We start from the raw sequence: 142287 nt of genomic DNA, 5'->3' as shown, positions 1-142287 counted from the left end.
GATACCTCCAAAGATCCCGATACAATCTTAGTCTGTATAGGTTGTGAAATGTCTATATTCTCAGCTGCATTGTTGTATCATATTACATGTTTTAGGTGAGCCCAGATTCATTCTCATGAGCAGGCTGCTTGATTCTAAGAAGCAGAGTTTTTAAACTGTGTTACTATATGATTGAGTCAGGCCCAGTATGGCTGTCTGTACTTGATTCCTAAAATTATATTAATATTAGCAGTAGAAATCTCTAGAATTTGAGTGGCATGTATTCATATTCTGCTTTGTTTTTTCAATTCAGGTAAGGTAAAAAAAAAAAAAAAAAAATCTTAGGTAAGACAGAGGGTAAGATGGAACATTTTGATTAGGGGCTCTATACCGACTGCTGTTTCCTGTGTGCAGTTTGCATATGCATCTGAAGACCTACATACTTGGTGGCTGTTTGTTATCTCAAGGCTTCTGCAAGCTAGCATTTCACACAGAAAACGATAATAGTTATATAACTATTTAAAACGGTAGAACTGATGGCTGAATATCATTTTTTATGAAATTGTTGTTGTTCGCAATTGGTTAGCCTAATTGATCCGTTTAACTTGTAAAATGTATTTAAGGCACGTTACATTATAGGCTACGTCATCAAAACCTTTTACCATTTATGTAGGCGGTCACATTTTACACTGCATACTGAAGGTCTCAGGTGATACAGGTTAGGCTGTAGCCTGTGTGCTCCAGAGAAGGCGAATTTATTTATTTATTTATTTACGGTGAATATTCCAAACGGTACAGATGACTCATAACCAGTTATCCTGTGTTTCTCAGTCAACTCCTAATATCTGACCGCAGATTAAAAACACCCATTCACAGAAGTACTAATGTCAGTAAATAGTTTAAAACGCACTTTCTCCTTTAAGACAGCGTCGTTGTCATGACAGCTTCGGTACGCTTCGAATATCGCGTTTTACGACAGGACGTGATCTTGAAATGAAACTGCCGAACGGTAAGTGTACATACGATTTATGCATAATACGAATGAACAGGCAAGCGTCAAATAATTTAGTGATGCAACGCTATACATCCAAACCATCCCGTTATTACTCTCCTTAAAATGTAATTGCTTTTTCATTTCCCCAGGCCGTCGATGTCGTATACTCTTGCCTGCATTGTAGTTAGCTAGGTAGCCAGTTAGCCGTGATGCAGGTAGCTAGTTAGCTACTGTGTCCAACCCCAGCGGGAACGTGTAATGCCGGCTAGTATATTATACAATACAGGAGGCAAATGATGCAGATTTTACGAGCAACTAACTAATTATGCACGACTTTAATCCCGTCTAGTACAGTTACCGAGTTTGTTAGTTTGCTAGCCAGCCACCCTTTTGTCAGTATATCCTAGCATGCTAAACTGCTAGTGCTACAAAGCACAATTAGATGGGGTGTGTTTTGTCAGCGGGCTTTATGGTTTACGTGTCTAACAATGAAGCTTTAAAACCACAGAAGCAAACGGTGTGCAAAGGTATTGTAAGGCAGTATAGACACTATCTGCGTTTCGGTGTTGGAATGTTAGGCGTTACTAGGCTGTAAAAACACTACGTTACATTGTCATCTCGCAAAACGAGTTCTAGATGAGGTCTAAATTAAATGTTCTGTACATTTTTTCCTAATCTTTAAGGCCACGCTTTATGTGGCCTCTATGACAGTGTTTGTGTGTCTCTTTCGACCGGTACAGAGTCTCCGTTGCCTTTGAGATGCTAGCAGAAAGGGGAGGGCCGGTGTGGTAGAGGGAGTCCTCCCTGCAGACAGAGGCATCCCGGCGTCCGCTGCAACAGCTGGCCAGCAGATGATGTGGGACTCTGTCCCTGGTGCACAGTACGGGGCCTGCTGCCGGCGCTCCCTGCAGCAGCCTGGGGCTCGATTAGCCCGCCCATGCCTGTGATCCCCATCCCCCGGCGGGTGCGCTCCTTCCACGGCCCCCACAGCACCTGCATGCACTCCGCCTGCGGGCCGGCGCGCACCGCCCAGCTGGTGCGCACCAAGTACAACAACTTCGACCTGTACCTGAAGTCGCGCTGGATGTACGGCTTCATCCGCTTCCTCCTCTACTTCGGCTGCAGCCTGTTCACCTCCCTCCTGTGGGTGGCGCTGTCTGCCCTCTTCTGCCTGCAGTACGTGGGCGTGCGTGTCTTCCTGCGCCTCCAGTACAAGCTGTCCGTCATCCTCCTGCTGCTGGGCCACCGGCGCCTGGACTTCAGCCCCCTCAACGAGCTCTTCATCTACAGCATCCACGTCACCATGTTCCTGGTCGGCGGGCTGGGCTGGTGCTTCATGGTGTTCGTGGACATGTAGCTCTGGGGCGAAAACCGGGAACAGGCGACGTCATCCGGGTGACCCACGTGGTGCCATATCAGTTCCTCGTGTTGGAACCGTGCATGCCTGTTCGGGTCTGGGGGTGACGCAAAGGCAGACTTTTTTTTGGGGTCAAGGGTCAGGTGTCAGAGGGTGGCCTGTATTTGGGTCTCTGTAGTTTCATTGAGGATTGGAAAAATCTATATCTTTGATTGTGGGGGACCAAACTGTGAGAGTGTGAATATTGAGGTAAATATTGTTGGCGTTTAGTGCGTTTAACATTACTACTCAGATACAAGCTGACAGGTTTGAAGTCATTGATATATGCTGGTAGTGTATACTCACAGGGCACAGAAGACGAACAGCCCAGAATGTATAATGGGTGATTGCTTTTGTAGTGATGTTTTGTTGGCGGTATCCCCATGGTATGTTTAAACTGTGTCCTCTAATTCTGAGGTCTGGTTGGTTGTAAGTGATCCTCAGGTGCACTCTCCCAGAGTCCTTTGCATTTCTGGGTCTGTGTTCACCTCCTTCCGTGCAAAGACTTGGTAATGCCAGTCTTGCGGTGCTGCCAGCCAAAAAAAACCAAGACGTCCAGCGCCCCCCCATTGCATTACAGTACAGCATTGGGCAAGACTGGCTTGACCCTGTAGAGAGAGTAACAGACTCACATTGTTCTGGGATCAAGACATAATAAGTCTCATAGCAGGCCATTCAAATCGGATAGACTGCCCTGTTGTGTGGAAAACGAAATGACTCCAGAGGCTTTGGATCCATTTAGAAATGACCGGTTCATACTGTACATGATCGTTGCCAATTAATACCATTATACAATATCCGAAACAGGTTTTCAAGCTTCTCTGAAATATGGAATATCTTTGTGGTAGAGTACTGAGTAGACATAATATCATGTGATTGTGACTGGTGTAAGTGTAATACTTTTGAAAATCTTCTGAGAGAGAGTAATGTAGGTATTTATAAATAAACTGACAAGGCCAATTTTTTACCATTCTTTTGTGGCTGTTATCATTTAAGGATTTTAGGCTGTCCTGTAGTTCATACTGGGAAATAGTGGAGTGGGCTCTTCATTTTTGTAATGTCTGTTCAAAGGAATGAAACTTTTTTTGTGTAGATGTTTCAGTTATAAAAGCTGTCCCAGCCTTCCACCGTCATTTGATACTGTTCTTCCATTTAGTGAGCCTCCATGAGCTTCAGCTGCCATATGTCATCACTGTCTCATGGATTTGCACCAATCATAGTGCTTTTCTTTGGAGAGCAGTGATTCGTTCATGCAGGTTAGTGGCTGATAGCACAAGGTAGCACCACCCATTATGAGGGTTCAGGAAATCTCAGTTTTCCATCACTTGTGTAAATGAAGGGGCCTGGAAATGCATTGACACACCCTTTCATCTTCACATATAGAGGTAACGCTTGGCACAGGTGTAGCCACCAGTATTAAAATCCGTTCTCATTGTCAGGCTTTCTTACAAGCCTTAAAACATTGTGTTTCAGTACAACAGTGCAGCTTGATACTCTTTCAGGATTTGTTAATATTAACATGCAGCCATAAATACCAAGCAGCAGGGGCGGCAGTGCAGCATTGTGGTAAAGTGCAAGGCTTATAACTAAAAGGTTGCTGGTTTGATTTCCCTCTGGGGCACTGCTGCTGTACCCCCTGGGCAAGGTACTTAACCCACAATTGCCTCAGTAAATATACAGCTGTATGAGTGGATAAAACTGTAACCTATGTAAGTCGCTCTGGGTAAGATCGTCTCCTAAATGACAATTATGTAATAAATTAAGACCTGTCAGACTGAACTGGGGCTAAAATTAGGGGATGAGAAGGCAGAATTCATTTTTACGTTCATTTTTATTTTTTACATTTATTCTTGTTACGTGCGCTAAAAAGAGGAGAAAAAATAAACTTTTTTGTCCACCGAGTGCTTCAGCATTAGTGAAGGCTTAAGAGGCCTTATGGATCATGTCCCTCATTAATTAGCAGGCCCATACATGTGCTGTAAGGCTGGAGGTTGCCAGGTATGTGGTAACACTTGGGCTTGTGTTTAGCGTTTGTTTCGAGAGAACACATGAAGTTTCATGGATGGGCAGTGTTGTATTTCAAGGTAGACCCCGCCACTGCTTCCCAGCGTGTCTCTCTCCTGTTGGCAGGACGGCTCCGGTAAGCACTTCGAACAATGTGAAGCCTGAAGAGCACGGTATGTCCGTATTCAAAATCGACAGCACGTGTTCTTCGACTTCACTCGAATCAAAACGGGTGCCAAAGGATCACAGGAGCCCTGTGGGGTAAAGGTGGGTAATAAACATAAGAACATTACTAGGTATAAGGATGAGAATCAGGCTGTGCAGCCCATGGTTCGTTCACCTTTTTACCTGAAATCCAGAGTGAGTGTTTCACAGGTGTTTAAAACTCATTAGACAGGAATCGGATATTCCTCAGGGTGGCTGCATATGGCGTTTGGCCTTGGAGGATCCTCGAGGCTGTGTATTTATTGCTACCTGTGTGAAGAAGTGCTCTCAGGTGTTTGTGTGAAATTTACATTGAGCTTGTTTCCACTTGCACCCCAAACACCTTTTCTCAGTGCCCCTGTGAATTTTCAATAGTCCTTAGGTGCAATACCCTTACAGTCTGTGACTGAGACTACAGCCAGGCAAGATGGACACGTGTGTTAGTCAGGCCTGAGAATCATTGCGGAAACTCTTATCCTGGTGCCTGTCGCATAGCTTTCATGTTACTTAATGTAAACAGTCAGATGGCCAAAAATAAATACTGTGCCTTCTTTGCTCAAGAGTGTAACATCCCCCTTGTGAGTCAAACCTCTGTCCTGATTATAAGCCTGACTTCAGAACCACCCATACTTCCAAAGAAAGTGAAAACGATTACGTACCCCTTTTTTCTAGTATTTCACTTCTCATTATATTTAATTCTCAGAAACTTCTCTGATAAATGTGCACGTTTTTACAGAGAAAAATGATTTCATAAAACATGATGGAAACATTTGATATCCTTTTTCTGTTTGTCGTTCACTACTTTGTAAACACGTGGACTCCTATCTTCACACGGACACCAGATTACAATGAAAAATGTATTGAATCTGTTACCTATTGAATTTATTATTTTCCATCTCTGCATACGCCCATTGTTATGTTATAGTAACAATAATAGTATTTCTTACACGGGACGTTGTAGCCCTCGTTCTTGCTAGTTCCTAGTATTCCTAGGCCCGAGTATAGAAATGAGGTATGGATGTATGCGGTACTTCTGTCTGTCCATAAGCCTCTGCCGAGTGTCTCCTGCTAAAACGCACAGCCTGTTTCTTTAAAAAAAACCTCGCGACTGAATCGTGAATGATGTCAGGGGGGAGCGCAGTTCAGTTACCGTCCATGTGAGCGGCAATCACTTCCTGGATAGGGAAAGACGCACAGACAGAGAGGGGAGGGGGGGCGAGATCCGAGCGAGCAAACGAGGTGAGACGGGGGCCTGGGCAAATAAGGACCCTGCAAACTTTGCATCCGAAGAAATATCGCGGCGTCGACGGGGAGCAGGTTTTATGGAGGAGAAACATAGCGGGTATTTTCCCAATCCTTTACCTTTGCTTAAGATTTCTAATGCTTTGAAGTATGACGCATATATATCACTTGCCTGAATTTATATCCTCTCGATGCACTGTAGATTAATCGCTGTCTCAATCTGCCGTGCGGACAAAATATGATCATATAGTACTTTGTTTAATAATGGCATATCTTGTAACCGTTATCATGAATATTTGGGGTTTTATGTCGACTCGGACGTTGTTGTAACCCTCTCTCTCCCTGACATTGATTTGATAAAGCAACTTTATTTGGCGACATTAAAATTGCGCTAGTGGAGAGCTGTCGGCTAGTTGGTTCGGTGAAAGTGCTGTTTGTGGAGACTGTCTGAATGAGGTAAAAGGGCATACACTGGTGGATAAATCTATTTTAATTCACTATGTTTAAATCTGTAGATGGCCAGAATGTAACGTGATATGACATCGCTGCGTCATTATCAAAGCAACCCCCCTCACAAAAATCTGCAAGAATCCCCCCTCCCACACGGTTTGTTATATTTGCACATAGTGTACACTTTCGTGTTTAAAGATTTCTTTAAAACATACCACAGTGTTAGACAGTGTGGAATAACTTTTTTAACTTTAAGAATTTGTCGCCAAAAGTTAAATACGTGTTACTGAGGTTCTGAATGCAAATTGAAAATTATTTTACACACTCCGTTACATTAAAGGCTGTCTTTATGACATGGCCTTCGTCGTTATTTGGCTCCCCCATAACAAAGTCCGACCCATACTGGCATTGTTCAGATTAAAATAAAACTGGCTAATAACTGTCTCAGGCAGACGCGTGTTTATATATGATTAGCTGGCGCAGTAATCTGTGTACATTTTGTATCTCGAAGTTTTAAACTCAATCAGTAACCTGAATAAAAACTGTACTATGCTGCAGTTTGTTGGTCTGATAATATTACGGCATGTTGATGACAATAACATGTTAAAGTGGCGTGTGTTTTAAAATAGCGGCTGTAATTTTTAGCAGCTAATCTTGTTTTGACCTTTTTGGAGTCTTGTCAGTCAGTGACTAAATTTTCGCAAATTACAGATGGCATGAATTGCGATTATCACTTGCTATAAAATGACTTAAGTGTTCATTAATCATGTGAATTTAGATAACAAAGCAATATCGGTCGTCATGTCTAGGGTCTTGCTTTTATTTTAAAGAATATGAAAAACACAGTGGAATGGGTTTTTAACGTTACAATTTCATTGGTTTATTTTCCAAGCGTTATATTTGGCGATAGTTACCTACAACTATGCCGCAGTGTTAATAGTGAAAAGGTTCCTGAATTATTCCACCATTTTGGCAGCTGAAAAGAATTTATCTTCTTACATTATAAACTAATTACTGTTAATTGTGTCTTGAGGGCACTAGCTACAAAGGGCAACCTGCCCCGCAGCGGCTGCAATCCATTTTATTTATTGTCGGTAAAAAAAACGATGATATAGGATAGCAGATCTTAAAGTTTTTGTAAAGAATAAAATAAAAGTTCGCATGCTACATATAACCTCCATTGTTGATGAGTCTAAAGATTGTTAACGAATGGTACAAATCAGTTAATTACACCAGTTACGCTGCGAGCGATGGTACCTACAGGCATCCTAATTTGCCAAAACGACTTTAAAATCGCGCAGCTTCTGATTATCGTGTCAAAATCAACGCAGGTGTGATGAAAAACACCATCATGGGTTGCTGGGGCGTGTTCTTACTATCTATCACACGGCTTGAAGAGAGGAGGTGCGAATCCCGTTGCGCGTATTTACGATTTGCGCGCATTTACGCACTATTTTAGCAAAACTCAGTTTTTTATCTCTCTTACTTGCATAAAGTTCTTTTTTTTTGTTCTTCTCTTACTCACAGAATGAAGCGGCGATTCCAAACTGCAAACTGTTATTTGCGGTGGTTAATGGTTGCTGGGAAGGACAGGCGCGTTTAAAGCGTAGGCTACTCTATATAGAACCATTTTTGACGCCTTTCAATAATTCAAGGGAACACAGTTCCCGGTTACACGGCGTGTTGTGGAAGGGTACATTTTAAATAATAAAAACGGTGATTGAGGCGTCTAGGCAAGAGGTTATTCCGAGACATTGCCATTTTGTTCTCAGACTTTGTAGTTTCCTAAAGAAAACAATTCTATCAAAGCACATCTGAGTCAGTTGATTGGGATGTCTGTTGTGCCAAGAAATACCGATAGAACCCATATCTGCACGTTGGTCAAAGGGGCGGGAAAAGCCAGTTTCACCGACAATGGAAACGACTGAATTCTGGGTTTATTTTGGTTCAGATTTGTTTAGATCAATCATCTGTCTCCCAGTAGTTATTTTGTCGGTAGCCTGAATCACACTAGTTTATCCGTGGATAAAGATTGAAAACTGCTGGTCTGGATCTCTTGTTGTGCCTGTATACCTCTCTCTCCCTCTCACCGGGCGATCTCATGATCTCATGTTGTCCTGGCATCCCCTCTATAAATACTGCATTAGAGAGTTCCCTTGAGGGCAAGTCTTTTCGGCATGCAGCGGGGTAGCGGTAGGCATGGGAGGGGACTGCAGGGGGGAGGGAGAAAAAAAAAACGTAAAATGACTCCTGACACTGGGACATTTTTGATTTGTTGACCAAGGCCACTGCAGAGATTAGAATTAGAGAGGAGAGAGAGAGAGAGAGGCCCGAGTGGCTGCTTCATGCTGCTCACCAGCAGTGTTCTCCGTGACCTTAGCTGACTAATGTGTTCCTGTCTGCTTTTCATGAAGCACAGACATGTGACTAAGCACAATGCCTTCATTCCTGCACAGCCTGCCACTGTGCCTTATGGCCATTTCTTCATTTCCTGTCTCTCCTTTCTTTCTTGCTCTCCCTCTCCCTCTTGCTTTCCATCTATCCTTTTCCCGGCCCTCTGTACCTGTCTTTCTGCCTCCACCCGCCTCTCCCTTTCTCCCTCCCTCTCTCTCTCCCCGGCTTCTCTCCTCCCCCCGTTGCACCCCCCCCCCCCCCCCCCCCCTCAGTCTTAAGGATTCTGTCTCTTCTCTCTGTTTTTCTCCCTCTCTCATTCGCCATCTTCTGCCTTTCGTGCTAGGTACAGTACTTGAGCTTTTTGGAGAAAGCCTGCCAGCAGGCTTTCAGCAGAAAACAAGGGCTGGCATTTTTTTCTCTCTCTCTCTCTCTCTCTCTCTCAAAAACAAGAGTTTGATCAATGGCATTGCTTTCATGTCAGCGTGGAGCGGCCGGGCAGTAGGGGCGGGTGCAGGGGTGGAGGGCCGAGCCAACTTTCTCCCCGCACTCAGCTCATTGTAACATGGCTGATATCCATAAACCTTCAGGGCATTTATTCACTGGACTCTCACCACTGTGAAATTCGGCCCAGCTGTCGCACCAAACAAGCGAGATGCAAAATAGAACTCAGTCTCCACACCAAGACTGCGTGAAAACTCCATCTGCCAGGGAACTCGAAGTTCTTGCCTCTGTAGGCTTCAGTTGCTACATTCATACAATGACCATACTATTCTTTGGTGTTTGTTTAGTTTATGGGGTTTTTTTAACAGCTCAGGAGGAGTCAGTGTGGTACTGTTTGAGTCTTCTCCCCCTGAGCTCTTCCAGAGGTCGTAATCCACTCAACAGGAAGGGCTTGGTTACCATAGCTGGCCTAACTTTAACCCTCCAAACACACACACACATAAACACAAGCACAAACAGACACACTTCAGATTCTCTTCTCTTGTTTAAATGACACTTTTCAAATTTTACTGGCTGCCTATTGATGAGTCATGGTGTCAGGGCAGTGTGGCACAGTGGCTCTGAAAAGAGGCTGCGGGTTTGAAACCTATGATGGATAATGTTGTACCTTTGAGCAAGGTGCTGGTCTTGAAATTGCTTCAGTGAAAAAAAGAGAAAAAGGCTGCACAAATGGGTCATATGTACTCTGAAAGTTGTGTAAGTTGCTGGGTTGCTTGGGTTACAGGCATCTGCTAAGTGAATAGATATTCATTATAATGAATTAGCCAAGCAGCGTTTTTTTTGGTCATGTGCACGATCCTGGTATGCCTTGATGAAAAGTGAACATGTTCCTCGTCTGTTTTAGCGCTGGTGGTCAGAGTGCTCCAAAACCCAATGCACAGAGGCTCTTCTTGGTTGGCTCCAGTCAATCTGGGTGTCTTTTCCCACACATGCTGTTTGCTCGAGGACGTTTTGCTGAATAAAAAAGGACTGCTTGAGCCTGGCTGTGAGTGATTGCCCCTTGAGATTGTGAGGCAATGGGCCGAAACCATACGTGGTACGTGACAGAACAGATGTGCATAATTTCCCAGTGCATCATCGGCTCCTCGTCTGTGGGAAGATTTTATTGGTGATGTGATCAAGAGATTGGCATTGCTCTGACAGGTTGGGTTCCTGCTATACGACGTACCACAAGTTTTTCACCTCTTTGCTTTCAGATGTATGAATTATACTTTGCAGTGTGCTTTTCCTGTGTAGCTCTAAGTGCACTTAGGTGGCACCTTGGGCTGCATTCTGAGAAAATAATCTGTAGTTGGCATTGCTGTTGTCAGATAGCATGTATGTTTAATTGAAGCTTGAAATGTTTGGCACACGGAAATGAGTTTTCTGAGAACAGGAAGGTGAGTATTTGAGAATTAAGCTCAGGGAAAGTGCTTGGTTGTCCACACCCAGCACACTGATTAAGTGGCCCACACAAGGCAGCTTGGTGGTTCTTGGTTAATCCAACCAATCACTTTGCCTAAGTTTCACTTTCACCTACCAACTTGCCTGTTATGAGTATACACCAGTATGAAAGATGAGTGAATGTAATTTTTATTGAATGTAATCAATATTTTGGTCTTGTGGAATAGTGATTCTGCCTAGTGGTCTGCCTTTTGAAAAGGGAGGGTACCTTTGACATGGAGCGGAGTGTTCTGAAAGCCATTTTGTAAACAGCAGCTTGTCTGCAGTTTCCTCTAAATGCTTTAGCACCTCTGTAGTGTGCTATCATTCCCTCTCCCTCAACAAACGGGTGCAAAAGCAATTCCAGGAAATAGAGATGGCGACAAAGAATAGAAATTCTTATGTTTCCTTTCCTACTAAGTGTTTGTTTACACACACACACACACACACACACACACACACACACAAATATGCATGTATGCACAAACGTAGTGCTGACATAGGCTGGCAATGTGTCTGTATAACATGCAATGTAGACATGGCACTAATAAAGGCAGATTTGTACGCCATGCTTTTTTAGCAGCTTACGCGGGACCCGATACCTTGAAAAATAAACATTTTCCCTGCTCTGGCGCTGGCTACACTGACATGCTGCCAGTGCTGTGTAAGAAAATCAGCATCTTGCAGGGCACAGATATAAGTGGAGGAGATGGGGAGATAGCTCCTGCGTATGGCAGACTGTAAGAGGGAGTGTTTGCACAACTAAAGGTCTGTTTTTTTTTCCTGTGTCTCTGTGAGATTTCTGGTAAGTGACATGGTCGGTCTTTGGCTGAATGCCTGGCAAGATCACAAGGCATGACGGCAGCCAAATTTTTTTTCTTCTTCTTATGCCTGCATGTGTGTCTGTGTGTGTGTGGGTGTGTGTGCATGCGCGAGCACGTATGTGTAAATGAGCGTGTGTGTACGTGTGTGTGCATGTTTATTTAACTTCATCGGCTTACCTGGAAATGAGCGCAGGACTCAGTTTTAACCTTTTAACCTCTGGATAAACCCAGGGTGACAGAGCAAAAACTGCTGTAGTGTGGCCATGAACACCAGTTTTATGGTCTTAGCAAGCACACTGCAATGTCCATAAATTGAATCTTTCTTTTTTTATAGCTTAGCGGTTAGAGATTTTCAAATCTGCTGCGTGAATGTATGCCTCTTTTGTTCTTTGAAATGGATGCTAGGAAGCAAAACGCCTATTGAATTAAACAATGCAAGATTTAAGAAGAGGCCATTAAAAGTAATCTCCAGCATTTCCTGTGGCGTTTGTCCTGTTTGTGGTGTTTGGAAGTCACCCAGAGATGATTTCAGGTGGTTCTGCTGGAGGGACAGGCAGGCGTTCATGCACAGCCAGAGATATTTTCCATTTCTCTCTTTGATTGTCTTTAGTGGTTCAGAATTGTCTAGCTAAAGTCAGTGAGCGCACACACGCCAACACGGGAAAATGTTTTGTGCTCTTCCCTTTTCCTGTTGTGGGTTAATTCTTTGTAAAATTGCTTTCTCAGGTTTTGTTTACTTCTCTGCAGCTTAGCTTGTGCACGATGGTGCTAGTGGTGTCACCATATCAGGGCACAAGCGGAAGTTAATGCACATATTCCAAATGATTGGCATGAGCTCATGCTTAACCAAATCTATTTGCATTGTATTTGGGTATGTGCCTCATTAGCAATAAGACATTTTTGCATGTCATTTGAAACCTCACATCCGATTATGCATGCTTTATTGTGTCTGATATTTAGTTTTTATACGGATTGTATTGTTTTTATACGACTGGAGGGGCAGTTGGTTCTGTTCCACAATTTGATCCTTTTTAAAAAATTTTTTGTTTGTTTGTGTAGAAGGGTGAGACCTGGAATATCTTACACCCCATCTTATTGTTTTATTAGTTTTTGTGTGTCTGGCAGATACTCTGATCCAGAGTAATTTCAAAAGCTGCCACAGCAGTCATAGATTAACTACTATCAGAACAGTAAGTACAAAACAGCCAGCAACACAAAAAATAAGTCTCTAGCTGAACAGCTCTGTCTGAGCGTAGGACTGCAGTGGCAGTTGTTTGGAATACTTACAGTGCCAGGCAGTCGTCCTGAAGAGCCGCATACAGCATACAGCATACAGCAGCATTCACCTCATGCTAATGTGAAAATTATAAAGAGCAACATTACCTTAGTTAGCCAGCTAGCTAACTATCCGGTGCAGACAACTGGCTGAGTACTGCCCAGACCACAGGCCACAAAGTGTTACCACTTCAGCAGCGATGGTTGTGAGAGGCCAAAGACATCCCCCGACTCTAGCTGCAACGACCCCGAAGGACACAAAACCGTTTGTTCTTGTGAAGCACCACATGAATGGGGATGTTATTTGAGGTTGTCTGTATACGTGTGACCAGTGGTTGCAGAATTTGGGTGGGCAGTGTAGCATAGTGGTAAGGAGCAGAGCTCGTAACCAAAAGGTTACTGGTCTGATTCCCAGGGGCACTGCTGCTGTACCACTGGGCAGGGTACCTAACCCACAAAGGCTTCAGTAAATATCCAGCTGTATAAATGGATAACATGAAAGCTGTAACCTATGTAAGTCTCTCTGGATAAGAGCGTCTGCTAAATGACAATAATGTAATGTAAATGGTAAGGAAGCCAAATGAACTGATCACACTGGTTGCATTATTGTTTTGTGGGGCTGCATCTCATCTTGGGTGTTGTATCTGCTGTCTGTGCCTCTTGTGTCAGACCTCAGGGAGAATATGATGTGTAAAAATTCCATGTTTGGAGAAGCCTTTGATTGAAACGTTCAATCTCTTATTGATAGTTTTGATTGTGTGGGCCTATCAAATGTGGAATATGGAATAACTTGTCAAATAGAAACTCCATTGTCTATTTTTATTTTTATTACAAGTAGCTTGTCTAATTATAGACAATGACACGTGGTTCCACGTGGTTGCTGCGATAGTGCAGTTTTTGTCCTATCTTTTTATGTGCATAAGGGGTGTGGAGAGAAAGATTATTTAAGTGTCATTTTAGAAGGTGCTTATTTTTGGTAACCAATGAGGTACACCCTCGTTTTGGGCAGATGTTGCCCCCACATGTGCTCCTTGAGTTCCAAACTTTCTGTAGTTGTAATAGAGCCATGGCCCACTCTGGGAAATTTAAGTGGGTTTCACATGCCTCAGTGAACCCACACGTACCACATAAACAATACAATGAAATGGTTACATTGTAGGAACACGTATCGTAACAACCATTTAACCATTTTTTGGTGGTAGATACTTTACCACATTTCTATTTTTAAAAAATGGTTATTGAGAAATGTTTTATCTGTCTCTGTGATAAATGTATTTTATACATTCATTTAGTCTTTGCTGACAGATTTATGTGAGTTTATGTGTAAGCATTGTTAATTGCATTTCATTTGGTTTCTTTAACAAGTTTGCTCAGTTTGGCTGTTTATGAACTGAATTCAGGCATTGTGGGTGGTTCCATGAGAGAATAAACCCATATTTGTTTTGACATATTATATGTTTATAAATCAACCCTGTCAAGGGCTGCTGACTCTATCCTGTGTTTGGTGCATCCGGGTAAATAGTTTCCCTGCAGTTCATATTTATAGACATGCTCACGTTTGGCTTATTTTTTTAACTCAACGTTAATGTCAGGCTGTAATCTCATATGTAGGTTAAATGTTAAAGGTCAGCTAAGCTACTGGTACGTTTTTTGGAAAATAGCTGTAAGTTTCCCTCAGCCCCTTGTTCCCACGCGGTTTGGCGGTGTGGCGGCATGGCCTCGGGCCTCCGCACGTCTGCAGTGCCCGGTGTCTCAGCGCCACTTGCGTTGTGCCAGATCTGTTGCTGAAGTGCCAACGCCACGGAAAACGCCTGGAATCCCAGGCACCCGGGCTCCGCTGTTCCACTGGGGCGGCTGGCTGGTGTGGGGCATCGCCACGGTTACGGTGCCAAGCAAATAAACCCTCCCCTCCCCTCCCCACCGTCCCCCCCGTCCCCCACGTCACATGTCACGGGCCACCACGTCGCTCCTCAGATCTCTACCGAGGCCTCGGACGCTCAAACACGGGACAGGCCCACAGCCTGGGATGCACCCCCCCCCCCCCACCCACGTTGTGTGTCTGTTTTTATAAAAAATTCATACTGTTAGGATACGCGTACAGTCAAGGTGGGTGTTCTTTTCATTTAAAAAAGAACAGCCAATTTAAAACCCCTGATGTTTTTCGGTCACCACCAAATCTGTTTTCCTTCTGATTAATCTGGTTTGAGGGTGGAGTGTGGTCACAAAGTGACAGTGAAGGCAGACATCTCTGTGATTCTTACAGGCCTGTGTGCTGTAGGTTTAATAAATCTATTTTGGGACGCCCTGACATTAGACGTGTGCCAAGCTCTCATTGGAGCTGTCCTGCAGGATGGGGCTCTTATTCGACGGGGGCTGAATTTTGCATGCCTCCTCCTCCCACCCTCCCCGCTCCCCCCTTCACTTTCCCTTTCTCTCTCCCTCTTTCTCACTCTTTTAATCTCTCTATTTACCACTCCCTCTCACTGTGCTGTCTCTGTCCTTCTCCCTTGCTCTCCGTCTCTTTTTCTTTTTCCGTCTGTAGCTGGTCATTGATTGTTGGTCCGTCCTGTTCTTGGACTCCCCCGTCTTTATTTTTTTTCCCCTCTCACTCTTTCATTCTTTCTTTCTCTCTCTCTCTGTCTTTTTCCTGCTCTCGCTCTCGCCACCTCCTTTCTCTCTCTCTCTCTCTCTCTTTCCCACTTTGTCGTGTTCTTTCTCCCTCTCTCTCGCTCTCTCTCTCTGTCTCTCTCTCTCTGTGTATCTGTCTGTCTCTTTATTGCTGACTCATACAGGATCTGGGTGGGCCAATCTCTTACTGCTGAAACTGAGTGGCAGAGGGAAACTGCAGCTCTGTTGTATAGGATTGAGTCACAGGGCACCAAACAGCACAGAGGTGTTACCCCCCCATCCCCCTCGCCCCTGCTTGCCCCCGAACCCGCCATCCCCACGGTACAAGCACACAGACCTCACCTCCCCAGAGTGCACTGGGACTGGCTGCAGGGAAATATCTGCTTCCCTGTCACCATCTAATGGACTGGAAGGTCACTCTTTGGCAGCTAACTTTGTGCCAAATGCTGACACGCTGCGATGACCAGATTGTAGAGGGCAGGTTCAGGAGCTGAGAAATGGAGCCATTTTGGGGAAAAAAAAAAGAGCACAAGCCGGGTGATTGCATCTGACGAGGTTCGAATTCTCTGCACGGTGTGGCCTCAGTGGAGGAATACTGTAATCGTGATAGCCCCCTCTGCATTTCTGAGGGCAGCTTCGGGCCTGAAAAAAAAGAAAAATAGTTCTAAGAAGAAATAGAAAAAAGCAGCCTGTCCAGTAAACACAGGTGCCGGGGAGGGGAATCAGATGCTTAAACTGGCTTTGCCAAACAGATACTGTCCACGTCCGTTGCCGCTTCCTACTTAGGCATAAGTTCCCTGTGTGTTTGCTATGGTGGCACCAAAAATCCCAGAATCCCCTGCTGTCACTGTCACGGCCCCCTCCCCCCTCCCTGGTCAGGCATATCCATATTGCTTGTGCTGATGGACAGATACACCATTTTGGCAGGGGTGGTGGTGGTGGTGGTGGTGGGGGACGGGGGGGTCAGTAATCACCCGTCTGTCAAATACGATGTGTCTCCATTCATTGTGTCATTCTTCTCTGTTCCTCCTCTGTTCTCCGCAGACACACACACACACACACACACACACACACACACACACACACACACACAGTTCAAGTCAGGGACACTTCCTACACGTTTGCCTTGTGGGTTCTGCGGGGCTTCCTGGAGGGGAAGGAGCCCGACGCCTTTCGACATCTCCCCCCGAGGAGCCCTCTGACCCGGATTGGGGTGAGGCGGTGAACGACGGCCTGGTGTCTGCAGAGGAAACGGGATGTGTCACATGGGAAGGCGTTTCCTCGCCACTGTGTTTTCCCTGCACCGATTGAGTCGTTTCTTCTTTTGTTGGGCTCAGATTCATGAGACGGCAAGTTTTGCTATAATTTGTGGATCCAGTTGAGGCCTATGAAAATGTGTAATATAGATCAGGTGGTGCTGATTTGTGTTGCCAGACTACTAAAACCAAACATAAGTGTGGTTAGTGGGCTGTGTGCAGCTATGTACTGTATCTGATTTAAATATGGCCATGTTATCTGCACTTAAGCACCTTGAATGAATATAAATATATGTATGTTTGTATTTGTATATACATTATTGTCATTTAGGAGATGCTCTTATCCAGAGCAATTTACATAGCTTACCATTTTTACATATTATCCAGTTATACAGCTGAATATTTAATGAGGCAGTTATGGGTTAAGTTCCCCAGCAGGGAATCAAACCAGCAACCTTTCGGTTACAAGCCCTGCTTACCACTATGCTACACTTCTGCCCCATGCATATGTGTATTTTAGTTAGAGGTGGATTAAGACACTGAGAGAGAGTTTTATCCTGTTTACATGTCTCATACTTGATATATCTCTCATATGCATACGTGTGTACATGTATTTTGATTTTTAAGAGTAGAACAGGCTGCTAGAAGTGCCCCCCAGTGCTGGGGGGTGGGGGGGGTGCAAAGTGAGTGGTCAGAGCGGTCTGTGTGACAGGGAGGCGTGGGTCTAGAGGCAGAGTCCTGACCGTCTCTCCCGTTAGAGTATCACCGGTCCTGCCTCATCCGCTGTAACTCAGCAGATCCACCGCCCTGATTGGCAGGTCTGTTGCCAGGGAGCTCTGCGGCTCCAACGTGGATGGAATCTGTTGTGCCTGTGTACTTGCACATGAGTACAGCTGCAGTATTTGAATATTTATAAAGGAGGATTGTTCATATTTATGAATAATGTAGCGCGTGTATGTCTCTGAAAGCGGCACGTATGTGACAACTTACTCCTGCGGCTCGGTGTCGTGCTCCGAGCCTGCGCGGTATGTCGGCTTATTCGTCAAACTTTGACGACGGTTTGTCAGTGTCTAATAGTTTTTTTTTTTGTTTTATAACATGTCAGACCTATGGGAATTGTGGACTGTCTGGTGAACAGCCAGCTTTGCAAAATAAGCGTTTTTTTGTCCACGTGCAGCTCTCCGCTTCAGTACTGTCGCCCTTGTCCGAATGTCTGGCACAGCATATCAGCGTAATCGATCGAAAACATCCCCCTGATTCACTTCGCAGAAATAAAACGACGTGTAAGGAATAATGCACTTCCAGAGGACACGTGCACGCTCATGAAGTTGATGTGGGTCAGTTTCTACTGTATGTGAAGCTATCAGAGATGTGCCAGGGCTATATTTAGTGTGGTGTCCAGGGCAGCGATGGGCTGCCTTTGTCTGACTCGACATATTCCGGGCTCTGCGCTGGCTGGGTCTGGCACGTACATGCATGTCTGTAGACTCTGTACCCAGCATGCCTGGCTCCGGCTCTGCATTGCAGCGCTGTGCATTAATTGGCTGCTAGACAAGAGCCTCCGGAAAGTGGGAATGGGGGGGGTGTGGGGGGAGGTTGGGGGGGCGGAGAGGGGGGGCAGGCGGGGGGGATGGTGTCCTCAGGGTACCCGGCTTATTCCAGCACTCCGAGGAAGATGAGTTCCAGGGACGGTGTGCAGTTTGAGATGGAACTGCGGTTGTCTAGACAACCAGGAATTGTAGACAGCATCACCATTGTGTTCCATGCACATTTCTATCAGTTGGTTTGTTTGTTTTTTTTTTTTTTTATTATTAGTTTTGATGTTTCATTTTTTATCTTTTTTTCCCCCAGTGTTGTTACAAAGGACAGAAACAGAAAGAATCAAAAGAAAACCAAGAGATTTAGTTTGGGTGAGAGACAGAGTCCTGCTGAAGTCGGGATTTAACGTGATGATTTTCCCGGGGTGGCTCTCTTTTCTCTCGTCCCGCTGCCCGTGTTTTTGGCGGCCGGCATGTGTGCTGTGTCCCCCGTGCCCGGAGTACGCCTGTCCACCCGTGGAAGAAAGTGTTGCGAAAGTGAAAGCGAGCTGTGGGGTGTGTCGCTGACCGGGCAGCAGCGAAATGCGGACGCTCATTCATATGCAAAAACAGTGGCAGGACAAAAAGGGCCAGCACTCCAAGCCCCATAAATTAAAATCAGCTCTGTTCCAATCTGGCACCGGCTAACAGTCTCAGCTGTAACAAAGCTGTAACACACAAAAACACACTCGCACACTCGCACACACAAAAACATACGCTCATACACTCGCACACGCACACATACACACATACACACACACACACACACACACACACAAAAACATACGCTCATACACTTACACATACACACACACAAAAACACACTCGCACACTCGCACACTCGCACACACAAAAACATACGCTCATACACTTACACATACACACACACAAAAACACACTCGCACACATACACACAAAAACATACACTCATACACTTACACATACACACACACACAAAACACACTCGCACACATACACACAAAAACATATGCTCATACACTCGCACACAAAAACATATGCTCATACACTCGCACACATACACACACACACACATACCCACACAAAAGCATACGCTCATACATTCACACATGCACACATACACAGATACACACACTCGCACACTCGCACACACAAAAACATACGCTCATACACTCGCACACGCACACATACACACATACACACACACAGCCTCTCAGTGTCCTGATTGTTCTGCTCTCATGGCGTCAATTTCTGCCACACAGTCCCTTGCTCTGTCCCTGCTCTCCTCCTTAGCTTGTGTCACTTGGTCTCGATCCAGCTCTTTTGACCCCCCCCCCCCTCGTCCGACAGCGTCGAGCGGCCCCCTTCTCCCTCTGTGTTCTGGTGTGTGAGGAGAGCGGGGATGGCCACCTGAGAGGTCTTGTTTTGGTGGGCCGGGCCGTTTAAGGACCGGCTGTGTTGTGAAGGTTGACATTCAGCCGGCGACGTGCTGGCGCGTTTGGATTGCACGGGGCAACGTCTCTCTCTCTCAGCTTTGAGACGGGAGATTTTTGGAGGCGCGCAGCTCTCTCGCCTCCTCTCCACACGAGACGCGGCTCTTTGTCTCATCCTCCCTCTCTCCCCCTCTCTCTCTCTCTCTCCCTCTCGCATTCTCTCACTCCACTACCTGTGCCCTTTGTGAGGTTGTTTTTTGTGTCCTTAAATGACTCTTTCTCTGTCTCGCACCCTCCCCTCCCCTCCCCTCCCCTCCCCTGGTCTCACTCTCTGTCTGTAACTGTAGCCTGTTTTTCTCTCCCTCCCTCCCTCCCTCCCTCCTTCTCTCTCTGCGACGTATAGATGCTGCATTGATTGCACACAGTAACTCTCTCCCCCCCCCCCTTCCTTCTCCCCGTTGACACACTCTCTCCAGCTGCGGCACTTGTTGAATTCAGCCCAAAGAGGAGAGGGAGGGAGGGAGAGAGAGAGAGAGAGAGAGAGAGAGAGAGAGAGAGAGAATTGCAGTGCTTTTTTCTCTCTCTCTCCTTTTCTTCTCTGGTGCAAGTGCGTGAAAGCTACATGATCTATCGCCACTGTGCCCTTTTCTCCAGGACTGCATAGCTCAGGTCAGACAGGGTGATGGGCTCGGGGGGGTGGGGGGGTTGGTGGTTGGGGGATTTGTGGGGGGGGGCGGTGAGGGGTGGGGGGATGAGGGGGGCATGGGGTTGGGGGCGCTGTGAGAGGTGGGAGGGGAAGTGACATCTTACAGTTTGTATTCCTGGAAACCTTAAGCGGCGTTGCACAATAGTGAAAGTAGTGAGTGTGGGTGAGCAAAAAATTGATGATCTTTGGGGAAGTAGGACGTGAAAATGCCTTTGTCTTTGGCTTGGCTGTTATTGAATTATGAGGGATTACTTCTAATTGAATTTGGTAGGACCAGCTACAGTAGATTTAAAACAAGCATTCAGTTGTACTGTACATGATGGATAGCTTTTTAAATAACCGGCTCATTATTTTACTTACCATTTCACTTTTTATGGCCATTTGCAATTGTGTCCGCAGATAACTATACCATTATAATTATTAGGATTGTGCTTTTAAACCCTTCATTTTAAAAGGGTAAAACCAGCTGTTTTAACAAGTAAATAGCATCCCTGCACTGTGTTAGTCATGATAGTTTCGTTGCAATGAAAAAGTACAAAAACAAATGTTTTTATCGAAACATCTACTTCCTTGGATCCAAGCTAATCTATAAGGTTTCTCAGAAGCGAGGGGGATTTCCATGGTGACTCTCTCCCACTCCCTCTCTCTCTCCCTCTCTCTCTGTCTCTTATCTCTCGCTCTGCTTCTGCCCTCTCATTCAGATGCCCCCCGATCTCCAGTGAAGCCCCGATTCTCCTGCCATGTCCCAGTTGCTGCACGTGGAGATCCCCAACTTCGGCAGCACGGTGCTGGGCAGTCTGAATGAGCAGAGGCTGCAGGGACAGTACTGCGATGTGTCCATCGTGGTGAAGGGCCAGGCCTTCAAGGCCCACCGCGCCGTGCTGGCGGCCAGCAGCCTCTACTTCCGGGACCTGTTCAGCGGCAGCACCAAGACGCAGTTCGAGCTGCCGTCCTCGGTGGCGCCGGCCTGCTTCCAGCAGATCCTCTCCTTCTGCTACACGGGCAAGCTGACCATGGCGGCCAGCGAGCAGCTGGTGGTCATGTACACGGCCGGCTACCTGCAGATCCAGCACATCGTGGAGCGGGGGATGGACCTCATGTTCAAGGCCAACTCCCCGCACTGCGACTCCCAGACGGCCGCCATGGAGGACCCGGGCTCCGAGCCTCAGAGCCCCAGCAACAACCTGGCCTCCGTGCTGGGCCCGCCGGGCTGGTCCCCGTCGCTGACCGCCGGCGGCGCCCGGAGGATCAAGCTGGAAGGGTGCGAGGCGCCCCTCGGCCTGCAGGGGCTGGGGCAGAAGCGGGGCTCGGGGGAGCTGGCGGGGGCGCTGGGGGCCCGGCTGGCACGGGGCAGCTCGCTCTTCTACGCCGGGGCGGCGGCGGGGGGGGCTGCCTCTGTCTTCCCGGGGGCCCCGCCGTACCCCCTCACCCCGGGGGAGCGGGCCAGCCCTGGCGCCTCCAGCCTGCCCACCACCGACAGCCCCACCTCCTACCAGAACGAGGACGAGGAGTTTGAGGAAGAGCCGTACGACGGCATCGCCGAGGACGCCTATGGCCAGCTCTACGCCCGCTCTGCCCACGCCTACAGCAGTAAATACCGCCGACAGCCTCCCCCGTGCGCCCTCGCCACTGCTTACCCACAACACAGCTCTTTCACCGTCTCGCTGACGGCCCAGCGGATACCCAAAACACAAAATAATGTCTAAAGTTGCTTGCGGAACGGGCTGAGCCTTCTCTGCGTTTTGACCGGTTCTGGAAAAAAAAATTGAAATTGACTCTACTGAAATGAAAGAGAAATAGAAATCCATTAACTGATCCAGGCGGTGATAGTTAGAAGATGAACGCAGTACGAATGATAAGAGTAATCATACATTTTGAAATCCTGAAAAAGAGGAGTGTGGATTTCAAAGTCTTTTCTGTAAGGTCGAAAAATACAGTTTTCTCGCCCCCTTCGTCCATCCTGTTGATCTTTACTTAAAACGGCAGCTGTGAAATGTAATTATCTTATGGCAGGAGACGGAGTGGAGGTGAAAAAGTCAAAAAGCTGAGCTCGGGGGGAAAAAAAAGACCCAAGAAAAGGCCCATGCCCTCTCTGGCGGTGCCTCAGAGGGCAGCGAAAGCAACACTGCGTCCGTTTATTTTTCAGGCTGATTTAGATGGGACGGGTTTCGGTGAAGGCTTTGCTTTCTTAAGAAGGGAGAACAAAAACCTCCTTTCATGCCTGGCGTAAGGGCGCTTCGCCCTCTTCTCCCCCAGTTTGGGCGAATAAAACCAACTTTCGCGGAGATTGTGTTAGAAAGCAGGCCTGGGGCCCTTCCCTGAAAAAGTAATCGCCTACCCGGTATCGTTTAATGTGGCGTCTGTTTTGATCTTGAGGTTAATTCCAAGCATTCTGGGAAAAAAAAAGAAGTCAATCTGTATTTGCGATTGAACTCCAGGAAACGTTTGTTTGGACCTGCTAAGCAGGCATGAAGTTATTGGCCCTTGCTGGCCCTTATTGCTACTCTCCCTGGGTTTTACTTTCTCTTAAAATGGCGCTAGCTACCGTTTAACCAGGCAGGTTGTTGTTAAACAGCTGGGGATTTCCCTTGACTGAAGAGTGTGTAGAGATGACCTTCAGTGGTAACCACATACCCTAACAGTCTAACAGGGCTGCGGTAGAGACTCCCGGCGCTGACCTCAGATCAGTTGTGATCGATACGTCGAGCAGCTTGGGAAGTCGCCCCTGTCGAGCTTCGGCGGAGTGTCGCGTTTCGGGCGTTTATGAAAGGGTGACATTGCGGGATATCCGAGAACAGTGTGTTTGTGTGCGGGGAGGCTGTGGAGGTCAGCGTGAAGGTGTTTTAAAATAGAGAAACGGGTGGGAACGCTAGGCTAACTCTGGCAGGTGCTGCTGCTGTAAGTTTAGTTGTGATGCATGTAGATATGACAGATCATCCTGAGTCGGTTTGTTAGTCATTTAAAAACAAGATTTCTGTGATGTGGGACACTTGTGTGTGTGTGTGGGTGAGATGTGTGTTTGGTATAACTTTTATTGCTGCAGTGTGGGACACTTCTACGTGGGGAAATTTATGATTGGTATTTCCTTCAGCACTGTAGTGCAGGATGTGTGTGTGGGAAATGTGTGGTTGGTATTTCCTTTAGCGCTGCAGTGCACAGCATGTGTGGTGAAAAAAAAACGTGTGTTTGGTACTCCTTTTAGCATTGTAGTGTAGCATTTTAGCAGCATTAGACACTTCAGTGTGGGGAAGCTTGTGTTTGGTACTCCTTCAGCGCTGTAATGCTGTTTTATTTGTCATGTCCAAGTAAGTGATGCCGTTCATAGTCTTGGTCCTTTTCCTCACCCCCCCCCCCCCCCTCCTCTGTGTCCCCAGTTCAGGACAAAACGGAGGGTGCGGCCATGGCCCTGCCCCTGGAGGGCCGGTCCTGCGTGCTGATTCGCCGGGACCTGGTGGCGCTGCCCGCCAGTCTCATCAGCCAGATCGGGTACCGCTGCCACCCGAAACTCTACACCGAGGGCGACCCCGGGGAGAAGCTGGAGCTGGTGGGAGGTACAGCACAGCGCAGAGCGCAGCGCAGTGTAGGAGAGCAGAACAGCACAGTCTCTGCAGCACAGTGTGAGAGAGCAGAACAGCACAGTGGAAACAGCACAGTGTGAGAGAGCACAAACAGCAGTCTGTACAGCACAGCGTGTGAGAGAACACAGAACAGCACAGTGGAAACAGCACAGTGTGAGAGAGAACACAGAACAGCACAGTATATGCAGCACAGCGCAGAGCGCAGCGCGATGTAGGAGAGCAGAACAGCACAGTCTCTGCAGCACAGTGTGAGAGAGAACACAGAACAGCACAGTGGAAACAGCACAGTGTGAGAGAGAACACAGAACAGCAGTATATACAGCACAGTGTGAGAGAGCAGAACAGCACAGTGTAAACAGCACAGTGTGAGAGAGCAGAACAGCACAGTGTAAACAGCACAGTGTGAGAGAGCACAGAACAACACAGTCTCTACAGCACAGTGTGAGAGAGCACAAACAGCACAGTCTCTACAGCACAGTGTGGGAGAACACAGAACAGCACAGTATATACAGCACAGTGTGGGAGAGCTGTGAGCAGCACAGTGTGGGAGAGTATAAAACAGTACAGTCTGTACAGCACAAGTGTGTGACAGCACTGAACAGCCCAGTGTAGAAAAACAAAGTCCAGGGAGCACAGAACAGTAGTGTTGATCCGCAGGTAACGTCATCTCTTCAAATTCAGATTCTGGAATAAACCTTCACCGTTCCACATAACCCTCAAAATGATCAGAGGGATCAATTAAGCAGCAAACCAGACAGGAGCAAACAGCCCCGGATAACTCTCGAAATGATCAGAGAGGTCATTTAAGCAGTGGGCCAGACAGGAGCAAACAGCCCCAGATAACTCTCGAAATGATCAGAGAGGTCATTTAAGCATTGGGCCAGACAGGAACACGCATCCAAGAACAGACAGAGACAGACGAGCGTAACGATGCAACACTCAGCTAGGCCCGAAGCATTAAGTAAAACGCAGAGGGGTAAGGTCGTCCTGCTGAGGGGTGATGTTCTTTCCCAGGGACCGGGGTGTTCATGACCCGAGGACAGCTGATGAACTGTCACCTATGCGCTGGAATCAAGCACAAGGTGCTTCTGCGGCGTCTGCTGGCCACCTTCTTCGACAGGTGAGTGACACAGTTCAGCCTGGTCAGTTTGGGTGAAGAGAGTACGATTACGTATACGCATATATATGTTGCTTCATTTTTTAGTGCCATTTTCCACAAGCAAGGTTTTATTTTTATATTTATATACTTTAAGCGTTAGTTTTTCAGTTGGAAGTAGCTGTTGCATAGTACACTTTCAGGGTGTTTTGCCTAAGGATGTACTCGAGTGTGTGGGTGTAGCCTAATGCGAGTGGTGTGTGCACCGCCCTCTGGTGGTCGATTTTGGTACACACAGGAACACACTAGCCAACAGCTGCGGGACAGGAATTCGCTCATCCACCAGTGACCCCAGCCGGAAACCACTGGATAGCCGTGTGCTCAACGCTGTCAAACGTGAGTCTCCCCAGATCCCTGTCTGACATCTGCTACGCACACACACACCGCTGCCTTACCAGCCAGAGCTTTCGTTCGTGATGTATCACGCTTTAGCTAGCGTAGGTGGAAAGTTACTTGAGGATTTCAGGTACAGTGCTTGGCCTCTAGGCAAAGCAGCTATGCCCCAGCTGGATACTATCCCAAAATCTTTTGCTCTCAAAGCCAGTGTTTCCAGTTTCGGTGCCAGTTTCATATAACTGTGACTCTCAGAGGTACAGAGAATGCAAACCTCTGCCAGCACAGAACACATGCACTGTATGGCCAAAAGTATGTGGACACCCCGCCAAATTACTGAGTTCAGGTATTTCAGCCACACCGACTGTTAGCAGGTGCATAAAATCAAGCACATAGCCATGCAATCTCCATAGACAAACCTTGGAAGTAGAATGGGATGGCATACTGGAGAGCCCAGTGACTTTAAACGTGCCACTGTCATAGGATGCCATCTTTGCTACAAGTCAGTTCGCGAAATGTCTGCCCTGCTAGATCTGCCCTGGCTAACTGTAAGTGCTATTATTGTCAAGTGGAAGCGTCGAGGAGCAACAACAGCTCAGCCACGAAGCGGTAGACCACGCAAACTTACAGAGCGGGGTGCTGAAGTGCGTAGCACGTAAAAAGCGTCGAAACGCGTTCTCTGGAGTAATGAATCACGCTTCACTATCTGGCAGTCTGATGGACGAAGACATTTTAGACAATTGTATGCTTCCAACTTTGTGGCAACAGTTTGGGGAAGACCCTTTCCTGTTCTAGCATTCTACCCTGACCTCAACCCCATTGAACACCTTTGGGATGAATTAGAACGTCGATTGCGAGCCAGGCCTTCTTGTCCAACATCAGTGACCTGACCTCCTGACCTGACAAATGCTCTTTTGGCTGAATGGGCACAAATTCCCACAGACACACTCCAAAATCTTGTGGAAAGCCTTCCCAGAAGAGTGGATTAATACCCGTGGTTTTGGAATAGGATGTCCAAATAAGCTCATATAGGTGTGATGGTCAGGTGTCTACATATTTTTGGCCATATAGTGTATAATCTAATCAGATATGAGGAATGTTCTGGTTTGGAATGAAAACACACTGTACCAGTTGTGATAAATGCTGGTACAAAAGTATGTTGAAACCACGTGAAGACTGCCAAATCACCATGACAATTTACTGCAGGACACTTTCACTTCTGTTTCTCGTTTACATGTAAAGAATTAGGGCAGCAGTGTGGTGTACTGGTAAAGGAGCAGGGCTTGTAACCCAAAGGTTCACTTCCCTGCTGTGGCGCTGCTGTTGTACCCTTGGGCAAGGTACTTAACTCACAATTCCCAGCTGTATAAATGGATGAAACTGTGACCTGCTATGTAAGTCGCTCTGCATAAGAGCGTCTGCTAAATGACAATAATGCAATGTAATATAATTCGAAGCAACTGATTTTGAGCTATCAACTGCTGTAATGTGGTTCTATTAAAAGTCAGAATGACATGGTCTGTCCTCTCTCTTCCCCCTCTCATCTCTTCTTCTCCTCCTCTGACCCTGTCTCCCCCCCTCGTCCCGTGCAGTCTACTGTCAGAACTTTGCACCCAACTTCAAGGAGAGCGAGATGAACGTGATCGCAGCGGACATGTGCACCAACGCGCGGCGGGTGCGCAAGCGCTGGCTGCCCAAGATCAAGTCCATGCTGCCTGACGGGATGGATGTGTACCGGGGCGGGGCGGGGGCGGGGGCGGGCCTGGCGTTGGGGATGGGCGGGGCCCAGGCCGGCGTGCCCCTGCCCTTCGAGGCCGACTTCAAGTCCCTGACGCCCTCGGGCCTGGCCTTCGAGCAGCGGCTCTACGGTGAGCGCAAGGACAGCCTCAGGACTCACCTCCAGCTGGACGGCGCCAGCCCGGAGCCCGAGGTCATGCCGGAAGGGGCGGAGCCTGAGCTGGGCGTGGCCGCTGGGGAGGAGGAGCCCGAGGAGGAGGAGGAAGAGGAGGCGGCGCTGGAGAGCTCGGAGGGGGCCAGGGGGGCGGTCCCGCTTGTGCCCGGGGGCGAGGCGGGGGGCGGCGGCTGTCGGCCCTGCACACCAGAAGGACAGAAGGGAGAGGATTTTGGGGAGGGGCTGCGGATAAATGGGCAGTGAGCGGATCCCCACCACCCCCTTTTTGCAGCACCACCCTCTCCTCCCTCCCCGACCTCTCCGCCCTCCAAAGGGAACCCTTCGACATAGGACACCACACTAGCAGAACACACATCCCACCGACACACAGTGCAGTGCGCGAAGGACACTGCTCAGACAAGGACTCACACACACTCCCAACGCAGAGCAGACACAGGCATGGCAAGAAAGAGAAGGCATGCAGCATGCTAATGTCACAGAGAAAGGCTTCAAACCGGGGAGTTTGACCTGCTGACTAGCAAAATCCCGGTGAGCACCCGTATGTAGGTTAGTTCAGTGCAAAAAGCTATTTTCTTGATCATATTATTCATTCCCTTACCAAAAACAATTGGATCCATAGACCTCTATGCCATTCTGCTAAGAGGATACAGACTTTCTGTAAGATTTTGTAAGTCTGTAAGATTTTAAGATGCTTTTATCAAAGCTGTTTGAGCAACCACAAAGCCAAGGTAACCCTGATCTAGAAAACAATTCTGACTGAATCTACACCTTTGCAAAAATGCAGCATGAATCTAGCACAGTTGGGGGGGGGGTAAAAAGATGAGAGTTTGAGAACTGTATAATTTACCCACTGAAAGATGTGCAGAACTACGTGGAGGGAGTGTGCAGATGTTTATAATTTTGGAGGAAAAACTCTCTTTTAGTAAAAACCAAAACCCAGGGGATTTGCTTTGTTTAAAATGATATACTGTACTCAGACAGAAATAATTTGGCAGTCATAGCTGAAATATTTTAAATGTTAAGTCTAATTCTTTTAATCCCCATCAGAATTACAGTGCTTTTGTAAATCTGCACTGAAGAACTGCATAGAGCCGACCAGTCTGAATTCTCTCTCTCTGAAGTGTAATACACTTTTAATTATAAGTTTGCAAAAGAATTCACACGAACAAGAGATGTCGCAGAAGCTGCAAGCACAGATGAAGGGTCTCTTTGTATGACCTTGTCATGCTTGATTAGTTGCGATGCCTGTGTTTGTCTGGACGTGTTTGAATGCGAACACACACGCGCACACACACACACACACACACACACACACACACGCACACGTATACGGAACACACACACATACACACCAACCCTTCCTGTTACCCTCTGATGTTGGTATTAATGCACGAGAACACACTGACATGACAGCAAATAGCGCTTGCAACGCCCAGCACGCCTTTCAAGAAAGAATCACTCAAAAACAAGTACAAACCTAACTGCAAACACACACACACACACACACACACACACACACACACACACACTCAGTTACACATTGCTTGCATGCAAATGAAATAGAGAAAAAAAAACAAGTCACTAACTAACCTGCAAAAGAAAAGAGAAAAAAATGCTGCAGCTGCCTGAAGATGTACCGTTAACATTCTAAAAGAGACGTTTTTTTTTTTTTTTTTTTCGGAATCATGGGGTGGGGGTGGGCCGGGGCGGACGGTAGGTTGGGCTGGCAGCTAGAGCGTGGGGTGGGGTGTGGGGTGTGGGGTGGGGGGGTTGCCGTCGTGTGACCGAGGGATCAGCACGACAGTTGGGGTTCGTCCCGCTTGAACTCTGGGTGCTCAGTGTCTCCTCCGCCATATTCTCCTTTTTTTGTTAGTTTTCGTTTTTGTACTGAATCGAGAAGAAAGAAAATACAAAAAAAAATCCTGCTGGCTTAATGCATTTGCACTTGAAGAGGGGAGAGGGTGGCGTGAGCATTCGAACTGAGGAGTCGCCTGAATTGACTATTCCAAAAAAAAGAGAGAGAGAGATGAAATGAGGACTGACGCGGCCTTTGCTGGTGTTTCGCCCGGCTTTTCCTGTTCAACCTCATCGGTCCTCCACTGACGAAAAACTCCCAGCGACACTGGCAGAGACTGTTGCTCATTAGCAGGTTGTCTATTGATAGAAATCAGAAATTGCACTGCGATCTTTTTTTTTTCCCCTGGCAAATGATTGATGAAAGAATGATGGAGTATCATCAGCCTTGACAAGCTGCCTTGGAGTGTAGCAACGGGCTGGATTGTATCTGGGGTAAAAGTGAGATAATAACTCCTACAGAAGACCTGTATGTTTATAATTTAAGGACATTCGTATATAACCCAATCGTGTTAAAATAAGGTGGAAAAAAAAAACCTGGCCTATAAATCACCGTATTTCATCAGAAAGAAATCTACTTATGTGTTGTTCAGATATTTTTAACTTATGTGCCATATGATAAGTTGGGACAGTGATAGTATTGGAGACATATTTGGAGATGTATGTAGTTCTTCCTTAGGAAAAAGATATAGGAGGGTCCTGTTTTTGTAACATGGAGCATAGGAGGTTTATTGCACTAAGACGTTGCGGAAACGTTTACAGGAGTATTAGTGAAAGAATACAATCTGACATTCAGAATGTGGGATGAAGGAGAACGTGGGGGGTATGGAGAAGTTGTGGGGGTGGGTGGGGCAGCGTGCCGCATAGAAATCACTGATCTGATCTTAAAAATTGGCTAGTCCCATTCACTGTGTCCACATCGATCCGCTCAGAATCAGAATACATGAATCTGTGCAGAATTCTCCCAAAATGCAGCCTTGAGTTTTTATGGGTATCAACCCTTCTAAAAGACTAGACAAAATCGTTCATCCTAAGTTATAAATGTTGGTGTATGGGAATGTAGCAAAGCAAAATCTATTTTCAAATATGTATTAAAACGTGTCAAAAAGTATATATAATAGTATGTATTACAAAATGTATCAAATTTCACCACTTTCACAAATCACAATGTATGCATTTTTTGTGGACAAGGTAGAATATATTTTACAGTATGTATCATTTTACAGGGTAATGAATGAATACAATATTTGTATGTGGAATAGTCTAAAGTATTCCATATGTTTACATAGACCCCCTCACAAAAGTTAATATGGAAATTATCTATCTATAAATTATCTATTCTCTGTCATTCCTTCTTGTGAAAATCCACAAGTTTTCACAAGCAGTTTCAGAGAAGGGGCCGTGAACAGGTCTTCCAACATTGTAGATCACTGGCCCCGAAACTCACAGATCTTTCAGATTTATCCCTGTTTATACCAGGATGGTCCCTGGTCATCTTGTGCACTTTCTGATTTTTTTATATATAAAAAAAAAAATCACACAAACAACCCCCAAAGAAAGTAGTATTGTTCCTTCTGCTTGCCCATATTTCACCTGTTTTACCAATGTGATGGACAGGACAGTCAGTTGTAAAGTTTATCATCTTTTCTTTCCCCTAAGGGGGTGGTGATTTTTGTGGGCTCATACTGTTGGTTACCAGGGGTGACAGAATGGCCTTTGGGTGACTCCAGTCATTGCAATACTGTGTGTAGAGGAGGAGGGGGTGGGGGGGATGTTCCCTGTTATGATGGGGTGGGAGGGCGTGCGGGTGGGTGATCGGTTACAAGAGTGCCTTAAACTTCGGATACTGAAAGCATTCGATTAGAGGCATGTTTTTTTCACACTGTATGACCACCGAGGGCAAGCCTTCCAAAAACAAGGGAGACTGGTTTCATCAAGATCATTGGGGACTCTACCAATGACTGTACCCTCAAAGGGTGAAGTTCAGATATATCTCCAGACACAAATATGGAAAGGACGTGCTGAGGGCATTGCGAGTCGTTTTGCTGGTATTCTCGGAAAACAACTGGAGATGCATGGTTGCTGATGGCGTGGGCGAGGCCTTGATGTGTTTCAAAGAAACCCGACTGGCAAAGAGAAGTGACTGAAGCCTGGTGTCATGGAGTGAAGCTCTTTGTTCTCGCTTGTCCTTTTACAAAGAAAAAAAAGGTGTAAAATTAATGGAAAAAAAGCAACTGCCACTGCATTGGCATGGGCCTTGTGCAGGTCTACTACTTTAGAAAGAGGAATGCAGAAGAACCCCAGGTTACTGGGATGTAAGATGGTCTTTGCTGTGGTCGGGTGTATTCCATTGTTTCAGGCAGTATAGCTTTACTGCATGGGTTTACGGAGAGACAGAATTATGCGGTGACGGATTCTGATCCAACCTGAATGTAGCTCAATTCATCCATTTTTCTAAAGTTCGTTTGGGTCTTCGAGTAGGATTGTGTGGGAAGACCAACAGGGTTCCAAATTCTCAAAGCATTGTGGGGAAAAAAAAAACTACTCATACAAAAATTCTCACCATGATGCCAACATCAAGTACAGACTGGTGACACTAAACAGGCGCAGTGGAATACACAGATTATTTTTAAGGCCCCTTTTTTTATTTTATTCTTTTTCTTATGCCTCTTTCAGTAGATGTATGTGAAACACTCAGTTGTGTGTTTATGTCCTTCCTGAATTTAGATTCTGCCTTCTCTTTACTCACAGTAGCAAGCATAGCAAAATGCAAAATGATTTCCTGTTTCCTGATGCCTTTTTTCATAGATTATGAAGTCTGGGGAGTGAAAGGGTATGATGTTGCACTAGAAGATGAGGGGAGAGAGATGTTAAGAAAATATACCTGCTAACCCAGAACAACTAAGCATTCATTGTATTTTTTTGGTTGTTTTGTTTTGATAAATCAGTTTTAGATGGCTTTCAGATCAGATATAAACATTTCCAGACTGATACTTGGGCTTTAGTTACTCATAACAATAAGGCCAACAGGACTGTAGAGATCAGGACTAACCCCCTATTGCACTTCCACAGCAGAGAGATCTTAATAGTAGGTAGACCCAAACAGAATGAGCCTTGGTGCATGATGGGAAATCTGTGCACCTATGTTTTGTGTGATCAGTGGACAGGAGAGAGAATGTTGGCTAGACTAAAGGTCTAGCAGATCCTTTCCTTCCACAGAACACCGTGGCTACAGCAAGCTGTTGAATGTGCTTCGCGAGAAACCAAATTGTTTTGGGGTTTGTTGAATCCTTATGGACCCAGCAGTACCCTCCCTTCTGTACGGCAGAAGTAACACTGGGCTGGTGTTAGTTCAGTGTTTGCAGTTAGCAGAACGTTTCTGACCATGTGTCACAAATCTGTGTCGAACAGTCAGTGTAAATTGTATCACAACACGATATGTTGAGCCCTGCTTCATTCTGCATCGTACAGTGTCGTTGTGTCACGTGACAAAGACGGGGCCCTCAGTCCGCTGTCTGCACATCCCCACCAGCCCAGTTCCCTGCAGCCTCCGTTACCACGGTTGCAAGGTAATCAAAAACTGCTGCAACGTGTATCTGTATGTATCCTACGCAGGCATGGAAACCGCAATAATAAGTTTGCTCGTGTTTGTATTCTCTGTTGTAATGCCAGCACATAAAAAAATAAATAAATAATAATAATAATTACGAGTGGAGATGTATGAGCTCCAGAGAGCAACCTTCAAAGCCATGCGCTCAGAGCGTTGACAATCAGAGGAGAGGAGACCACGTGCTTTATGGGAGATCTGTCATGCTTTGGGCGAGAGAGGCGCCTGCAAACCTGGCCTTGCAGTTGTTATAGCGTTGTTTGGCCTGCGTGTGGCTCTACAGTTAAGGCCTGTTGCGGGGTTAGCGCCAGCTCCTGGTTTCTTTGGGCTCCTTTTGTTGTAACGGGCTTGCTCTGTCCATAAAGGCATCATGGGATTTTTCTGTTAGGAACTTTAGACCTGCAGATCCCGATTGGTTGAGCTGTTAAAATACCTGCTCTTTGCTCTCACGACTACTACTTTTCTGTGTCTAACTATACATGGAATGAGAACTAGATCCACTAAGCTCCACTCTTGTGTTCCATATTCTACCCAGATTTTTGTAGTGTCAGCGAATGTGGCAAGTATTGATCATGAATAACCAATGCAGCTTGTTAACCAGCTAGCTATGCTGATAGCTAAATCCCTGTGGAGCTGTTAATAGTAACCTGATTGAAAGCCCCCTTCCTGTTTTCCTTGGGTGGTTTCTTTGCTTTTTTTTTCCTTTCAGTTGGCTCTCCCCTTATGTTGTTATGGTTAACATTTACATTCACTTGCAAGGAAGAATACCTGTTCCCTGCCATGTTCTTCCTACATGAGCAAAGGGCAAGCCCTGCTTTAATACAGCCAAACACAAGCTTCGGGTCTCTTGTTCCTGTACCGAACATTCCAGACAGGAATATTCCATGGTACCACTGTGGGCAGACATGCTATATACCTTTGAGAGTGATTGACAAATAGTTGAGAGGTGATGTCATGTAAAGACTTTGAATATCCAATCAGAAATTGAGTTGAGAAAGAGTGTGGAAGTTGATTGGCCCTTATGGACTGAAGGCAGCTTTGTCTGACGTGTAAAGGTCACAATTATGCAAAATGGAGAAGGGAGAGGTTCAGTATTTGGTAGAAGTGAACTCTTCGACAGCTTTGCAAAAAACAATGTCTATGCGCCTTTTAACACCAACAACAACACATAAAATGCCACATTGGATGTTGTGTAGAGGATCAATGACTTTGATTCCCGTCCTGCTGTCTTGTCTTTCCATTGTAATGTCCGCCACCTCCCCAGGAGACATTGTGTAGTTTACGAGTAACAGAATCTTTTCTTTTCAAATGCAATACTGAACAGTCTGCTTTCTAATAAAACTCCTTACTTCACCATTTGTCTCACTTGTCGTTTTCTCTTCTCATTTATTTGATCGATCCACAATGATTTCTTATTTTCGGAGGCTGTTCACACACGGGAATCTGATCCCTCAGTGTTAACCCACGTACATATTTTTGTGTGCACGCTTCTTGAAAGTGTAAACTGTAGCTATGAAATCTTTCTGGAGGGACAACTTCAGATAATTGTAGACCCTGCAACATTTCAAATCCCCAAGATGTGAAAAAGCTACCACATCAACTTAATTTGCACCTGTAAAAGATCTGTACAACCCCCCCCCCCCCCCCCCCCCCCCCCCCCCCCCAAATTACACTGCTGGTTTGGGGTTACCATTTGGCTGCACACAAGGATGAAAGGCTAAGTGGTCACTCATTGTCTGTTACATTTGCTTATTCCCTATGATTACTGCAAGGAAGCGGGGCGTTTCTGTGCCACAGTCTAAAAGAAAACATTCTGAGTTCTGCATCACCTTTGCTACTTGGCTTAATGCATTCGGTATGTATTCTCTCTGTTACATCATCCCTTACTTTGGCAGTACAGAGACTCCTTTGCGAGCAAGAGCGCCACGCATTGCTCACAACCCCTTTAAAATGCTACCGTGCAAGTATTTCGCACGTTTCAAATTATGATGGAAATATAAAATACGGGTCATTTGGTAAATACAAATATGGTATACGTGTATGTAAACACATAGCTAAGAACGTCCAAATTTTCGAGTACAGATTTCTGTTACACTGTATCTGCCCATCTGTCTGGCATATTTGCAGATGTAAAGATTAAGGCAGACGGACAGATGAACGTAAAGTCATGTTTATGTCAAACTGCTGGCCACAGTTTTTGATGGCACTCTACGGAATTGACCTCACGGCGCAGACGTACGCTCTGCGGCAGGCCCTGCGTCATTTCCTTGTCGCAAAATTCTAGCGCGGTAGACACTACCATGATGATTCCTCAAGTGTGTTTATGAGCAAGTTTGGTTCTAAGATAATAACATTTTCTTTTTAAAGCGTTTGAAACTTTCGTCCTGACTGCATTAGAAGCAGGTTTAACTCAAGATGAGTGACGACCCTGACGCCGTTCCCGAAAGGGAAATGAAGGTAACAAGCTAAAAAGATTGCAAAGCAAGCTAATTAATGTAGCTAGCTAGACTAGCTATATAACAAATGTTCGACAGTGAACGTTTATTGATATTTTATTGACGGGATAAACCCTTTGAGATGTGGCTGTTTGTTTCCGTATACACCGATGGTTGTTTTTGTCAGCGAAACGTCGCTTGATAGCTTTTCTTGGCTTTCGTTTTTGTGACATGCCTGTTGGTTGTGCCTAGCCAGTGATGGTGGCTAATGCTTCTGATGTCATTAGTCAGTAGCTAAACTTAGTTAGCATGCTAAACTTGTTGTATGTTGTGTTCACGTATAACCGACTAAGTTGCTGTATTGCCTGCACGTCATTGAAGATAATGGTGATGGAAAAAGATGACAAAAGTCAATTGCGCTAGCGCGACCGAGCTAGCTAACTTAGCGTGTTATCTCGCCGACCAGCTAGTTGGCTATCTCCTTCATTAGTCTTGATCAATATGCAGTGGCTAGTTGCATGCGGTGCATGCTAGATAGAATTTAACTAATGGTGTCTGACGATTAACTCAGAGAGCAAGCTGACCTTTTAACATTTTTAGAAAAAAAACTGATGGTAGTTAACTAGCTATCGGGCGCCAGTGTGACGGAGTGCTAAGGAGCAGGGCTCGTATCCGAAAGGTTGCAGGTTTGATTCCCCGCTGGGACACTGCTGTTGTACCCTTGGGTTAGGTACCTAACCCGCAATTGCCCCAGTAAATGTCCAGCTGCATGAATGGATAAAATTGTAACCTATGTGAATCTCTCAGGACAAGAACGTCTGCTGAATGTAATGTAAAGCTAATTAGATATCAACCCTTGTCGTTTCCAGGATTTTCAGTTTCGCCAGATGAAGAAGATCCGCGTCTTTGACGCACCTGATGACATCCCGAAGGACAGGTGTAGTCTGCTCGTCATCTCGAACAAGTTCGGGCTGACGTTCGTGGGACAGGACAGGACGCTCAAGATGTTCCCCACGCAGGATATCATAGAAGCCAACAAGGTCGAAGGCAACTCGAATGAGATAGGTACAGATCAGAGAACAGACAAAATGTTTAGGTTTTTTATACTTGGCTTTTTGTGCTTGAGTTTTTCTAAAATGTTATGCATTAAACTTCTCGTTCCATTGGTCGGTTCCAAATGACTGGAGCGAAGTCAGAGGTTTCACGTCGTCTTCGAATGTGAAATGTCTTCATGTACCCATACAATTTGTGTGCACACCTAAATTAATATTTTAATAGCTATATATAAAAATGTGTAAAATATGGTCACTTTTGTAAATTAAGTTTGGTTATTCTATACAGTGTTTCCACTCCTGTCTACAGTTTCGTAGTTGAATTGTACATACAAGGCTATGGGCACAGTTTTCAGTATTACACATAATAAACAATATATTGCGTTACCAGCTGGTCCAAAACAGGTTGTATGTATGCTAGCGCAGTATTTTTTTTATTTCTCTACTCACTGCATGTATCAGCTATTATAACTTTGGTCAGATGCAACAGTTAGGGCACTCGAGTCATTGTGCAGAAATACATGCAACCTCGTATGAGGTTATCCTGGATGACTCGTTTGTCACTGAGGATGTTGCATGGAGCAGCGGTAGACCTCGGCGTGCCCATCTCTCCGTCTGTGCCCCTTTGTGTCCCAGTGGAGGGGCTCAAAGCCCTGCAGGTACCCGTGGACCTGCCCATGCACCACCTGGCCCTGAGCAGTGACGAGCTCACGCTGTCTGTCTGCGGGATGTCCGAGGAGGAGGGGCTGCTGCTGGCCTTCTACGACATGCGGGTCTTCCATAACAAGGTGGGGAACTTCCTGATGATCTCCGGGCCCTTCAGTGGTACAGATCACTCCCCTACGCCGGTGTAGTAAGCGGTAGACGAGGTCTGAAAAATGGGGGTATACCGCGAGTAAGCATAGTATCAGGTCTTGAGTTTTATGTTGTGGTTCTCAGAGCCTCAGCCGTACGAGCCACGGTCTTTGATTAGTGGTTGATAAAGAGTCTTGGTGGGAAGTTTTACGCTAATAGAATGATTCAGGTCAGGATTGTGTAAAACACCCTGCTCAAGAGTTTTGTGAGCCCATGTCCTGTGTTGCTTTATATTGTGCATGTGCTTAGCAGACGCCCTTCTCTAAAGTGTCTTACAGGTCTGCTCCTTACCTCCCGCCTGTCTGTCTTTTATAGTCTCTGCTGCTTACTTCCTTTCTGTTGTACTTCCTTTCTCTTCCTGACTGCTGTAAGCCTGCTCCATACCTCTTGTCTGTTTGACTGTAACAAATGCTGCTCCTGACCTCCTGTTTGCCTGTAGTTAGCCCTGCTCCTGACCCCCTGTCTGTTGGTCTGTGTTCAGGCGAGGCCAGAGAAGCTGCCGTTTGCCACCATGCGGCCGGCTGTGGACCCAGGGGCGTCGGTGCAGGACCTGAAGTGGAACCCTGTGCAGGCTTCCATCCTGGCTGCCTGTCTGTCTGACGGCAGCATGATGGTGCTGGAGGTCACGGACAAGGTGACAGTGCAGGCCCAGCTGCCCGCCTCTGTGGGTATAACCTGCGGTGAGTCCTCCATCCCTCTTCCTTTCGCGAGTGTTACCTGCAGTGAGTTCTGGTTTTCTCCCTGGCTCTTCCCGTATATGGGTGTTACCTGCTCTGTGTGCCCACCCTGCTCCAGGCAGAGGTTGCCCATAGTTTTTTTACCCCCTCCCTCCTATAGGCAGTGATTGAGGGGTCATTTTTTTCACCCCAAATCCTTCAATGTGAGGCTGTTCCCTGTGCAGTTCCATTTCTGATTCGTTTGAAGTGTGTCTAATAATATCTCTGTCCCTGTGTTTCATTGATCTAGTGTGCTGGAGTCCCAAAGGGAAGCAAGTGGCCGCTGGGAAGCAGGATGCAACTGTCATCCAGTACACTCCTGTAAGTCCTTGGCAGTGGACATTAGACTTTATCAGCCAGTGATGAGGAAGTCCACTCTGACCCCTTAATGTGTAATGATGCTCTCATTTCTTTTCTTATGTGGCTGGTGCCCTTATCCAGGGTGACGCACAAAGCATTGGATGTTAAGAAGAACAGTCTGAGATTTAAGAAACATAATTTTGAAATTTGTCAGAAGTGCTGGTTGTATGATGTCAGATTTCACCATATAACTTTTGTATATGTTGCGAAACAACTTGTTTAAAATAACATTGCTGTAAAACATATCCAGTGGTACATGATTAAAATTTCACGTATCGTTTTTTGCACCGTGCTGCACAATGCAGGCTCTCCAGGAAAAGAAAGTGATTCCCTGCCCGAGTTTCTACAGCTCTGACAACCCAGTCAAAGGTAAACTGCCGGCTTTCTGATGCAGTTAGGAAGCTGTGGGAGATGAGGAGAGTGTGTCTGAGTAAACGTAGTGTTGTGGTTTGCATTGATGGTCTCGGGCCTGTAAATGCCCGTAAACGCTGGCTGGGGTGTTGAGGTCGCCGTTGTCCTCCCTCCCGCAGTGCTCGACGTGCTGTGGCTCAGCACCTTCAGCTTTGCTGTGGCGTACGCAGCTGCGGACGGCTCCCCCGAGACTCCCCCTGAGCTGGTGGTGGTGTCACTTCCTGTGAGTACTTCCTGTGACCTGCAGTATGGCCCAAAACAACACCCACCCCCCATGAGAACTTCATTATACAGCATGTTTTCCACCTTGTCGACTTGCAACACAAAATTCCTGAGTGGGGGGGGGGGGGGGGGGGCACGCATCGTATCCTAGCAACAGGTCTGAATTGTAGAGCTGTGGTGGTTGACCTTACGAAAGAGCGCCCGTCCTCGTTCTCTCCCGCACAGAAAAAGGACGAGAAGAGGGACGAGCGGTACCTGAACTTCAACGACCTGGTGTACGGCACCTGCACAGAGAGACAGCACCACTACTTCCTCAGCCACATCGAGGACTGGTGAGGACTCCGCAGTGTGGTGGGGGGGGGGGGGGGGGCACTGCGGAGAGCCGCATGGGGGGGCACTCTCTGTTCCCAGCATTTCCTTTATTTTTATTGTTGTTTCTCTATGATTTATGCCTTTTGTCGCTCTCACAGGGACCTTGTTCTCGCAGCCTCAGCAGCCTCCATTGAAGTCAGTATAATCGCCAAGCAGGAAGACAAGGTAACAGAACAATACAGGGATCTCTGGGTTTTTTGGAGGGTGTAAGGGGTAGCGGGAAGGAGGTCGGGTCATAGGGTCAGTTCCCTGCAGGATTTATGCGGCTTGAAGTGCCGAGGTGTATGGTTATGCCAACTAGGCAGAGTGTTTGTTGGTCTCAGGCCAGCTGTAACATTTTGTCGCAAACCGGCAAGCACCCAGGGTTATTGTGTTCCAAAACTCAATGTGTTAGCAATACCAAAAGGTCTTAAATGAAATTGGTTCACTGGACTTCTGGCTTGAATGTAATGGGTTTGCATTTTTGGTGCGAGCACTGAAATTGCTATTTCAATTCCAATGCCATGAATGTAGCCATAACAAATGGGTAAGTCAGCTGCAGTGCTAAATAGTGTTAGCATATTTGACATTAGAGCATTGTTGTGGTGTTTCTGTACATCCAGACAAACTGGGAGCTGTGGATACTAGAGGACGCCAGCAGAGCGGAATTGCCCGTCACGTTGAACAATGACGACACGCTGCCTGTAGGGGTCGCCATCGACTACACCAGCCAGGAGGAGATCCACATATGTGAGTGCAGCCAACTTTTGGATTTTTCCGGACAGTTAAAGCAAAATGCTGTTGCTATTTCACAGCCTAAGTGCCCATTCCTACACCTAAGTGTTAGTCATGTATTCACACTATCGGGTTGATGTCTTTGTCCCAGGCACAGTTAGCTGTGTAGCAGAGCTGTTTGTCTGGGATGGAGAATTTAGTCAGTACACTTAGGCTCAGCTTTCATTCCAATGTCTCACACGCCCAAAAAAAAGAAACATCCACTTCACATTGTTAGGTGAGTACTGTCGAAATGCCACACTGCTCCTCAGCCTACAAACAAGAGTAAGCAAGCCACACAATACAGCCCATTGTTTCAGAGTATTCATCAGCTATGTGTAAGTCGCTTTGGATAAAAGCGTCTGCCAAATGAATAACTGTCATGTAAATGTACTTGCGTGCAGCCTACCTAGTGATTACCCATGACCACATGAGTTAGCGGCTTATAGGTAGCTTGCCTTGTTTCATGTCTCTCGTTACATGAAGTTCTGTGTACAGTGTTTGAACAGGAACAGTCCGTTTTGAGGCGTTTTAAGATTAAATGTTATTTGGTGGTTTAAAACATTATTAATTAAAATGACAGTTTGTAGATCATCTGCGTTGTTGGTTGTTTGTGCCTTGGCTCCCCTCTTTTGGCCCAGATAACTGGGAGTTGGCTGTGCTCAGATCTGTCTTCCTTCAATGCCAGTCACTTTTTAATAGAGGGGGGATTTTAAAGGCATTAACAATACCATACCATTGTTACCATACCATTGTTTCTGTAGCAGTGAGCAACTGTCAAACCACTACCACACCTCTGTGCACTGGGGACTATGATAAATGAACATACTGCATTTGCCTTAGAAAATATTTACTTTTCTCCTCTAAAGAATGCCCCATAATATTACCCTGCGTCATATATACTAACAGTGTAATTGATAACTGTGAAGAGCTGATGTGCTGTATAAGTATATATATGTTGGTATTTGTTGCTGTTTCTCTGAACAAGCACAATAAAAGCAGCTGCCCTTATATTCTGAGTAATACGGTGAAAGCAGGCCTCAGTAGGTTTCATTTCTTCACAAGTCAGAGGAGCACAAGCAGGAAGTACTGTTTGTCGGTTTTGACTGGAAACACGAGTCAGTTTGTTTATGGATGGTAAGCATATTTGCACAGAAGTATTTGTTGGATATATTTATAAAGGGTGTTGCTTTGTTTGTTAATACTAAGCTGTTAAACACAAATGTTTTTTTCATTTTGTATCTTGCAATTTTGTGTTTTGAATATTGTTAATGTTTTTGAGAGTGTTGTTCCTTATTGGTCAGTTAATAAATACTGGGATGTATCACATATTTGTTCCTACAGAAATGTATTTTCTACTAAAATGTATTTTCACCACGGTGCATCTTATATAGCAAAAAAAAAAGCAGTACTGTTGCCATAGGAGGTTCGAGTTCTTTAATAGCATAGCAGAAGTAGTTAACATAGCAAACAAATATCTTCTGATAAGGAAGAAGTATCTATGCAAGTAAATTTCTTGTGAAGACCTGTATTTTAATAACCGTTGGGCACACCCACCCCCTGTCAGTCACCCCATCCTATTTCATCATTGTGCTGGCTGTCACGGGCACCAGGCTCTGTGTGTGTGTGTGTGTTTCTCCGTGTTGCCCTGTCTCTCCTGATTGGTCCGTTTCCTGCTTCCCTGCAGCGGATGAAAAAACGCTGCCCCCGGTGCCCACCCTGATGCTGCTGTCCACCGACGGAGTGCTGTGCCCCTTCTCCCTCCTCAACCTGAACCCGGGAGTCAAGCAGCTGTCCTCTGCTGCAGTGGGCCTGCCCCCCGAGGGAGAGAGGCTGCCCTCTGCTGGTCAGTAGTCTGCATTGCCCACCTCAGTATTTGTGTATGGTGATGATCCCTCTGTCTCAGTGTCCATATGAAGGGGGGTTTAATGTTTAATTCCTCCTTAATGTGTTTTTCTGAAGTGTCTGTCTGTGGTTAATCTGGATTGATTGTCTGTTGGTGAGATGAGATTGTCTCTGTACCACAAACCATTAGCTTCTCCCTTAAAGAAAGCCCCAGGACATTTCATTTTTAAAGGGGAAGCTCTTTGTGTTTTCCATCTTGAGGTGCCCCTTCATTGCCTAAACCAAATCTGTGCAGATGTTATTGGGGTAGATTATAGAGAATTCATGAATGAAAAGACCTCAGTTTTGAATCCTCACAGGTCATGGGAATCTCTGTCTGTGTTGCAGGGTCTGTTGCTGCCCCTGCCCCTCCCCCTGCAGCTGCTGCCAGTGTTGCCCCGGCAACAGCACCTGTTCTTCGGCCACCCGCCGCCATCACCCCAACACCCGCCCCCACCGCCGCCCCCACAGCCCCCGCTGCCGCGCCTGCTTCGGCTTCCTCCTCGGGCTTCTCCTTTGGCCTGTCCGGATCGCAGAACGCTGGGCCCTCCATCTTCTCCCTGGGGTCTGCCGCTTCCCCCGCCGCCCCCTCCGGCCTCTCTCTGGGCTCGGCCAGCTTCTCCTTCACAGCGCAGCCCGCCAAACCCGCGTCCGAACCCCCCGCCAGCTCGGCCTTCTCCTTCAGCGCCCCCCCCGCCAAACCCCCAGCGGAGAGTGGCCCCGCCCCCGCCCCCGCCCCCCAGCGCCTCGCCACCGCCTCTCCCGTCACGGTGTTCAAGACCCCCGCAGAGCCCGCCACGCCGGCCGTGAAGGTCAACCTCAACGACAGGTGAGGGGACGCACCGCTAACAGCGCGGGCTGTTCAGTTCTCCTGGAAGAGTTGTCTTTTCCTTTCTCCCCTCACTTTCTTTCTTGCTTTCTGTCAACTTCTTCTCTTTATTTTTCTTTGTTTCTTTCATTCCTTCTTTCTTTATTTCTTCCCCCTCTCCCTGTCTTTATTTTGATGAATCTGCATGTGGGCAAGAGTCTGTGTCCATTGATGTCTTGGGGATCAGAATGATAGTATAAAACATGGAATGAAGTTCAGCTTCTGTAATGCCATGATGCCATCCCTTTCTGTTTCTGGGGTTTTATTTTGCCTTTCCTCTCCAGCTCGTTGAGTGTTTTGTATGCTTTGCCCTCCCTCCGTCCCCAGGTTTTTGGCAGTGGAGACACCAGCAGCCCCAACACCCCAGCAGTTCTCCTTCACCTCCACCTCCACCTCCACCCCTAAGCCTACCTTCCCAGGGCCTACAAGCCAGTCCACCCCCCTGCCCAGCAAGCCAGCCGCTGCTCCAGGTGGGTGTCTTTCTGTCACCTGACAATACATCAAAGTGAAGTGGAAGACTTGTGTTAGAAATGACTGGTAGGCCACTTCTTGATGGCTCCCCCAGCTGTGGGTCAAATAGTTCTGCTGCTTTGCAGCTCGACCCAGTCGAGGTCAAAGGCTAGGGGACCAGCCCTGACAGAACAGGGTAGCTGAAGGAGGTGCGCCCTCAGTTTCACATAGAAAGTTGACAGGGTATCTCGGCTGCAGCCGAAGGATAATGATGACTTGATGGCTCAATCAGTAAGTAATTTGTCAGTCAGTTATGGCAAAAAAAGTGTGTTACTGTTATAGCCTTCCTGGCATACTGATGTTAGTAACTCTATTCGGCTTTTGTAGATCATTTATAAAGCCTTGAAATGAAGACATGTAATGTCCAGTGTTTGGCAGTGGTGGCTGCTGCCTGAATGAGGTGTGGTCAGTGAAGGGGTGTCTCTCTGTGTTACCCAGGACCCACCCGGCCTGCCCAGTCCAGCGCTGCCCCCTCGGCAGGAACGAAGACCGCCCCTGTCACCCAAGTTCCTGCCAGTACCCCCGCTCCACAGGTGGGCGCAGGGTGTTCTATCCAAAACCCAAATCTGGAACTCAACAAACACATCATTAATCTGCCACCAGCTGCTGGCCATGAGAGCTCCACAGTGCAGTGTTTTTTACCAAATCAAATTACAGGGCCATGATGATATTAAATGCATGACATAGCAGTGGTAAGAACACAAGCATTGGTATGCAGCAGCCAGAAACACAGTGATTAATTGGTACCGCAAGAATACAGAAATAATTTTAATGTACACAAGGTGCCCAACAGTCATCCCAAAGAACAGAATGCCTACATCATGATAATATGCAGAGTGAGCCTGCCAGTAGAGTTCAAATGATGCCAAGCAACAATGTGTAAGAACAACATTATTATGAATTATGCCAGCATACTCACAGTACCTAATGATGGTCCATAAGAGTCACATTACATTATTATGTTGAATTTAACTTGGCATTTGAACATATTAGTATATATCAAGATGTACTGTGATGCATTTTTTTCAAATTATTTGGGATGCATTGCGGTTCTCCGTGTTCATACAGATTGTTGGCTACAAATGAGCTTCCAGAAAGATGTAAAGTCCCCATTAATCTGTGGTTAGGTTATTACATTACATTACATTATTGTCATTTCGCAGACATTCTTATCCAGAACAACTTGCAACTTTTTTATCGATTTATACAGCTGGACATCATTTGAGACATTTGTAGGTTACGTGCTTTTTTCCCATTGGTATAACAGCAGTGCCCCAGTGGGGGAAACCAGCAACCTTTCGCTTGCAAGCCCTGCTCCTTACCACCACACCACACTGGTGAACCATATGTAGGTGGTGTGGTTCATAGTGGATTTTGGGTTTTGAGTATAAGAAGGTTGCAGCCTCTTATGGTTGAACATAGTGCACGTGTTTTATTTCAAAAGATACTGATCATGTGACTAAATTACCCCATATAAAAAAAAAAATCTCAACAAATTTCCACAGCCATTCTGTCCCAAAATGGTAAGTTACTCACAAGTACCAAACATAAACTTCCTGTCAGGTCATGTCATAAATACAAGTCAGCACTTACAGAAACCAGGTCTGCCGTTTAAATTATTCAAGTCAAACTGGAGCCAAGTCGGAGCAAACGATTTTGGCCTCATCAGCTCAGACAAAGTACAGCAGCACTGTTCTACACAGTGCTACCCAGTGTTGTCTGCCTCTGACTTTTCATCGTGTTGTCTTAAGACAAGGTAGTCTTTTGAGCTTTAGGTCAGGCTGTGTATGTGTGTGTGTCTGTGCGTGTCTGTGTCTGTGAGTATGTGTAGGAAAGGTTTGACTTTGAGAACAGTTTTCTCAGTTATAAAGTAAGGTGTGGCTGTTTCTGTTTTAGGCCGCCCTGTCAGTGAAGGCCCTGGAGAAGCAGCTACAGCAGAGGAAGGACTCTGATCCGGTCATGGCTGGAATTCTGGAGGAAGTATGTCCTTCCATCAGTCTTGTTTTAATAACATAGTAGCACAACACCCTTTGTGCTTTTGACAAACCATAAATATTAAACATTAACGTGACATTGTGAGTATAACATTAATATTATTGTTGTTTCGTAATTCATATTTGAATTTGTCATTTTTGCAGACACTTTAGAAAATAGTCATTGAAAACTGGATTATTAATGAGCCAGTTGGCGTTACTAATGCATGGAATTTCTCTGTAGGGCTCCTAGAGCAGGCGAAGAATGTCTGTGGCTGGGCTTGACACAGTGCTAGATATGTTTTATGGGCAAGATGATGAGGCTTAATGGGCTAAATGGCCTGTTCTTCAGTGATTTACTAGTTTTTGTGGTCATCCTGGCATCCTGGTTTATGGTTTTGGGTGCTGTTGAAGAAGCTGGTGTAAAGGCATGGATTGAAACCCTGTGATTCCCCCCTTTTTCTTTGAAACCAGATTGCCCATTTCCAGAAGGAGCTGGACGACCTCAAGACTCGCAGCGACAAGGCCGACTTCAGGGTGGGGACCACAGAGGAGATGCATGCGCTTCGCAAGGAGTCTGAGGATCTCCATGTCTTCACCCTGGAAATCAAGGAGACCACAGAGGTAAGGCTCACCTGCATCCATACCTCCTCACAGCACAGCTTGACTTGGCCCTGACAGTCCTTTCAGGAGAAATGCATCCTTTTGGATACCTGGCAACCACTTCTCCAGTGCATTGAGGGGGACACTGTACTATAAGAGGTGCATTTTTTCCAGGGAATGTGCTGAACCTAGGCCCTGGCTCCCTGTGGTTCTTTAAAATCGTATGAATCTGCTTTTCTGTAGGATCCAAGTAAGGCTCAGTGGATGTGTTTATTGATCTGTGTGTCTGTGTGTCTGTGTGTGTGTGTGTGTGTGTCTGTGTGTCTGTGTGTGTCTGTCTCTGTATACGTGCGTTCATGTCAGTCTCTCCACGGAGACATCAGCTCTCTGAAGACCACCCTGCTGGAGGGCTTTGCCGGGGCAGAGGACGCCAAGGCCCAGAGCGAGCTGAACAGGGACCGGGGCTACCTGCAGCTGCTGTACAAGAAGCCGCTGGACCCGCGCAGCGATGAGCAGCTCAAGGTGAGGCACCGCTGCGGTGTAGCGCAGACTTAATGTCTCTCCTTCAATAGCGGCGGAGTCTAGCCAAACAGTTCTATATGAGGGTCAGAAGGCATCTTTTTCAGTAAGGTGATATTTTACAGGATGTCTTAGCTTTAAGAGCACTGCGTCCCTGGAGTCACTCTGCAGTAGAATAACAGATATAGATGTGAGACCTTCATGTCAGATGCTGTGCGGATTCAGACAGCAGACAAGTTCCCAGACCAGCAGGCCGCGTGATGCTCTTCCACTCAGAGAGGGTGAGAATATATCCAACACAGGTCTTACTCAGAGAGAGTGGGGATATATCACACACACGTCTCACTCAGAGAGGGTGAGGATATATCACACACACGTCTCACTCAGAGAGGGTGAGGATATATCCTAGGCTGATCTCACTCAGAGAGGGTGAGGATATATCCCACATGTGTCTCACTCAGATAGGGTGAGGATATATCCCACACGTGTCTCACTCAGAGAGGCTTAGGATATATCCCAGGCCGGTCAATGATTGCTCGCTGTGTGTGTCTGTATAAAAGGAGATCCGGAGGCTGTACCAGTACGTGAAGTTTGCTGTGGAGGACGTGAACGACGTGCTGGACCTGGAGTGGGAGAAACATCTGGAGAAGAAGAAGAAACAAAAGTAAGAGAAACTTGGCCCCGCCGCAGGTGCTAAAACGTGATTCGCTGTCAGAGTAAGAGCAAGGTCAAGAAGTATTCAGAAGGCTGCGGTCACGACCTTAGGAGTTCTGGATGTGAACCGCAGAGAGGATACTGAAATGAGTTTAGTCTGGTCTCAGACTGACTCAGCCAACTGACTGCTCTCCATTGTGACATCAGTTTTCAAATGGTTCCACTCTAAGCCAGCAGCGCACCATGTTGACTCTGAGCTTTGGGTATTTTATAAACGACGCATTAAATTCCCATTTTTTCCTGGGAGTTCTGCTTTAAATGAGACGGCGTAGAGGTTAGCTGTCGCGCTCCCACACGCTTTTATTGATGGGTATTGAGCGTTCTTCGCCTGCTCTCCCCCCTGCAGGCATCTGATAGTGCCGGAGAGGGAGGCTCTGTTCACGGCGCTGGCCAACAACCTGGACATCATCCAGCAGCAGGAGCAGAGGCTGCAGGGTCTGGTGAAGACACTGCAGTCCCTGCGTCTGTACGGGAAGGCTAGAGACTGGAGCCTCAGCCAGCCCGCCCCCGCCTCCACCCAGCCGGGGTACGGCACTCCCACCCCCGGGAAGGGTGGTCTGATCTGAGAGGAAGGCTTCGTGAAAATTACTGAATGAGAATTGAGCGTGTAAAGCAGTGTATGTTTCTGTGTGTGACAGTGTTGGAGATGGTGTTTCTCTGTCTGTCTCTCTGTAGCAGTTTGGACAGTGAGTTGGAGAGCTTGAGGGATTCTCTGCTTAAAGCCAGTCTGGAGACCACACCCAAAGTCACCTCCAAATCTCCTGGTAACATTTTTTTTTATAGTTATGTACACATGCGCACACACACTCGTTTTCACACACCCACAGAGATGTTGCAGTGTTGCGTATGTAGTGTTGCATATACACACACTGTTGGACATCAGCTCACACAGATGTGCATATGCAGTTACACACAGACACACACTTGTGAGGAGGACTTCAGCTCTCACTCAGTCTGGCACCATGGCTTTCGTCTTTGTGCTGCTGTGTTCCTGTTTGGCTCTTTTCTGTGTTCCCACCTGCTCTGCGTTTTCACTCCAGTGCGGTGTGAAGTGAAACCACTGTCTCTCCTCCTGCAGCCAAAATGTCTCCAGTCAAGCAGTCTCAGCTGAGGAACTTCCTGTCCAAGAGGCAGACCCCTCCTGTTCGATCTACTGCACCAGGTGACCCCTGCTCTGGCCACTGCATCCGTTCCATCCCAGTACATATGTACCATCCCACTGCATCCATTCCATTCCACTGCAACGATTCCATTCCACTGCAGTGATTCCATTCCGCTGCAATGATTCCATTCCGCTGCATCCGTTCCATTCCACTGCATCCGTTCCATTCCACTGCATCCGTTCCATTCCACTGCAGTGATTCCATTCCACTGCATCCGTTCCATCCCAGTACATATGTACCACTCCACTGCATCCATTCCATTCCACTGCAGTGATTCCATTCCACTGCATCCGTTCCATTCCAGTACATATGTACCACTCCACTGCATCTATTCCATTCCGCTGCAGTGATTCCATTCCACAGCATCCGTTCCATTAATGTACTTGAACAAATAAATTGTTCAGCTTCTTTTTTTTGCTGAAATGGTGATGATGACAGCACACTTCTTATATGCTAAGAGATCAGGGTCTTTTGGCATTGTGGGGTGAATGTTCACATTAGGAGCTGTATGCTGTGTGAAAAGGTGCAGAGCAGGGCTCATAACCGAAAGGTTGCTGGTTTGATTCCCTGCAGATTCACAGTTGTCGTACCCTTGGGCAAGGAGCTTCACCCACAGTTGCCTTAGTAGATATCCAGCTATATAAATAATTATATCCAGTGTAAATCGCTCTGATAAGTAAAAAGTAAAAATAAATACAAAATAACAATAATACAATGTGTTAAATGTATGTGTTATTCTTCCCCGACAGCGAACCTGTCCAGGTCGGCGTTCCTGTCACCCAAATACTATGAGGACTTGGACGACGTGAGCTCCACTTCCTCTCTGTCTCAGACGCTCGACCCTGAGGAGGCACAGTTGGCTGAGGAGGAGGAAGAGGAGCCTGTCCCCGCCCCCATCCAGGCCCCCACCATCCCGCGGCACCCCACGGTGGTCCGCACCCCCTCCATCCAGCCCGGGTTCGGGATGCAGTCTACCCCCTTCAGCAAAGTGCACTCCGGCCTCGGCCCCATCATTAGCCCTGGTATGAAACTGGGTTCAGCTGCTCCCTCAGTGATGGAGGAGTGAGGCTTCATGAACCCCATGAACCCTATGAAGGGTTGTCCTGACACCCAGTGACCATGAACCAGAAGACTGTCCTCTCAGTAGCTAAACACTGTGATTGGTTCAAATGTGGTAACACACAATAGCTCCTGTTTAGGGGTTCATGAAATTGTATTCACCCATCCCTACTGTTTGTCTAATCCAAGCTGTTCCTGTTCCCATATCACGGTCACGTGGTTCAGTATGTGTAGAGAAAGGTGAACATACAGTACAGGTCATGATGCATTTCTGTATTCTGTTATCATCAGACAGAATCAGTAGACAGCTTCCGGAGGGTTGAAGGACACTGACTGATTTACATCTTTACCTCCATGTAATTTCTTTTTCTTTTCTCTTTCTCCTTTCTGTGCAGTTCTAACCGGTAAGATGAATGTGTCTGGAGCAGACAGCACAGCCTTCGCCACTAAGACGGTGAAGCACGGAGCTCCGCCCACCGAGAGGACCACGCCCGTCACCATGCCCGCCCAGCAGGCTGCTGCCACTGCCGCCCTGCGCAGGCAGATGGCCAATCAGAAGCCAGGTAGTTGGAGGGTGGAGAGTGTGGGGGTTATATTGCACTACCTGCAAAGGTGAGAGTGATTCCAATGGGGTAGATTGCAGTGTGTATCTGAATAAGTGAGCGGGGGACTCTGGTGTTGACTCCGGTGTGATAGTGGTTATTTCATTGTCTAAGTATTGCAATACTGATTGTGTCACGAGAGGTGTGACAGAGAAGCTGATTCAGAGGAACATTTCCTGAACTTTCCATACATTTCATACATTCCTTTATCAACTGTCAGCTAGTAATCAGAATGTTTTTTTTTTTGTTCTGTTTCTGAAGAACATGCAGCGTCTCTATTATCCTAATACGATATGACAGTTGGTGCATTTTCTTCCACTGGAATAATCATACATAAATGTGTTCATGACTAACATGCCAGTTCTCATGCTGTTTGTGCTGTGCGGAGAGAGAGAGAGAGGAATGACGGTGGAAAGAGAATGAGAATGGGAGAGCTTGATGACTTCCTCGTTCTGGCGGAAGGCTGATAATGTGCTCAGCGAGAGAGAGATTAATCTGTCCGTGGCGGTGACTTAAAACAAAGTGCTTTTTAAAGCAACAAATCTGCGTTTGCGAGTAGTTGTGTGTTATGCAGGGTCAGACGCTCCTGGCCAGAGATGTTCAGCTTCCGCTCGCTGTGTTGGTTTGTGTGGAGTGTTTGAATTTGCTGCAGGCGGTTTCGCGTTTGTGGCAAGCTGTTCCTGCTCCCCGTCAGGTTTGCTGGCTGAACACGGATTTGTGCGGCGTGAAATGCGAGAGAGAGGAAAACAAAACAAGTTTTTTAGTTTACCTTCAGCCAGCGAACCTGTCTGTCAGAATTGCTGGCAGAACACGGATTTGTGCGGCGTGAAATGTGAGAGAGAGGAAAACAAAACAAGTTTTTAGTTTATGTTGTTTTTATTTCAGAGGGATTAAAAAATATGATTATTCCTACAAAAATCGAATGCATTGTAGGTTGCTAGTGAAAGAAACTGTTACACAACCCACCCATCTTTATTCGAAGGAAAGGGAATGTGCTGTGTGATATGTAAATGAGTTCATTTCATATGTGACTGGCCTTGAACTCTCCTCCCTTGGAAAGTAGGTGAATTATGAATCATGTCAGGAAAAAAGTACTGTACCATTAAAGGGCCATTACAAGAGGACGTTGTTTCCTCTGTGGTTATTTTTAATAAATGCAGTCTTCTTTCTCCTGTATTTTTCATAATACAAAAAAAATCTCTGGATTCAACGCATGGACTGCAAACTGAATGCTGTGTGCAACCATGCAATGCAACCACCAGGGGGAGACAGTGATCACGATAACAATAGTGCAACCTGACATGGCTGTCTTCCTCTTTGCTTCAGGGCTTTGCTGTGTATAATTACCTCTCACAGAGCCTGCACTAGTATTTGTCTCTTTCTAATTTATTACCACTAAGCCTAGATGTTCAGCAGAGCTGCAGACAAGTAATCAGCATGTTATATCAGAATCATTGGGCAGCTTTTTAGATAATTTGAAAACAACAGAACTCTATCTTTGAAGTGTTGCTGCAGCTTGTGGCTTGCTGTGGAATTCTGTGCAGAGAAACTGCATGTTCAGTCATTTTGGATGATGTCACAGTTATCCCAGTATGCAGTCACAGTGAATGTGGGTAGTGTTTCTAAGCCCTCTGCACATATCACATTTACCTTTGGTGTCTCATTGCGAGACTTCACTGGCCGCCCCTATGACCGCTGTCTCTTCTGTTCATCTCTGGTCCAGCGGTCAGCACCTCTTTGACCGAGTCCACCCTGAAGACCGTGCCCCAGGTGGTGAATGTTCAGGAGCTGAAGGACAAGGGGTCCGCCCTGCCTGTGTCCGCAGTGATCAGGTGAGTCGGTCTCCATGGTGATCAGGTGAGCAGTCAGAGACCAGGGCACGTCTTTCACCCCCCGTCCCCTCCACGGCCCCCCGACAGCCAGGACACAGGGAGTCCAGTTTAGACCCGGGCACCAGTGCTTCTGTTTGGGGTGTATACCCTGATGAGGTGTGCTGGGCAGCTGGGGCTACCCCTGATGTGGATTTGGATTTTGATTACATTTTCATCTCCTTTCACCATCATTAATCCTGTTTATGATGCTTATGTTGCTGTGCTCTGCTTACTGCATGGTAAGGGTGAATGTGTGTTGCATTTTTAAACACTACGGGACATGATTATTTTCAGCTTGGATAACTCTGGATTCAATTTGCTCGCATTTTTGGCTATTCATGCTTGCTCACAATATTAGCTTGCAGTTTCTTAATTAATATAATTAATTTTACGTTATAATTCATTTTTTTGTAACTCATTTTTTCCTGCATTTGTTTCATGCATTTTGCCTCTGTTCATAATAATAAGGCTCTGTAATAAAGCTGTAATAGGAGGCGAGGTTCAAGGCCAGACCAGCCCATGCTGGGCCTTTGTTTTTGTGAAGCAAATTACTCTCAGCGATCCGCTCGTGCACAAGGACCTGGCTCAGTAAACAAGGGCAATTAGAAAGCAGGAGGTGTCCAGCTGATCTGCATACACACGATTCATAATTAACCACTCCCTGTCTGTATTCATCCGCATCACCTGGACTCTCCTCCATAACGGGGTTGCCATGGTTCCCGGGTAGCCCTTGCTTTGTAGAGAGGGGCCTTTCCAGTATAGGGTTGTGGGCGCAGTTTTGTCAGACCAACCTGGACTATAACGGGTAAACCAGTTCTTTGTTTCTATTAATTATTTTTATATAATTAATAGAAATATATTATATAAATATTTTTTATTATCATTTTTAGGGGAAAAAGTGGACGTTTGAAATATTCAAGAGGGTAACAAAGGTTAACTCAGTAAATATACAAATGTATATGCAAATATATAAAGATCCATCTCATGAAATAATAACAGTAAGTAACAAAAGTACCATAAACGCTTTGAAATAAGTATTGAATCCAGACCTAGAAAGAGATTCTTTTTCCTGCTGACCTCATGATAGCAGGTCATATCTTATCATCACCTTAGGCTATAGAGATGATTCTGATTCCCTGTGTTGAACGCACAGAGGAAAGGATGACAGTAGGTTCAGAGAACAGTTGTAGGTTTTCGGAGTGGTGGCTGGCACCTCTGCTGTTGTCACCCGGGGGGTTGAGCTCCACTCTCGGTGACCCTGTGCACGAGGGCTGCTCCCTGGGGCGCTGCAGTCGGGCTGGGAGGGCCGTTCGAACTGGTTCGTGGCTCTAAAGGAGGACTGCAGGACTGGAAAACACAGGCGATGTAGGTCAGCTGGAACGCGTGTCCACTGGGCAAACAAGGTGCATAACGTCGCAGAGCGGGGGGGGTTGGGGGGGGGCAGTCCTGAGCTCCGCATTAGTGCTATTACAAAAATAAAAGGCCAGCTATGCCTCCAGACAGCTGCGGCTTTGGCGTGTGAAGCCCGGGTGATGGAGCGCTGACAGGCCGGTCAGCGGGTACGGGAGTCTGCCTGCCTTTTAGGCTTATGCTGTATAATCATGTGGAGGACAAAGTCATGCCTGAGAGCGGCAGCAGGGGTGTGTGTGTGTGTGTGCGTGTACATGTACGCGTGTGTGTGTGTGTGTGTGAGTGCGTGCACGCGCATACACGTACACGCGTATGTGGGAGCGTGCCCACGTATGTGTGTGTGCGTGAGCGCGTGTGCGCGTACACGCTTGCGTGCGTGCGTGTGAGTATGTGCATGCACGTGCATGTGTGTGCATGCGCACATACTCACCACTACAGCCACTTCACAGAGAGGTATAACTCAAAGAGAACAGCTTCATTACTGATGTCTTTGCTCCCCAAGGGGTTTATGCTTCCAGTCATCCAAGGTCACAGTCAAAGCAGTCTATATATAATGCACGTATATGTCATGGTGTCTTGGGTATAAAGATAGGATAGGTAAGTGTTTTTGTTTTAGAAAATGCTTAAGCCTCCCTTTGCTGCCGCACAGTATAGTATATATCCAGAGAGAGTTGGAAGTTTATTTTAAGGGGTCACGGAAGAAAGGAAATAAAAAATGTCGGTGCTGTTGTAAGCGCTTGGCTGGCAGGTACTCTCTGTATAAGATGTAAGGTTGGCTTTAAATTCAGCTGAACCCTGCTGTCCCCCCCCGCTCTGCCAGAGCCTCCACTGCAGTGCTGTCCACAGCACCTGTGCTGAGAGGGTCCCGAAATTACTGTCCGGCTTTGACAGATCCCCAAGGAGACCCTGAGAGAGCGCCTCTGAGCCTGTGGCTGTGTGTGTGTGTGAGGCTGTGACTGTGTCTGTGACTACGTGTGTGTGTGTGTGTGAGAGAGAGAGAATGTGAATGTGTCTATGTTAGTGGCTGGGTGTAGGTCTGTAGGTCTGTCTCTTGTCTGTCTGTTTGTCCCTGCGTGCGTGCGTGCATGTCTGTCTGTGTGTGTCTATGTATGTGTGTGTGTGAGTCTGTGACTGTGTGTGACTGTGTGTGTGTCTGAATGTATGTGTGTGTGTGTGTGTCTGTGACTCTGTGTGTGTGTGTGTCTGTGACTGTGTGTGTGTGGGTCTGTGGCTATGTGTGTGTGTGTGTGTGTGTGTCTGTGACTGTGACTGTGACTGTGTGTGTGGGTCTGTGGCTCTGTGTGTGTCTGCGTGTGTCTGCTTGTGTGTTTGTGTGCATATGCTATCTCTCCGGATCAGAGCGCACCCCTCTGATTTCCCAGGCTTGATGACAGAGCCGTCAGTCACCCAGAATAGTCTCTGCGTCCCGGCGCTCTGCAGCATAATTTCAGCTCAAACTGAAGCATTGATTATCGGTGGCAAATAAGGCCGCAGTGTGCCCACACGATCCCAGCAGCCATGCTGCTGCCTGTCTGCTCAGAGCGGGCCTCTCTGCACATCATGCTTCTGCACGAATAACCCTTTCGCACGTACGGTCACACCGGTGTGATGAGCAGTTTAGCGCATAGGGAAAAAACTGGTGCGACTAGAACATTAGATTGGAAAACTTCTAGCTAATTTTGGCTTTGAGGAAACGGCGAGTTAGCATTAATATGCCAAATGCAGCGGTGAAAACTATGAGAAGCTTACTAACGCTATGTAACGTAATAAAATGTTATGTGCAAAAGGGTTAAAATACATGCCAACCAAGAATCCTCGGTGACACACTCGGTATGACCTTTGTCATTGTCTTCCCTCAGAAATACTGTCCAGAGACGAAGTTTCTGATATGGAAAAATTATGGTAATATAGCTGATGGAAAACATTTAATATGTTTCTTGAGGACCCCGAGTTTGTAAAAACGACTCGGGCGGTAGGCGGAATATGGAGATTTTTATTGAGCAGGGCTTGCAAGCGCAGCGCCGGCATTTCTCCCAAATGCTCCATCAGGTGACATTTTCTCCTTTTTTTTTCTTAATTAAATGGATTTATCGAGCTTGTACACGCTGGAAAAGCGAGGTGCAGTGAAAAATGGTGGGAGTGTACTTTTGATGAGTCTTGTTTTTCTCTAAGCGGTAGAGGGAGTGCTGTGCATGGTGCATTCGGCAGGATGTAGCGCTGTGGTATCGGGCAGACACCAGCTGTGTACGGGAACGGTTCACTCTGGTTCCGAAGGTCCGCCAGAGGAAAAGGGAGTCTCTCTCTCTCTCTCTCTCCCTCTCTCTCTCTCTCTCTCTCTCTCTCTCTCACACTGTTGTCTGTCTGTCTGTCTCTGTCCCTCTCTCTCTCTCTCTCTCTCTCTCTCTCTCTCTCTCTCTCTCTCTCTTTCTGTTGTCTGTCTGTCTGTCTCTGTCCCCCTCTCTCTCTCTCTCTCTCTCTCTCTGTCTCTGTCTCTGTCCCTCTCTCTCTCTCTCTCTCTCTCTCACTGTTGTCTGTCTGTCTGTCTCTCTCCCTCTCTCTCTCTCTCTGTCTCTGTCTCTGTCTCTGTCTCTCTGCCCCCCCCCCGCCCCCCCCTTGCAGACGGCTGCTCCAGGGCTCGGTCTCATAGCAGAGACACCGGTCTGAAGCACACTCTCCGCGTCACTGTGGCTGGTCTGTCCGGCACAGAGCGTCGCAGCAGAAGAGGAGGCTTCACTCCAGAGCAGCTGTCTCAGCTTCCAGATTGTGTGTTTAGACAGCTGGGTGTTTTCCTTAGGCGCATTGGGATAGAAGCGGCATCTTTTTCGGTTACGAGCTTGGCTGCTTCCTTTATGTTGTGCATCCCAAGCCCCTTCGGTGATGCTGATCTTGGTCACTGAACACTGGACCTCAGACGCGTCCGCACCAGCTACACACGCTGTGTAGCTTTATTTCGGGCCCGTTTAGGCATGGGCCACATAATTGTCTGTAATGGGTCATTTGCAGACCGATCAGTGTGTGATTTTGAATTAACATCAGGTTAGCCTTGGTTGGACACCAAATAATGCACCCAGTCTACCTATATAAAAAAAATTATGTATTTAAGATTCAATGTGAATTCAACTTTTTCGTAAACTTACAATAAAACGAGTTTCAAGCATCAGTGGTGAATTTAGAGGGAAAAGGCAAGCTGTAGTTGTTCATTTTGGAAACAGCCAGGTGCACGACAGTGCTCTGTGTAAGAGTCCCTTTTTCCATGCACTGGGTTCCCACAGCTGCAGGGCTGAAGCTATGGGGCGTTGGGGGGGGTATCCACACGTTTGCGTGCGTGCTTGGTGTTGTGTTACACGGGGCGATGAGATAAGCCCCCTGCAGGCACCTGTACCGGTAGCCAGGAGGCCCTGCGGAGGGACACTCTACCACACTCATTTAATGTGCCCAGCAGCTCCGCCCATTAAACTTTAATAAGGTGGGAGCTCAATTATTCACAGCCAGTCGGGCTAACCCAGCACTGCACAGCCAGCACCGGGGTGGCACCTGAGCATTACGGTGTCTGCTAGAGGGTGCATGTGAGCATGAAACGCAGGGGCTCCCTGCTTTGGTGTGGAGCTGTAGGTCAGTCCAGGTTACTGGCAGAGATCTGTTATTTAACTGCCGCAGTGCTAATGCAGGTGTGGCACCTGTGTAATTAACCTGGTGGAGGGTGAGGGTGAGGGCGAGCCCCTTAATGGGTGGAGCTACTGTGATCTGACAGGCGTCCACCAATCAGAAGACTTTGTTCTTTACAACAGAACGCTATGATTCGTTCAGGTCAGTGAGTCACAGACAGTGTGTTGGCTCCGCCCATGAATGCTAAATTCAGCATACCTCTAGCTGGTGCGAGTGAGCATGTCAAGCAGGAGCATCCAGAGCTGGTGTTCAAGGATAAACCCACTTCGTGTTACTGGCAGAATACTTTCAAGGAGGCCTCATGCTGATTGTCCTGTCAGGAGGCATAAAGTCATATTACTGATGTTTCAAAGAGGACACGCGTTAAATGTGGATGCCTGTGCTGTGTCCTTATAGCCCATTTAAATATAGTTAACGATATAAAATAAAGGTGAAGGTAATGGTAAAAATTTGTTGGACATATGTCGCAAGTGTAATCAATGTGACATCACTCCAAATAGACCAATCAGCACTTTATCTCCTTCACAGCGTTTTGGCAATCGGGGTTACACCCCTTGGTGCTGTCTGGTCTGGTTCAGATCACTGCTCTGTCACAGCTCAAACCATTGGAAGCGTGTGATAACTGTGATCACTCCAGCAATCAGTATTTGCATCTGGGTCTGATCATAAATATACGCTTTATACCTTTGAACCTGAAGAGGGCACCTGCAGTGAACCCTGATGGCTGGTGCTGTTAATATTAAACGGAATTCTCTCGTGGTGCTGTGAACACAGTTTCCTCTTACTTCACTGACTCCCTGCTGGGCTGGGGAAAGCTGACTCTGTCCAGGCGCAGTCCCACCTCCCGCCACCAGGGGGGGCTGTATTTGATTTCATCCCTCAGCCCAGGCAGCTGAAGTGACACCACCCCTGCATCTCACCTCAAAGCATCATGGCTCTGCCTACTTAAACACCTACCCCCATCTGGCCACAAGTGCCCTGAGTGCTGCCTCTGTGGAGAGACAGCAGGTGTGTCTCAGTGGAACCTTTGGTGTGAGGTGATATGCACAGACTCCTCTTCTTATCCAGCTGTATAAATGGATAAAAGTGTAACTTTATGTAAGCTTCTCTGGCTATCAGTGCTTGCTAAAGAGAGTATATGTAAAGTCTCCATAACTGTACTCTCACTGTTTACTGAGTGCCATGATTAACACACCCGCTGCTGGCAGGCTGTCAGTAGCAGCTCATCAGAGGCTAGAACACGGTGTCCTTACGCTGATAGGACAGGCGAGCGAAGCAGGCGTTGGGTGATAAGTATTGAGTGGGTGTGTGCGCTCGTGTTTGTGTGTGGACATACATGCAGTTGTGTGTATATGTAGGCCCGTGTTTCCATCCACGCCCGTCCTGTCTCTTGTGCAGCGTCTGCCTATTGATCAGCGCTGCCGGGCAGAAACACCGCAGCAACACGCCTCTCATGCTGATTCCAGTTCAGCCGTCGTGAAGGCAGAGTGTGAAGAGGAAGGCAGGTATCTCCCTGCCACACTGTCCTGGGATCAGTCAGGCCCTTCCATGCAATGATGAACGAGGCTGATCTCCTGTAGCCCGCCCCCATCGTGATTCCGTGCGTCCTTCGTGCCCGTCTTCATCCTGTGAGTGTACCCATGGCATGGTGGGCAGCTTGCGTTTGCCAGCGAGGGGCAGGATCTCCAGCGTGTTATTAGGCCACTGCCTCTCGCTGAAGGATCAAATCCCACAGTGGCAGAAGCTGCTGACTTGTTTGCATGTTTCTCTCTCTCTCTCTCTCTCCCCCTCTCTCTCTCTCCCACTCTCTCTCTCTCTCTCTCTCCCTCTCCCTCTCCCTCTCCCTCTCCCTCTCCCTCTCCCTCTCCCTCTCCCTCTCTCTCTCTCTCTCTCTCTCTCTCTCTCTCTCTCTCCCTCTCTCTCTCTCTCTCTCTCTCTCTCTCTCTGCCCGCAGTTCGTTTGGCACATTGCGGTGTTGTGGTATTGGGCAGGCATCCACTGTATACGGGAACGGTCCACTCTGGTTCTGAAGGCCCATCGGAGGAAAAGGGAGCTTCCCTCTCTGTCCCCCCCACCCGCCTCCCTCAGCTTTGCTTAAAACATAATCTATTGGCATGAAGGGAGTTGTCCAGTGTCACCAAAGCATTCATGGCACAAACGTGTACGTCAACCCTCCAACCGCTTTGTCTTTCAGAACAAATTAAGAATTAGAAAGGATCAGGTCCCTTTTTTGAATAATTCTCTGTGTCACCACTCATTGTATCTTTTTCTCCCTCCCTCCGTCTCTCTCATCTTTCACAGAGGGCCTCACCAAACACTCAGCTTTTTGTTTCTTTCATTAATGCTTGTACAGAATTTGCAAAAACTGCTTTTCCCCAAGCCCCTTGTTTGAAAATTAGGATGAAATAGACTGACTTTGAAAAGGCACTTTTTCCTCTTCCGCTTTCTTTCACTTACTCATTCTCTCTCACCATCACACTCTCTCTTTTCCTTCTCCTCTGATGGCTTATTTGATGTGCTGTCTGTGTTCCACACTGTTCACTCCTTTATGAAGAATTTTACAGCACAAGCAAGTCTTCCTCTCCTCTTCCTCATTCAAAACCGAGCACAGCTTAATGTCGGGTAACTAACAGAGAGAGTGAGAGAGAGGCAATTTTAATATATATAATATATTAATGTATATATAATATATATATATTGTAATATATAATGTATATATATATATATAAAATAATTAAGGGCAGCAGACTGGTGTGTTATTTCTTTTTTTTTTGTGTTTTTTTTTTCACAAACTCTCCCTCCCTCTCTATCTCATTGTCTTTCAGTCTCTCTCTGTCTATCTCCCTCTCTCTCTCCCTGTCTCTCTCCCCCTCTCTCCATTTCCTGTCTGTGTTCGAATGGCTGTATTTGATGTTTAATTCCCATCTCCTTGTTACCCACGATGCATTTCTGCCTGGCCTGGCCTCGCCTCCACAGCTGCCTCTCTCCATTGAAGATTCTATTTGGATAGGAAACCCCCCAGAGGCTTTTTTCCAAATTAACCGCACTGACAATAACCAGAGAGGGCTCTGCAACTGGACCCTTTTTATCACTCTCCTTTCTCTCTATCCGACTCCCTTTCGGGTGGTAAATGTTATCTGGCCAATCGTGCGGCCAGACAGGGGCAGGGGGCAGAAACAGGAGTGTTATCACCGAATCAACAAAGACACTTGTGTCGTTATCAGATCACTTGTGTGTGGGATCGTTCTGCAAAGCGGCCGTACCTGTCACTCTTTTTCATTAAATGACCTTAATTTTGTTGGCTGTGCATGTGCGTTGTGGCATTCCTGTGCGCTCCAACATTCTGCTAGCATCCCTGGGCTGATAATGTTCTCTTCTTCTGTCCTTATTTGGCTGACCTTATTCCATATAAAATGAGCAGACTTTGTGAGGTGACCGAACTTGAGTTTGTGCTTACCCAAGTGTGTAATTCATGTTAATTTTTTTTTAATTTGTGAAATCTACTAAAAAATTTTTCAAAGCCGTGTGTTGCAAATGATACATAGCTGTGTGTGTGTGTGTGTGTGTGTGTGTGTGTGTAGGTGTAGGTGTGTGTAGTGACCTGCATACTTAACCACAAGGAGAGAGGGACACTGCATGTCAGAGATCTAGCAAGCAAGTTTTACGGATAAGTTACATACAGAGATAAATAGCTTGCCCATTGTGTCAGACACCACTTCAGCCTTGGATGCCTTTGTTGTTGCTCACCAGAAGGCAGTGTCTTCATTAGCATAAAATGAAATATTTTTGTGTGGTGGTGTCCAAACACTCAGTTAAACCGCACAACATCCCCCCCCCCCCCAAAATATTTTTACACACTGGATCCTGTAGTCATCTACATTTGAGATGCACTTAAAATCCACGGCCCACCGTAGAGATTTGCCAGCTTGCAGAGGAGTCTCGGGGAGTGGGAGGTGTCTGAGCTGTAACCAGGTTAGCACATTGCCAATTTGGGATGCCGTGCCAGGCGTGGTGCGACACGGCCGCTTGTGCGTAGAGAGCGGCTTTGTCAGGCCGTTGACAGCTGTTTGAATATGCAGGGCCGTATGCAGCTGAGTTATTGAATCCCGGGTCGGTGATGCTAACACACGGCAGCTTGCGGTGGCTCGTGGCAATTAATCACTCACATCATTCACAGGAAAAAAATGCATTAAAAAATCTTGCAGCCTGACTCTGGGCCAGGTACCACTTTGTTCTACATGTCCCACCTGATAGGGAAAGGAGATTACTATTTTGAAAGTAAGGAGTATATAGAAGCGTTCCTCTTTTCTTTGTCCGTAAGAATGGATTTGTAATTAAACTAGTTTTATTTTATGCTCTCCTGCTTGGAGAGGTGTGTCATACAATTCTCACTTGCTAATGTGTTTCTCAGCAGCAGAGTTGTTAAGGTCTCAGTTTTCAGTCCCACAATGCACTGCCCCCATGGACCAATCTTGGACAGCAGATCACGGTGCGAGAAGCACTGCTAACAGAATGAATGTCATTGTCCACAGGCCAAATACACCTGTTTTGGATGAACCCTGTAGAGTATGAGGGGTATTTACGAATTTTATGCCAAGTATTTAAGCCTTATGCTTCTTCCTCTTACTCATACCCTCCTCTTCCGCTCCTCTGATAGCTCTTCGGTCCCGGCGCCTGTGGCTCAGGTCAACCAGCAGATTCAAGCCAAACGGGTAAGTAGCAAGCACTGCTCCCTTATTCAGGACAGTCATATCCCAGAAACCCCCACTTCATCTGCAGTCAGTCAAAGTCGGTCAATATTCTGTCATTTCACATATTTGTCAGTTAAATTGTAATTGTAGTCATAACCATGGCCTGTGCTAATATTGCTGTTCAGTCATATTTAACATAACAGATATTGATTATGTTAATTTTTTTGGGGCACATGGCCTTTTCATAGACACTTATTAGATCTGTTCAGAAATAAGGCTGTTGCTCCATGAGAGGTTAGATACTTGATGTTTTTTACTCATTTTGAAAGAGATGTTTAATTTAAGGCAAACGCTTTATTTGAAAATTGGAGTTTGAGTAACATGTCCCTGTGTACCTGTCATTGATGGGTCAAAGCCTGCACAGGGCCAGAGTAGAGCCACCAGCTCTTACATAACCTGGAAGGGCTGATAACACCTGCAGAGCAGGGCAAGACCAATCCAGATCTCATAACGATCTGTGAATCGTACAGTTTGTTCTTACACCGCAAGACACACTGACACATCAGAGCTCCCCTTTGTAATTCAAACACTTTTCCTATAAAAAGCCAAATTTTCTCCAGTCGGTTCACTTACAAAAGCTCTAAAAAGTCTACCGCTGTTGTTCGGTAAGAGCTCTCCAGAGCGAGCTCGTTTATCAGAGTGAGCCTCATTGTTCACAGGATGCAACAGAAGGATTATGTTACGGCAGTAAAGGTGCCAGAGAGCTTTGATTATCTGAGTAAAATGATGCTTTGAACTGCCTTCCGAAAGTTAGCGTTCCACTGTGTTAGCGTGGAAATGTTCGTGTACAAAGGCGCTTGTGAACTGCCTCCCAATAGTTAGTGTTTCATATAGTTGTGGGTTATGGAATGAAGGATTCAGTTATTCATGTGGTGGGAGCAGAGCTTCCGCCCAGGTAATCCTTCCCGGAGAAAAAGTCGGCAGCAGTATAGTGCGGTGTAATGATGAGGAATAGGCCTGGTAACCAAGAGGTTGCCAGTTCAGCTCCCAGGAGGGGAACTGCTGCTTAACCTGAATTGCTCCCGGCTCGTGGTAGTTTTTATTGTGTATTTCTGCAGAGCAGACAAACAGCTTTTTAATCATGTCAGTTCACCTGTTGAAGACCTGTTCAGTAACCGAACTTGATTTGTGGAGTGTGAGCGTGGAGGTTACTCATTTAATGCTGCAGCACCATTTATAACAATCAGTGTCTTGTCCTGCCTCTGTTGCTACCCAGAATTCCTCTCAGAACGCTTTGAAGGTTTCCGGACCATCTGCAGAGGTTTCAGCCGCCTCACAGTCTGGCTTTATGTTCGGTAAGTAAGGCAAGACTCCTCCTGATTGGTCAGTAGTCATTTCTGACCAGTCATCAGCTAGGGCTCTGAGAAGACAGCCAAATCAGAGTTTCTCCATCTTGAAGCTCCTAAGTCGATATTATTTTATTTTTTTTTAAAAATTGAATATATTGGGACTGTAGGTTTGTATTTTTTCATCGGGTGTGTTGTGTTAAATATTTAGCGGGAGCGCCGGCTGTGGGAACAGGAAGCAGGGATTGCATGCACCTCTTTCCCCTGCTTCATGTCTGCTCTGTTATTGAGGTTCGGGTTTAAAAGCCTGATGGACAGAGGCGGGGAAGTTCATGCCTCTGAGGAGCTGGCGATGTGTTTCTGACACCCTCGCTCTGCGTCCATCTTGCTTTCTTTCTTTTGTTCTCTTTGGTTCTCTCTCTCTCTCCATGTCTGTTTCTGTCTGTCTTTCTCTTCGTCTCCTGTTTTGCACTACACCTCTGCATCTCTTGATTTGATTTGTCACTCTGTCTCTTTCTTGGTGTCTGTCGCTGTCCTTTTTCTTTCATTATTCCCGTTTTCCATTTCTCTATCTCCCTCCCTCCCTCGCTCTCTCTCTCTCTCCCTCCCTCTCTCTCTCTCTCTCCCTCTCTCCCTCTCTATCTCCCTGCCTTGCTCTCGCTCTCCCTCTCTATCTCCCTCTCTCTCCTTCTCTCCCTCTGCCCCTCTCTCCCCCTCTCTCTCCCTCTCTCTCTCTCTCTCTCTCCCTCTCTCCCTCTCTATCTCCCTGCCTCGCTCTCGCTCTCCCTCTCTATCTCCCTCTCTCTCCTTCTCTCCCTCTCTCCCCCTCTCTCCCCCTCTCTCTCTCCCTCTCTCTCTCTCTCTCTCTCTCTCTCCCTCTCTCTCTCTCTATCTCCCTGCCTTGCTCTCTCTCTCCCTCTCTATCTCCCTGCCTTGCTCTCTCTCTCCCTCTCTCTCTCCCTCTCTCTCCCTCTCTCTCCTTCTCTCCCTCTCTCCCTCTCTCTCTCCTTCTCTCCCTCTCCCCCTCTCTCCCCCTCTCTCCCCCTCTCTCCCCCTCTCTCCCACTCTCTCTCCCTCTCTCCTCTCTCCCTCTCTATCTCCCTGCCTTGCTCTCGCTCTCCCTCTCTATCTCCCTCTCTCTCTCCTTCTCTCCCTCTCCCCCTCTCTCCCCCTCTCTCCCCCTCTCTCCCCCTCTCTCCCCCTCTCTCTCCCCCTCTCTCCCCCTCTCTCCCCCTCTCTCTCCCTCTCTCTCTCTCCCTCTCTCTCAGGTGCGCCTCTGAAACCGGAGGCTCCAGTGGTGTCCGCAGCTCCTGCCGCCTCCAGCTCTGGCCCCGCCCTCACAGAGCAGACCAGCAAGGCTTTCTCCTTCTCTGCCACGTGAGTGTCTGCTTGTCTCACAGAGAGCTTCCTGCCAGGGACCAACCACTTCGTCTGTTTTTATATCCCCATTCGGACCACTTTACAAGCTGACCCAGCACCTTTGTCTTATGGTCACGATCAGACCAGCACAGCCGTCCATGAGATGTGATATTAAGACAAGGGTCTGACTCAGTATGGTCGTTAAAGGGCCCATGACTCTTATTGCAGGCAGTTGGGTTGTTCCCCAGTGTGCTGGCCAGATCCGGCTCTCATTTTGTTCATAGTCGTCCACTGGTTTAATTGGAAAGATAAATCCTTCCCTCTCTGCCTCAGCTGATGTTGGATGAGTGTTCTGGCAGAAAGTGGCCCCTGTACGTTCCCCAGGTGGGTGCTACACAGTGGCGGTGGCGGAGATATGTTACACCTCCTACCAAAAAAGCACTTTGACATCCTGGAAATGTATTATGTAGATGGGGATTGTTATCACCATCGTCGTCATAAACATCATCATCGTCATCATCATAATCTTCATCATCTCATAGATAATGAGTATGTAGGTGATTTGATAATAGCTGGAATCCTGTTGGGCTGTACTCAGTGCAGAGGCGGGTTTACACACTGCCAAGCCAGAGCTGACTGTTTCCCGTGTGTTCACATCCTCCAGGTATCCTTCAAGGTTGTTAAAGTGCCCGAGTTTGGCTTCATTAGCGGGTTTGTTTACCGTTGCTGTGTGTGTTTCTTGTGATTTCACAGGCCTGCTGGGAGTTTCACTTTCTCGTCTTTGAGCACCGCCTCGGTGTCAGCGTCGCAAGCGGGAGGAGCTTCTCAAGGTACGATACATCTGGGCGTGACCAGCCAGTGCCGCGTTCTGTGTGCCCGGCCGTGTGGGGATGCTGCATGATGACCCTGGGTTTGATCAGAGCAACTCGCCTGACATTCCGCTGCATAGCCCACCTGTATGAGCAAGGTCGTTTAACTGTGGCACTGAAGGGGCCTAACGTGTGAAAGTTTCAATGGGTAAAGGTGTGATTGCAGCAGAGAGGGTAGTGGAGAAAAAGAGAGCCGGTGTTCAAATGGCTAAGTGAATCTCCAAAAAATAAAAGAGCAACACCTGAATTGTAGTAAGCAGACATTTATTGATTTCAGATTTGGCGCAGAGCTGGCACAGAGCTGAGGAGTGCTTGTGCAGCACTTAGCAAAATCAGAATGTACATGCTAAGTCAACATGTTATGTATGCTTTGATCATTCACAGTGCTTCCTAAGAAATGATTGTCTTTGCACCAACTTTATTACACTTTTGTGTAAACGGTCACTCGTTTCAGTTTCAGTGCAGAGTCTGGTCCCTTCTTTTTTAAGAGATATATTCCCCCAGGGTCATGAGCGGTCATTTTTATTTTTATCGTGCAGGCAAGGATGTGAGCCAGGCCAGCAAGTTCACCTTCGGAAACAGCGTTGCCGGGGGGACAAAGATGGTGTTCGGGACGTCCGGAGAGGCCCCTTTCTCTTTCACTCCGAAATCCACCTCCCCCGCCTTGGGCCGCACCAGCACCCCAACGCCCCCGCCCAGCATGTCCTCGGAGCCCGTGAAGCCGGCCCCCGCTGGCTCCGCCCTGAAGGTGGAGTCTCAGGCCCTGAAGACGGGCACAGCCGGGGAGACACTGGGCAGCTTTTCGGGGCTCCGCGTTGGACAGGGGGAGGAGGAGGCCAAAGAGGCGCCCCGCCTCGCCAGCGTGGGCTTCAGCTTCGGCAGTGCCGACAATGGGGCGGGGCTGGGGGCAGCCGAGTTCAGTTTCGGGGGAGGGTTCCAGCAGGGGAAGCCTGCTGAGCCCACCCCCAGCGAGGCAGATTCGTCAGCGCCCGCGGTTGACCTTCCTAAGACTGCGCCTGCCATTTTTGGCAGCACCTCAACCCCCGCCACAGTTTCCGCCACCAGCGTCTTCAAGCCACCCGAACCTGCAGCGCCCGCAACCACCAAACCGGCATTCACCGTCTCTCAACCCAGCTCCCTGGCCTCAGCCGCTACCTCCTTCAGCAGCCTCCTGGCTGCCCCCCTGCCCCCCGCCTCCACAGGGGGCGGCGAGGAGCCCAAATCCGCCTCCCCCCCAGCAACAGAGCCTGCCCCTGCTGCAGAGACCCAGCCAACCCAGGAGGAGCCAAGCCCTGAGAGCCCCACCCCTCCGGGCTCAACCCCGCCCCCTGCAGATGACAGCGCCGTGACATCGGCCGCCGCCCAAGCCGTCATCGCTGACGCTACCGCCACTGCATCCAAAGCCCCAGAGAAGCCTCCAACGCCCCCTTCTCCTGCCCCCTCTCCGGCCCCGTCCACCTCCCCCACGCCCACCCCCGCCGCCCCGCCAGCGGAGGGAGCCCCTGCGGCCGACTCCAGTGCTGCCCCCGAGGCCACAGCCCCCTCCCCCGCCCCCCAGCCGGCCTCTGCGTTCGGCCAAGCCCTGAGCTCCGACAAGCCGGGTTCCATCTTCGCCCAGCCCGCAGTGAGCACGGACAGCACCACCCTGGGAATCTCCGCCCTCACCACGGTGATCACCACGGTAGCCCCGGCAGCCCCACCCGCCCCTGAGCCCACCCCCGCCACTGCTCCCACCCCCACGCCGGCCCCCGCAGCGGCCGCCACCGCCACCACAACCGCCTCCATTTTCGGACAGCCTCCTGCCGCCGCCAGCACCACCGCCCCGGCTGCCACCGGGTTCGGCTCTGGCGGATTCGGGTCCGGCGCGACGGGCGGGTTTGGTAAGCCCGCGTTCGGGCAGGTGAGCGGGTTCGGCCAGCCTGCCGCCACCGGCGCCGGCGGCTTCAGCTTCGGCCAGTCGGCATTCGGGTCGAGCCCCGGGTTCGGGCAGCCCGCAGCGGCGGCGGCGGCGCCCCCGGCCTCCAGCAGCGGAGGGGGGCTGTTCGGGTCGGCCAGCACCAGCAGTGCCAGCTCCTTCTCCTTCGGACAGATGACCACCAGCAGCAGCAGCACGGCCGGCGGCAGCGGAACCGGCCTGTTTGGGCAGAGCACCACCCCCGCCTTCGGCCAGCAGAGCTCCGGCTTCGGCCAGGGCTCTGTCTTCGGCAGCAACACCACCACCACCTCCTCCACCGGCTTCAGCTTCGGACAGCCTGCGGGTAAGAGCACGCGCGCGTGCGTGCGTATGTGTGTGTGTGTGTGTGTGTGTGCGCATGCGTATGTGTGTGTGTGTGTGTGTGTGTGTGTGTGTGCGTCTGTGTGTCTGTGTGTGTGTGTGCGCGTGCGTGTGTGTGTGTGTGTGTGTGTGTGTGCGCGTGCGTATGTGTGTGTGTGTGCGTCTGTGTGTCTGTGGGGGAACATTAGTGTCATGTTAGCATTCCTGTGTGCGTGTGTATGTGTGCATGTTAGTATTGTGTTTGCATTCGTGTGTGTGTGTGTGCGCGCACGCGTCCTAGTGAGCTAGTTTCCCTTTATCCATTCCTGTGACTTCCAAATCACTCCTTTTACAGCACATAAATATAAAATGCAGTGCATACCTGACAGTGTAAAAGTACAGCCTGTTTGACATCATCTTTGCTAGCTATCTCTGTATGAGTCAGATAATGCTTAAAGAGACCGCTCTCTTTACAAAACAGCCTTTTTGTTATGTATCTGAATTAGTTCTGAATAGGAATTAGTTACGGACCTACAGTAAGCAGTTGTGTTGCGCTCTGTCCATTTGTCATGAAGCTTGCAGGCTAGCTAGTTGGGTTACATCATAGGTGGTAAGGGATAGGTTAGCTCACAAGGTTGCTACTTAAAGTCGTTGGTAATAAATGTGTTGAGATTTCATTGCAGTAGCTAGCTGGCCATCTATTTTAGCTGTAGGCTACTGTGGGCCTCATCTGTCAAATCTTTAGGAATACAAACCTCAGACACTGCCAAACGTTATTCTGGAGCAAAGGGTTACTGGTAGTTGGTCCTTTGCTTTTTATGTGAGGTATTAACATTTGTAAAACTGTTTCCAACTGCCCTACAGATATCTTAAAGTAGGTCTTGAATCGATCATAGTGCAATTTCAGCTCCTGAACAAGCCAATGAAATTACACATGCTCTCAACTCTTTGTTTGTGTGGGGTGAACCTAGTATTGCCTTTTTTCCTTGTATATCAAAAAGATTATGATCAAATTGTCATCACTGCATGCATACTCTGTTGTTACATTTCATGACACAAGATTTTTTCCAGAGAAGGGAAGCATTGGACTTCGGACGGTAAATTCTCTTTGCGCTAGGTGTGCAAGGGCCTTCAGTCTGAGGTGCAACAGGGTGTTTCATACTGCTGGGAGCGAAACGCAGATTCGCCCTACAACACTTTCCAAGCTCTTTGGCAAAAGGCTATGGCTCATTGCCCAGTGAGCTCCCTCCTCAGTCCTGTAATGATATCAGCATCACAGCTTGCTGTCAGCAGCTTCTGTGAGACCCAGTCTGGAACCCCGGTCTCACTGCCACAACTCCATACCACTGTGCACTTTCACCTTTACATGGACACAGGAGATGGGAAAACAAAAGCGCCAGGGATGAAATCGCATCGAACCAGATCAAACCAGATCAAGCAGGATCAAACCAGGTGGCTTTCTGGGATCAGGAACGCGGTAGAAATGTAGGGCGGTGCCTGTTTTGCGATCCACACACCTCTCTCGCTCCCCCGCCTCCGAGCCCACCAGGCCCGGAGTCCCACAGACACAGATCTGTGATGGTTTTTAAGGCCTGCGCGTGGCCTGTGATGGCAGCCTAAGCTGCGGAACAGCGGAGGAACAGAGAAGGCTTTACCCTACCTGCCATCCCCTCTTTCCACGTCTGAGCTGGAGCGCAGCCTCTGATCCACCGGCATCCCTGTGGCATTAAAGCAGGCTGGACCTGTGCCATCCTGCCAATACCGATATGGCTCTACACATACTCACTCACGCTGTCATAGCAGATATTTTTATCTGCTGGAAATTTTCTTCTGCCGGTGTCTTGAAGCTGGTTTATATTCCATTGTCCAGCGATACACTGTAAGTGTATCGCAGAAATTGTAGCAACGTTTGAAAGTCACTCAGACAGTTGTTGCAGTCGTTTGTGAAGATTGTCACTGCAAACCAATGGCATACAGACAGTGTCATTAAAACAGCAACAGCCTTGTTGTTGATTCTCCTTCTGCTGTCTGCTGTATTACTCCTTAAAAGGTGCACATAGATATAGACAACGATGAGCTACTTTGCTAGTAGCTACTTCTTTAGATTTAGGTAGTGACTAGCTAGCAAGCTGCAGTCACGGTTTGGCTAAACTGTGGTTTCCAACCAGTCCTTTTTCTTGTTTAATGGATTGCTTGTTGTGGAGACATGCATGTCCTGCTATAATGATTGTCTGCCATTTATGTCTTGACGGACAGGGCTAGCCTTTTTTTGAGAGGTTGCTTGAATCAAAACCTGCTACCCTGCCCAATGGTAAATTCATGCTGTTAGAAGTTAATCCAGGTGCAGTATTTTGCCAGTTTACAAAGCAGTTTGTCCAGGAAAGACTGGTCAGAGCAGAGGTCCAGGAAGGGCAGTTATCTGCATCTTAGCTTATTCTCTTCTTTTGGCTGCCGGTCACTCTTCTAGCGAAATACATTTCCTGGGATTAATAAGTATTTCAGATATGTATTTCTCTGGACAGTAAGATTCACCTATTCTCTCCAGTATATTCCGCTCATGCACGCGATGCGATTTCTGATCCCTGGGGGCCACCGTACTCTCGCAGACAGTGTGCCATTGAAAAGCCGCGGTGCATTATTAATGCGGACGGTTCCCTCAGCAGAACCCCAGGCCCGCTGAAACGCTCGAACAGGAGGAATAAATTCAGGCAGCGGGCTCTGCTGTAAGACCAAAAGGGAGCGGCATCATTAGGAAAGCCATCCATCATGGCCATTAGGGTAATTGAGCCGGGGAGAATGAGGCCAAAACCGGCCCCATGCATCTCTCTCGCTAAGATGTCCTGGCAAACGATGCTGTCCTAGCTACTTCACCTGTCAGAAAAGCTATACAAGCGTAAATATGTGTGCGCACTCACAGGCGAGTGTGGTGTGTGTGTGTGTTTATATATAGGAAATGTAGTCAATATTGGGTAGTCGGTGTAATTTTTGTTTTCTGACATAAGATAACCATGTAGATATACAGTACCAGTCAAAGGTTTGGACTCACCTACTCATAGAAGGGTTTTTCTTTGTTTTTATTGTTTTCCACATTTTAGAATAATAGTAAAGACATCAAAACTATGAAACAACACAAACAGAATTATGCATTGGCTAAAACAGTGTTAAACTAATCAGAGCTATCTTATATCTTTGATTCTTCAAGATAGCCAGAAAATATTTCTAAAATGTGAATATTTTTGGAGAGAAAATCATACGTAGACATCAACTTCACTGTTTATATTTGTCTAAGAAACAAATTTCAAGCGTTTAAACACAAGTCTTTAGATCAAAATGTCTTTGAATGCATGTTTGCCATTATCTTAATCAGGTGTGTCTTTTGACTGCTACTGTATCTCTTTAAGAGGAGTCCTCTGGAGAGTAATGCAGAAAATTAATTGCAGTACAGTAAGGTCAGGACAGTGATAGCTCTGGGCAGAGAGTCAGTGCCTGCATTGGGAGTTATCTCAGGTCGACAGGTGAGGACGGAGTGTAGAGCTGTCAGGGTGGTGGAGCGATTGTTCCTCTCTCTCCCGGTGGGCCAGCAGAGAGCAGGGGGGTCAGCGGGGACACCTCTGGGTGCTCTCCCGCGAGGCCCGTCCCGTCCCGTCCCGAGGGAAGGGGAGAGGCCGGGAGCCCTCCTGCAGCTGTGTGCCCACTCCGGGTGCAGGGAGGGCGGTGCGAGAGGGGCAGGGGGCGGGACTGGGGTGTGGAGCCGGGAGCAGGGAGCCGCCCCGTTCCCAGACATTCCCAGGATTCCGCAGGGGGGCCGGGGGCTGGGTGGGCCGCCGCCGAAAACAGCTGGCCTGTGCCGGCTGACCCCAGTCCCGGTGGCTGCGGTGCGGGACTGCAGTGGTGGGCTTCTGTGCTGACCCTGTGTTCAGAGGTTAAAGGTCACCGCGGGTGGATCTGTGAGAAAATAAATCCCCGGAGCTGTGTGTGTGTGTGTGTGTGTGTGTGTGTGTTCGTGTGAACGCAAGAGAGTGTCTGTCCGTCTGTCCGTCTGTCTGTCTGTGTGCTTGAACGCGTGTGTGTACTTGTCTGTGTGCCTGCTTGTCTGCTTTCTGTATATGTGTGTGTCTGTGTGTGTGTGTGTGCGCGTGCATTTGACTGGGCATACTGTACTTGGCATTAAGCCTTGAAAAGACTCTGTCTGCATAGCGAGTCCAACCAAACTGTCCCCGGGTTTCATTTCTGTATGCTCCTTGAGTTATATTTCGGGTTCTAACTGAAAATGCAGAGTAAGTGACACTTGTGAGCTTAATACTGTTAATTTTGTGGTGCAGTTCCCCGAGGTGATCTTTTGGAACAGTGTCTTGACAGAGCTGGTGATGGGGCGTTAGTTCCCCCGTGCAAGGTGTAACCCTGTCTCATCTTGTGCGAATGAGAACGAGGGGAAATTTGGGCGGAGGGAAGCCGGAGGCTGCTGCAGTTTGTACACTGACGGGCTGTTGCTGTAATGTGAGGATTTAATGAGATTAAACAGACAGGGCACTGCGGCTCCTCTCTGACGCGGGGCAGACCGTCCGTCACTCATGCGGCGGGAATTTAATTAGCGCGGCGGGCAGTGAGTCTGCAGGCGGCGCGTGTCAGGGGGCCTGCCGGTCGGCCCCTCGCGGCGGAGTGACGTTTTAGAAACCCCAATGTGGCAGCTCGCCACAGAGACTCTGACCTTCCCATGGATCATGTTAGTAATCCGCCAATTCAGCGTGCGTGACATGCACGTACCATCAAAACGCAACCATGTCCATCCATAAATCAAGCCACTTTGGCCTTGTCATCAATTCTTTCCGCTCATGTGCGTTTCCTTTTATTGTAACATAACGTCCTGGTTTAAAGCTCTCCGGGGAGGCCAGTGTAGGAAGTGTTCAATTAACGGAGAAACCCACAAACAAATTTTCTAAGAAAGCACCCTCTTTCCGTGTTTGGAAATAAGATTTCAAGGCGGGCATGGTCAGCTGGAATTAATGGAATCACAGGGATTGCTGATAAACAAAATCTTTGATCGCTCTCTTAGCCGATTGGTTCCCCTCGTTATGTTTGGCCTTTGATAATTCAAATCATCTGGTCGCCAGACAACTCCCTCAGTGCTGTTTGAAAAGCAGTTATTTCCTCTGTGGGGATGCGCACATTTAAAAAAAAAAAAAAAAGCCTGCAGAATCACCATCGTCCCTCTAAAGCCCTTTCCTCTGAATCTGTGTTGAAGCGCCAACAGCTGCTGTCATGCACGTCTGGAATCCCCAAATGACACGTTCCTTTCCAGTTTGTTGTTTGTATTTTAAAACGCCTCTTCATTATGAAAAGACGTGGGATTATCGCTCTTTTCTGAAATACGGATATTAATTGCTGCAGTGCAGACTCACTGCCGCTACAAGTGAGAATCCAGAGAACCCTTAACGGTACAAGAAACGCAACGCGCTGTGGTGCCTTTTTCCTCAATACCACAGATAACACAAACCAAGTGACCAATGGATTCCAAATGGAGCATGTGGAAGGTCACTATTGTTAGAAGCAGCTATATATAGCGTGATAGCTGCCGTTCTGTTGCTATTTGCTAATCCTCGTGCGGTGTTACACGGCCCCAGGCCTCCCCATCGGCGTTCCGTGTCGCAGATCTCGTGTCTGGATCCCGAGGTGTGAATGCCAACAACAATAGCTGCCGTTATGACAATAGCAGCCAGCTCGTCAGTAGACAGGGGCAGGTGTAAACGGCCTTAAACGGCGGCCTGGCAGGCTTGAGATGTTTGCTCTCTGAAAGCCTATTTATATCCCGGGGCGAGCCGATATTGTTCCGCCGCTCAGATTTACAGCATGATTTGATTTAGGGAGAATAAAACCCCCACTTTGCGTCATTAGAGTTCATCAGTGATGGAGCCAGGTCCGGGCAGAAAATGAATCATAAAGTGCGGCTCAGTATTGCCGGTTAATGAGCTAGCTCCAAGTTAGCAATGAAAGCACTCGGGTGAGAGAGGAAGAGTCCCTCACCCACTCTCTGCCAAAGAATGTAGTCAAATCTATAGTTTTTCCACAAAGCTTACATTTTCCCTGAGAGACGTTTTAATACAGACTGTATTTATACATGTTAGGAGCAGAAGTGATTACGGTACATTACAGTGTTATTTCTGTTGATGTTGTGTTTTTTCCTGTTTAATTTGCATGTGATGAGTTCATTGCTTACTTAGTTCCCCCCTTTTGTATTTTGGTTCACCTGTTCATACATTGTATATTTATTATGGAATCTGATTGCAGCACGCAGCTGGTTCTTTTTTGCAGTTTTTTAAAATAAAATATTATAAGAAGCAGTTTTCTTTTTAATAATGAGGCTTTGTTGTAGTCCAGCTCAGTGGAATGATCACTGCAGTTCTCGGGGGGCAAAAATCACAGCTCTTCCAGTGTTATCTTCTGGGAGTTATCCTCACATTTAATATTAAAAATTAAAATATAAATAAGGTACGCTTACTGCAGAGGAACATGCTTGATCTTGGAGCATGAGAGATTTGACAGACGGTAATCTGGGTCTTCAGAAAGACTTCAGTTTGTGTTGGTGGAATTAACAGTCCCTTCACCGTATAAATGGCTAATTTTTCTGAGTTTCCCCTTGTCATGTTTCAGAGTTCACCAGGTGTCAGGAGACTTTTAATTCCTTTCCTCCGAGTCCTGTGCTCTTTGTCACAAAGCTGATCAGGCGGGAGAGTGTGGGGAGGGGGTGAACGCAGCCGTGATGACTGTGGGGAAGGAGACAGGAGGGGGGCGGGGGATCGGGAGTTTGTGCTCCACTGTGCCAATCCTTCAGCACTTTTACAGAGTATGAAGAAAAATGGGGGCCGTTGAAGGAGTCTAATGCATCGGGAGAAAGCTCATCCATAAAAGCCGGTGCCAGTTTGCATTTTCCCACAGTACACACGCACACACGCACACACACACACACACACACACCACCACCACCACCAGCTCTGCATTCTGAGCATGTCTGAGTCAACACGGCGCACACCAGACACGCTCGAATTCGCCGAGTGAGAATACAGCAGTATAAATTGACAATAACAGACCTCAACACGCAGCACGTTATTGGTCTCTGAATGGGCTCAGAGCGCGTGTGTCAGCCGCTGATGTTATATAACGATTATAAACTTTTCATGCTCGTTCAATAAGACAACCTCTAGCTTTGTGTTTTCCTTTTTTCGGCAGCCTTCGGAAGCACCTCCACTCCCTCGGTGTTTGGTCAGCAGGCTAGCGGCGGCAGCGTCTTTGGACAGGTAATGTATTCTGTCGGGTGAAGGGCAGCCGATGTCTGGACACAAGGCGCAAAGCAAATATTTGCTGAGTGCAGCTCGCCCCTGATTATCAGCTCCACCCTCCTGCATGGGTGTAGGTTATGAATTCAGAAGCTGCTCAGTCCCCCACCCCACCCCATGCAGAAAACAAAGTGGCACAACAAGCTTATCATTTACGTTAATGATCTTCTGCTTCAAATTATTAATAATATGCATAATATCTGGATGCCCGCATCTACAGCTTCCAGTCCAATCTGCTCATCGTTTTCAGACACTCTGCGCCTTAGTTATGCAGCTTTGATTTTAGCAGCTCGCTCGTAGTGATGTGTCCCAGTCAGGATTTGAACCTGTAACCGTCAAGCCCCGAAATACATGTAGCCTAGCATCTGTGTCGATTGGAGTAATGCTGACTGATATTCGGGCACGCTGCGTTGTGGTTCATCCTTAGCTTTCCGTAAGTTTAAACTATTACTGCGTTTTAATGTTTTTATTACCCGCGCAGCATCATAAGTCCCTCAGTCCCTGAAATGTGCTAAATCTGAATAAAAGAGCAACAAAAATGCTCGTTACATTCAAAGACGAGGACTGTAGTAGGATGGGAGAGGGAAGCTTTATGACGTAAACTATGAGCCACGTTGGTGTGGAGCTGTTGTGTGTTATCAGTAACTGGGTGATCTGAACCTAAGTGTGTAACAGTGGAGAGCAAAGTCCCCCATCCCCCCCCCCCCCCCCCCCGAGCACATGGTAGCTCCCCCCTCTGTGGTGGATGCATCCTCACTCTCCTGTCGCTCAGGGAGCGAGTGCCTCACTCGGCAGGGAGAGAGCGCGAGGCTGAAGTGACAGGGATGCTCCTTGAGGTAAAAGTTCTTCTGAGGTACGGTCTCCCTGGAGACCGTCTGCTCTGCGCAGTTCTCCGCCTTCCGCTGTCATGCGAGAGGAGTCGCCTGCAGCCTTCCCCCCCGTCACAGCCTCTTCCCCCTCCCCCCTCCCCACGGAGTCCGATATCCCAGACCCTTCCCGTACCTGTGTCCTTTTACGTTATAGGTGCTGGAACTCACAGGAGCTAGGCTAATGGCCAATCAGCAGTTTTTAAAGGGCTGCTTTGTAAATGTGTGCCATGTCCAACCAAACATTTTTCCTGGGTTTGATATTTTCAGAGCTGCCCAGAGTGTCTTGTTAGTTTGTTTCAGCGTGTTTGACAAGGCCAGAACCCGCTCAGTGGTCTTACAGCATCCTCCCATATGGAACTGGAACCCATTATATTGGGGGGTGATTGAAACGATGATTGAAATGATTGAAACTCCATCGTATAAGGGAGTAGCCTGTAGTAGGCCTGTCTCTGTGTGTGTATGTGTTTCTGTTGGTTTGTGTGCAAATTTGTGCACATATTTTCTACATGCCCAAATATATATATATATATATATATTAATATATGCTGTTTATGTGTGTGTGCGCGCGCGTGTCTGTGTCTGTCTGTCTGTCTGTGTGTGTGTGTGTTCTGTGTGTGTGTGTCTGCGTGTGTCTGCGTGTGTGTGCGCGTGTGTCCGTGTCCTTGAGCAGCAGGCCGGCTCCGGCGGAGGGCTGTTCGGTTCCGGCACCAGTGGCCCCGCGGGCCCCTCGGGCGGATCCGGGGGCTTCTTCAGCGGCCTGGGCGGCAAGCCCAGCGAGGACGCGGCCAACAAAAACCCGTTCGGCTCCACCTCCTCGGGAGGGTTCGGCCAGGCTAACCAAGCAGGTAAGAGCCCTGCAGCAAGCAGAGCTGGAGCAGCTGAACTGTGAGAGTGGCAGTGATCGGTGTTGAGAATGGTGCGCTCTGGCGTGAGTTAATGTTTCAGTTTTCCACCTCTGCCCTGTGCTGAAAGCGCCGCTGGGATGTCTTTAAGCTGAATCTGGAGCTGGCAGAGGTGCAGCTCGAACCGTCAAGGCCAAAGATAAGCACAGTGCATTCGTTTTCGAATGCCTCGAGCACACGTGTTTCCTGACTCGTCTTCTAACGTGTGCATGTAATACCCAAGCCAGGTGTGTGAGAACGCCCCCCACCCCCTTACCTCCCCCCTCCCAACGGTGCCTGCAGCGCAGCGGCTGTGCCTCTGAAACTCACTTACGTGGGCGTGGAACCGATCATCGTCTGGCGGAATAACTGGCCTTGTCCTGTTGCTTGCCTGGGTGCACACAGAGTGTATAAGCCATAAGAAAAGGCTTCATTAGCCAGCATGCATCTGGGCTGACTCCTCTGTTAACAGGGGAAAATGAAAGCAGGCCTCTGAAAGCCCAGGCAAATGAAGTACACTGGTTGTTAGTGAAATTACTGCTGTGGCACATTGAATAAAATACTGGATTTTAGGGCTAATATGAAAACTTAAATGTGGAGATGTTGGTTTATACTCTATTGAGCGCTGCCTTAGCTGCTACAGACAGAGCTTTGATTATTTTTCCATAACGGGGAAAAATATACACTATACAATGCAGGAGTCAAACAAAAAGCCAAATTGTTGCTATAACTCAGTTGTTTACAGATACCATGCTGCTATCATTTAAACTGTATTTACTTGGAACCTGAAGTTAATATACAGCTTATATGAAAACTGTTTGGAAACCAAGCACACTTTCAGCGTTATTATCCTTGTAGAACACTTATTGCCCCTGTGTCTATTTACATACACACATTCATTTTTTTTTTTACTAGCAGAATAGGGGAGGACTTGGCCACAATAAGTAGGACCCCTCCTGTTAGTGTTTATGTGTGTCTTGATAGACTCTCTCTGGATTACAGCTCAGATTGGCTGAGCTGTAATCCAGAGGCCTGTTGTTGCTATTATACCTTGACTGTAAATAGAAGTATGGTCTTGACCAGAAGAACTTTGAAGAAAACTCTGCAGGGTGTAAAAAGGTGAAGTTTCCCTTCTAACCACATCTTGAGCGTGGGGGACAAAAAAGAAAGTAGAGCAGCCGAGGACTTAAAATTCCTCCCGTGAGCCTTTGTTGTCGGGGATAAGAAACCACACCCCCCTCCCCTTCCGCCACGGCCGTATATCAGCTCCCAGCTGTTCCTCTGTTCCGCGAGAAGCGAGCCCCTTATCTGATGGTGGCGCTGGAGCAGTTACGTATGCATCGGCAGATACACCTCAGCTTCCTGCTTCACTCCGCAGATAAGGATCCGCTCCTGTCGCGGACCTGCTGAGCAAAATCAGCCCACAGATACGCAGCAGTAACGGCTGAGAGCGAGAACGCGCCGCTCCCTGTCTTCCACAAGGCCCCGCTGTTACGTATTTTGTGACATCCTTGCTAAGGGTTAAGGGATATTAGCGCTGGCGTTAGCCCGGTTATTCGCGTCAGCTGCTTTTTCAGTTCGTGTAATTCTCTCCTCTTAACCAGGTCCTGCGTGAGTCTTTCTCTCACAAGCAAAAAATCGATACTTCCTCTGCCGACCAAGCGAGGAGAACAGCACGGTCCTGCTGATGTGGGGCGTTTGGTCCATCGGGCCTGGCTGTGATTGCTTTGTCAGGAAGGCCTTTCCTTAGAGAGGGCAGACCCTATACGCCACTGAACTCCACTGAATTACATTACATTACATTATTGGCATTTAGCAGACATTCTTATGCAGAGCGACTTACAGCTGGATGTTTACTGAGGCAATTCTGGCATAAGTTCTTTGCCCAAGGTAGAGCAGCAGTAACCCAGTAGAGAATCGAACCCGCAACCTTGCCGTTACAAGTCCTGCTCCTTACTACCATGCTACACTGCCACCCACTGACATGTGAGGTTCGGCGGTGGACGATCAGGAACCTGTCCTGAAAGGACCTCTGCTGCGCCCATCCCCCCCCTGTGGTGGAGTGCTAATTAATGTGTTGTTGTGTTGTCACTCAAGAGCTGTGCTCGCTGGCTTTGTTGTGGGCAGGGGGTCGTGCTTGTCCGAAATTGGGTGACATTTTCTGCTGTGTGGTTCTCAGCTGCTGAGAGGACTTCCTGTGTTGCTGTGTGGGGCCCGAGCTCCACAGACTGAGTCACGGACGGATCTGACCGCTTGATGTCGCCGGCTCTAACAAGCCTTATATGAGCTGTTACACAGCCGTCGTTCCTCTGAGAGCGGAGAAACGGCTACGCTCGGAGAAAGCGGTGTGAAACAGCCACTTATCTTGGATGGGTCTATCAACATGAAATCTGACATGTTCTTTTTCACGGACAAAGGGGCTCTTAACAGCCGCGCTGTCACGGCCGGGGCCAGGGCGGGGGAGGCCATCCTGGTGGAGTTCGTAGAGGCCCCCAACGGAGATCTGGGTGGGCGATTGATTTCCCAACCAATTAAAAGTCATTGGAGCGGAGATAAAAGAGAGAGAGAGGGACGGGGCCGCCGGGCAATCAGTACGCCTGCCACAACAGCGCCCGGAGTGATACTCTATTACACTTTTGGAGGAATAATAAATGACCTGTGAGGGGAGAAATCAGTTTTGTCCTTGATTCTTCCTTTTTTTTCTCGTATGATTTAAATATTTAAAGGGGAAACCGCAGGAACAGCCTTTTGACAGGCAGCCATCCGAAAGCGAGGCCCAGCGGCCTGTGCTCTTTCAGTGCAGAGGGGCATTGTGGGTAATCCCCTCTCTCTCTCCCTCTCGCAGGGAGCAGCAGCCTGTTCGGGAACAGCGGGGCGAAGACCTTCGGGTTCGGGACGTCATCCTTCGGCGAGCAGAAGCCCAGCGGGACTTTCAGCACGGGCGGAGGAAGTGTGGCCGTACAGGGGTTCGGTTCCTTCACCAGCCCAGCCAAAACAGGTACGGTCGCAGACCCAGCCAGCCCAGAACTCCTTCACCAGCCCAGCCAAAACAGGTACGGTAGCAGACCCAGCCAGCCCAGAACTCCTTCACCAGCCCAGCCAAAACAGGTACGGTCGCAGACCCAGCCAGCCCAGAACTCCTTCACCAGCCAGGCCAAAACAGGTACGGTCGCAGACCCAGCGAGCCCAGAACTCCTTCACCAGCCCAGCCAAAACAGGTACGGTAGCAGACCCAGCCAGCCCAGAACTCCTTCACCAGCCCAGCCAAAACAGGTACGGTAGCAGACCCAGCCAGCCCAGAACTCCTTCACCAGCCCAGCCAAAACAGGTACGGTAGCAGACCCAGCCAGCCCAGAAGTCCTTCACCAGCCAGGCCAAACCAGGTACAGTAGCAGACCCAGCCAGCCCAGAACTCCTTCACCAGCCCAGCCAAAACAGGCACGGTCGCAGACCCAGCCAGCCCAGAACTCCTTCACCAGCCCAGCCAAAACAAGTGCAGTAGCAGACCCAGACATAGACAGGGAATCGCATCACCTTCTGTCTGAAAATTGTATTTCATCAGAAAGGCATGGTAGTCAGAGTATAAAACAAATTCTGCCTGTTTGTCCTCTCCTCCAGAGAAGGAGAAAGTATCACTCGCACCCATAAACTCGCACCTAAACAAAGTCATGGCTAAAGAAGGCTTCGTTCCAGCTTAGGACCATGTCACTGTCTTGATATAGTTGAATATTTTCATACGTCCTAACAAGGTTTTGTGAACACAGTATCCCGCTTCACAGTGTTTGTGTTGGCGGGTTTCCTTAGAAAAGGGACAAACATCTCACATCAACGCTGTGTAAATGAAGTGTTGAGATCAGATACGCCTCAAGTGCTACAATTCATCTTTCGCCAAGGGGAACGTTGGTCTGCAAAAACAGGGAGCAGCCATAACTGTTTAGAGTAACCATCATCATTCAGACTTGTCAGATCACGAGAACCACGGAAATGGACTTCGCCTCCATGTTGGCATACTTCACTTTATTTAAACACTGCCATGATGTGTATGTACTGCACTGTAAGAAGGTAATATTTTAGGTTTTTGCAGAGAATGTTTGAATTCTCAGCCAGTTGAACAGTAAGCACGTTTTTTTCTGAAATAAGGCATGGTACAGCACTATGCTCTTTCACAAAGAAGTGTGAGATGAGAAGCACTGTCATCAAATGGATCAAATAAGGGGCCCTAATTCTTTGGCTTTTTTAAATGCCACTTACAGCTTAGTTTTTTTTTTTTTTGTTAAGAACAGCGTGTATCTTCAAGGACACATTGCCTTGCCTTGCTAGCTCTAGTTTTCAAGAGTTGCCTTTATTAGTGTAAAAGGTTTTATTAAGGGGTACTGTATCAGTATTTTTAATTTGTTTTTTAAAAGCAGAGAATTAAAAAGAGCAGGACTCTGAAATTGGCCAGATCAGACTTGATTGTGTGGGCAGAGGATTTTGGATGGTACTATGGCTGCGCTGGCCAGAGCTGTATCGGAGAGAGCAGCTCTCTCAGAGTGCTACAGGGTCACAGGGGAACGTGTGGTGATGGATGAATAGAATGCTCTCGCCTTCCGTCTCCCTGTCCCAGGATCCCACATACCCCCCGCCCCCCGCCCCCCAAACGCTGACTGGCAGCTCTAACGAGGAGACGAAGGCCACTGTGCCCCTCAGACGCTAACACACATGCAAACACACACACGCACACAATCTCTCTCACTTTCTCTCTCTCACACACATACACACACTCACACATTTATTCTCTTTCTCTCACGTCCGAATGAGCACACACACAGATATTCTCTGTCACAGAAACACACAGAGCCACACTGTCTTTCGCACACTTATATATACACACACAAATTGTATACTGTGTAGCATAGTGGTTAACGGGCAGGACTTGTAACTGAAAGTTTGCCAGATCAATTCCCCACTGGGGCACTACTGCTGGGCATGGTACTTAACCCACAGTTGCCTCAATGAATATCCAGATGTATAAATGGATAACATTGTAAAAAACTGTAAACGATGTAAGTCGCTTTGGAGTGTCTGCTAAATGCCAATAATGTAATGTAATGTAATACTGGTTAGGAATAGGGCTTCTTACCCCATAAGGCTGTCAGGTCGAACCCCCCATGGGGCACTGCAGCTGTAACTTCGGACAGTGCGTGTAACCTGAAATATCCAGTGGAGTTAAGTGTAAAAATCATAAGATGTGTAAGTTGCTTTAGATAAGCGTGCCTGCTGAGTAACTGTGGAGTGGAGTAATAGACAGGCCGTAGTGTTATCTACTGTCGGTTGGCTACACTTTTACAACATCACATCCTTTTCCTCTCATTTTGGTGGACGCAGCAGTAATGCCTCGTTCTCGATCAAAACCGTCACCTTCGGGTGGCCAAACCCTGCTCCACACTGCTGCTCTCCTTGCTGTCTCACTGGTACATCAGACTGTCGTGTCTTTAAAGGGCATGTGGGGGCATCACATGTGAGGGGCCACTCGATTTGCACGGTGGGGGGGCCATCGGGCCAACGGTTGGGCTAGCAGGCCGCCGCTGGGTTTGGTCCCAGTCTGTAAAAGCGAACATTTTTAACTCATTACAGAGATGCCCATTGCACAGTTTATTAAAAAATGTCAGCATGAAAGAAAGAAAAAAAAATGTCAACATGGAAACCTTAGCATTTCTTGTTAAAGAATTTATCGATTTCATGTCACTGAGTTTGCAGCGTTGCACTGTAATTTAGACATAATTGATTGTGCTACTGCTAGCTTTTTGCACATTCGTTTGTGTGTGTGTCTGTGTGCGCGCACGTGTGTGTGTGCGTGTGAACGTTTCCGCATGCGTGTGTGTGTGTGCGCGTGTGAACGTTTCCGCATGCGTGTATGTGTGCGCATATGAACATTTCCGCGTGTGTGTGCGTGTGAACGTTTCCGCATGTGCGCGCGCGCGCGTGTGTGTGTGTGTGTGTGTGTGCGTGCGCGCGCGGGCGCGCCCATACAGCAGTGATTGCAGAACAGAAGGAGGGGCGGGGTTCTCGTAGCACTCATTGTGAAACCAGTTTTGTTCTGCCATGGAAGCGGTGCGTTGCGTGTTAGCGGTCCCCGCTGGCATCCCCCCTCTGCGGGCCGTCCTCCCACAGACGGCCGGCTGCCATCCTCAAAAGCAGCTCGCTTTCCCCTGGCCCCCGTCCAGGGAGCGTAATCCAATTACATTCGGCCAATCAATTATTCACCGCAGTATTCTGTGGGGCTGGCTGAAATTTCAGAGCCCTGCTCTGTCGTTGTTGCACAACACACACACACACACACACACACACACCCCCATCTCCGGAGTCCACTAGCTCAGTCTACTAATCAATTCACAGCTGCCCAGCTGTGCCTTTAAACCGTCCTCATGGGGTCCAGTTAGCCTGGCTCATGATTGCCAAAGCGGCATTTGGCAGACCGGTCAGAGGGAGGGCCGGAGAGGGTATCAGGAACACTTTGGTGTTTCAGCGCTCGCCAGAAAACCGCGGCAGTGCGCATTGATTGAACCATCTATTATCGGTACGTTATTTTGGGCTAAGTTGTCACGCTGGCTTTCTCAGTTACCATATTAGAGTGATCAGTTGTGTTAAATGTCTTCACAGAGGAGAAGTACTGCCCAAGTGACTCCCAGGGAAATATTTTTTCCCCAAGAGATGTTGTTTCAAGGTTTTTTCTCTCATCAAACTGCCTTTACTTTAGAAAAATTAGTGCCAAAGGAAGTCTGTTATAAAAAAGGAAGTCATGTCTGACATGTCAAAGACATGACATGTCTTTTCATTGGTGTTCCTTTCATCTACTCTGGCAAATATTCTGGTTCATTTATTGTCGCTATTGTGTCAGCTAATCGTTCTGTCTTTTGTAGTATACTTAGCGATGGTTTGCTTGACTGAATTTCGGACACAGTCCATTTGGATGTTTCGATTTCATGCATCTTGGTCCAAGTATCAATGTCATCTTATTGGATGACAGCCTCGAAAAACGGTTAGTTTGTAAACGGTTGATGAGCTGTATGGTGATATAAGTGAACTTGGTTGTTCTTGGATTTCTGAATGTGTGAATGTGTCAGTTTTAGAGCAGTGCCTTCTCTCTGATGTGTGTGTATCTGGTGTGTTCTCTGCCCTAACCAGCTGCTCGGTTGTACCCCTCTTGTTCTGTCCAGGTGGTTTTGGCAGCGCCCCTGTGTTCAGCAGTCCGCCCTCCTTTGGGGGCGGGCCTGCCTTCGGGAGCACGTCAGCGTTTGGGGCCGCCCCATCTTTCAGCAGTCCCATGGGGTCCGGGACAGGCAAGGTCTTCGGGGAGGGAACGGCAGCCGCCAGTGTTGGGGGATTCGGGTAAGTGAGCTGACACCTCTGAAAAGAGTTTGTCTGTTGTGCACGCAAACTACAAAAATCCATAATCTAAATTTCATCTTCAGTTTTAAATGACTTTAGAATCCAATGACTACTGTGCCTCTCAGTGGTCCTCTTAGGGTACAAATCTGTCTGCAGTGCATATTGGTATTTGCTGGAGAGCCATTTTCAAGTGCATATGGGGTCAATCCCATATTTTTTTCATATTCATTTTTGTGTTTGCTCTGACGAATGTTCTGAAGTGATTACGGCTTATCTCAGTCCAAATGTTATCTTCTTTTTTTTCTTAAGGTATATGAAGGTATACTTTTTTATCTTTGTGAAATGATAAAAAAATAGTGAGAACCATGTTAGGAAGTTCTCATCAGGACCTGTGGCAAAAAAGAATCTCATTTTAATATAAATAATCTTATCAAGGGGATTTCTTCTTGGGAGAAAATCTTTTTTTTTTTTTTGCGTGCTCGGGCTGAGATTACGGCTCCCTGACACGGCATTCATTTCCCCTGGTCTGCCGAGGCCCATAGAGACATGCTGCGGACAGCACCGCCATGCTAAAAAACCATACAGCGCTGGAAGCTGCAGATTATGCAGAGATAATCCCAGAGCCGTGCGTTTCCCTGTCGGTAGATTAGATTAAGCTCCCCGTGCCACCCCTCAAACCCCCCCCCCCATGTCCCAGCATCCAGCCTCTATTGAGGAGGGCGGGTTCGTCGATCTGCTCCTGTTGGGTCAGAGTCACAGGTAGGCAGGTAGACCCTGCTGTTACTTCAGCCCCCTGTTGCCCCTCCAGCGCCTCACGGCCCTTGAAGGAGTTTCTTTCCCCGTCTCCTCCTCTAAACTGAGTTGCCGGAGGGCTTAATCCTGCCGGGCTGCCAAGTGGCAGTGGACCAAAAGGGCTTAGCGCTTTTAGTTTGGTTTCGTCTGTTTGTTTGCTGGCCGGCCGGCGTTTGTGGGTTTTGCTTTAATAAATCGTCTCGTTTGCAGTGAAAGTCACCGCGGCCTTTTCTCATCTTTTCAGAGCTACATTTCAGTGCATTCAGTTGAACATTTCCCCTAGGTTTTGTTTTTGTAATAACTGTAAGATGTGCCAGGGGATTTATAATTTATATTATACGTACTTGTAAAGTTGTGATAGAAGAGGGACTTTGGATATTTTTTTAATTTACACTCCTTTGGATTTATTGTGAAGGACATTAATAGGTTTTCTTTGCAAATGATCAGTGGATTACTTTACACTGATCGTTTAAGATTTATATCCAGTTGGAGCATGAAATTAGCTTCCTGTTTCCTCTTAAAACTTCCTGAAAGTGCACCAGAGGGAACCCTAACGGTTTAGTTGGCTGTATCAATTGTACCCCAAGCGAGTTGCAGGTTTATAAGCGACTGCTGTGTCCAATCAAGCACTTTCCCGGGGTTTAATTTCTCGCAGAGCAGCTGCCGGGTGCGTTTTGTCATTGGCCCTTCGGCAGCGGAGCTTCGATTTTGCGGTTTAGCCGCATGTTTGGAAGTAAATCTTGTTTGGGGTGACCAAGCAGTCGCCGGGAAGGGCGGCCGCCAAAAATTGCCTCCTGAATTGGGGTCAGGGGGTCACCAGTGCTTCAGTCTGCCTCCCAGATTAGATCACGGAGCGGGGGCAGACTTTTATGAAGGTAGCCTCTCTGTGTCCGCGGTTGCTCATTCCCAAGAACCAATCCCGGGTTTCCAGCGGCGACCACGGCGGTCAGGTGGGTCCATCTGCACCCACAGTGACATCCTGGGAGGTTCACCCTCACATCAGAGCAGCACACAGCACGATAAGCCCAGCTCGGATTCTTCCTGTTATGCTGAGGGTTATTAATTAGTTCACGGTTCAAGATTCAGTATCATGATTCAAGTAATCAGTGTCATATTAGCTTTTTGCACCGGATTTCCCGTACAGCTATCATTGCATTGTGACTACTGCCCTGCAGTTGAGCCCTGCTGAGACTGACCGCTGATCTAATGAGTTGCGATACACCATTCAGGATGCTGTAGGGGGCCTTTAACACGTCAGAATGTCCGAGAGGAAAAACAGCAGCGTTTGGCTGCCATGCTGTGGAGCAGGCCTCTCTTCAGGCCGCGAGAAGCTCCTGAAATGGCTTAATAAATCCATCTCCACACTGTACCGCGCCTCTGCAGAGTCAGGCTGCACTGGAAAGTGTGTCACTTAGAAAGCGATGCAGACATGGAGGAGGCAGTCACCTCAGGAGAGAGGGGCAGTGTAGCATAGCGGGTAAGGACCAGGACTCGTAACTGAAAGGTTGCCAGTTTGATTCCCTGCTGGGGCACTGCTGCTGTACCCTTGGGCAAGGTACTTAATCCAGAATTGCCTCAGTAGATATCCAGCTGAAAGTAACATAGTAAAAATAAATAAATAAACTGATGTAAGTTGCTGTGGATAATAGTGTCTGCTAAATGCCAATCATGTAATATGTACCGTATCAAAATGTGGTGCATGAATGTGTTTAAACATAACACACATGGACAACCTAACTTTTTTAGACAGTAAGAGCACCCATATAGCTTGGAACACTAACCTTCAAAAAACTTTGAGACGCACAAGAGGGAGAAAGCTGCAATCAAAAAGTGTCTATTTTGCTCTGTGTTTGTGTTGTCCTTCTGTCTCTGGTCTTTCAGCATGAGCACAAACCGATGTTTATTTCACCTCTTAGGCTTTCATGAGAGCGACTCAAAGGAGACCAAAATACTTCCTCTTTGAGTGCAGGCCTGTCTTCCTCTTTATTCTAGTCACCATATTTTGGCTTCAAATAACATGACAGTCTTCTCGAGAGACGGCTTTGAATCTATTACTGACCTGTAAAAGACGGCCGAGAATGCGGCAGGCTGTGTCCTTTGCAGGGGGAGGAATTTCCCAAAGCAAAACCGTCACTTTCCAAAATCCAGGGTTTTTTTTTTTTTCCCAGGAGCCCCTCCTAATGCACACATGCACACAATTTATTACTTTTAATAAAGTGAGATTTTTAAATGCACTGTGCGCTCTGAGATTTATGCTGTCCCTTTGTCGCCATTCATATCGCTACTTTTGCTGCTTAGTGTTAACAGTAATTACCATTATGGTAATAAATGCTTTATCTGTCTAGCATTTATTTTATTTCGCAGTTCTTTTATTGCTTACTAAGTATATTTTGTGAACAAATTTATCTTCTGTGCCGAATTCACATTTTGCAATGTTTTATTTTATTAGCGTTGAGTAATTGTGATATTTTTTTCTTTTTTCTGGAAATGTTTTTTAAAAAGTCTTGTTGATATCTCTCGTTATGTTGAATTACACTGGCAATAAGAAATCTGGACAGGCTCCATTCAGTGAGTCAGCTGCTTAGTGTCACTACTCTGTTCTTTCCAGAGACTGCCTTTTCAGATCGAGTTTGTTGTATGTTCCCAGTCTTCTGATTGGTTGCTGTTTTATGTGACCCCACAGCTTTGCCTCGGCTTCTAACACCCCGACCTTTGGGAGCCTAGCCAATCAGAGTGCGCCGTCCTTCGGGGGCCTGGCCCAGCAGGGCTCTGGGTTCAGCGGGCAGAGCGGCGGATTCTCCGGGTTCGGATCCTCGGGAGGTGAGCCACCTGGAGGCCTTTCTGCTTGTCTTCACCACGGCGCACTCATCTCATGCACACCTTAAGGCTGAATAAATTTTCCCCTCAGATGGGTTCACCCGTGGTGAACTGTTGTAAAGACATTTGCCATTTAGATTGGAGGAAAAAACGCTTCAAACCAAGCTAAGACTGGGCATCGCTCCATGTATTCGGAAATGTACTCCTGTTCACTGTAGCAGAGGTGATATATGGAGATAGGGCGAGGACTGGCTACAGACTCAAACAAAGGCAGTGCAGACATCCACTGGAGTACCTGGCCTCCACTAGGAGTGATTTTTTTTATTCTCTTTGCATTGCTCCATTTGTAAGTGAGTAAACACTAAGAGCAGTCCAGCACCCCCCAGTCTCTCTCAGCTGCCTCACCGGTGCTGAGGCGCATCGGTGGCGATGCAGCGGTTGCCGTGGGGATGGCGGAATCCCACCAGCCGGCTCCTTATTAACCCACATTCTGCAGTGGCCCGATGCCGCTGGCGAGCTCCGGACTCCCGGAATAACGCTCCCTGTCCCACTTTCAGAGACCTGGAGAGAGGAAAACCTCTGCTTCTCTCTCTGTCTCTGTCTCTCTCTCTCACTTCCTCTGTCTCTCCCTCCATTTCTCTCTCTCTGTCTCTGTCTCTCTCCACCCCCCCCCCCCCCCCCCCCCTGTCACCCCCCCACTCATTTTTATCCTCAGTCTATGTCCTGGGGTGATGTTTCCACAAATGTCACCCATTGTTATGTCATATTCAAACTAGAATAGATTCCGTTTCTTAATGTCATTTTGTTGTTTTTTTTTGTAATTAATGAACTACAGTAGGTAATTGAAATCGCTGGGTTGAGAAATGTGCTGAAGTAGCATTTGCAGTGGGAGAAATGAAACAGAAGCATGTTCCACCTCCTACGCCTTGGCCAGTGTGTGTGTTTCTGATGTAGTACAAACCCAATTGCTTGGAAGAAGGAAACTGACATCCCCTGTGATGTGTCTGATCAAAGCCCTGAACAGTCTTATGAAACGGTATTATATATTAAATAATGTTTATTTGTTTTCTTCCAGCTTTCTCCGGCGGCTTTGGATCCTCAAATCAGTAAGTATTGATTTTGTGTTTGTATCTGTTTGAGGCGGTGTATTGTAGAGATATACTCCACTTAAGCTTCAGAAACAAGCTGGCAACCCCAGCTCCCACCCCTGCCAGTTCCTGAACGCTGTGGCCGTAAGAATGCACCAAGCGAGGGGTCACAGTCAGAGTGACCCACATCAGTCCCCAGCTAATGCATTTGCTGCATCCCAGCTGCCCAGTTTCCCAGGGTGCACTGCTCTGCCTTCAGTTCCTGCTGCGTTCTCCCAGACACTCAGGAGTCTGGCCAAGATGTGCTCTCTTGCTCTGTGATAGCCCCTGCTTATCGCTTCACTCACCTCCTCCAACCCCTGCAGACAAAGCACAGCCCCCGCTGTCTGGATGATGGACAGCAGGGTCCACCATCCCAACTCTTAAGCTTCAGCCAATCACCTGTCAGCAGGAACACCTCTCTTCGTGAGTCCCTCCCCTTCCAGAATTGACATGATATAGGGCTGTTCAGATAAGCCTAACATGTACATGATTGGACCATTAATAAAGGTTTTGAGTTGAGATTATTCTGTACTGCAGACCAATTAAAAAAAACACTTTGTAGTATGTAGAATACCAGGCAAGTATGCTCTTGCAGGGGAGACAGAGTGGGACAGAGACAGAATTTGTTTTCAGTGAAATATTTCAGTATACAGTATTTTAGCTGCTAAGCCATTTAATGTATCCTCTGACTTGTTGCTGATACATTGAGAAAAACCTTTGACTTAAAAGTTGCAGCATGTTAAAACAATGTTTAAATGAGTATCTGTTGTCTGTTTTAATAGCATTTGGTTCTCTGAGACTTAAATATTTAAACATTCAAAACCTCAGCGATCAAAATATGCCATCCCTATAAGTCATTGTTAAAATTCATCTGATGAATTCATAAAGCTAATGTATTTGTGTTTGGACATAGAAACCTGTATACCAGGTAACACCACACCACTTTCATTCTTGAAGTGAGCATATTTTAAAAGGCCATGTTTTCCTGTATAAGAGACTGAGATACAATGGGCTTAAACCTAAAATGTCCTTCTAGAACACCAAGCATCAGTCTCTGTGGTATTGTGTTCAATATCTGTAAATATGCATAAGCTCTCGTAAAATTCCTATGAGACTGTGTTCAATACAGGGCCAGATTCAGGTGATTCAAGTGCCTGAAGGCCAGGATGTTTTTTTTGTCGGTTGGCTAATAACCTGTTTGCACCACAGAGCATCCATCTGACTGTCGAGAACTATGTTCAGTCTGAGACACTGCACATGTAAACATTTGAGTGAGTGTGCAGTGTTGCTCCATAAGCCAGCATCTCCCACAACTGTTTTCCTGAGAGAATTATTGAAAATTTGACCTAATGAAAAAAAGAGAGAAGTAAGAAAAAGCCCCATTTTCTCAAAAAAACAGCTCCCCCAGGTTTAGATAATCAACCAAGACAGTATCTACTGATGTATGAACATGTATTCTGTCTAATCCCTCTGATATGTTCTGTGCATTTTAATATTTTGGCCCCAGGTTAAATCCTGGTAACCTACAGATCCCTTTTTTGGCTGTGGTTTTGTTGTTTTTATTGAAGCTGCGTCTGAGCCGATTTCCTTCCTAGCTTATCCCCAAATTCTCTTTCGTAACTCAGCTTAGCATACAAATACACTCCCTTGACAGAACACCAGTCGATCACTGGTCAAGTCAGTCACGGTGTAGTTACCTTGTCGGCTCACGCACGTCTGGAATCACAGATGACGTGCTTTTTGCATTCAAAAGAAAGCCTCATTGAAGCAACAAATAAAACGAGGGGGGAAAAACAAACTGTAATATTAACCAGAGTAACAATGTGGTTAGAAACGAAAGCGTTTCTGTCCCCAGTTCTGTAATCTAGGGCTCAGGAGAAGCAACAGAGATCTGATACTGGGATATAAAGCAGCTGATCTGGGAGCAGCCCTCACAGAGCCCCTGCAGACAGTTGATCAGGCTGCTCTACGTCACCCTGATTCCAGATCAGATGCACTCTGTTGAGGCATTTAGGAAGGGTGCAGACGCCCTTCCACCCCCCTTGTCTTTTCCCTGGGATCTGCTCTGTTATCACCTATATTGCTCCGCCCCCTCCATGTCTTTTCCTGCCGTTTGCAGTGCAGTTGCACCCGAGGCTTTTGAGTCATGTTCCAGCATGGCTGCCCTCATTGATCATTAATGGACTTGAGCGGTTACCATTTCTTCAACGGGGGTTTTTCCCAGCCTCGGTCAGCCCTGATCCCGTGGTCTGTGAACAAGACCAGTTTCAGTCAAAGGGAGTTAGAGAGGAAAGAAACATGAAAAAAGGTGCTGCAGGAGCCCCATTCAGTAACGTTTTTCTTTTGTGGTGTGTTTCTTGTTTTTTTTTTTTTTGTTTTCCAGATCTTCTCAAACATTCGCCAGTTGGAGAAGCTAGTTACTGTAGACCCTGTCAAGAACACCTCAGTGATTCCCACTCTGCAATCAAGCTGTTTGTGTAGAAGACACTAGCATGTTGGGCGGGGGGAGGGGAGGGGGGGGGTCCACGGCTAGTGTCTGTTCACCGTCCTGCAGGTCATCTACATTAAACAACAACCCAACTGTGCCCACAAAGGAGAAACAAAATTTACAGAAACCAGACAACATTTGGTATAAGGGGATGCACATGACACCAGATTGGAAGGGTGAACAATATTTTGGTTTTGTTTTGTTTTGTTTTATTTATTGAATATAGGCCCTTAATAGGCCCTTTAGAAGTGCTAAATACCAATAGTTTCAGAAGGTACAAAAAAAAAAAAATAAAGACACCACAGGGTAGTAATCTGTGTTTCAGTTAATTTGCACTTTCTGCTGAATGTGCATGCGCAGAAGCATTGCTCCATGCCGCGCAGTCCAGCTGCACCTCCAGCTCTGTTCAGCTGATGATCTCTCTGGCTGAGTGTGGAGCCCCTTTATCCAAAGATACAGCGAGTGTCTACTGTGTGTTCGCCTTTATCGTTTCTCAAACTGCGCGCGGGGATTGAGGGGAAAATGCAACTCTCATCAGGTTTCCTCCTTTTATCACTACAGCAGAGACTGAGTGGGGCAAGGTGGGGTAATGAAATGCTATTTGTCGTTGGATAAAAATAAATCCATATGCTACAGACGAGAATACAAATCAGATATTGACATGTTTTTTAAAAATCCTTTTTGATTGCATATGATGAACTGGAGTGTGACAAGACTTCCTGATGTGAGGGGGGGAAAAGAGTATTTTGCTTTTGTAATGTCTTATGCCAGAACCCCGTTTCTTTGGCACTGTATATTTTATAGATGGAAAATGTGAAATAAACTCAGCAATTTTCAATCCGTTTCTTTAATGCAGTCTCTTTTTTGCAAAGTACAAGGACTTACGCTGTGCATTAATTGCTTCTCTCTATATTGTTTTAATTAAGAGCGCCTCCGGCAAGATTTGCTCTACCAGTGTCTGAGCTTATTAAACAGAAGAAATTTATTATGATTGCTTTTATAAAGTCTGAAGAAAGGGGAAGGCTTTTTTTTTTTTTACTTAGCTGGGGATCACAGGAGGACACTAGTGAAGGTCATGAATCTTAAAAGAAGGAAGAACATTAAAGCAGGATTACAAAGTAAAGACCTCACACCAGCAAAGGGTTCCTTAGAAAGGAGCAAGTGTGTTTATTAAGCATGATTACAAATGTCTGTAGTGCTGATTATTTTCTGTTGGTTAGAAGACTGAAGGTGGGCAGGAAAGGGGCTCTTAACATTGACAAGTGTCCTCTGCTAATGAGGGAGGAATGTGACTGGACAATCAGCTGCTGGTGTCGGGTTACGCTCCCACCCTTTTGTGCACGCTCTTGAAATTCATTAGGGCTTATAAATAGACGTTTTCTAAGAGGGGGCTCTCGAAGGTAGGCGTCCGGGCTTTGTGGGGCCGTGCCCCGTCCAGGGACGGGGGAATGTCACCGTCGCCCTCTGTCTCTTGTCTCGGGAAGCTGGGGAATTCGCTGGGCGCACGCCCACAGACGGGGTTCCGGAATGTTGGGGTCACGTCAGCGTGACCTTGGTCCTCAGCAGTGACATTCTTTGCCACACCGGGCTGTGAAGCGTCCAGGGAGGCTGCGTTTGCCGATGGTTCTGATCAGGCTGCTGTTCTTGGGTGGGGAAGATGTTGGCGACAAGAATAGATTTGTCATTATTGAGACCTGTATCGATGAGTGATACAGGTGGGTTAAGGAAACCTCCAGTGGAGTAATTACCACCTTATCAGGTCCTATTCCAAGCCCTTCAGTAGGACGAGACTGTTGGATTTTTCACATATATTTGACAGGCTTTGATAAATAGCAGATACATGAATCAATTCACCTTGAACGCTTAGCCAGTGAGAGTCGCAGTGTTAACTCTGAGACAATAGATATATTCTTGGAAACGGGAAGGAATGTAAGATATTTCTCTATGAAAAGGAACGCTGGCTGATTTTGAAGTTGAGGAAGCTTTGGGGCGGACAGCCATTTTGTCATACGTGTCTGAAGACGAATCCATGCGTAAATACCATCTGAAGATTCTCTTTTGTTTCTAAAGGGTACCCCTTAGGAGAGTCAGCTGAGGGACCTCCCTGATTGGCTCTGAGGACAATAGAGTCGTCCCACCCCCTGTGAATGTGACCTTCGTGACTCCTTGCGCCTCGCCCCCCCCCCTTTCGCGTCCTCTCTTTTCCCTCGCTTTCTCGGTCGCCTCCCTCTCTCACCTCTGTCACACTGCGGCCACCCGAGCGATGGTGCACGCCCGGGGGGGGACAGCTGTGGGTGTGGAATCCGCACAGAAATAGCCCCATGCGGGGACTCTGTGATGCAGGATTGCTGGCATTGGTCACAGTCTTAACTTCACCTTCTCCGTTTGGCAGCCACGGGAACAGATAGCCAACTCTGAGCCGATTTTTCCCTGGACGAGCGGCCTACGAGGCAGACCGGTTATGGGTTATAAGTGGCAAAAGAGCTCTAATTTGGACTGCGAGTAGTTTTTGTAGCCAGCGCTCTGTCCCTGTTCTGGGATCAGTGTATGTTGGGCCTGACTGTATTATTTCTGGCTCTTTCATTCCATTCCAGGGCCGCGTGTTGAACTCGGCGAGCTTGTAAAGCCTTTTAACTGATGTACAGCCACAAGGGCAGTGGAGGCAGTATAGAGGATGGGTAAACAATAACTGCAATAGATCCGTCGCTATAGATCTGAGAGATCTGGTGAGATCTGGTGTTGTGAACGCAGCACACAGGGCTTCAGATTCCGACCTGGACTGTAATCACCAGCGTGCGTTTGCCCATGGCTTGCCTCATTACGTAACGAGACGCAGGGAGAGCGCACAGCGGGGGAAATCGGGGAAAAAAAAAAAATAACTCTCACTGCATACAAATCCGTTCCCCCCTCGCCGTCCAATGAATGATGATCTTTGTCTCCGCTGCAAGGGGAACGAGGGAAGCTCGTGCGCTTCGATTTGCATAATTCTGAAAGGAAGGAAACTGACAGGAAACGGCAGCACGTGTGCGTTCTGCACATGTGCCGTCTGGCTTCCGGGTGGCGTGTCCTGAAGCCGTCAGGTCACGAGTCAGTTGCTTTTGCAGAGCGTGGGGGTGATGAGTCCTTATAAGCCGGGGGTGCTTTGGTTGTGGGAGGAGGGGAAGGCTCATGTGATCGATCATGCAGACTCTGAAAGGTTATCAGAGCCTCTTCCTCAGCATCAGAGGAGGCTGGGAAACTGTGAGCCAGAACATGGTGGGAAGATGTTTTTGTGAATCGCATTGTATATCATTTGCGTTAACCGTGTCCTCAGTAAAACTGTCTGTCAGAAACACCCTTGTGTGCTTAAATGTACACGCATGACTCATGAGTGACTAGCATGTGAATGTCTGTGGGTGTGATTGTGTGATTGTGACCTTGTGGGCATTAGCGTGGATGCCCTCCAGCAAACCTCCCCATCTCAATCCTCCCAATCCCCCAAAAGCTGCCCCATTGCTGCCATGTTAAGGCTTTGTGGAAGGTGATCCTGTGACTTTTATGTGGCTAGAGGTTTTGGTTACATTACTGTGAATGTGTGTGTGTGTGTGTGTGTGTGTGTGTGAGTGTATTCCTGTGTGTGTGTGTGTGAGAGTGAGTGTGTGTGTGTGTGTGAGTGTATTCCTGTGTGTGTGTGTGTGAGAGTGAGTGTGTGTGTGTGTGTGAGTGTATTCCTGTGTGTGTGTGTGTGTGTGTGTGTGTGTGTGTGAGTATATTCCTGTGTGTGAGAGTGTGTGTGTGTGTGAGTGTATTCCTGTGTGTGTGTGTGTGTGTGAGAGTGTGTGTGTGTGTGTGTGTGTGTGAGTGTATTCCTGTGTGTGTGTATTCCAGTGTGTGTGTTTCTGTCTGTGTATTCCTGTGTCTGTGTATCTCTGTGTAGGTATGTTCCTGTATGCGAGTGTCTGTGTGTGAATGTGTGTGTCTGTGTATGTATCCCAGTGTGTGTGTGTGTGTCTCTGTTTGTGTATTCCTGTGTGTGTATATCTCTGTGTAGGTGTGTTCCTGTGTGTGTCTGTCTGTGTGCCTGTGTGTTCCTGTGTGTGTGTGAGAGTGAGTGACTGTGTTGGCTGGGCGCCCAGCCTGCATAGACTCTTTGATTGGACAGCCGGGGAGCGGCTGCAGTAAGAGCAGTCTGGGAGCCCTTGGGGGCTTTTACAGTAATTACACGCAAACATGTTGTATCTGAATGCGGCTCCGGAGGATTGGACGGCGCTAATGAATTCATCTGCGCGTCACTGATCCCTTGTGTCAGGTGATGCCCACATTACCGTCACCGAATGAACTGAGTTAGCATCTGCTGACAGACTGCTGCATCTCCCCCTCCCCGCATTTAATGCCAACCTCTTGTATTCTCTGCTTTCCCCTTATTAATGTATGGGTGACCTCAGTACAGACAGAGTTGCAGCACTACAAATTCAATGAATAGTAATTTGTTTCCCGAGCTCAGGTCCTGACCTATGGATTCTTGGATTCAATCAGGGTTTGTTTTTTTTTTTTGTTTGTTTTTTTTTAAATATAAAGTCTGAAGCTGTGATTTTGTGAGTTGAGGCTTGTTTATGTCCTGGGAGACTCCTCTCTCTGCTAAATTTTCTCCTTGCTCATTTTCTTTCTGACATCGGTGTCCTACCATTTAGCTCCAGTTTGTTGTGTTTATTAGGGTTTTTATTTGGATATTATTGATACAGCGTTGAGTGTTGAGTGTTGATGTGGCTCCTTGGCACATCACTTTTGGGATGAATGTTCTGTAGTGAAAGCAGTAACGGTTTGAAGCTCTAATTTGATCTGAGGATACTGGATTCTCAGTTCATGTTGATCTGGCCTTTTATCATGTCTGTGGCATCGACGGCCTTTAGTTTGTGGTGGTGTCATGTTGGAATCCTTGTTAACTGCTGCAGAAAGCTTACGTGCTCACTCTGAGAATATCTTGCCACTCTGTGTTGCAGTTCAGATATAAACTGAGCCCAAGCATAGACTCAGTTGTCAGTGTGACAAAAAAAAAGAAAAAAAAATCGGGTTAAATTAAGGAGATCAGCCATAACAGTTCATAAATGTCCATGAAGTAAGTTTCATGTAACATTCAGAGAATGTCCTGGTAAACCTGTCCTTTCTTGACTCCTTTCACCAACTTTTGGGGACATCCTTTTACATCAGAAAACCTTGTCCTGAGTGGAGGTGAAGACATGAATCTCCGAGGAACGCTGAAGCTGCAGAAAATACATGTATTTGTTTCCCCCCCTTCCTTACCATATTCATCTGGGAGGCTAATGTATGCTGCCTTTCATTACAGCTGAATGATTTTAATTAGGTTGCAGGAAAATTTAGGCCTAATGCTAACCATCTCCTTGATATATCCTCTGTTGGAGCTCTTAGGTCTTCAGCCAGCTCTGGGTTATGGAGCTGCACTTGATCCTGGTCACCTGGGCAGGTATGCATGGATTATCTGAGAACAGCAGTCTCCAACACCCGTTACACCTTAAAAGCTGGAGTTTGGAATAGACAAGAATATAACACTTTACTGTTCTCAAGGGGAGAAATTTGTCCTCTCGTGACATTCTCCAAATATGGGATGATGATGATAAATGATGCTACCTTGCATATCTGTGGGTTCAGTGGTTCTTGTTTTCACAGGTCTAATAAACCAGTATGTAGTTATGTCTTGGTCGTTATTGGGTATACACTATTAAAATATAAGGGCAGCAGTGTACCATAGTGTTAAGGAGCAGGGCTTGTAACCGAAAGGTTGCTGGTTCAATTCTGTTGTTGTGTCCTTGGGCAAGGTACTTAAACCCGCAGTCACCTCAGTAAATATCCAGCCGGATAAAATTATAACCTATGTAAGTCACTCTGGATAAGAGAACATTTGCTAAATGACAGTAATGTAATGTAAAATGTGTTGCCGGTACAAGGTGAGAAGTCTGAGAACAAGTGATGCGGTAAAATAGCTTCATTGTCAGTAGCTTCAGTAGCAGAAAAGCTCCCGTAACAGCACTGAGGGAATATTCATGGACGTCAGAATGTTGTGACCAAGGAGTGGATGCAGACGAGCGAGTATACAATCGCTGAGGTGGCAGATGTCATTCATACTTTGAGTGCTTGGGACACGGCAGCTTTGGGTGATTTCGGGGGTGAGGAAGGAGAGGGATTTGAGGTGCGTGGATGGACTTGGAGTGTGGCATTTGAGAAGGAAGAGAGATTTGACACCCTCAGACTGATTGGGGGGGCGTGGTGGTGCATGGTTCGAAAGTGGGAACTGAGAGCCAGAGTGAGCAGGGTTGCGGTTGGCTGGCGATGGGAGAGGCCCGAAACCATCAGACAAGCGAGGATGAGGAAGCCGATAGAGGCAAGTGGTGCTACAGCTGCCGGGAACACATGCCTGTCTTTCTGCGCTGCCAGCTCTCAGGCTAAAGAGCCACTCCGTGGGTATTTGAACACAGCTGGCTGTCCTGCTGCTGTTTTCAGCAAACCCAGTGTCTTTCCTTTTTTTGGGGGGGGGGGGGGGTGTGGGAAGTGAGATGGAAATTGTACTATCACAGCATCAAGAAAAGACCCGGCACATCCTTAAATGACACCTCGGTTTGTTCTCCAGAAATGATTTGATACCTGATAATCAAATAACGTCTGTCTGATTTAATCAAGAAACCGATTTTAAGCTCTCAACAAAAAAACAATACATGTTTGGAAATGAAATTCAGTGTCTTGTCCCAGATGCACACCCGGGTGCAATGCTGATTGTTAAAATGTCTGGCGTTTCAAACCCAAATTTCCCTGGGTTTTTTCAGAGAGAAAGGCTTGGTTCACTTTAAAGCAGCCCATTCATTGAGCTACAGTTGAGCTGTATCATTGCTGACTCATAAGTAATAATGCCTGCATTTTTCCCCAAGCGAAAATGCTCAGAACTTTGAAGTCTTTGACAGTGATGGAAGTTGCGTAACATTATTTTTAGCCATTTCTAATGTCCTTGGCATTGGCTCTCAAAAGCAATACCATTGTGAAGGTTTGAGGCCACACCAAAAGTTTCCTTTTTTTCTGGTGTCAGGCATGTTCCTAGTTCTCCCAAGAATCCATCATCTAATTTTTGTTTCTGTGCTTTTCCAGACATACCCCCAGATGGCCAGGACTACAATAAGAATCAATGTTTATTTTATGTGGGGAAATTTTGGGGGGATTTCATCCTGAGATGAACCTCTTAACATCAAAGAGTTTTTTTTTGTTGGTTTTTTTTTTTGTAAAAAAATGTTTATAACTCCAGATCCAGAAGCTGAAATAAAATGTTGATGTAAATATGTATATGGTTATAGCCTTGCTTTTCTCTGCCACGCGGGTAGCAAGTCTTAAAGTCCCAGATGCCTGTAGGCTACTAGCCCAAGTTGATGGAGACTCTGAGCATTGGAGAGAACTCTGAATATCACTTGTAACCTCCTCTAACATCTTGTCACTCCTTACTGTTTTTGCACAGAAATGTACCTGTCTTTCAAGTACAGCAACATGGCACTAAGTGACTCATACCTGGGCTGATTTTCAATCAATCATTCAGTCAATCTAATTTTATTTGTTATAGCACTTTTTTATAGTCAAGATTGTCACAAAGTGCTGTAACATATAGCGTAGTGCATTTTCCAGAGGGGAAAAAAAACAGAAAACCCCAGCCAATTGGTCAAAAATGGAAAAATAAATATTCCCTGATGTTGGGAAAAGGTGGTTGAGAAACTCCTTGAAAACAATAATAGAGAAGATAACATTGGCATGACACATAAGGCATCAGTTCATCTCGACAGTTCATCAGAATACTTCCATTCTGCAGCCAGTGAGCTGGGCAGGGGATCGAAATATCGGCCTCAGGCAGACTGTGAGTGGGGACCCTCCTGAGAGTGGAAGATGGAGCAATTATCCAGGCATTGTATTCCACCCTCCGATTAGACAGTAGTTTTAGGTAATTACTGATTTATTGGCATTTTATGTGGACTAAAGAGAGGAGCACTTGGAAACCCAGTCCAGAGCTTCTTCAGGGCTGCAGTCAGATAGGTTCCTGTCTCTCCTTATATCACTGACACCTTTTGGTAGAAAAGGTAATTTGACTCAATCAAGTTAATAATCAGTTATATGAATAAGGAGGGGAAAAAGCTCACATTCTCAATGGCCTCCATGAAACCTGGATTATGCAAAAGTGTCATGACAGTAATAATTTGTTTTACATGTGCTGTAGCCGTGAAATGGTTCTTGAGAATCGGACATCCCGCTCCCACGCGCAGGTGAATCCATAGACAGAGCTCCGCCTCGCCTAATCCCAGCATTTTTTTTTACCCCGCTTCACATCACAGCAAATCCCTCTCCGATGATAAGCTGCGAGGGCTTTTAATACCGGGGGAAAATGAGATTGAGCGGTTACATATTTTATTAACGACAGGCAGGAACGGTGGCGTCAGCCCAAAATCTCGACAGCGGAGACAGGCAGGTTCAAAGGAGGTCGTATTCCAGTGGGGTTTTAAGGGGCCGGCTCTGGCGTTTCATTTAAATAAATCAGGATGCAGTTTGCAGTCCGCACCGAGCTTCCTTCATATGCGCCCAGATCCATTCGAGGGATCTGCTCGAGAGCTTTGATTGACACAACCGAGCTAGGTACCCCTGTAGATTTCATTCCATCATCATATTCTCTGATTAATTACATTGTTTTAGAGAAATTCTTTCTGATGTCAGCTGTTGATTGTTTAAGAAATGTTTCACTAATTGCCAATTTATTTTTCATCATGTCTTAAAATTGGTATAATACGCACTACAGTATTGCTAATTAACAGTAAGTGGATTATACCTGTGCCTAATTGCATTGGTAGGGAAACTCAAGATCATGCAATGTCCTTTTATAGAGTTAAAGAACGAATGGTTTTAAAAAATAATATGTAGGAGAAACATTATAACTGTCAATCCATAGATTTGTTATTTTTCAGTTTTGAAAACAATCCTAGCAGGTATACTTGCCTCGACACATGTTGTTGTAAGCGATTCCCTCGTCTCTCTCGTTCACTGCCTGACAGTTTTAGTGTCAGTGTCAGTGCTGGCTGTCTCGTTTAATGAAAAAAAAAATCACATTTTCAAAGAGTAGCAGGAGGGAAGGATATTAGAGGATTTAACGTGTATAATAGACCCATCCTCCACTGCCCTGTTATAAGCACAATCAGCTTCTGCAAATTCAAGGGTGGATATGTCCTCTCTGTAGCCTTGCACCATGGCTTCAATGAAGCCCTATGTTTCCGAGACAACCGGCTATATGGAAATTGCTTATAGGAAGTGCTTTCATAATTATTCATTATTGCTATCCCAACACAAATACACTAATCATGTGTATGCACAGTGAGCAGAACTGGTGGTTGTTATGGCTTGCATAGATAAGTAATGGTTATTTATGAGGTGAAACTCCTTTGAAGGTGTGTACAGCCGCCCATTTTGCCATTGTCATATAAGTGAATACAGCGATCCATGCAAGAAATAATGAGAGTTGGCCGTTTATTCTGTACAAAATGAAACTTTTCTGAAACTTACATTTCTGAAGCATGTCTTACCGTTAGTGAGGTTGTCTGCTGCTGAAACCACTTCCTAATACCAACTGAGGTGCCTTTCAAAGCCACAGTAGCAGTTTTAGATGGCACACATAACTAGTTTGTGTACACTCCGGAGTTCAACACAGAAAGGAACACGGCATTTCTCACAAGTGCTTGCACACCCTGAGAGACTTTTTTTTTACTTTTGGCAGTTACCTCAGGAGACTGTGCTCACAGACTGTTTACAGTCTCTGGGATTTTTTTATTTTATTCAGTTGATTTTTAATCACAAAACACTTCATCCAGTATGCGTTTCGTGTTTTGGGTAGTGTGCACATTTTACACGCCAGGGGTGTCCTTTAGAGACGATTAAAACGGAGGGATTTGCATTTCGGGATTTGAATCACTGCTGCAAGCAACATTGCTGCTGTGCTGTTTGCTGCAGTATGGGATTTGACCCCGCAGCCTTCCGGTTAATGGGTTCAGTGGCCAGCGGCTGTGGGTTGTTGCCAGTTTTAATCCGGCTGTGAGCACAGCTCTCTGGTTTTCTCTCATACCCATTAACAGCATCTGCCCACCTGTTCACTTCTGAACAGCCACTGTTTTGCCACATGCATGTTTGATCCCAGCAGGGAAAAAGCCCTAGTCATCATTAGTGCCAGTGCTTTTCCTGTTTTACAGATATGTGTGTGTGTGTGTGTGCGCGTGCGCGTGTGTGTGTGTTTACGTGTGTTGCATATGCATTGTGTAATGACTCTGAATTTCAGTTATTTTTAGAAACATAAAAACATTTTTTTTAACATTACAACAATTTCCAGAAACAAAAAAGGGATTAGTGGATTAGACAAGATTGGAATAAGGGGCATTTAAGAAGATTCCTACAGCAAGATTTTTAATTTTAAATGAGCTCCATGTGAGGAAGTATTATTTGCACTGAGGAAACATTTGGGGGAACAAAAAAAATCTGAGTTCTTTAAAACCTTTTTAATTCATTGCATGTTGCTCTGCAATGGATTCAGGAGACTGAAGTCTGTCCTCACGTAACGACAGAAGCAACGCGCTGAATTTCAGTTCCCCATGCGCTCCTCTAGAGCATGATTTCTGATAAAAATCAGGAGGAATTTCGAGAGTGAAATTCTCCCTAAGAAACAACTGGTTCTCAGTGCCAATTAGCTGCTAATTACCTTTTATCTGAGGAGATGGAGTGCATTTCGTGCATTTCATATCCCAGACACCGCCATACTCCTGATAACAAGATTAATTAGTGATACATGCTTGATAAAGCAGGACCGAGACTGCATGTTTTGTGCCTCAAAAAAAAGAGAAAGTTTAAAAAAAAAAAAAAAAAACGTCGCTTCGGACTGATTTCAAACGATTATCCCTCCCCTTCCAGCTCTCACTTTGTCTATCCCAGAGTCCTGTCCAGCAGAGAACATCGTCTCTGTCACTGTGTGACGTGTATGAAGGGTTAGAGCTCAAAGAGGCCATGGCTGTGTGCTATGCAAGGTGCCTCTGTATGCCTCAGAGGCAACAGCAGCATCCCAGCTGGCTGAGATCAGCAGTTCTTCACCAGGGGAGGCAGAGTGCTGGAAAGAGACTTGGGTGTGGAAAGGTACAATCAATGTTTTGTGCCATTAACGTTGCCATTACATTACGTTACATGACATTATCGTCATTTAACGGACCGCCTAATCCAGAGCGACTTACATAGGTTACAGTTTTTACATTGTTATCCATTTATACAGCTGGATATTTATCTCGGCTGCAGCCAAAGGATGATGATGATGATGATGATGATGATGATTTTCTGAGGCAATTGTGGGTTAAGTACCTTTCCCAAGGGTACAGCAACAGTGCCCCAGTGGGGAATCAAACCAGCAACCTTTCAGTTACAAGCCCTGTTCCTTACCACTCTACTACACTGCTGCCCTGCCTCACTAATTTCCAGCTATGCTTCTTTTTTGTCCTTTTCTGTATTGGCCACCATAGACAGTAGAGATCTACATTACAGAGCAGGACAGGTGGAAATAGCAGGGGTTTGTAGTGTTGTCCGGGACACACCAGCAGCCATATAAATATAGCCCTGAATATGTGGCTCAGGAATGCTACAGTGGCTGTGGGACAGGGCAGACTGACCCCCCCAGGGGCTCTGGACCCTGAAACAGTCGTTTCCTAGAGGTCCAGTTGGCTTACAACAAGGTCGTGAGAAACTAGAATCCAGCCAGGCCATCCAATGCTGTGTTGCCACTGTAAAGGTGGAACTAGGTTAGCATGTGCTGGTGCTAAAGATGGCTGCCCCTATACACCCTCACATTGCTGACTGCATTGCCCAGCAACCAGAGCATGTGATGTCATAATAAACACTGGAGTCTACCCAGACCTAGTCTGCAGTCTGGTGTAAGGTGATCGAGCTAGCCCTGTTCCAGCTCTACTGTGGGGGAAGAAGGGTATAGGGAACCAATCTGGTTCCAGCTTTACAATGGAAAGGGGTATTAATGAGCCAGCCTGGTTCCAGCTCTGCAGTGGAAAAGGGGAATAATGAGTCAGCCTAGAGGAGAAATGGTTTTCATGAGGCAGACTGCTTCCAGCTTTACAGTGGGTAAAGGATATAATCAAGCAAGCTGGTTTCAGCTCTACACTGATAAAGGGATGTAATGACCCAGCCTGGTTCTAGAATTACAGTGATAAAGCCATATAATGAGGCAGGCTGGTTCTACAAGTGCCTCAAATCTGCGAATGATTCAGTATTCATGCCTCCTCACAAAAGCGTGGACGAGTTGCGCTGACCCCAGAGAGGGCAGCTCCTCATTCAGAATGATCTGACAGTCACGTGGTCATTGCTGGTAGTGAGAAACTGGAGATTTTGTGTGGATTGAATGAGATGCCAATACAGCTGAAGGGCCATATTTGCCTCTATCAGTTTAATTAATCATAATCTGAAAAGAAAAATCCTCTTACATTTTATGAGTTTGACCTTTGGCTTGCTTTTCAGAAGCAGGGCATATGCCATAGACACAGAGCTATGAAGCCTGCTGGTAAAGTATATCGTTGGACTAAGTGGGTTGAAATCGAAACATTTTCACCAGTATCATTTTATAACCATTAGTATAAATATTAGTGTGTTAATTGCACTGTGTGAGGAATACACATCTGCCTTGTGTGAGTGGCAAAAGAAGAGTGATGGAGAGGAGCAGCAAATTCCTAAATGTGCCTCCTGAGGGGTGCAAGTGTGTACCATCCTGCCACACTCATACATGCACACACATTCTTGCACTCTCACATGTATAGTACATGCACATAAACTCATAAATTCACTCAACGTTTGTGCGCGCACACACTCACACTGACATTTGGAGTTTTTGAGAAGTACATTGTGGGTGAACTCAGGGGTTGTGTTTGAACCAAAGGCAGCAGAAACCAAACTTCAGTGTTCTGTCGTTTAGCCGGCTGCGTTCTTTCACGCGTGTGAAGGAAAAGGTTAGAGCGTCGAACCGGGGCAGGAGTCGAGAGAGATAAAAAGAAGACAAAGGAAACAAAGACGGGAAGAGCGTGACAGAAACGGACGTGGATGTAAGCGAGAGGCAAACGCAGTGAAACAGAGAGCAGCACCTACGTGGAGAGACCCCGGATCAAAAGGAAGGAAGAAACTAACGGACAGGACTGAGGGAGGGAGAGTGGAGAAGAGGACCTTTGAAGGACCTCTTTGAGAGACGGACGGACGTGGAAGAGGAGGCACACGGAGAGCCCGGGATGATGAAAACGTCTGAAAGACGGCTCCCCCAGTTTTTTTTTTTTAAAATGAAAGACCGGGAAGATGGGACGGAGCTGCAGAGGACGGAGGGGGGCCTGTAAGGCGGCCCGCCAGAGGAAGCAGATCCGTGTTAACCTGCGGGAGCTCGTTTGGAACGCCCGAAAACTTTTTCCCATCGATCCTCTCCGCACTTCATTTCAGGGAGGCGTAGTTGGTATTCCAGGTGTAAGTGCCGACCTTCGGTGATGGTAATGCTGATGATACCCACCCCCTCTTTCTCACAATCCTGACACCTTAGCCTGCAGCCTGAGTGGCTGTAGAGGCAGCCAATGGGAGACAAGCCTGGGTGGTACTGAATGGGGGGGGGGGGGGATTTTCAAATGGGCGCCATGGCAACAAGGCAATAAAACAGACCACGATCGTCACCCTCCCTGTGAGAACAGCCAGGTGTGGGTCTTTCTGATGCATATTGACATCAGTTTAATTTCCAGAACCCGTTTCATTCTGTATGGTTGAAAGGCATTTATTCATTGTTTTCATTCAAGCAGATGTGGGGTTTTAGGGCACTTGAGGTTGCTCTATGAGAAAACAAAACCGAGAGAAAGTGTTTGTTTGGACATACCCAGCCAGCATACTGTAAAGTTGCCTTGTAATCCCCATTGATTTGATCTCTGATTGACATGTCCAGCTGAAGGAGGGAAAGGACAATTGGTTCGCTTTCAAATGCTGACTTTCCCTGAGCAATTCATTAAAAATTCAGCTCATTAGATTCACAGTTCAAGTGATAATGATTAGGTGAACCACCGATTGTTTTTCTGTTACAGGTGCTGGCTGTAAAAAGGCCCATGTGGGGTCAAAACACCTCTTCAAAACCTCTTCTCAGAGCGCTTACAGTATAAAGTAGACCCTTTGAAAATTATGTTCTTTTGTTTTTCATGTACCATTTAAAAAGTGCCACCTTTAAGATAACATAACCCATTAGGGTATAGAAGTCTGTTGCCTTGTTGGGAAGAAATGAAACATAACTGTTAAGACTGTATGGTACATTCTGCTGTAGCAGTCCTTTGGGCATCATTGGGGTTTTGAATGGAGATGATGTCAGCACAACTCAGTCAAACCTGTTTGTGTCAGAGGGCCTGTGATTGACGCCGCGCCGGCTGAGTAAACTCCTTAACCCTCTTTGGTCTCCGTCTTCTGATGAGCGTCTAAACAGAGCTGATTGAGTAATCTTGATCTCTCTAAGTAAATCTTAACAGTCTTCCAACGGTTCCTGAACGCGGATTTTGCCAGTGGAAGCGGAGCGTCTTAAGCCCCACGCTGGCTGGGTAACAATGAGCCGAACGGGAGCCACAGACAGGCCCAGCAAAGCTCATTATACTCTTCCCCTTTCATTCGCAGATAATGGGATAATCTGCTCCGTCATCAGCGGAGTGCCAGGAGAAAGGTGTGTGCTGAGGATGTCATTCAGGTTATACTGGGAAACATTTCGCTTTGAGGGTGCAAGGATGGATGCTGTGTGTCTTTGTAGGTAGAGAAATTTAGCTTCAGTGTGTGTGTGTGTGTGTGTGTGTGTGTGTGTGTGTGTGTGTGTGTGTGCGTGCGTGTTTATGTGTGTGTGTGTGTGTGTGTGTGTGTGTGTGTGTGTGAGAGAGAGAGAGAGAGAGCCTCCGTTCTGCGGCTGTAACTCTCACGCTCTCGTTTGTGCAGAGGCAGGTCCCCTGCAGTCCCCGCTCAGCGTCGGTGAGGGAGCCTCCTTTGATTGGCACGCCCAGAGCGCCGTGTTCCAGCTCGCCGGTCCGTCAGGCTGTCCCTCCACCGGGACGGGGGCCGGCTCTGCCTGGCGCGGTGCTGCGTCCGCTTCTGGGCCCACCGCTCCGTCGGGACGCCCTGGCATCCAAACGACGGGTCCAGAAGAGAATTGGTGGTGGGTCCTGTTTTCGGGAACAGAGCCGAGTTGGCGCGAGTGACGCTGTGAGGCATTGCCCCTGCGGAGAGACAATATCAACAGCCTCTCTTCTGTCCCTCCTCCACCCCCCTAAGAAGCATCAATACCCCCCCCCCCCCATCTCCTCTGAAGTAGTCTGCCCTGAGAGAGCTTTACTGCTGCTGTAAGGTGGTTTGATATGCTGGTCACACCATTGGACAATGCACAGCACTTCCAAGGTTCAACCCCGGCTTTAATGTAAGCGCGCAGAGAGCACCCCAGTGTCTCAGTGTCTGAGAGGTGTGATAAGGTTGATTGCACTGTGCGTTTTTGCATCCTGTTCCATGTAAACGCCACTCCGGATCAGGGCCGAGATTAAGACAAAATGTCTCCTGGCCCTTTAATCCCGGACAATAAACCCAGCCCGTGTTCCCTTGTTTTCTTTTTCCTCCCTGCTTGATGGAAAGCTCTTGCTTCGACCCCAGAGAAATTCTGCCACAGATGCGACGTCAAGATCAATCTCGTCTGCGGCAGTATGCCGCGTTTCTCAGTGATCTGTTTTTTTTTTTTTTTTTTTTTCCCTCTCTGTGCCAAAATATATACGGATTTTCCTTTCTTTGTTTTCCGGGAGCAAATCTCCCTGAAAACTACAGCATTAATCTAACCTGGATTAAGTGTTGTTTTAAATCCTGTTTGATTTCTACCACTCACGTACACCCGTGGCACCCCACGTTACATGAAAACAAGAGTGACCCTTTGCGCTCCTGTGCTGTCCGCGCTGTGCTTGTATTGTGCAAGTGCCCCTAATCTCTTTTAATTCAGGTGCTTCGACTTCTGTCCGTAACACTTGGTCAGCGGCCGCAACCACACAGTTTAGAGTTGGCCCAGTTGCTGGGGTTCACCGCCGTCTCCATGGCATTCATCCAGGGGTGATCGCCGCTCTGCATCTGTCGATAGGAACGCGTGCATCTCCCCCTCCGTCGGCGAGGGGACGCGGCATTTCGGAGATTCGCTCTTCAGCTCGCTGCATTACATCATTGATTTATTAGTCCCCCGTGGCTGAGAGATGTAAGCTTACCAGGCTGATTCTCCCGTCCAGCATCATTAATAACCAGCGCTCCAGCGCTCCCTCTCTCTCGCTCTCTCTCTCTGCCTCTCTTTTTTTCCACAAGCACAAAATCTGTGTGTTTATTCTTCTCATTTTTCAATGTAGAATATTTATGTTCTTTGTGGTTGACTTTTTTGGTCTTTTTTATGAGTAGTTGTTTTGTATGTAGATATTCCTATTTTGTTTTATTTAAGTCAATCTGAAAGTCAAAAAAAGTTTCTCTCTCTTTCTTTCTCCTGACCTCTGCATCTCCCCAGTGTAAAACATCTCCTGTTTATGCTGTCCCTGTTTGTTCTGAATGCAGTGGGACCATGGGACCATCCTATTTTGATTTTACATAACATTCTACCACCAGCTATACCAGACTAACATGTTACGTTACGTTACGTTACGTGATTTAGCAGACGCTCTTACCCAGAGCGACTTTCAAATAAGTGCATCACTATGCTAACAGTAGTTATTGATGAACATGTCAGGGGAGTTCATATACTTGAGTCACTTTATGTCACTTTAAGTCTAGGGCAAGCTAAATTTGAAAAATTGAAAAATTTGATTGTCTTGGCTGTATGTGTCCTCCCGCTCTCTGATTGGCTGGGCAGGTCTGTGACATTTATCACGTTGACTTGCATAACCTTGAATGACTTCAGCAGAATGAAAACACCCAATGGGTACACCACGTTATCCTGATCTCCCTTCAAATCTTCATTCACATCATTTAAGTCTATAACTCAGTCTCTGCCCAGCATGGCAGGTTTCCCGCCCCCCCCCAGCCCTCTGTTTGGAGGGCCAGTGCTCCCCAGCCTCCCTTTCAGTCAGATCGGATCGGGGGAAACCCTGGCTGGTGTTTGTGTCCCAGAGCTGCGGGGGGTAACATAACGATAACAACGCTGTAACCCATCGTGAAGGGGGGGGGGGGGGGGGCGGGGGCTTGGAACAGCAGTCGCAAGGAACCAGGAAGTCGATTCACTGAATGGGATGTTGCTGAGATGTGCGCTAACGAGCGCAGTCGCCATGGCACCCGTCCAGACCCGCAACTGGAGAAGGAAGCGGGTCGCCATGCACTTGGGGAGGGGGGGGGCGTGAGACCAGCCCCCCTTTAAATGTGTATCAGATTAGGCTCAGGGGCAGCAGCCTAATTAGTGTAATCCTTGGTAATTGCTGGTTAACGGTCGGGCGGGCTGATCAAACGGCTGGCAAGCACTGCACGGTGAGGATCACGCAGGGGAGGAAACGTCTAGCTTTCAAAGGGTTTCATTAAACCGGGGGGGGGCAGGGATAAAGCAGCCTGTCTGTTACACTCCGGTTCAGACTGCAGGCGTGAACGGGCAGCGGCCCTCCCCGCGAGAGACCCGGCGCCCGCGTGCGAAAAGAGGGGGCACCGCTGAGGCGGGTGACGTTTTTGTGATGCTGGGGACACCGTGGCTTGCGTCTGGCCTTATTATGTGACAGCGTTTGAGGGAGATGGATGAATATCCACCCATTTTTGGGTTCATTAATGCACTTCCTCCCATCTCCCCAGGGACAGGGAAAGACTTTGAAGGAGGATCAAGCATTCGATTCCATTTCAAAAACCTGACACAGAACATATCCTCAGGATATCACTTAATGCCACAGTTCCAGCTGTTTAGATGACTGGGATATGCCAAACATACAGTGCTGTTGCAGTTTGGTCCTAAACTGCAGTGTTGGAGTCTTCGTCCTCTGCCCAGGAAAAGAGACGAGCTAGAAGCTACTGCTCCTTCTGTAAAACATACGCATTGCAGATTTCAGCAGTGTGAAGACCTATTTACGTTTACATTTATTTATTTAGCAGACGCTTTTATCCAAAGTGACTTACAAAAGTGCATACAGTAAGTATAGCGACAGTACGGGGACAGGATGTGTACAGTTCTCAGCTGAGAGCAAGGTCTGTTATTCTATTACGTCCCACGTCATCTTAGACATATGGCTTTAATTGATAAGGCAACGCTGATGCAACATTCTGGGCTTAATACGTGTTCCACAACCAAGCATTGTATATTTTTACAGAACCAAAGGACAGAAACATATGACTTGTTTTTTTTTTTTGTTCTATAAAGAGAAACCGGAAGATATGGAAACAAGAGAACTTGAATTTGAACATTTTCTTTATTCATCAAAAAACTTTTACTGGTATTTGAACATTGTGCATTTTCACAGTTTTGAATGTTTGCCAGTATTTTTCCATTTTTCAAGTATCAATGTCAATGACAACGTTTTAAAAAAAGGTGTTCTTTTTAGCGCTGTAATGTAATATAGCAGTGGATCTATCTGAGAACAAAAATAATCATCATAATAGTAATAATAATAATAATAAAAATTGCATTTGTCAGACCCCTATTGCTCACCCATTTCATTTAAGGAACCTTGATCTTTATAGGGATGTTCCACTTAAAACAAAAAACAGCATCCTACATAGATACTTCAAAACAAAGAACTGTCAATCACATGAGTCCAGAGACTGTCAAAATGAAGTGGTGACAAACTCAAGATCTCACCAGCATCTCTGTTTAAATGAAACTGACTAAAAAATAAAGACAAAAATGAACAATGGGAAAATACAACACTGAACTTAAAAGAAAATACATTTCAATATATGTCAAATCGAAGCATATGTCAAAAACACAGAGCAAATACTACAAATTATTACCACTTTCAAATATGCAATATACTGTAGAATTGTTTTTTTAAATATGCCATTTTACAATATATTGTACATTATGAACATAAGCTTTCATACCTAAATGTAGTAATAAATGCCACTTTGACATACATTAAAACTATGTTCTTACACTTTTGGATGACGTATTTTGACCTGTATGGTTGTTTTGTGAGGGTGTGGCCTGTGTTGGAGTTGGGTGCGCATCGCCTGAGAGGTGGGGAAGCTCACAGAATCTCACAGAGATGGGGAGGTGGGGACCCCGGATTGGCCAGGCCCGGCTCTACTGCCTTCACACAGACAGGGGACGGGACACGTCAGGTGCACTCGCAGCTATGTGCGAAAGGATTAGCGACGTCTCGGGTTGTCAGAGGGAGAGCAATGTAATCTGTGCAATCGGGAGGCTGAGGAACATCCACGCAAATAAAAGCTGGGCCTTTTCTCCAGAGCTGTGTGTGTGTGTGTGTGTGTGTGTGTGTCTGTGTGTGTGTCTGTGTCTGTGTGTCTGTGTGTCCGTCTGTGTGTGTGTCTGTGTGTGTGTCTGTGTCTGTGTGTCTGTCTGTGTGTGTGTCTGTCTGTGTGTGTGTGTCTGTGTGTCTGTGTGTGTGTCTGTCTGTGTGTGTGTGTCTGTGTGTCTGTGTGTGTGTGTGTGTGTGAGCTTTTTCAGTGAAGAACTTCTTCATCTTCATCACGTCTAATACTGCATAGTATGCTATGGTCCATAATACTGTTAAAAAGTCAACGCTGAAGTCCTTAGGGTTGTGATCAGTTTATATGCACTCTTCCCAGCATGCCTTGCAGCCTTGCATGCGGTAAGTGCCAGTGCTACCCAGTGGCCACAGCGTGAGTCTGCTGGGATCAGATGCGTAGGCAATGCCCCCAAGGCCTCTCTCCCGAATCTTGTGACGCCCCTGTACCCTTTTCAGAATTAGCAGGCCTAGCGTTCACAACCACCGCTGAGGTCACATGATCATGTGCTGTTAACATAATCGAGGAGGATGAAAAAGAAAAAAAAAAAAGCTTTTTTTTTTTTTTTTTGCTCGGGGCAGGGAAAAGGAAAGATGGGAAAAAAGAATACAGTGCAATTCTATTCACAGAATCCCTGACTCATGCTGAGAACAGCACAGGTACTGTGTCCCCCGGAGAGAGGCCAGCCTACAATAAAAGTGCGTTTAAAACAGAGAGTGAGGAAGCCCGGCGTCTCCTGTGAGCCCAAATACCAGCATTGCAAAGCCATAGAAAATGATTATCTATCTGTCTGTAATCTTAAATACCTTTTTCCTGCTTTGCTCTGTCACTCTTTTAAAGGGCAGCATTCAAAAGGGTTTACCTAGACACACTCCTGCTAAATCCAGTAAAGCCCAGTGCCTATACTTGTTCTATACTGTACTGCAGATGATTTCATTATGACAACCCATTGCTTTGACACAATATCCCTCTGCCCTGAGCACTCTTAATGCTGATTGGCTCTCAAAGAGGAGACTGTGTATGGAAGGCCATGGAGGACAAAAAGGGTCAACTGAACTTGAGAACAATGAGAACTGCAATGCAATTATGGAATGGGAATGAACTGGATTTTACAAGGGTCCTTAATTAGTAATACTGCCTTGTTGCCTGGTGACGTGCCCTCTCTGACAACCCATGACAAGCGTACATCAATAAAAACAAAAATATGTATCCATTCAACGCTCTTTTTTTGTTCAGTGCAGTTACAACAAACGGAGCTTGAGTCTCAACAGCTGTGGTCCTGTCAGACCGAACACCACGCCTGTGGTTTATAAATACTTAACATTGAAACGGAAAGGACATGCTAACACCACCGCCCCGCCGTATCACTACGCCATTCGATGAATTGCGTGAAACATTTCACTCCAGAATACCTTTTCCGAAAACGACGCAGGTCTTCAGTCCGCATGGGTTTAGTGCTTGCTTCAGAACCTGGCTGGCTGATTATCGCCAAGCCGGGATTTAATATCTGTTTCCCAGATACGATTTCAGGAAAAGCGCTGAGGTGCCGTATCCCTCTCACTCTGTCATAACAGAACAATCATGCTGTCAGTAGGAAAGCAATAATATTGCAGATAGTGCTGATGTCTCCACGTTGCCTTCATGTCCCGGCCTAGCTGGCCTGCGCCGGGCCCCGGGCCCAAGACAAAAGTGTGTGGCTTTGGATTGAATGTGCTGCTGCTGTTGTTGCTGTAAGGAGGTAACAGCTTGTTGCCCAGCCCAGTTCACCACCCCCCCCCCATCTGTGGGGTTTGAACGTGATGATGCATAGCAGGGAGATTATCGTCTGGGCATCCCTTCTCTGCACATTCCAATTAAGGGAGGGTCATGCACCACAAAACAACTGTCTTGCAGGGCCAGGGTACAACAGATCGGCCACATAGGGGAGCAATTTAAAGACCCTCCACATGTCTGTCTTCCTGTCTGTCTGCACCTCGTGGTGCTGCAGCTCCTGACAAAGCCCCTTCCTCTCCGATCAGGGTAAAAATGGCCCTCTGTTTGCCGGTAGTGGGGATGCTAAAGCAGGCGTGATTCATGCCACTAATGCTCCAAGGAGAGTGCTTTTCTGTGGCTGAGTTATTAAACGCACTTTTGCTCCTCCACGCGGCCGCGTTGTATGATTGCGTATTAATAACTGTATCGATCGGGCGCTGGCCCGGGCCCCTCTCTCTGGAAAGCTGCTAATGTCAGGACGGATGAGTGGCATGGGAGTACTGTGCAAATGCAGACGAGGGGATGGCGGCTTGGGTTTGCCTTCGGGTGGGCAAACACGGGTGCAAACCGCTGAGAAAACAGACGGAAGACTTTTACGGAGACGGCTGACAAGATGGCGGATTGTCAAGTTCCCGCCGGATTGTCACGGTTGGCACCCCATCGCCTATCGTCACAAACGTCACCACCTGTCACTCTCCGATTGGAAGCACATTGCACCCCCCGCTCATCACATGTTCTACTCATCACATGTGGTTGCTGGATTACTTTGTCCATGTGGATTTCTTTCAGCTTTCTGAGGTAAGAGGGTATTCTAGAGGGCCAATGCATGCTTTAACACCCCCCCCCCCCAAATCCTTTTGCCCCAGCCCTTCACTCCCTCATGTCAGTACCTTCATCCTAAAATGGCGACCAGGAGTGGGGTACTGCATTACATATTAGTTTAAGGCAAACCTTTGCAGTGAGAAGCAATGTAAACTTAAGGCAGCAATGGATTGATGTCTCGCGCATTTAAAAAAAAAAGCATCTTATGTCCCTCTTTATTTTTGTTCTTATCTTTTTTTTGTCTTATTGAGCAAAATATTTCTCATTCAGAACAATAAATACACTCCATCCCTTCCTATAAATATACACTCTGTGTGTTCACAAGGTGTGTGTGTGCGTGTAAATGCGTAATTAACATCTGCATAAACACGCATACAGATATCACACCCCTCTCCCACCCCACCCCCCCCAAAAAAAAGCAAGCAAAAATGTGTGTTTTTTTTTTTTGTTTCAGTATTTTGTGTTTTTTTGCGCAATGTTTTCATTTAGCACAGTGATACCCGACCCGGTTGTAAAGGTAGAATGGTTGCAAGTTATCAATTTCCAGTTTCATATTCAAGCTAAATCTTCAACTTTGGAGAAAACGGGGGGGGGGGGGGGGTAATCCCTTGGTTGTCTCTTTGTGAATCTTTAAAAAAAAAAAAGCAGAAGAAACTCCGGCCCTGCCCCCCCCCGCCTCCTTTTTTGTGGGCGGTCAGTATTTGGGCGGGATGACCACGATGGGGTCGCCGGTCTTGGGCCGCCACATGAGCACCTGCGCGTCGTTGGCGTTGGGCTTGACCATGGCGTTGGGCGGGATGGGCTCGTTCTTGCCCAGGATCTGCGGCTGCTCCTGGGCAATGGGCTCCAGCAGCTTGGCCCTCTGGCCCAGCGGCTTGTCCGGGTCGATCTGGATGTGCAGCTGCATCCTCCAGCGGATGGTCTGCAGCACCAGCGTCTCGCCCGTCGCCTGGTTGATGGCCACCAGCCAGGTGGTGAAGCTCTGGTCCCGGCGGATGCCCGTCAGCAGCGGCAGGTTGCTGTCGCTCACGGGAACGCCCCACGTCACGCTGGGGTAGAAGTTGTCGTTCATGCTGACAGTGAACTTGGTGTCCTTCTTGGTGGGGCCCTCCACCGTGCACGTCTCCGTGGTGTTGCCGTACCAGGGGTAGTTGACGCCGTCCGAGTCGCTTATTGCCTCAATTTTGTTGTCCCTCAGGTCCGGGAGTTCCCAGCTTGACCTGAAACAAGAAACAACAGAAGCTGAGCTCTTCAGCTGAGATGTCACCGCTCAGCAGATCCAAGAACACTGAGGGCTTCCCTTCACAGAAAAACAGGCAGCCTAGCAGAAAGGAGCAGCAGTGATACAGAGTTTCAGTCTCACTTAAAATCTCACTTTGTGAGAAAATCAAACACAGTGTTCGGCTGGGCGTAGTAAGCATCTGGAAATCAGCTTTGTAAGATCCACCGACTCGGTGTGTGCGTGATTCATCAAAGCAGACACTTTCCCCTAGGATTGTTTTCAAATACTTTCAGATTTTATTTTACAAGCAGAAAATGAATACAAAGCTCTGTTAGGTCACATTAAACTGTAATTGTGAAGTAAACTTTGGATATTGTTTCGAAAAGCTGCACAAGGTGTGTTTTAAATGATCCCGGGAAAAGGGTAGCGGTAGAATCCTTTGAGCGTGGCCACAACTGGTGGGATGGAGAGCCAAAATGTGCCTAGTAGGTCAAACCTGGAGGCCCTCAGCCTGCCTGCTCGGGGTCGCTGCTGCCGGTGACGAGACACCCTTGGCTCCGCCCGCCACTGACAAGCTCATTTCCCCGACAGCGACAGTGTATGACAAGCGCGTCCCTCAAAGTGCTGCGTGTCTGTGTATCGATTCACTCACTGCAGGGGTTGGGGGGGGGGAAGGTGACCTTTCTCCCTGAACCTGATAACAGCTTCTGCAAAGCGTCCAGGCCAGGAACCAGGCAGGCACCGAAGCCCCTTTAACTGAAGAGGAACTGATTGCAATCTGTGGGATAATAACAGTGGGAGCCCTGTTGTGGATCTGGGCATGTTTATGTGATGTATCACTCATGTCACCCCCCCCCCACCCAGCATGTGGATTATGGCTGTGCGGGCTCCGTTGGAGAAAATAGGCAAAGATGAACACCGATGGTGTCTGGTTGGATCTTCGTATCTTTTCCTCCAAAATAACTCACTGGTATCCCCACCGGCAGAACAACTAGGGGCTTTAAGCAGAGCAGGGAGTGTAACAGAGTCCTGAATTCATCTCAAACATCGGAAAGAGGAGCTCCGCAGAGAACTTCAGCCCGAGCTCCCCGACCCACTTTCTGAGAAATTCCGTTGTACTCTTGGTTTTTCCCCTTCAGCACACGCAATGAACTTACTCTGTGCTGCACCTTATGAAAAAGTCATATCCATATCCATCAATTCATGGCGAAACATAAAATCCAAAACAAGTGGAATATATCTACCGATGGGTCAAAACAATGTACCATATACAATACAGAATATATCAGTTACAGCCACTTTCATATACGCAATTTTATACTATTATTAAGTACAATAAATTTAAAATTTGCTATATAATATATATTTAAAATATATTATATATTTCCGTACTTTGTCTTATACAACTCAGTTGTACTATACCAGTCAGTTTATGTTCTATGATATGTGCATAACTTTACATATATTGTGGAAAAATTGAGACGTTCTCTGATACATGCATTATATTTACATATATATTGAAAACAGACTCAATGCATTCAATACTCGTCTGTCAGGGAAAGCTGACAGAGTTGAGGCTTTCTTTAGCATAGTGCTCAGGGTGTTTCACCAGCGTTCATGAATGACCGTGAATGACCATGACCGTGGCAGTGTCATGGTCAGCCGCGTGGTTCTCCCACCTCAACTCATCCCCGCGTTTGTGATCCTAATATGGGGGAGGGATCCGGTTGCAATCAGGTGCCATTCCTGTGTATTTATACATTTGGCTCCGCAATGCCCCAGAGGTCATAAAATCCAATGTCCCCATTCAAGTGGCAGTAAAAGCTTTTATCAGTGTCAAGCTGAAGGCATTTTCTCAGGGGGCAACGGTGACACTGACGTCAAGCTTTTGGCAGGCGAGGTATCGCCGCGTCAAAAACAAAAGACCACAACTCTTCCGCTGTCCTGGCTGGAAGCAGATGGCTACTTCATTAGCCATGTAATCACCAATATACCTCTCATATCACACTGGTGGGTCAGCCATTGAGGAATCCTTGTGTTGTGAGCCAGGAGTCCAAATTTGGCTAGTTTCCTAGGTGATCTCTATGGCAAGCTAAAACTGGCAGACTCTGATACCAGCTCTGCCCTTAGTTTTTCATGAGGATGTTGTTTTGTTTTAATTTTAAACCTGTGTCTAGAGATGGCCAATACAGTTGTTATGCACAATCTATATTAATATGGTAACAAACTGTGTAGGATATCTTTACCACAGCTTTCCATATGGATCTACCATGACCATCCCTTCTTCTCCGTTTTTTTTTTCTTTATTATTAAATGAAAATATGTTCTCGGTTGTTACTCAGAGTGGCTTTGCACACACTTAGGGTTCTCTGTTTTGGGCAGAGAGGAGGAAGCTGAATGATTCAAGTACAGCACCTGGTAAGGCAACACAGTGTGTGCACGTGTTAAATTATGTAATATGTTACATTGCATTCAGAGCCCGTCCTTCTCCAGGGTAACTTAGATAACAGTCGGTAACGGGGTTCAAAATTTTGTATCCTCTATAACTCATTCAGACAGCTGGATATCTACAGGAGCAGTTGGTGTAACAGCTACAGAGTCCCACTGGAGATTCTAACTCACAACCTTCAGTTCCAGAGTCTAACTGTGAAGTCATGTGATCTGTAATCTGTATGTGTTTGAAGGGAAGTTTTTTTTTTCCCTGCCCAGAAACAAAGCCCCCGCCTATCGCTGTAGAGGCAGCCATGGGGCTGCGTGGGGTTTAACGAGCAGGAAAGACTCCCGGTGCAATCAGCACGGGGACAGAAGACTCTGTCGCTCAGTTTAATCGATCGATCACCACACCTTGAGGCTTGAGGCGGGTTTGAAACCCATGGCACGCGTTCGGGCAGGTGGGGGAGAAGGAAAGAAAAAAAAAGACTCATTCCGTCTCATAGTTTCACCCAATTACAGCGACCTGAAAGTGTTTGGCTGCAATCTCATCGATTCAGCTGGGATTCCCAGCAAAGACTGTGGGGTGTACGCTTCTTGCATCTTAACTTTCTCCCAACACATCATGTGAGAATCCTATCAATGACGTGACAATGTACCAATGGGCCAACATACTAAAGGGCCAATAGGGTCCCTCACTAAAAAACAAGCAACAGAAAGTGTTTGATTGGACATGGCAGGTATTCTTAATGGTAGATTAAATGGCAAGTACCTTTGTACCTAACAAATGCATCCTTAGAGTTAAAAATGTAAATATTATTAAACTGGGCCACTGAATCCTAATCACATGCTCCTTTGATTATATATTGAAATATAACAAAGTGATCTTGTGATCATTTTGCAGAACACTTCACAAGGGTACTTCACAAAACCCTCAAAATCTGTAGACACAGGAGACAACAGAGGCCAGTTATCTTGCTCTATACGGTGGTAAGTGAAGGGCTGGTTCAAATCTTGGGTGGCGCATAGCTTATCACTGAGCCTTAAGTCACGTCACCTCAATTGCCTCCGTTCATATGTAACAGTATTTACTCTATAGAGTTGTAAAGTATGCTCACACTCACTGGTCTGGGAGTGTTGTGAGCCTGGCGTGACACTGTTGCTTGTTTAAACTGAATGGGTACACTTATGTTCTATTGTGATGGAAGTCGCTCTGGATAAGAGCATCTGCGAAATGCATGTAATGTAATGTAATGTAATGTACGAGCAAGGTACAATCAATACTGAACAAGGCTGTCTGCTGAACAAAAAAAGAAAACAACATGTACTACTACAGCCTGTGCTAACCCTCCTCTCCCAGAACACTAAGGTGTTGAAATGGTCGTTGGATTCAAGTCCTAAATAAGAAGAGATTATGATGGTGCCAATACATGAGCCAAAAAACCAAATTCATTCTGGGTATTTATCCATTTAATGAAGTCATTGAACTCAACGTAACTGATTGAAGACAAGTTTGTTGTATCATCTGAAGTCCTTATGTATGTCTAGACAAATGTAATGATATGTGTCTAGTTATTTTCCCTTTGTAGTTGAGTAATTTGGAGAAGCTGGCGATGTTATGTGTGTGTCTGTGATAATCTTTAGCTCTACAAGCTTTCTCTGATTCTTCTGAGAGGCAAGGGAGAAGCGCATTCACTTAGGGTGCACTGACGTTGACAATGCGGATTTGGGAGAATGTTTCGCTGGTTTCTAAAACGGTAAGTATTTCCCAACAGACGGTTCTGTTCCAACGGCCCCCATCTCACTCTCCCACTTCATGCCGTTGTGATTTAGCATGGGCTATGCATCCTTTAATCTCCATGCGGCATTAATATTGTTCCCATTCAGTTGCTCTCCAGTCCAGCACGCAGAGCTGAAGATTACCACAGACACACATTCAGACCAGAGCAAGCACTCTCTCTCCCAGGTCTGAGGGGAGACTATCTTGTTTGGTACGGTATGGCTAATCTGTCACTTGCAGGCCTTCAGCATTCCAAGCCACAGAGGATTCAGATAAGCCTGAGAGAGCTCCTCACAAGTATTCCTCCACTTGTTTCAGTTTTTTTTTTGGTCATAACAGGAAGCGGGTCAAATGCAATGGCTGAAAAGTTTTGCAAGCTTGCGTAACAATGCAATTCGGTGGTGTGCAAGCTAGGCACAATTTGCAATATCGTTCATTTCTTCTAGACACCAAAGTAGTCCTCCAGAGTCCACCATGCTCAGATTTTTTTTTTTTTTAGGTCAAACAAGGAATTTTTTATTCTGTGTTTCAAGTTTTATTGCTTTCATGTGAACACTTGATAGCAAAAAAAAAAGTCTGAAAAACAAAAAGTAGACTGAGGCGAGAACTTTTTTGGTACAGTGCCATTTATGGCGGTCTACTGTGGTGTAGCAGTATAAAATGAAAAACTGATACACAAACGAAATGTAAGGCAAACCGTTCCAATTCAGCGATGGTTTGGTAAGCTATAGGACAAGCAGAAACTTGGTGGTCTTCCACCCTGTTGAGCCACAATCCAAGAGTACCTTGTCGTACTGTTGTTCCTGCATGACCACATACCCCCTCACACGAGAACACCGAAGCAAACCTTTCAGATCACTGTGTGAGGGAATGGCGACATTAAATTCTGTCTTTACTGAGTACTTAAGACTTCCACTTAAAGAATTAAACACATTAAATGTGCGACTAATAGGAATATCCCCCTCTCCCTAGGTTTAATTTAATATGTATTAAGTCATCCTGGGAAGTTTAAATATTCTAGTTTTAGAACTAAAAGCTCCTACTGATTTATAAATAGCAATAGAAAGGTTTACTAATTTTTTGTTCTGCTTTTTTTCTGATTAATACCCTCACTGTACTTAAATTCAGCAAACCAGTCTTTAGTGCTCTCTGGATTAAAACCCAAACACAGGAATGAACTATTTTGATGAAACGGTGCCCAGACTTCAATTGCCCACCCATCCAAGCTGCGGTCTGCTAGCTTCATCAGCTGATGCTCACACTGAAATTCTCACTGGTTTGTGAAATGTAGTCTATTTTTAATTTTTCATCAGAAGTCCTTCTTAGCCTTCACAGTTATTTTTCCATACCAAGGGTGAACAGGACATTCATGTTTATAGATGGGAAGCAAAAATGGAAACAAGCTTGTTTTGCAAAAAAACAAATTAGGAAACCCTCACCCTACTTCAGACTCTTTTTTATGTATTGGGTTTTGTGTGTGCTGTTGTTGGTTGGTAGTAACCATCACTAAAATAAGATAATTTATGGAGTAACTGATGGTAGCAGGACTAAGGAATAAAGATTAATACCTGCATAATATATTATGATACCAATTATTTACACTTCCCCACAAATGTTTCAGCTCAATGAGATTATTTCCTTCATGTATTACCCTTAACTGATGCAGGACAATTTCAAACATGAACTTATAACTTACAACAACTTGAACAAGTAAGTTTCAATTTCAATTGACTGCGAGAGATGTAACACATGAAGCCTTTTTAACCAAGGTAAATTTATGGGCATACCACATAACTATACAGCACCCAGAGTTAGGCCCATTTTGGGCTTCTCTACAGAAATAACCAAAATGGCCCTGAGACCTGACTCCTTACAAACACAAACTTCTTTGCTATCTATCCTCATTTAAACATACAGAATTTGGATACCATGTCATATGGCCACACAATAAACACCCACATCTGGACCATTTTCAGTACTTTATCTTCCTCATTTTCTTCTTTTCCTTCTGCTTTCCCTCTGTCTTAATTTTCCTGTTGCATTACATAACTGAATCCAGTACCCCAGTTTATGTATTTCATCATTGGTCCCTCTACATATTTTGCTGACTTCCATATCTGCTCATTGGAATCTACTGTAAGAAAGTTTCTGCATTAGGCCAGATAGATGTCCAATCATGATCATAGCCAAAAGATTACTAATAATGCTAATACTGTAAAGAAATATATCCTTTGCGACCAACACTACTTTGAAACACTTTAATTATTTCTGATGTTATAATTTTGCTGACACTTTTCTGTATTTGACAGAGATGTAACACAAAGACTGTTAAGATCTTGTTCTCTGGACCAATTTACACAAGACCTTTAGTAAGCATTGGGAAGGTGTGCTTCGGAATAGTGCTTGTCCAGTTCGTGTGAGGTAATGTTGTTTGTATTGTTTACTGTAACCTGGCTTTGTTTTATAATTATTTAAATGACAGACCTATTTTGGAAGTGTTTCAGACTTACAGAGCTACGGGCTTAGAAGTAGTGCTTAGTGTAAGCAACGTGGCGTTTCTGTACTCTTAAAGTGGTTTGAAGAGCCAACATGTTACACGAACTATATGTACAGAAAATACCACCATATTTGTGTCAATGTGTCACACCGTGCTAAATTAAAATCTAAATATCAGTGGCATAACGAAGGTATTAGTGATATACCTCTATAGTGCCGTACAGAAAAGCGATACTTAAAAGTGCTACGACATCATTAGTGAGTGTAATATATCTGCAGCCTTACAACCTGAGAAAGAAGTTAGTATTCAGATGTTATAACGGTAAGAATTTACTGTCTTAATAATAACAATAATTTCAGATACAGGTATTTATCTGTTTACGTAGACAGAACTGGAGCAGTTGAATGTAAGACCGTGGCATAGGTCTAAACATTGTTTAATTTTGTTCTTTATTTTCCAGGTGGCGCGCATTAAATTAGGTTCTCGTTAATAAACCTGACTCGGCCTGAGGGTTCGCTTAACTTCGCGTCACAGTGCAGTTACACCAATTAAGGAAGCGATGGTGATACTGTGTTCGCTGAAAAAATCGATTACGTAAAACATCCTGTTCAACACATCAATGTCGAGTAAAATATTTTTCCCACTTCTAAAATACCCACACTTTGTGCTATAGCAAGTTATTGATAAACTATGAGACACTAAGGAAACTGAAAAATAAACGAAACTTCCTCAGTTAATGTGGTTTGGTGCTCCATTGAAACGTGAGGAAGCACTGTTTCATAAGTGAAACTGGGGTTAACTTTACTTGATGTTAAGTGATCGAACAGAATACGTGTACGCAATACTTACATTCCTTTATTTCCATACTTATTGTAGAACTCCATGTGATTGCACGCCTGGATCCAACCCACGGTCCACGTCTCTTTACCGGCCACAGGTGGCACCAGTACCCGAGCCGAGGCCCGGAAGTGTGGTGTCCGGTATCGCAGAACCACGCTGGATGACTCGTCAATGCTGGTGGGGTTCGAGTCGATGGAGGAGTTCACTTCGAGGACGATGATGCTTTCACGGAAACTCCTGGGTTTACACCTGATGCTTTGGATACAGCCCATCGCATTTAGTATCAGTACAATCCACACGAAAGTCCAGGTGTCTGAAGGAGAGAGACGCATGGAAATTGCAATAAATTCACAGTGAATGCATCCGCGGATAAGCTATTCACAAAAACGTCTTCTTGGCAACTAGCCTTGTAGTTGTCGGTGAGACTGAAGATGCGCTTGCTACAGGTTCATCTATGAAGCCATCTGTATCTTTCACACAGTTGAGTAATCCACAGAATGTAGATTTCCGATGGCGTACGAGTTTAAATATCTCAAAGCCGCGCGTTCTTGCACTGATCCGCTCGCCACAGTAAGTTCAGCTAGCTCTGAAGCAAGTTTCTTTTCCGTTTCTGCAGGCTTCCTCCATCGGTTGCAGTACGTATTTTTAAGCCTATCATCTGACTCGCATGCATGCATGCATGCAGTCTATCAGATATTACACTGTAGAGGACAGTACTTGAAACATAGCCTGCTCTAAGCATGTGTATGCATATATGTATGCTATATATCGTCCGTACAACGAAACTTTCCTATTGCAACATGAGCATTATAAACACATAATTACTTAAGTGATATTTTAAAGCTATACTGAACATGTCGCCCTTCGTCCTTTGCGTGTATTGCTTGTCTACAAGCTGACAACTTTCTAGCAGCACAAATGCTATGCCGCTGTTTTTACTTTTTAGCTATTTTCGGCTAAAGTTGATTTTTTTTTTTCAAATTCTGGACCTGGAAGCAGTTTTTTTTCTGTTGCAAAAGTAAGCGGTACCGATCAATAAGTTAAATAAGCTCTTTATTATGTAATAATCACTATTGTCATTGCATCTAAACGCAATAATGCCCCCGTTGATCTACTGGTGCAAGAATTACACCATTTGCGCAAACTTAGCATTAATTATTCTAACTGACATTGACAAAGACATGTTGACCAGGCCTTTTCTTACACTTTTACACTAATCGACTTGCTAACAATATTTACATCGTTCACAGCATTTCAGAAATTAGCGCAAATATTAGGGCTACGCCAACATATTAGGCTAGATCTGCCGCTACTTGAAACGAAAAAGTTTTTAATTTCTGCATGGTCAAACCATTGAAATAATAACATAATGAACAATTAAAGATGACAGACTTCTAAATTTCACAAATAATACGAATTCAGCACTGGATAATATAATCCCTTGCAACCCAAGCATCCTCATACCTCTAATAATATCAGAGGAAAATGCACAAACAATTAACCTACATTTGCTATCTCGGCGATAAATTCTTCAGTCGCATACGTTTGTAAATAAATAAAAGATACATAACACTTGCCGGCTAAATTAGGCAATGCTTAAATAAAAAATGGCTGTATTAAGGAGAGTTTCTAAAACTGGTCTATCCAGACGCATGTTCTCCTGGACAGAGGAGCAATTCCGTTGTCATCCCGAGGTGGTCATTGCCGAAAGTCGTCTTGTCTTCATCCAATGAACTATACTGTCCCGTGGAGATGCCATCAACTTAAATGTATTTCACGGTACAATGTACACCGCAACATCCAAAGGCAACCAGGTCAACTTTCTCTTATGTGCCCGCGCCTGTTTGTTGCTGAAAATGATTACTTTTGTGATAATGGAGAAATCACCGATCACTACAAAAATCTCCCTCCTTGGTTATTTTCCTTCTTAGCGATATTTCGTACATACAGTCCTTGCAGTCCTTGGTTACTCCGCACTAGTCCCATTGCAGCCGCGGTAGGTTCCCCATCCTGCAATTCTTTATCTCGGCAGCTGGGGCTGCAGCTCTTTTATTTAACTGGCTTTGAAACGACACTTCCCCTAGAAACCGCGAGCATTCTGGGAAATGAAGTTTTTAGCACCACACCTGGCTCTTTGTGGAACAGTCCATCATATGAATGTTATTTCATACAATGCAAAATATGCTCTCAAGGGATTCTGTAATGATCCTAAATGTTGCGTGATTTATTTATTTATTGTGTTTTTGTCTTCTCTGCTTGCGGTGTACATTAGCTACCTACATGGTTCACGTTCGCGCGTTTCCTGTTGATTATATGATTGTATTTATTGTTTGTAAATAATGTAACAAACCAGCAAAATGTAGCGCTAAAACTTGATGCTGGTTTTTTAGTTGTCAAATAAACATAAAGGAATGTGATGACTGAATCGCTGATCTTGTCGTTTATGCGTATTTATGATATAATTGATCCACTTTTACATATAATCGAATATAATGTAATATATAGTAATATATAGTAGTCATTTTAATCCTTTACAGTAACAACTAGTTTCCTTTACACCCTGGGCTCGTGGAGGAATTCACCTTTTTACATCGGGGAAATAACCTTTCAATGGCAAAGTACAGCCGAAATTTTTGAATTAAGTGTGTATGGCCATTGTACGCCGCTCCCGCACTACGCTGTGCTTCGTTTAAGCACCATGGAGAACTCCCGGCTGGAAGACTGTTTGAGGGAGGTGGGGAGGGAGGGTGGTTTTCGGATGAAGGAAATGTAGGAATGAAACAGACACGGTCGACCAAGGCAGGTTTAGAATTCTTAACATGGAATGTTCCAGTTCAACGATCAAAGAGACGTAGAAGAAAAATGAAATTTCGAACAGGCTGCTGGTCAGAAGCTATAAAAATAGAAATTCCTGCGGCGTATTCTGAATTCCACGCGTGATCGGGATAATAGAGCCGCAGCACCGCGCCGCAAGGCTCAGCGTCAATCCGGCGTCACAAAAAATAGCGTAGACCACCACGATGTTTAAGGTTTGGAGTATTTACTGCCATACGTATCACTATGCATTTGGTGGTGCCGTATATCGTTTTAACTGTACGAGAAAGTACTACGTATCATGATAGTTTTAAGTAATAGTCGACGTTGTAAATAACAGAGAAGTAGCCTACATTTCCCAAAATGCTCCGAAGTGTCAAATTGTGTTCGCGAATCCCACACTATAGGTCTTTCGTCATACCATTTGTCTGTCACTATCCCGCGAACGTCAAAAATGCTGCTGGATTTTTTTTTTCCCACAAAGATTGACCTTCCTTGGATTGGCTAGAGCAGTTGCCAGTCACTCGTCTTCATGCCTGCTCGGAGCGCAGCGTAAACAGTAGCCTAGCCTGAACATGCATTCCAGCTAGTCTAAATATATCTGGAGTTTCGGCTGCAAGGAGAGTGAGTGGGTACGGGGCGAAACCCTAAGCGGCTAAGAAGCTTCGCAGATTGAACCGCTGTAAAGAAAGGACTTGTTTTGCGCTTTTAAAAAAAAATGAGCGGATACATTAAAGACACGAAGTGGGAAAAATCCAAAATGCCTGCGCATCAAAGCAGATCCAGGACGAGGGATCGGGGCAACGTCCTGAACCGACCGGAGTTCATGTCACTAAACCAGCCCCTACGGACCAGTAACGCTGAGGTTCGGGGTTTAACGCGGCGGCCGGGCCAGATGAAACACCAGCCAAGCCAGCAGCCAGAATATACGCAAGAGTCCACGGAGAGTGGCAAGGACCGACGAGAGTCTTTGAAATTGCCAGAAGAAGACTGCATGCAGCTTAACCCTTCTTTCAAAGGGATAGCGATGAACTCTCTTTTAGCCATCGACATATGCCTATCCAAACGGCTGGGTGTCTGCGCCTATACGTCCTCTCCTTGGGGAAGCGTGCGCTCCATGGTCACCCTGCTCGCCCTAACCGGGCACGGAATCACGTGGATCTGCGGCACGCTGTTATGTCTCACAAGGAGCAACACTTTGGCAGGACAAGAGGTCTTGGTCAATCTGCTTCTTGGTAGGCTAAATATGTTCTAGCTAACTAAAGCGTAAAATATCATTGATTAAGATAAAATAGTAGTAATTAAGATCAAAAATGTATCCTTATTTCAGCATACTAACAGCGTCTGTAGTGTCCTTTAACTTTACTGTATCTATCGTGTCTATCTGCCATTGAGATAGTCAGTCCTGTACTGTCTGTGTCTTATTTGGCCACGCTTTGTTATTTTGTTTTTCATTTTCCTCCTGTACTTTCATTAGATCTCTCTGTACTCTGGGAGGGTAAACCTAAGTTTCTGCTGGAGAAAAATAAGTTGCAACAAGTTGTATCTGGTGCCCCAGTGTTGCCCCTAAATTCATTGGACCACATAGGAACAACTTAACCCCCAGACCGCTATGTCATCAAAGAATACTATAACATTACACTAGCACCACGGAGACCTTAGGTTAGTGCCACGTAGAAGCAATACTAATAATAATTTCCCAAGTAAAATTCCCACCGAAATGCTGGCCTTTTTATGTTAAGAAAACAGGATTTTCAGATTTGTGAGTACCAAAAAGCAGATGAATATAGAAAATGGTACACAACTGCACTGTGCCTCTTTTCGAATCTGCAGTAACGGAAACAGCACAAGTTTTAATAATTTCTGTCAGTCCAGGTGGTTATTTTTAATCTTCCACTTCAAGAGGGAGGTGTATCCTAGATTCCTTTAATTCAACAGTGCCTTCAGTTCAGAGGGACAGGAGCCTTTGAGACCCTCACAAGGGGTGGAAGCCGTACCCCTGTGCCTCGATGTCGGTTTGACTGTCAGCTGTGTGGGACTGCCAAGGGTCTCACTGAGTCGCCAGGCGCCCTAAGCAGGGCATGAATGTCAAACCCACAGATGTTGCGCTGTTTATTTTTACCCTGTTCTTAGCCTCAGAGCTTCCGTGGGCAGCTGGGTAGGTGGGTGACGGGGTCCATCTCTGGGTTTATAGCAGGATCGGTTGAGCTTGTGCTGTCAGTCACATGATGGGAGCTGCTTATTGTTTAGTGTTGAGAGTGGACTTATTCAAGTCCGTTGGGGGGATTTTTGCATTCCATGGATAGGCTTCATACTTGCCTAAGTCAACTTTGTTGGCACTGCAAAAAATAGGTGGACTCTGCTGGTGGTTTTGAAAATGTTATTATCTTCTCTTTTATTTTCCTTACTATTTTTATTGGTAACATCATAAATAAGGCCAGAAGCCTAATAACGGTGGGTAGCTGGCTTGATTTTATTTCTATTTTGGATCACAGGCCTTTTTCCTCATTGTGTGTTTGGACTGTGTTACCCTGGTCATCATCTCTGAGTGTATCGTTCTCAAACAAATCTCTTGAACACACATGGTTTTTCAGTTCAAATCAGATTTTTAAATACATTTTTTTATTCATGAATCATCTGACAGCTATAACTAATACAGCAATGTTTATTTGGAAGTTATGAAAGTTCCAGAACTATAACTTGAAAGCATAAACACTATTCAGGCCATGGGAACTGACTGCTACAACATTTACATTTATTCATTTAGCAGACGCTTTTATCCAAAGCGACTTACATAGGTTACAGTTCTTTACAATGTTATCCATTTATACAGCTGGATATTTACTGAGGCAATTGTGGGTTAAGTACCTTGCCCAAGGGTACAGCAGCAGTGTCCCAGCGGGGATCGAACCAGCAACCTTTCGGTTACGAGTCCTGCTCCTTAACCACTATGCTACACTGCCGCCCAAGCCTTTTGACCGCTGAGCCCCAGAATTCTTTGTGTCCAGGCACCAAGTGGCTGCATCGCATATCAGCAGGTCTCGATGGAAGGACAGAAAGGAGGGTTCAGAAACCAGGAAGCGGCCTCTGCCAAGATAGCTGTGATGAGATACACTGTGCGTTTATGGCTACCTTAGGTACCAAACCCTGGGTAGGCTAAGGGTCCTTGTCATCATCACTGCTCTCATATTCCTTTGCCACCCCCTCTTTGCCTTTTTCACAACATGCGTTTCTTGACGAAGACAGGGATGTTTCAGTACATGCTGTCCCAGCTCCCCCAGCACAGTGTGACCACTGCATGGGGTGCAGTGTCTTCTGCTTGTTTAGTATTCCCGGCTCGCCTGTCCCTCTGTTTGCATCTCTCAAAATGACAGCCACACGAGCCACACTGCCAGTCACACCGCCCCGCTTCCATTTCCTCTCGGCTCATTTCAGCCATTTCTGGCTCCTGTTATCACAGGGTTTCCCCTGCCTTGACTTCATTGTCACATTTTAACTCGAATAGTTATTTAGGAAGAGTCGAGATGAGACCAGTGAAGCTGACAGAGTGTGATGGAGGGAGATACGTCAGGTTACCAGGTGTCCCTGCAGCAATGAACAAATATTTTACCTCAGCATTTCTGTGATGTTGAGGCAACATTATCCTTCTCCTAGGATGTCATATCAGTGTATCAGATTATAATTTGATGTTGCATGATGTTATGTGTAATGTTATATTACCTCTAAGTTTTATAACGTGACACTGACAGACCAAAAATGAAAATTAAATGAGACACTGTGTAATCCTGCTCTGTGAAATCTGCAGCTGTTTTGTTAATGTGGACTAGTCATTTAACCATTACATTACATTATATTGTTGTCATCTAGCAGGTGTTCTTACTCAGAGTGACTTACATCGGTTACAATTTTATGCATTTACACAGCTGGATGTTTACTGAGGCAAATGTGAGTTAAGTATATTGCCCAAGGGTATAGCATCTGTGTCCCAGCAGGGACTCGAACCAGCAACATTTCAGTTACCAGCCTTGTGCTTTACCACTATTGCCACATATTGCCATCAGTTGCATTGCATTGGAAAGTGTTGATAGTTACAGAAACATAAAAATACAATAGAGTTTAGTGATGGTGATAGGCATTCTCCCCAGAGTGTATCCAGCACTGTGTCAGGCCTGGTCTTTGTGTTTGCACGTTTGAGTTTGTGAGTGTTGTCAGCTGCATTCAATGGGCTCTGTATCTACCGCCATGGAAACGCAAAGGGTGGTGCAGTAGGAAGTTGGTGTGTGGGAAGAGATGGCTCTCTCAGTTATATGTGTGGGCATGAAGCAATGCTCTCTGGGATACTGGGGGTGGATCACATGTGACCCCTCCATGCTGATGCACCACGGTTTCACTCTCATTAATGTGTTCTCTGTGGGCAGCCATCTCTGAAAAGCAAGAGTGGAAAATGACTTTAAATATCTCAATAGACAGTGTTGGGGAAGCTACTTTGAAAGCATAGCTTTGAAAGCTACCAATTACTTCACACTGGAAGAAGTTGAACTACAGCAAAGCTACCCCAGGGAGAAATCTAGTTTGGTTAACTAAAGCTACTTAGAAAAAGTAGTTCAAACTACTTCATTAAAAAATTGTCAAATTGACAATGTACATGTGATACTAAATTATAACAAAATATAATACAAAAAAGTCACATGCCAGCAAAAAAATGCCACTCAAAAAAAAAAAAATACCCCACTATTCATGGGAAAGTGCAAGGAATGCCAGCTTTTTATGACCCAGTATTGTTTGTAGTTTCAGTAGTTAACTACACAAAAATGGCAAAAAAATGGCATCTACTTGAATCACTATACAAATATGAATGTAGTTGAACTTCCAGCAGGCTACTGCAAAATGTAGTTAAACTGCTTGTCTAATTACATGTAGTTCACTACTCCCCAACACTGTCAATAGACTACAGTACTCGTGTGTGTATATATGCTTCAGCCTGTTTCTCATAGTTATTCCATTTAGGGTTAAAGTGGAGTAAACTGATCTCAGTCTGTTACTGGGGTGAAAAACCCAAAGTTAGCATTTGAAAAGCTCATGTTTAAAATAGTCAAAGATACATATTGTGGTATAGCACGTTACTGGTGTCTGCATTAAACTTTAAACAAAGGAGTAAGCAGCTCTATTTTATTTGTACTGTTTGATGTTGTTAGACCCTGCTGCCAAAAGCCTGGAATATGGTATGATTTTATTCCCAATAATAATTGTCATGAGGTTCTCGTGAGTTTCCACATGACTCCCAAACAGCACTTTGACTGCGATAATTCATTTATGACATCAACATTTATTGCATTGTGTTTCCACGTCATGTGGCTCTGGCAGGTTGGGGGGGGGGGTTGAACATGGGCTGACCTGAGAGACTGCTGAATGGATCCCTTCCGCTGTAGAGTGGGAACTGGCAAGAGACAAGGTAGAAATTGCACAAATTTGGCTGATCATACAGAAAGGAAGGTTTCTGTGGCAACAGCAGCAGAGGGGTTGGGGGGCATTGTAGAAGACACAACAGACTACAATGAACTTCTAGTGTGTTTGTCATGAATTGCAAAACATAAACTAAAATTAGCGATCGGTGCAGAGGGCTAGCTAACCGCATCAACTATCAGATTTCAGGACCTGAGTGAAACTGCTTCGGACATGGGTTCGAGACCTTGGTCTCCTCCCCTATCATTGTCCGTTCTTGACCACCCACCCAGAATGACCTGATGTCCCGAGTGGTTCATCCCAAGGGGCAAGGACCGCAGCGTTGCCTCCGCCAGGGAGGAGCAGCTATGATCTTTCCAGGGGGTGTGTGTCCCACGCAGACGGACATCCTGTCTTATTCCGCGCCACTCAGACTCGCCGGCATAACCTTGAACTGAACAGGGTGCCACCGAGAATAACAGGCGGCGTCAACCAAACGCCTCGCAGCTAATTACCTAATGCGCCCCCGCTCAGCCCGGGCCCATCCATCAACCTCGGCTTCTGCAGAGGTGTGCAGAAGACAGCGGCACTCTGAGCCAGGAGCCGGGCGCCCACGTGTGCTGAGCCCAGCCCGGTCCACCAGAACGCGACTGCTCCTTCCTTCTCCCGTCCCGGCTCTGTCAGCCCACCTGTCCTGACCAGGTATTCAGAAATCCATTCCTTTTGTGTTCAGTGTTCCAGGTCTAGGAGGTTCCAGCACAGTCTGTGTCACTGTGCTAACGGTAGAGGTTTTGTCCTAGCCCCTGCTGTTTTGTGAAAATTCATAAGAGCCAGCAAATCAGAATCCTTTACCTTGAAAAGTGGCAATCATTTTCAGCTACAGGCAAACAGAGGTGAATATCTAGTCAGTTAATAGAATATCTGTGTCTGCTCAACCTCCCCTCATACTTCTCGACCCCAGATACAATCTGGTGCAGCATTGTTCCAGGGTGAACCGGTTGTTTGTAGGATTTTTTTTTTCACCAAGGTACTTCCATACCTGATTCCATTAAAAATCAGCCTGACCAGGCCAACCGTGGAAAATATGGGGCAGAAATATTTCTGTACTGTACAGCTTGAGATTGAAAGCTACACTCTATCTATAAAAATCAACATACTCTTTTCCTTAGCAAATAAGGAAATGACTACTTACATAACTACTTACATAACAGATGTGGTTGTATAGCTGTGAAACAGAACAATTCTTTTCTACAGGCCTCTTACTAATTTAATAGATATAAAACAGAACGAGGATTTTACACACATTGCATTTACTGCAAGATTAGTGATCCAACAAAGCCATTACCCCTCGTTGCCGTTAGAATGTGTAATCACTTTCCAGATAGGAGACATTTTTATTTTCAGGAATACCCTATGTTCTCTTTGATGATGCTCACTTTCAGATGCACTAATGAAAAAGAATGGCTTTATACCAGCTGTGTATCTAACAGAGGCCAGTTCAGCAGATTCATAAGGGGGAATGCCATCAATGTGGGGTTTATAGCTTTCTTGGGGGATTGCTGGGCAGAGGATGAGGTTGAGTATCTCAGCATTTCTTGTTGTTCCTCAGACTCGTGATTAACTGTGGTACCCAAAGAAGAGCACAATGATGTGATGTGGAAACAAAGCACATTCACAGTCTTAAATGCCATTCCTCATCATGTTTTATATTACTTCCAATGTATTGAGGAAGCAGGCCATTAAACTCTCTTGTGCTTTTTTGGCATGTTGGTTGTATTTGACGGCTTGTGGTATCAGCCATTCACGTTTTTTTTTTTTTTTTATGACATTCATGCCGGATCTTTCATTGTCCAATCACATCGTACGTAAGGTCTGATTTTCAGCCATGGAGATATATGCCAGGTCAGACCCTCTTGCCCTGAGGGCACAGTGGCTACCAGAGCTGTCACATTGCATTCAAAGGAGCCACTATGCACCTCTGTCTTAGGACAGCACACACAAAAGCAATTTCGGCATATTCCATTTTTTAAGCCCCCCCTGACCACAGTCTTTTTTTTTTGGTTCAGTAGAATTTAATCCTGCAGCTGCCTTTGCTTTGGTGAGGTGCTTTATATCTGGGTCTCTCTGATTTTGTGGATGGTTTTTTGTGGGGTGTGGGGGGGGGGGGGGGGGGGGGATGGGTGGCTATGATTTTGGAATGTAGGGAGGTTTGTGGGTCAGCGGACAGGGGGATAGAAAAGAACAGATTATCTGTCTGTGACTGGCAGGCACATATGACTAACTCTACTCGCTCTCAGTAGTGAGCTGGGACGGTCGCTGGGAGATCTCTGATGAAGAGGATAATACAGATTTTATCAGCGTCTTTAGTTTTGTCTGTACACTATGCCTCTCACATGGGCTTGACCACAATAAAAATAGGGATTAAGGGGTGGCACAGGATTACTTTAGTATGACAAAGCATACCAGCACCCAGTTTTTATTTGAAACAAACAAAAAAAAAACTTTAAAGGTGTTTGGTTAGACAAAGCAAGAATTTATAAAATCATAAATTTAAAAGCAAACTACTTGGTATGTTCTTAGCATATCTGAGCAGACACTATCCCTAGGATTTATTTTGGAATGAATATTAAATTATTCCAATGAACACTGAAAATAATTGTAGGCCCTAACCGGTGTTTGAATGTGAAATAAATCAAGTTTTAATGAGTACGAAATTACCAGAGAAATTCCCCCTTTTGCCAAAGAAATTATCAGATGGCACTAACTGCAACACCCTTAGCAGGAGTATAAGGCCTTAGTTTAGACTACTATAGCATTCTAGTTATGGTGGAGCTATCTAGTTATCAGGCCACCAAACCTTGAGGTTTTAACTCCTCCAAAGGGTGCTATAGTTGTCCCTGTTTGATCATCTTTTGGGAGTCTGTTTATTGGCGATCCACATGTGAGGATTCAACCCCTGCTAAGGTTGTAACTTTTGGTTCAATAATCTTTTCTCCTTTAATAATGTTACGTATTATAGCAGAGCAAAGGGGATCTGTGGCTGAGATTAAATCATGCACAATAAATCAATTCTAGTGAGCTCACCTGAAGTGGATGTGTATAATACAGCTGTATCAGAATGCACCAGGCTTTAGTCTGAAGAAAAGAAGAACAAATTCTTCTTTTGGGGGGGGGGGGGGGGGGGGCAAACTACTGTTCGCTGGTGACTTAAGCAGTCTTGTTAATGAGGAGAACGAGCGGCGTTGTGTAACAGACAGTATAATCGATGTGCCTGTCTGGTGTGACAGGTTGCATATTGTCAGGGCGCCGGTGTAATGTGAAGGGTGTGACAGTGTGGGGGTGGCCCAGGTCAGCAGAACTGTGGAGTGATGGGAAACGCAGTTTCCGGGGGCAGGCCTGGGGATGAATGCATATGCATTTACATTCAAGAACATTTTGAACTCTCGGTGAACTCTGAACTAAATGTTTGTTTTGGACATGGTTATCCATGGTTGAACAAAATGTGCTCTGATTTTAGTTTCTGTTTCCCCTGTTTTTGTATTTGTGGACATGACTAGTGAAATCGATCCAATAACAGATATGTTGCTGGCAGAACACCAGTCAATAAATCTGAATTTGAAAGCATTGTATTTAATTGTTATTTGCATTTGGACTCAGCTGCGTTTCATGTCATCTGTTTATCTTGTGCATTTAGTTAAAACAAGTTTCAAATGTATTTGTAGATACAGGACCAGATCCTACATATTGACGTACGCATTGAATCTGTTTGGCACATGATTATTTGTAAAATACTTCCTTTAACAGGAAGAGAGTGTGTGCGTTGTATATGAATGCTTTTGAGCCGTGTTTCTCTCCAGAAGCAGAATGGGAGATTATGCTTTGTGACATTGCTGTCCAGCCTCTCCATGCTACCACAAAACCGACACGGCGACGCTTGTACGAACACGGCCGAAAATGCACACAGACCTAAACTAAAATCTCACCCCCCTCTCAGTTCATTCTCCAGAGCTAGATTTAAGACCTATTTTCGCGATGTTCCTCCCTTAGAGTACTCCACAGGGACGGTGCAGAGGCTCATAAATTCCGATCACACCGAGCGGGGGGGAGGCTGTTCGGGAAACGCCGCTCCGCTTCACCGCCGCTGCGGCGTTCAATCCGCGAGCCCTTTTCATCACCGTGTCATCGATCGTTCGCAGCAACGCTGAGCGCACATTAGAGAAATTAACGGAAAGTGACTAATTAATCTCCGCTGGATATCTGAAGTGGCCTTTCCTCGCTCTTGATGATGCATGCATCTGAGGAAATTAAAGACAAACGGAATCAGCGGTCCAGTGACCTACATGCCTCTCGTTAATCTGCTGCGGTGACGCCGTGCAGAGCGAGGCTTCTCCTGTGCTAACCAGCCGCTGGTTGGGCTGTCTCAGTATGCCGGCCCATCTGAATAGCGCTGTCTCAGGTGTACCCTTCTTTTGCATGTTGATCAAGGTGTGGACCAGTATAGTGTCAGACTTCCATTTTCAAAATACATTTTTGTGTGTGTGTGTGTGTGTGTCAGTTTATTTTGGTTTATGATTTTAAACTGTAATTAATGTGCACACCGTGGAACAAATCGAGAAAACCATATTGAATTAGATGTTGATGCAGCATGACCTGGATGATAAATGATGCATGTTTACAATATTTAGTAAACTCTGCCTCTCCCCTCTCCCCGCTCTGTCCCTCCTCAGCTCTGATACTGGACGTGATGACGGTGGCGGGGGTGCAGAAGCTGGTGAAGCGCAAAGGACCGTGGGAGATGAGCCCAGGCTTCCTGGACTACGTCGCCATGGACGTGTACTCGTTCCCGGCGGCGCACGCCAGCCGCGCCGCCATGGTGGCCAAGTTCCTGCTGTCGCACCTGGTGCTGGCCGTGCCCCTGCGGATTCTGCTGGTGCTCTGGGCCTTCCTGGTGGGCATGTCGCGGGTCATGCTCGGCCGGCACCACCTGACCGACATGGCCTGCGGCTTCGCCCTGGGCTTCCTCCACTACAGCCTGGTGGAGATGGTCTGGCTCTCCTCCAGTGCCTGCCAGACTCTCATATCCATCGGAACTCTCAGCTGGAGCCCCTTCTACTGACACGCCCCCTTCCCCCTCCCCTGTGAAGCCCCGCCCACCCTTCGCCACATCTTCCTCTTTTCTCGAACCTGCTCCACCTCCTCTTCTCTCGGTCGCACTTCCTGTTTCGCTCCCTCTTCCTGTACTGTTGTGATTCTCTACACAATTAGTTGTGTGCTCACTGACCTGCTTTTGATCATAATTAACCTTATTAAAATTTGTTCCGTTGCAGGAAACACTGTTATTTTTTTGCATACTGTAAGTGAAAAATTGCAGGTGTAAAAAGGGAGGGCACTGTGGAGCGGTTCATTAGTCTATTCCTGGCACTGAGTCCACTGGCCTGAACTCAGTGCTTTTTAGAAATGTGTGATGCAGTTTATCTTTTTTCTGCCTTTTTCCTGCCTTCTCTGCTTATTTTGTAAGCATAGTACCAACGGTGATACTGTTTTTCCCACCGAACAGCATCACACCTTCAAATACTGAAAATGTTCTCTGAAAGCTGTATGGTTTTTGTTGGTTGTGACTTTTTGTGAATTTGACAGTTGGTGTAGCCAGTATTGATTGTACTTTGAAAAAGGGATCAGGGGTTTTGTTTTGTTATAGAAGCCCTCAGCTCAGTTTTATAATTGATTTTGAGACTACAGTGCTTTGTCCCCTAACATTTTTAAATTGAATTTCTATTGTTTTTTTTGTCAGCACTTGTCCAGTTTTCTCTACAGTTTAAAGTATCACTGGCTAATGGAGATACAATACCCTGACAATATAAAAGTGGCCTGTTCTTTTGTTCATACTAAAACAAAGCCGCTGCTGTCACTGTTGATATGGCAAAATCTTCAAAAAGATTTTCACACCAAACTATGCTTTCTTTTCTTTTAAGATGAAAAGGTCACAGAGATGAATAATGTACAGGTTCTTATGTAGTCAATACAGAACACACCCGCCACACTCTTGAGAACAGAACTGAGACTAATACCTTTATTTGTTCATATTGTTCAAAAATGAATTATAAGAAATTCTTTCTTTTGAACAACAAAAGCTTTTGTGTTCTGTCCTGTTTCAGGAGTAAATTAACCATCCAGGAAGAACACAGAGAGAATATTAATAAAGAAACCACAGTTTCTTTTTTTTAAGATACTGAATATGTAACTGTAAATTCAGGTCAATAATCAATTTGTTTAAAGTGGTTGTGGTCTCGGGTGAAATATATGTTCAAAAAAAACCATACTGGGTTGTGGAAATGTGATTCATGACTAGGCAAGCAGCTGGAAAAGGCAGTGTTACTTGAGGGCAGTTCGGTGAGAATCTCGCTTGGTGACGGTTCCCTTCCAGTCCTGTTGGACTGGTGGTTCTGATGTCCTTGTTTCGCGTTTGCGTTGAAGTGCGTGGTGCCTTGTGTTCCTGCCCCCTCTTCTGGACCTGCTGTTGCTGCACACTATGACATCAGGAATACTACATCCAACGTGCTCTCCAGCCTCACAGAAAAAGGACAAAAAAAGACATAAGAGAGATATAGGTACACAGTTTGCTTTTAAACCCTGTAAGAATCAGATGGTGGTTTGAACTGGGCTGACACTGAAACAACTTTTTTTTTTTTTTTTACCAGTTTGAGCTGGTGAGGCTGCGTGAGTTTGCATCTCTGTTCTAAGGGATGCAGCATGACTGATAGCGTTGTTCAACACTATAAAATCATCTGCATCAATGTGATGCAGCAGTGAAAAACATATTCAACCCAAAAGTATGAATAGAACCAAAGACAGAGTTTGTTTTCATGCAGCATCACAGCACTGCAGGGGTCCGGATTAATGAAGCCTTTTTAAAGGACCATAAACCAAACCTAGGGAAAAAAGGCGGCCGGTTTGTGGGTGCTGTTTTATCCGTTAGCTCAGTGCCTCGTAAAGCAGTGCGGCGCAGTGTCGAAGTGAATGTGAAAATCTGTCACATCAAAATAAAGGTCATACTTTCTAGTGTGTGTGTGTGTGTGTGTGTGTGTGTGTGTGTGTGTGTGTGCGTGTGTGTGCGCGATGTTCGCGTGCATGCTTTGTGTCAATGATACTTCTTACATGTGTTTATTAATACCAGTGTCATAATTTGTGACCCATTTAAGAACCTGAATCACTGCACTGGAAGAACGTGTGGACATTCAGGCAGTGTGTGTGTGTGTGTGTGTGTGTGTGTGGAGGTGGGGGGGATTGAAAGACTTGGAACTACAACTGAATTAAACTGATGCTGTGAATAGTACTGCAGCATTTGCAACAGGCAGAATTTATTAAAATTTAAACGCATTAGAGCTACCAACTCCCTTCAACACTGAATGAGTGCACACTCAGAGATGGGCTTTGGTCACATGACAGCTGTGTTTGTCCAAAAAGAAGGAAGAAAAAGTCTCTAGAAACACATATCTGTGTCTTTGGTGATTGTTCTCCTGATCTGATGTAATATTTAGATAAAACTAATTTCATCTGTTAGAAAACAGTATTACACAGACCTTGGCTTTAATCCTAGCTGTGACAAATGTCTGTTGTTGGACAGACATTGGGCATCATGTGGTGGTGTGAGCTCATTAGGAAAATGTATTTTAAATGACAAGTACAGCTGACTTTTGCAAGAGGTGAGGATACTGAGTATGTTTCAGATATGTTCAGATTTTTGAGTCAAACTGATCTTTAAACATGGACAGGTTCCTCTTCTGTTGTGGGATACTCCTGCATACCTCCATCCCCACCAAAAGAAAGCAGAACAAAATTTGTCCAATGCACACAACAAATACCAGATTTAACTGGATATTGGAGTTCCATGTCAGGAACACACACATTGGTTGGTTGTTTTAAATGCCCTTCAACACCCTGTTTTAGGCTGTTTTTACAAGACAGTGTATTCCAGTCCATCCCTGGTCACCCCTTTTTCTCAAGTCTCTGTGCGTAAGGACGCCGTTAATTATTCAGTTCAAAGGAACAAAAGGTAGAACATGCAATTACCTTCTCTTCCCCCTCTTCTCCTGAACTCTGAACCCCTCACCTGTTGCTGTTCTTTTGGATCCAAAATAATTGGCTGTGATGTGGCATGTACAGAATTTACCTGTGGTGGGACAGTGGGGATGAACAGGTGTAGGGCCTGAGAGACTACAGAGTGGTGACTGCATTAGGTGCTTAAACATATTTTTCTACCCACAGTTCAGCAGGGTGCATCGCTTCCAATTGCTGTATTATATTTATTTGTACTTTTAATTTGACTGATTTTCCTGTTGATGCTTGGCTGTCGTTGTGTTCTTCTTCCTCGACTCTTCAGCGGTTGAGGAATCTTTTCTTACTGAGACTTCTAACGGACATTGAAAAGATTTTTAAAATGCCATGACAGAAGGATTAAGACTGTATTAACTGTTTTGTGAGGTTTGTGGTATCTAGTTTGATCAAAATTCGCATGATTTGTTCTGTTAATGGTTAAGCAGCGGCTTTACCCTAATTTATGAATTATGATGTAAAAAATCAGTTATTGTGTTCAGTTTTTTTTTTAAAAATGTGTTGCTAAAAGACAGGAGTTTTCAGCTATGGACTTCTAACCAATAGGACATTGATGTATGAATCTGTATAGAATTTATATGTTGTTCATGCATGTATTATGATGACAAAGTAAATGGTTTCCATAGCTGCGTGTGGTGCTGGCTGTGAGATTACATTCATATTTCAACTGCAAAAGATTATCTTCCTTACATGTATGACAACAGAGGGAATTCTGGGTAAATCTACTGTTTTCACTGTATTCAGGATTCTGGTTGTGCCTCAGACTTCATGCTGTCTTTCACTCAGTCTGAGTGGTGTGGGAGGGTGGGAGGTGCATTTTGACAGCTGGGCCTGATCTCTGACAAATGATCACCACTCATCTGTACAATTATCATTTCATGTGTACTGTGTGTATAAATGGGCTTTGAGGTTAAGATTAGAGGTTTTCTGGAAAATCTCAGCAAGTATTTGAAAATGAATGCGAGGGAAAAGGGCTTAGTTGGATGTGCCAAGCACATACTGAATCAATGCATGATGCATGGTGTGTCCAATGAAGCTCTTTTCCTAGGTTTGAAACATTCATGTGAGTGCCATTAAGTAAAGTTTTGTGTAGATACACATTGTAATATGTATATCACATATGTTATGTTCCGAACACAGTAGTTTCTGTTAATAATCAATTGATCAAATAACTGACATATCAAGTAAGGAGTAGCCGCTCTGTAAACTGGTATGTTATAGTAACAATTCATAATAATTATCACCAATTTGTTTAATAGTAAACTAAGTACTTTATAGACAAAATGTGATCATCCTCTTAATTGGCAAAACGTATGGTTCAATTAACTAAGTAAAAGCATTCCAAAATATTTTTTGGAAAATATGACAAAATTTTCAAAGGTGTTGAACTGGCTTGCTCCCATTGTATTTATTTAATTTTTTTTAATAGACTTCTTCGGCATATTTCCCCTCAAGAGAAACAGGTGGATTTGAAATGTTCCTATGATGAAACTCTACACTAATAACCTCTCCTGGGTTCTGTTCTGTGAGTTCTGTGAGTTACGTGCTTTTAGCATTGTGCTTCTGTTGTGAAAGGCAGAGGTCTGTGGAGTCACAGCAGGTGAGCACTACTCTGCAAGATTACTGCAATACTGTGCAATGCCCAAACACTGTATGACCTGATGGTCGAGACCTTTACAGACATACTGTACATGTGTTTTGCCATTGGTCGAAGAGTGTTGTGAAATTCACTGAAGGACATCATCAATAGAGACGTAGGGCCTATTATAGGTAGTCGTTTAGCATTCTATGTATTCTTCCAGAGTTCAACCCATAGCAAAAAAACTGAAATGGTGCTGCCTTTTAGTTTTTGGCATGGTTAATAAACTATTAATAGTGCCAATAATAGGGGGTGTCAGAGTAGCATTGTGGTAAGGAACAGGACTTGTAACCAAAAGGGATTTGGTTCAGTTCCCTGCTGGGGCACTGCTGCTGTACCCTTGGGCAAAGTATTTAACTCACAGTTGCCTCATTAAATATCAAGCTGTATAAATGGATAACATGTTTACAAAAACCTGCAACCTATATAAGTTGCTCTGGATAAGAGCATGTGCTAAATGACAGTAATGTGATGTATTAATCAGCATTACTGATTATTCTCTATGCATATATACATTAATTTGTTCAGGGATGTTGTCTGTATGTTGTATGCGTGTACATAGAGACATGAAATATGCCTTCTCTTCATGTTTTTCCATCTGTTACCAGGCCCACCAGCCGGACTCTGAATCTGGGGAAGAGGATTTCCCCCTCGCAAATTACACAAATGCTCCCAAACCGCGACCTTTTGAGCATACACTTGACATTTTCCAAAGGCCATTAAATTACTCTGCAGCTCTGTTGAATATGCATGGTGAAAGGTCATCATTTTTTCTCAGTGAAGACAGAGGAGTAATACCCCCAGTGTGTCGTCTAGCTGGCGTCTCGCGCAGGGTGTGGACGAAACGATAAGATGTTGGGGGCGTCGCCAGATTAAGGTATCAGCGCCGGGCATGCGGTGCCTCTGTCACATGCTATCTCTTAGTCACTTCTCAGCCCAGTCACCAGGAAACGGGGTACGCGAGAGATGGCAAAAAAGGACAGTAATATCTCCCCTGTTCTCCCTTCGGGTCCCACGTCCTTAACGAGACAGCGCACGCCCAAGGCTGTAGCAGCTGTGTGTTACAGTATTGTGGTGTGTGTGTTCCTGTTTCTGGATCATCCTGCTCAGGTGTGTATGTGGGTTTTATTGATGAGGGGGTGGTTGAGTCCCTTAGGGTAACACAGATTTCAGCCTCCAGACTTACATTACATTACATTCATTTACAATCCTATCATTACATTCCTATCCAAAGCAACTTCCAGCAACAAAGAACAGAAGTGTATCCATTCACGTTGAATGAGCAATAGTGTCAGACCAGAGTAATGACACTCCCAGACCAGTGAATGTGAGTGTAACTGAGCACAAGTTGACCACAAGTTAACTTGTGCAACCTGACTAGACAAGGGAAGCCAAGTATACTACCATACATCACAGTCACTAGAGCATAGAATCCAAAAGACATGACAATAATATACATAAAATAAACAGCAAGTAATATACAGTAAGTAGACTTGTAGTTGTTGCTTAGGCTCCATAATGCGTGGAAACATAGCTGTCTCTTGTGACATCATGAGGAGCAATGTGCTGGTAGACCTTATTACTGCCCTCACAGCAGTGTGCAACACTTATATAGTATTCACCAACAGCCCTTGTGCTGTGTATCGCTACATAGAGCACAGACACCGTATACTGCTGTATATCAGGAACCTGTTCCCTCCCTCTCTACCTTCCCCCGTATCTCTGATGTCTAACCCTGCCTGAGTGAATCCGGAAAGCGGAATGGATCCTCTGTGTCCTGCCCTGTTCCGGAATGCCCTGAGCAATTGCTCCACAGCCTCGGCTGGGGCTGTGATGAGTGCAATGGCGTTATTTGTGAATGACCCTGGGGAGCGTCAGTGGAGAGTGTCTGCAGTGCAGGCCCAGCAGAGGGGCTCCCAATAAGTGCAATGGTAAGAACATTGACTATATCATAAATGTGAATATGAGGTCAGGATATTGTCACCTTGATTAACCTAAGAAAGTAAATCTCAGGGAAGAAATCTATTACAGAGGTGTTTTATCATTGCTGTTATAGCAAGGATCAAAAAACCTTAATGCATGTAACACTCCTGGGGAAACAGCATACCTCATATTCGCTAATCTGAATTTGTACTTGCATGCAATGAAGGTCCTGGTAAATGTGCTGTATTGAATAGCTGAGCATAAAATGAAGGCCCTCTCCCCCTCTGTGTTTAAAACTGTGTTTGTCTCTCTCTATCTCTGTGACATTTCTCTCTTTTGGTCTCCCTTTTCCTCTCTCTTCTTTGGTCTTGTTCTGTATCTCTTGTCCAATTAGCGTTAGCCTTCCTCGCTCTGCCCAGCATGTTGTTTCGTCAAAAAACCTGAGATTTCAGCACGCTGAAATGCAGCTTCTTGAAGAGACAGCTACATTTTACCTGTGAAATTGCAGCAGAAACTAGCAAGAGAGCACTGTAAAAACAGACTTGATATCTACAGACCCAGTACATTTGACTGTGTGCATTATGGAGCTGTGTTATA

The 142287-nt window shown here is 46.2% G+C and overlaps 5 protein-coding genes across 8 annotated transcripts; 4 read left to right on the top strand and 1 right to left on the bottom strand.

The window, feature by feature from the left end:
* The first annotated feature begins 941 nt into the window (after nucleotides 1–941).
* LOC118778293 (transmembrane protein 250) lies at nucleotides 942–3339 on the top strand. Of its 2 annotated transcripts, none has more exons than XM_036529765.1 (2): nucleotides 942–988; nucleotides 1714–3339. In XM_036529765.1, exon 2 carries the CDS (start codon nucleotides 1911–1913, stop codon nucleotides 2328–2330), a length of 420 nt encoding a protein of 139 aa, XP_036385658.1. In that variant the 5' UTR covers nucleotides 942–988; nucleotides 1714–1910; the 3' UTR covers nucleotides 2331–3339. The 2 variants fall into 2 exon arrangements, with proteins under 2 accessions (XP_036385658.1, XP_036385659.1); XM_036529766.1 differs by lacking the exon at nucleotides 942–988 and adding an exon at nucleotides 1023–1098.
* A 2411-nt stretch (nucleotides 3340–5750) lies between these two features.
* Nucleotides 5751–28164, top strand: LOC118778307 (nucleus accumbens-associated protein 2). 2 transcript variants are annotated; one of them, XM_036529783.1, is made up of 6 exons: nucleotides 5751–5919; nucleotides 20966–21854; nucleotides 23639–23815; nucleotides 24857–24962; nucleotides 25237–25334; nucleotides 26924–28164. In XM_036529783.1, exons 2-6 carry the CDS (start codon nucleotides 21005–21007, stop codon nucleotides 27484–27486), a joined length of 1794 nt encoding a protein of 597 aa, XP_036385676.1. In that variant the 5' UTR covers nucleotides 5751–5919; nucleotides 20966–21004; the 3' UTR covers nucleotides 27487–28164. The 2 variants fall into 2 exon arrangements, with proteins under 2 accessions (XP_036385676.1, XP_036385677.1); XM_036529784.1 differs by lacking the exon at nucleotides 5751–5919 and adding an exon at nucleotides 20160–20227.
* A 6826-nt stretch (nucleotides 28165–34990) lies between these two features.
* Nucleotides 34991–91743, top strand: nup214 (nucleoporin 214). The gene is made up of 37 exons (XM_036529984.1): nucleotides 34991–35161; nucleotides 36009–36204; nucleotides 36828–36979; nucleotides 37528–37726; nucleotides 38013–38083; nucleotides 38428–38491; nucleotides 38653–38756; nucleotides 38981–39087; nucleotides 39226–39292; nucleotides 39730–39856; nucleotides 41568–41726; nucleotides 42113–42593; nucleotides 42960–43102; nucleotides 43581–43675; nucleotides 45039–45122; nucleotides 45590–45739; nucleotides 46082–46240; nucleotides 46798–46901; nucleotides 47298–47477; nucleotides 47627–47715; nucleotides 48030–48113; nucleotides 48864–49136; nucleotides 49569–49736; nucleotides 51499–51607; nucleotides 61380–61434; nucleotides 62690–62768; nucleotides 64028–64136; nucleotides 64872–64948; nucleotides 65527–67245; nucleotides 74466–74533; nucleotides 76112–76286; nucleotides 79168–79320; nucleotides 83522–83693; nucleotides 87169–87305; nucleotides 88378–88408; nucleotides 88756–88855; nucleotides 90816–91743. Exons 1-36 carry the CDS (start codon nucleotides 35120–35122, stop codon nucleotides 88814–88816), a joined length of 6243 nt encoding a protein of 2080 aa, XP_036385877.1. The 5' UTR covers nucleotides 34991–35119; the 3' UTR covers nucleotides 88817–88855; nucleotides 90816–91743.
* A 21839-nt stretch (nucleotides 91744–113582) lies between these two features.
* Nucleotides 113583–123761, bottom strand: fam78ab (family with sequence similarity 78 member Ab). Of its 2 annotated transcripts, XM_036529544.1 has the most exons (3): nucleotides 123267–123761; nucleotides 121770–122073; nucleotides 113583–114211 (listed from the first exon to the last, which is right to left on the bottom strand). In XM_036529544.1, the coding sequence occupies exons 2-3, from the start codon at nucleotides 122030–122032 to the stop codon at nucleotides 113686–113688; spliced, it is 789 nt and encodes a 262-aa protein (XP_036385437.1). In that variant the 5' UTR covers nucleotides 122033–122073; nucleotides 123267–123761; the 3' UTR covers nucleotides 113583–113685. The 2 variants fall into 2 exon arrangements, with proteins under 2 accessions (XP_036385437.1, XP_036385436.1); XM_036529543.1 differs by lacking the exon at nucleotides 123267–123761 and having other exon boundaries at nucleotides 121770–122717.
* A 1370-nt stretch (nucleotides 123762–125131) lies between these two features.
* LOC118778320 (inactive phospholipid phosphatase 7) lies at nucleotides 125132–136048 on the top strand. Its single transcript, XM_036529809.1, has 2 exons — nucleotides 125132–125809; nucleotides 134744–136048. Exons 1-2 carry the CDS (start codon nucleotides 125293–125295, stop codon nucleotides 135130–135132), a joined length of 906 nt encoding a protein of 301 aa, XP_036385702.1. The 5' UTR covers nucleotides 125132–125292; the 3' UTR covers nucleotides 135133–136048.
* The last annotated feature ends 6239 nt before the right edge of the window (nucleotides 136049–142287 follow it).

Source organism: Megalops cyprinoides, chromosome 5 (genome assembly GCF_013368585.1).
Source record: "Megalops cyprinoides isolate fMegCyp1 chromosome 5, fMegCyp1.pri, whole genome shotgun sequence".
NCBI lineage: Eukaryota > Metazoa > Chordata > Actinopteri > Elopiformes > Megalopidae > Megalops > Megalops cyprinoides.
The sequence above is the reverse complement of the archived record's forward strand: the minus strand, read 5'-3'. Positions and strand labels throughout refer to the sequence as shown.

Bases quoted from the DNA above. Each gene is read 5' to 3' on its own strand.
- LOC118778293 (XM_036529765.1), top strand. From the start codon at position 1,911: ATGCCTGTGATCCCCATCCCCCGGCGGGTGCGCTCCTTCCACGGCCCC.
- LOC118778307 (XM_036529783.1), top strand. From the start codon at position 21,005: ATGTCCCAGTTGCTGCACGTGGAGATCCCCAACTTCGGCAGCACGGTG. The intron at 24,963-25,236 runs GTGAGTGACACA...TGGTACACACAG, and splicing joins CTGGCCACCTTCTTCGACAG to GAACACACTAGCCAACAGCT. The intron at 25,335-26,923 runs GTGAGTCTCCCC...CGTCCCGTGCAG, and splicing joins TGTGCTCAACGCTGTCAAAC to TCTACTGTCAGAACTTTGCA.
- nup214 (XM_036529984.1), top strand. From the start codon at position 35,120: ATGAGTGACGACCCTGACGCCGTTCCCGAAAGGGAAATGAAG. The intron at 43,103-43,580 runs GTGGGTGTCTTT...TGTGTTACCCAG, and splicing joins CAAGCCAGCCGCTGCTCCAG to GACCCACCCGGCCTGCCCAG. The intron at 49,137-49,568 runs GTATGAAACTGG...CTTTCTGTGCAG, and splicing joins CGGCCCCATCATTAGCCCTG to TTCTAACCGGTAAGATGAAT.
- fam78ab (XM_036529543.1), bottom strand. From the start codon at position 122,092: ATGCGTCTCTCTCCTTCAGACACCTGGACTTTCGTGTGGATTGTACTG. The intron at 114,212-121,769 runs GTAAGTATTGCG...TTCTTGTTTCAG, and splicing joins AAGTATGGAAATAAAGGAAT to GTCAAGCTGGGAACTCCCGG.
- LOC118778320 (XM_036529809.1), top strand. From the start codon at position 125,293: ATGAGCGGATACATTAAAGACACGAAGTGGGAAAAATCCAAAATGCCT. The intron at 125,810-134,743 runs GTAGGCTAAATA...GTCCCTCCTCAG, and splicing joins CTTGGTCAATCTGCTTCTTG to CTCTGATACTGGACGTGATG.